Raw genomic sequence first — 128,992 nt, forward strand, 5'->3', positions numbered from 1 at the left:
TTCAATGCTCTACCAACACACTTCAAAAGATGAAAAAAATGTGCGTGACTCTTTAATTAAAACACAGAACAACCCAACACAACACAATATGTCTGGTGTTGTTGTATGCTGTGGTGCAATGTTCTTTACTGTACGATACGTTGGGTGCCATGAATGGCACTGCAACGCATGACACACAAAGGAAGTGAAATACCGTGCATGGTCACATTGCGTGTTAAGTGCGCATTTTAGAGCACGTTGCCACAACGTATCGGTGTGAATTGGGCTTCACAAAAATGCAACCTTCAGTCTAAAGGTCCGTACACACAATACGAAAATCGGAAGGAAAATTTTGTCAGACGAACGATCTACCAATTTTCGGATTGCTAGTTTTTTGCTTTCGACAGCCAATTACGAATTTTCAGACGACAAAAACTGGATGTGCAGGCTATAAAATTTTTATCGTATGTCAACACAACGTCCGATTTTCGTATAATTAGTACAGTTTTTCGTCCGAAAAAAATCGTAAGAGCAAGACTAGGCATGCTCAGAAACGAAAGAACACATAGAAAGCAATCCAACACATGACATCACTTTTGAAGTTGAATTCTGTTGTACGGAAATTTTCATATGAAAGTAACCTCTTCACTTTCCATATGAGACTAGCATGCAACAAAAAACGGACGACAGATCGTTCGATAATCTGATCGTGTGTACAAGGCTTACGTGAGCCCTAAGGCTCCTTTCACACTATCCGTCCGTCGGACGGATTCCGTTTTTCTCAGCGGGGGATCGAGCCTCCGATCCCCCGCTGAGCAGGAGGATGAGAGCTGTGTCTCCGCGCTGTGTGCGGAGACACAGCTGTCAGTTACCCATGCATCTCTATGGGGGAAAGCGGATCCGATCCAATCCCATCCGATCCGCTGGACGGATGGAAAATAGGGTTTCCATCCGTCCAGATTTGACGGATCGGATCGGATGTCAGCGGACATGTCTCCGCTGTCATCCGATCCCCCATAGAGATGCATGGGGGGGACCGTTCAGATCCGCCAAAAAAAACGGACAGGCGGATCTGAACGGTGAAAGGGGCCTAAAGGTGCGCTAAAGGGTGCAATTTAATTTCAGCCCTCAGCCAGGTGTCAGCTTAGTTTGCAGTTTTTGAATTTTCTAGTACTAGCATGATGACCACTGGACCAATCCAATCCAATCCACTGCAGTTTGACAGAAAATGGAGCTGGAATATCCCTACTCACTGTGGTCTGTAAAGCCCCGTACACACGTACCGATGGTCGGCATACAAATGTTCCTCTTTTCTCCCCGGGATGTCGGTGTCTGCTGAAAAGTGCAAAGACAGCACAAGGACAGCACAAGAATTTTGTCCGCCGACTGCAGAAGTGATGTCATGTAATGGTTAACTTTCCCTGTGTTTTCTATTTTCTGAGCATGCCCAGTCTTGCAAATCTGCGGTCTGTCGGCCGAATTGTGTACTGACAGGCGAACAATCGTCCGTTCTGGTGTCGGCATACAAAAATTTTCATGTTTGCACGAAAGACTTTTGTCCGCGGATTGTGCGCAGACATCTGTCGGAGGCACCATACTAACACGCGTACAATCGGCAGATCCTTCGTCCACCGACGTTTGTATGCCGACGATCGGTACGTGTGTACGGGCCTTAAAAGGCATACATGCTCACCGGCCATTTTATTAGGTACACCTGTTCAATTGCTTGGTAACATAAATTGCTAATCAGCCAAACACATGGCAGCAACTCAGTGCATTTAGGCATCTAGACGTGGTGAAGACGACTTGCTGAATTTCCAACCAAGCATCAGAATGGGGAAGAAAAGGGATTTAAGTGATTTTGAACATGGCATGGTTGTTGGTGCCAGACAGGCTGATCTGATGATTTCAAAAACTGCTGATCTACGGGAATTTTTAAAGCACAACCATCTCTAGTGTTTACAGAGAATGGTCCGAAAAAGATATAAAAATATCCAGGGAGCGGCAGTTGTGTGGAGAAAAATGCCTTGTTGATGTCAGAGGTCAGAAGAGAATGGGCATAGTTACATAGTTACATATTTTGTGAGGTTGAAAAAAGACATCAGTCCATTCAGTTGAACCTATGATGTGTGTGTTTGCTGTTAACCGTACATTGTATACCCCTGTATGTTGTGGTCTTTAAGGTGCCCATCTAATAGTTTTTTTAAACTATCAATGCTCCTTGCTGATACGACTGCTTGCGAAAGAGAATTCCACATCCTTACTGCTCTCACAGTGAAGAACCCCCTGCGTATTTTAAGGTTAAACCGCCTTTCCTCTAGTTTTAGTGAGTGGCCACGTGTCTTATTGTATTTCCTTTCTCTGAATAGGTTTTTCAGACTGATTCGAGATGATAGAAAAGCAACCAAATAACCACTCGTTGCAACCAAGATATGCAGAATACCATCTCTGAACACACAACACATCGAACCTTGAAGCAGATGGGCTACAGAAGCAGAAGACAGCACCGGGTGCCACTCCTGTCAGCTAAGAACAGGAATCTGAGGCTACAATTTGCACAGGCTCACCAAAATTGGACAAAAGAAGATTGGAAAAATGTTGCCTGGTCTGATGAGTCTCGATTTCAGCTGCAGCATTCAGATGGTAGGGTCAGATAATGGTATAAACAACATGAAAGCATGGATCCATCCTGCCTTGTATCAACGGGTGTCATGATGTGAGGGATATTTTCTTGGCACACTTTGGACCCCTTAGTACCAATTGAGCATTGTTTAAACCCCACGGCCTACCTGAGTATTGTTGCTGACCATGTCCATCCCTTTATGACTACAGTGTCCCCATCTTCTGATGGCTCCTTCCAGCAGGATAATGCACCATGTCACAAAGCTCAAATCATCTCACTACTGCTTTCTTCAACATGACAATGAGGTCACTGTACTCCAATGGCCACCACAGTCACTAGATCTCTAACCAATACAGCACCTTTGGGATGTGTGGAATGGGAGATTCTCACCATGGATTTGCAGCCGACAAATCTGCAGCAACTGTGTGATGCTATCATGTCACTATGGACCAAAATATCTGAGGAATGTTTCAAACATCTTGTTCAATCTATGCCGCAAAGAATTAAGGCAGTTCTAGGGGGTCCAACCCGGTACTAGCAAGGTACCTAAAAGGAGCTGGTGAGTGTATATGAATCAGTGAATGTGACATACACCAAACATTCACTATAGGTGGATCAATCACTGTAATGTACAACATATGCAGTAAGGGTCTGCTTTATAAATGCTCCTTAATGTCAGTGTGAGTCTCTACCATCTTCTGCTTGATTTAAAAATCTTTGTAAATTTAGTAGCAGAGTTGTATAAAGTACTCGAAACCCATACTTGAGTAAAAGTACAAGTGCTCGATCAAAAAGTGACTTGAGTAGAAGTGGAAGTGCTCAATCAAAAAGTGACTTGAGTAGAAGTACTAAAGTATTCAACATTTTTTGTACTTAAGTATTGCAAGTAGTTTTTTTTAAAAATTTTGCTACTCAAGTACTGAAAGTAAAAGTACAAGTACTGTGTTATGTAGTTATTGAAGAAAGAAGTCAAAAGTTTGAACATCATATTGTTTTTTATTATTTCAAACACAGCTTTTACTTATGCATACAGTAGCTTTTATTTTCGTATGCGCTGATAATACACATGTTTTGAGCTTCATGAAACCTGCCATCTACTGTTCTGGCAGTGGTAATTTTTATAATTGTAACGAGTAACTATGCAGCACAAAAAAAAAATATCGGAGTAGAAGTATTGAAATCATTGAAAAAATGTAGTGAAGTAAAAGTGGAAGTAGGAGAAAAAAATTCTACTCTAGGAAAGTACAGATACCGCCTTTCGGTACTTAAGTACAGTAGTGAAGTAGTTCTACTTAGTTACTATACATCTCTGTTTAGTAGCGATGTATTTATCAGGACTAGATTACATCTAACACATCACCTCTGACCTCTGACCCTGGGCTGTCACTTCTTGTTTGTAAAAATGAATTATAAAGTAAAGAAAGCCACAGCTTGTCATTGGCATGAAAAAAGATGAGTGACTCACACTGACACCTCATACTGACTCAGACAGTGCAGACTCAGCTGGGCGGGAGAAAAGACAAAGGATCGCCACACATCATCTACAGCTGATCAACACCTGGACTTATTTAATAAGGTTCATATAACAACCAATCAGAATTCACTCAGTTGAAATCTGATTGGTTCAAATCAGAAGAGATTTCTGATTGGCCGCTGTAGAGCACTGCATCCATCATTATTTGCCAGTGCACCACAACATACTAATGTCCACCAGAAGGTATGTTGGGGTTCCATTCCGAATGACCAGATGTGATGCTACTTTAACCAGTTCTGGACCCGAAGGTTTTACCCCTTTAATAACCAGGCCATTTTATGCGATTCGGCATTGCGTTATTTTAACGGAAAATTGCACGTGTGACGCTGTACCGAAATAAAATTGATGTCCTTTTTTTTCCCCACAAATAGAGCTTTCTTTTGGTGGTATGTGATCACCTCTGCGATTTTTATTTTTTGCGCTAAAAAAAAAAGCGACATTTCGAAAAACAAAACAAAAAACAAAACAATATTTTTCATATTCTGCTAGATAACATCCCCCCCCCCCCCCCAAAAAAAATGTAAAAAATCAAATTTTTTTCATCCTTTTAGGCCAATTTATATTCGGCTACATATTTTTTGGTAAAAAAATTGCAATAAGAGCATTTTGTTTGGATTGCGCAAAAGTTATCGCGTCTACAAACTAGGGGAAAGATTTATGTAATTTTCATTTATTTTTACTAGTAATGGGAGCGATCAGTGAATTTTAGCAGGACTGCGACATTGTGGCGGACAGATCGGACCCCCAACTGATGCACTGTTACTGTAATGTTACTGTAATGATGACACTGGAAGGGAAGAGGTTAACCTTGTGGGTGATCAAAGAGTTAAGTGTGAGCCTAGGGGAGTGATTCTAACTGTGAAGAGGATGGAAATGACTATAGAGATATATAATCCAGAGAGTAGAACGGTCATCTGTGTTTACAACAGCTGACCATTCTCTCTCAGCAGGGAGCGATCGTGGGTGCCCGGCGGCAATCACGGCCGCCGGCCCCGTGCATCGGCATCTTCGCTGCCTAGTGGGGGCAGGAACGCGGCGCCGGTGGCGCGCTCTCCCCCTCCAGCACCATGTGCGCGATCGATGTAGTACTACGTCGTTTCGCGCAGCTGAGTCAGCCTGCCGCAGTAAAACGGTCAGCAAGTGGTTAAAGAGAAAATTCCATTAAAGTTTATATATTTTTAAAGTGGTATTAAGCCCAAAAACAAAAATGTAATACAGTATATTGCAGCCTACCAACTCCTAGATGTGATGGCTGTAATAGTTTCCATTTTTAGGCTTTTCTTTTCTTTATTTTCACAAGATGATCCTGCCAGCAACACACCTCCTGTCTTAAGCCCCGTACACACGCAACGATTATCGGCCGACCGATCGTCAGTCTTTTATCCAGAGTTGTGTTTTGTTGGTTGGAATGTGCTCTAGACTGCACACGAATTTTCCCTGCAGAAATCTGTACTGACTGCACGAAAATCGGCCGTTGTGTTGACGGCCAACAAAAATTTTATAGTCTACACACCAGATTTTTTTCGGCCAAAAAGTCGGAGTCGGTTGTCGGAAGCATCATACTAACAAGCCGAAAATCGACAGATCGGTCGTCGGACGAAATTTCCCTGCCAATTTTCGACGCGTGTGTACGGGGCTTTAGGGTGTCTCCACTCTGGATGGAGGAGCAAATGGAGAGAATTTTGGACAGCAGCGTTGTCAGTCTGGGGAGAGAATAGTTAGATGAACTAACAGATTTAGATGGACTTGTCTAACAAATTAATTAAATAATTAAAGCCCACATTTTATAAGCAGTTACAGCAAACCGTTTATTATCTTTTGGGACAAATGAATAAAAGCTGACTGTTATAAGCACCCCTGTCAGTGTTAAATGATTTGTCTCAACACCGTAACTGCCATTTTGTCTGAACAGCTTGGTCTGTCAATGTCAGTTAAAAAAATAACAGACTTAATTACTGAATCAACAGGGGAAAATAAAGGAAAAAAGAAAACTAATGCAGCCACCACATCTAAGATCTGGTAAGCTGCAATTTAATACATTTTTTTTTTTTTGGGTTTAATAATGCTTTAAAGTGGTTGTAAACCTCAGACATGAAGTATGAACAAAGCATATTCTGTCTGCCGCTTCATTCCTCTACTAACAGCATGAATCACTTCTGATAAGTCTTCCAGACATCAAGAGAAAAAAGGTGACAGGGGAGGTATCTCTAGCTAATTGACAGCATCAGCTCTGTTCCTGTGTGCTGTGTGGAAGGGGGTGTGTCTCTTCCTTCCAATCAGCTGTCAGAACTCTCCTCACTGAGCTCTGCAGAGTGAAACTTCATCTCTCCACCCCTTTTTTCTGAACTCTCAGATAAACTTATAAATAGTATTTGTTCCATCTTTATGTATCACCTGAGACCAGTCACTTCACTGGGTATATGTAAGGGTCTACAACCACTTTAATTTAAAAAAAAAAATACCTTTTAATGTTCTCAGCCTCCTCAAAATCTCCAAATTGTTATTTTTGCTGCTGCGATCTGACTTCCTGTTAGAGGGTGGCTACATTTGTTCTCTATGGTCCCACTATATGTAGGAACGTAGTCACCCTCTCTTACTCACTCCTGAGATGGACTAGGAAATAAAGGATTTGTAGTGTGCATAGCGCAGTGTACATGACCACAACTAATGTCCATTGTATGTTCCAGACAGAAGTGAGGGGGCAAGGAGAGGTTTAGGAGCTCACGGAGGACAACACAATGAGTCAGGAAGGGGTGGGTAGCAGGAAGGGGGGGGGGCGACATAAGGGAGGGTCTGCGTTTGGTTAACCTGGAGAGAATCCCATTAAAGTTTCAGGATTTGGCCTCGCTTTTGTTCCATGGCAGACTCTATGTGAAGGGCAACTTGAAGCATCGCTCTGTGGAGAACTGTGGTTGTCCAAGAGTGGAGTGAGGTAGTGTGGAGGAGACAATGGACCATTTCTTGCTTCAGTGCCCCTTCAATATAGAAGTCTATAAGTGGGTGGGGCTCTGGGTATCCCTTTCCTTTCCCACTTCAATATAAGTCTATAAGTGGGTGGGGCTCTGGGTATCCCTTTCCTTTCCCACTTGAGGTATGTGGAGTGGTCATACAGGGCTTTTGAGACTCATCTGGATTTTGAGACACTAATTCTAGTTAGTTTAGTAGTCCATTACTTCAAGTAAAATGCATGGTGTCAGGTTTCCACTCAGAAAATGTCCTTCCTGTCAAGGTGGTGGTGCACAACATTCTGGATGAGGTTGGGAAGATGTGGGGTCTTGAGAAGAACCGGTGGCGGCTGGGGGCCTGGACAAAGGCTTGGATAGCTGGTGTCTGGCTCTGGGTGTGCGTCTCTTCTTTCTGTCCTTTTACGTCCCTCAGAGTTTTTTAAGATCAGATTTTTGGAAAAAGGTTGTACGCATGGGTTAAATGTTTAGTCTTTTCTTAGCCTGAGGGTGTGTTTGGGTTGAGGTTAGGGTTTTTCATCATGATAATAATAATATGAAAATATGTCTTGGTTTGTATATTTAGTTTTCTTCCAACTGTTTTTTATTGAAGTTTCATAGTGAATGCAAAACTACATTGTTCCAAAAGCAGGTTGCAAGCGGTTGAATAACAAATATAAAATCTGGTTATGCAGCTTGTATATTAACCACTTGCCGACCAGTCATGTTGACTGTACTGCGGCAAAGTGGCTCGTTATCGTCTGGCGACTTAGACCTACGTCACCAGACATTCCCCTCTCTCGGCAGCGCGCGCACCGCCGGAGGCTCGCTCCCACTGTATTCAGTTACAGCGGGAGTCGGGCCAGGGGAGGAGCGGCGGTGATCACCGCCGCTCTTCCCCGATCGTCGGGGATCGAGTGTGGAAATCCGCCCGCTTGTGTAAACAGAGCGGGCGGATCTCCTAAGTGACAGGCAGGGTCAGATTGCAGGGTTCAGCATAGCTGAACCTGCGATCTGTCCCTGTGTCACTCAGTCACCTCCCCCCACACACGTAAGCACCAGGCATACATTAACCCCTCCCTCTCCAATAAAAATTAACCCCTTCCCTGCCAGTGTCATTTTTACAGTAACAGTGCATATGTATAGCACTGATTACTGTAGTAATGTCACTGGTACCCCCAAAAGTGTCAAAAATGTCAGTCAAGGGTCCGATCTGTCCGCCGCAATGTCGCAGTCCCGCAAAAAAATCGCAGATCGCCGCCATTACTCGTTAAAAAAAAACACCAAAAATGACAGAAATCTTTCCCTTAGTTAGTAAACGCAATAACTTTTGCGCAAACCAATCAAAATACGCTAAGGCTCCATGTACACGGGACGTTGTTAAAAGTCCCTTTGAATGCTGGAATTTTTAGGACGTTTGAAATGTCCGTTCGGTCGCGTTTGTACCCGCGTTTAGCGGCGTTTGCGTTTAGAACCGTTCCTAGAGGTAAAAAAAAATGATTCCCCATTAAAATGGAAAAACGCGAACGCTAAACGCGGGTCATGGCGTTCAGACGCGTTCAGACGCGTTCGGATGCGTTTGAAACGCCGGGAAACACACGTTCGAACGCAAATAATTGCGTTCTAAAAAAAGTCCCTGAACGCAACTGCCTGCAAACGACTGTAAACGACCTGGTGTACATGGACAGATAAGATAAAATGTAGATGGGTTCAGGGGCTTCTGAAAAAAACGCCCAACTGCTCCTAAACGGCCATTTCCAGCGTCCCGTGTATATGGACCCTTATTGCGATTTTTTTTTTTTTACCAAAAATATGTAGCAGAAAACAAATTGGCCTAAAATGATAAAAAATTTAGATTTTTACATTTTTTTGGGGGGGAATTTCATATAAAAAAATGTGAAAAATATTGTTATTTTTTCAAAATTGTCGCTCTTTTTTTGTTTATAGCGCAAAAAGTAATTTGGGTACAGCGTTGCACGACCGCGCAATTGTCCGTAAAAGTAACGCAGTGCCGAATCGCAAAATATGGCCTGGTCAGGAATTGGGTAAAACCTTTCCGGTCATAAAGCGGTTAAAAATACGCTCATTGAGAATTTTTTTGTCAAAGACATGTAGCTAAATACATTTTGGCCTAAATATAGGACAAAAATTGAATATATTGGATATTTTTTAACTGTCAAAGTAGAAAAATTTTTACTTTTTTCAAAATTTTCGCATATTTATATTAATATCGCAAAAAATAAAAAGCGCAGAGATGATCAAATACCACCAAAAGAAAGCTCTGTTTGTGGGAAAAAAGGGACGTAAATTTCGTTTGAGTACGGCGTTGCATGACCGCGCAATTGTCAGTGAAAGTCGCACAGTGCCGAATCGCAAAAAGTGGCCTGGACGTAAGACAGCAAAATCCTCCGGTGGTAAAGTGGTTAAAGGTTATACGTCAATAGATACTAAAACAATGATGTCTTTTGCAAACAATAGGTGCACATTCTTAAGGAAAATATTAGGTTATAACAAACATAAAAAGGAAATGTTAGGGTTTAGACATAAACAAACCACCGTACATGATGTTGTCATGTGTTTTCATTATTTACTTCAAGCCAGAAGCTTTTGTGTCATGGTAGAGCCTCTAGAAATTTTGCGACCCTGTATATTTAGTTTTCTTTATGTTTTTTTTTTCTGGCAAAAAAAAACATTTTCTGTTTCTATGTTGATGTAAGCTATTTTTGTTTATTTATATATATATTTTTTATTTACTTTGTATATATGTAAACGTTTTTTTATGTTGTATGTTTGTAAGATTTTTAGAAAACAAAAATTTACAAGGAGGCCGGAAAATACAGGGAGAAACAGTTTCATGAAAAATAGAATACAGGGCTGTTAAATTGGTTGTTAACCCACTGTGACATCTATATATAATCCTCTGTGTCTTGTTATGCTATGCGCTTCTGTCTCTGTGTTTTTTTAAAAGAATGTTGTCTATACCTAATTTCAGAGCGCTCACGTGACCGGCCGCTTCTCTCTCTCCTCTCGATCTGACAGCTGCAGCGGGCGGTGGCCGAGATTCCCTCGCTGACGTCAGTCAGGACGAGCGGAGAGAGCCGGCCAATCACGTCAACGCTGAGCGGGAGGAGGGAGAGAGAGAGAGGGGGGGGGAGAGAGAAAGGGGGGACAGAGGGAGAGAAAGGAGGGGAGAGAGAGAGGGGGGAGAGGGAAGGAGAGAGAGAGACAGAAAGAGATAAAGAGAGAGAGAGAGAGAGGGGAGAGGGAAGGAGAGAGAGAGGGGGAGAGAGAGAGCGAAAGAGAGAGAGGGGGTGAGAGAGGGGGTGAGAGGGAGGGAGAGAGAGAGAGAGAGAGGGGGGAGAGAGAGAGAGACAGAAATACAAAGAGGGAGAGAGAAAGAGGGAAAGAGAGGGGGGAAAGAGAGGGGAGAGAGAGCACCCAACTACTTGTAGGTGGTGGCCTTCCCCAGCCATGTCAGGGTGGGCCCGGTCTGCACTCCCACCTCCCCCCAGGGGCTGATGAAGCAGTGGCACCCAGGCAGACAGGCTGGAGCAGTGAGACGGGAAGCGGCTGACATATGAAAATCTGCACAGGGCCCAGGCCTGGTGCATCATTCCCACGCTTCACATACCGCTCAGCTGCGGACCTGGCACTATTACCCAATATGTGGCTGCAACGAGGAGGGCTGACAGAAGGCAAGCAGTGCATCCTGTGGATGGACTGAGAGTGGAGAAGAAGAGGCGGCTGGTTCTGATTGGTCAGAGCCGTCTATGTGACAGTACTGACAAATTAGAAAGCCTCTTGTCTATAAGTGGGTGGGGCTCTGGGTATCCCTTTCCTTTCCCACTTGAGGTATGTGGAGTGGTCATACAGGGCTTTTGAGACTCATCGGGATTTTGAGACACTAATTCTAGTTAGTTTAGTAGTCCATTACTTCAAGTAAAATGCATGATGTCAGGTTTCCACTCAGAAAATGTCCTTTCCTGACAGACTCCATGGCAGCACACGTATGGGTAGGCTCCGCCTCCTCTCCTACCCTATAGGACCCCACTCCCATAAATTTTTGCTCCAAGCCAGGAGCCGTGTTCCTTTTTTGTCCTCCTTCCGCAAGAGAAGTCTTACCTTATAGGATGCGTTTTCTTACATACCTGGTGGCGTGTGGCTTTCCTGGATGATGCCTTTCTACCTTAGTCCAGCAATCTCAGTACTACTGGGTGGACCCGGGCAATTTGAAATGATGCCGGAAGATGCCATAAATCCTGAATGAGAGGTGGGCTGCATCGCTTGGCCAAACGTCCTTGCTACTAGCGGGAGGCCCTTATGCCCTGACGCACACGCTAGTCTCCGGTTGAGGAGCGTTCCAGGTCCTTCTGTCGGTATTGGTGGTAATGTATTGCTTACTTTTATATTTTACATCGTTTTGCTTCCTGGTTAGTATGGCGGCTGGAGCGCTCCTGCGTTCCAGGCCGTCGCTCTCGGCTCCTCCCCCTGCCTCCTGATTCCCAGTTGGGTGTTCATTGCGAGGCTTGGTTCCTAAGTGGTCTGCGCATGTGCGCACGCCACTTCCGGTCCTCCATGACGCGGTGGCGTCGGGGGGGGCGTGGCTTTACGGCTCCCGGGAAATTTAAACAGCTGATGGAGCTGTCATTCTTGGGATGTCTGTGGGCTTTTGCGGCGGCCTCCCCACGCTGTGTCTCTGCCTGTGTTTGGTAAGTCCTGTGCTGGGTCAGTCCTGCTTGAATGGGGGAGGGGAAAGGCGGCTATGGGAAGGTAAGATTGAGTTCTTACATCCTTCCTATTGCAGGTTATCTCGCTGTGATTTGCAGTGGATGCCTCACCGCCCCCCGGTGGCCAGTCCCTGCGCAACAGGTGAGCTTTAGCTTTTAACTCTCGCTTGTCTGCCAGCTGGCTTACTGTAGCCTGAGCTTTTCTTTCCTTTGTTTTCAGCCCTTTTAGGTCTGACCAACGTCCTGCATCGGGATCAAAGGATAGATCACCTTCAGGCCATCACCATGCATCATCCAAATCCAGGCATCATAGATCCAGGTCTAGGTCTAGGCGCCATGATGATTGTCCAAGCCGGTCTTCCCGACATGCTGACCGCCCCGCACACAAATCTTGCTGGGGTTGTAGGGCTGTAGTCCCTGAGGATAGATCCTTGTGTGATGCCTGCTATTCTCGGGCAATCAAGGAAAAACAAGTCCCAGATCCACCAGTGGAAACCCTGGTCAGGCGGATCGTGCAAGAATCCTTAAGGGATTGGGATTCCAACCGGCTGTCTGGTCATACAACTGATACTCCAGTTCTCCCTCAGAGGGAAGACGTAGAGCCAGGCACTTCCCAGCCGAGTCGCTTCTCGGATTCCTCTGAAAGTGAGGATGACCTAGAAGACCAAAGTTCAGGTTTTGATTTTGCCATGATCTCTCCGCTAGTAAGAGCGGTAAAAGAGGCGTTAAAATGGGAAGAGCCAGCAGACTCCCCAGCAAAACAGAAGAAATACTTTAAACATCTCAAGAAAGAACGGGATCATTTCCCTTTTCTGAATGAGCTGGGGGAAATCATTACAGACGAATGGCATGGAGTTGAAAGAAAGAATTCCTTATCGTCCAAATTTTCCAGGTTATATCCTTTTAAGACCGACAAAGTGAAGCATCTTGATTCTGCACCTACAATAGACGCAGCCTTGATGAGGCTAGTCAAACACGTTACCCTACCTTTGGAAGATTCCGTCTCATTTAAAGATGGTCTGGATAGACGAATTGATACGGATCTCAAAAAGATCTATCTGTTAGCTGGTATGACCTGCAAGCCAGCCCTAGCCCTTGCAGCCACATCCAAAGCTATGGAGGCTTGGGTAGATAACGTGGAGACCACACTGAAAGGTGTCTCAGAAGAAGCAGCCAGAAGCTCGGCTGTGTATGAACTAAGGTTAGCAACGGCCTTTTTGGGAGAGGCTTCCATTGATATCATTCGCCTGGTGGCGCGGGTCATGCTCTCTTCTGTCACGGCCAAACGTGCTTTATGGTTACGTCCCTGGCTGGCCGATCCTGCTTCCAAACAAGCCTGGTGCAGGATTCCGTTTGAGGGTGCGTCCCTTTTTGGCAACAAGCTGGACAGTGCCATTACCCGTGCCACTGGTGGTAAATCAGGTTTCCTCCCTCAGGATCGCCGTTTGTTTGACCGCAGAAGATTTCAGCACAAACCAAGTTCGGATCGATCCAGAGAAGCTCGATCTTACAGGCCTGGACGTGAGTTCAGAAAGAATTGGAAAAGATCTCAACCTACAGGTCAGAAGTTCAACAAGGGAACACCTTCTAGTGGTCGGGAGACCACAAAGTCTTTTTGATATCAGGCCTGCTCAAGCGTTGCGAGTAGGCGCTCGTCTACGTCAGTTTGCGCACGTTTGGGCAGCCTCGATTACGGACCAGTGGACCGTCAAGACTGTGTCTCATGGTCACGTTTGGTCTTTCGAAGAAACTCCAATTCTGCGGTTCATCCCTACGGCTCTACCTCGCGTGGAAGAAAAGAAGTCAATTCTTCTGTCATACGTAGATTCCCTGATCTCTCAAGGTGCTGTCATCCCAGTTCCGGCCGAAGAAAGGTTTCAAGGCCTTTATTCACCTCTATTCATGGTGCTAAAGAAAAACGGTTCTTGGAGACCGGTCATAGACCTGACTCATCTGAACTCTTTCATAAAGAAAGAGAGGTTCAGGATGGAGACACTCTTCACTATCCGCCAAGTGGTGCAACCAGAAGATTGGATGATCTCCATAGATCTAAAAGATGCCTTTTTCCATGTCCCAGTGGCAGCAGAACTACAAAAGTTTCTTCGCTTTGCCGTGGGTCAAGTGCATCTCCAGTTTACCTGTCTCCCTTTCGGGCTTACCACCTCACCTCGAGTCTTTTCAAAGATCTTACTGGCTATTGTAGCTCTGATCAGATCGAAAGGGATCTGACTGTTTCACTACTTAGACGATCTGCTTCTTCTTTCTCAAGACCAAGCACAGATTCTGCAACACAGATCTCAGGTAATCTCCACCCTTCAAGAATTCGGGTGGCTCTTGAATCTGGAGAAAAGCCATCTGGATCCGTCAAAATCCTTGATCTTCCTGGGGGCACTCTTCAACACCTCCAGAGGCACCATCTCTCTTCCAGTGGAGAAGATTCCGGTGATCCGCAGCAGAATACAACCGGCAATGTCAACTCCTTATCTTCGGGCATCACAGTGTCTGAAAATAATAGGGACCATGGTCTCCACGGCCCCATGGTCAAGTGGGCACAGTGGAGGATGAGGCCCTTTCAAATCGGTTTCCTCCGCCAATGGAGCTCTGGGAATCCAGACACTCCTGTACGGATAACATCCTCTATGAGGGCGAGTCTGTCTTGGTGGCTACAACGGGAAAATCTCCTGAATTGTCATTCGATAGTTCCCGTTCCTTGGATCGTTGTGACATCGGATGCCAGCCAGACGGGCTGGGGTGCGCACTGCCTGTCAGAGGTGGCCCAGGGCAGGTGGGACTTTCCCACCCTCGGGTTGGTCTCAAATGTCCTGGAGCTTCGGGCAGCTTTTCGTGCCATCATGGCTTTCCGTCACTTGGTGAAGGGGTCCTCGGTCCTTCTACGGCTAGACAATACGACGGCAGTCGCATATATCAAGAGGCAAGGGGGCACCCGCAGTTCCTCCCTTCTGGAAGAAGTGAAACCGATCATGGCATGGGCCCAACGGAATCTTGCCAATCTATCAGCTGCTTATCTTCCAGGAGTCCAGAACGTTCAGGCAGATTTTCTGTCAAGAACCAATCTAGACAACAACGAATGGTCTCTTCATCCAGAAACCTTCAAGTGGGTCATCTCTCTGGGGATTCTTCCGGAAGTAGACCTGTTTGCCTCTCCAAACAATGCCAAACTGACGAAATTCTACTCGAGATGGCGTTACCCCCAAGCCTACGGGGTAGATGCTCTGACGGACCACTGGAAGTTCCACAAAGCATATGCTTTTCCCCCGGTCCCAGTGATATTCAAGTTCCTGCAGAGACTCAGGAGAGAGAGGGTAGAAATCATAGCAATTCTTCCGTTTTGGCCAAGGAGGCCCTGGTTTCCTCTGCTGCTCCAACTGAGCTTTCGGGATCCTGTTCCCCTGCCATTCAGGTCGGACCTTCTATCTCAGGGTCCAGTGCTGCATCCATGCCCAGCGCAGTTACATCTCATGGCATGGTCCTTGAGAGGGAAAGACTAAAAGCTCTTGGCTGTCCAAGTGCGGCAATGTCCACAATGATGAGTGCCAGGAGACCGGGCACCAACAAAGTCTACGAGAGGATCTGGTCTAAGTTTGAGGATTACATGTCTAATGAGTCCGATTTCATCACTAATCCTAAGATCCATCACATTCTGGGGTTCCTCCAGACAGGCTTAGACCTATCTCTGGCTGTTGGCTCTCTCAGAGTACAGATCTCAGCAATCTCTGCCTTCACGGGGACCTCATGGGCAAAACATCCTCTGGTCCGGCAGTTTTTCAGAGGTGCGTCAAGAATGAGACCTCCCAGGAAACCCAGGTTCCCCAAATGGGACCTTCCACTAGTCCTTGAGTTTCTCTCAACAACAGTTTTGGAACATGGAGATTCCTTCTTCCTTAAGAATCTGTCTATGAAGACGGCCTTTTTAGTAGCCATCACATCGGCTAAACGTGTCTCTGAAATTAGTGACCTAGGTTGCAAAGAACCTTTTCTGACATTTTTTCCTGATCGGGTTGTCCTGGTCCCTATGCTAGGGTCCAATCCGAAGGTAAATTCAGTTTTTCATGTCAACCAAGAGATTGTTTTACCTACATTCAAGTCTCAAGATGACCAGAGTACCCATCCGTTGGATGTGGGCGAAGTCCTTCAAACATACTTGAAGCTCACAGCTTCCTTTCGCAAGTCAGACTATCTATTTGTTCTCTTTTATGGAAAGAACAGAGGCAAGAGGGCTTCTTCCAGAACAATTTCTAGCTGGATAGTTCAGACCATCCAGTGGGCATATAGAGCCAAGGGACTGGCTCCTCCGGAAGTGGTGACGGCTCATTCCACCAGAGGGATTTCTACGTCTTGGGCGGCTTCCCTTCATGTTGCACCAGATGTCATTTGCAGAGCGGCCTCATGGTCCTCAATTAACACTTTCATGTCACACTATTGTGTTGAACCTGCTTCTTTATCGTCAGTTGATTTTGGTTTAAAAATTTTGTCTGTTGACGGTGCAAATTAAACCTATTTCTGTTTGACCAGCAGTTGCCCACCCGGGTGTGTATGGCTAGTTATTTCCCATACGTGTGCTGCCATGGAGTCTGTCAGGAAAACGGAAAATTTATATCAATACTTACCGTAATTTTCCTTTCCTGATAGAACTCCATGGCAGCAGGAGTTCCCTCCCATCTGCTGGAGTAGTCTATATATGGAACACGGCTCCTGGCTTGGAGCAAAAATTTATGGGAGTGGGGTCCTATAGGGTAGGAGAGGAGGCGGAGCCTACCCATACGTGTGCTGCCATGGAGTTCTATCAGGAAAGGAAAATTACGGTAAGTATTGATATAAATTTTCCGTTTTCTGTCAAGGTGGTGGTGCACAACATTCTGGATGAGGTTGGGAAGATTTGGGGTCTTGAGAAGAACCGGTGGCGGCTGGGGGCCTGGACAAAGGCTTGGATAGCTGGTGTCTGGCTCTGGGTGTGCGTCTCTTCTTTCTGTCCTTTCACGTCCCTCAGAGTTTTTTAAGATCAGATTTTTGGAAAAAGGTTGTTCGCATGGGTTAAATGTTTAGTTTTTCTTAGCCCGAGGGTGTGTTTGGGTTGAGGTTAGGGTTTTTCATCATGATAATAATAATATGAAAATATGTCTTGGTTTGTATATTTAGTTTTCTTTCAATTGTTTTTTATTGAAGTTTCATAGTGAATGCAAAACTACATTGTTCCAAAAGCAGGTTGAAAGCGGTTGAATAACAAATATAAAATCTGGTTATGCAGCTTGTATATTAACCACTTGTCGACCAGTCATGTTGACTGTACTGCGGCAAAGTGGCTCGCTATCGTCTGGCGACGTAGACCTACGTCACCAGACATTCCCCTCTCTCGGCAGCGCGCGCACCGCCGGAGGCTCGCTCCAACTGTATTCAGTTACAGCGGGAGTCGGGCCAGGGGAGGAGCGGCGGTGATCACCGCTGCTCTTCCCCGATCGTCGGGGATCGAGTGTGGAAATCCGCCCGCTTGTGTAAACAAAGCGGGCGGATCTCCTAAGTGACAGGCAGGGTCAGATTGCAGGGTTCAGCATAGCTGAACCTGCGATCTGTCCCTGTGTCACTCAGTCACCTCCCCCCACACACGTAAACACCAGGCATACATTAACCCCTCCCTCTCCAATAAAAATTAACCCCTTCCCTGCCAGTGTCATTTTTACAGTAACAGTGCATATGTATAGCACTGATTACTCTAGTAATTTCACTGGTACCCCCAAAAGTGTAAAAAATTTCAGTCAAGGGTCCGATATGTCCGCCACAATGTCGCAGTCCCGCAAAAAAAATCGCAGATCGCCGCCATTACTCGTTAAAAAAAAAACACCAAAAATTACAGAAATCTTTCCCTTAGTTAGTAAACGCAATAACTTTTGCGCAAACCAATCAAAATACGCTTATTGCGATTTTTTTCTACCAAAAATATGTAGCAGAAAACAAATTGGCCTAAAATGATAAAAAATTTTGATTTTTACATTTTTTGGGGGGGAATTTCATATAAAAAAATGTGAAAAATATTGTTATTTTTTCAAAATTGTCGCTGTTTTTTGTTTATAGCGCAAAAAGTAATTTGGGTACAGCGTTGCATAACCGCGCAATTGTCCGTTAAAGTAACGCAGTGCCGAATCACAAAATATGGCCTGGTCAGGAATGGGGTAAAACCTTTCCGGTCATAAAGCGGTTAAAAATACGCTCTGAGAATTTTTTTGTCAAAGACATGTAGCTAAATACATTTTGGCCTAAATATAGGACAAAAATTGAATATATTGGATATTTTTTAACTGTCAAAGTAGAAAAATATTGTTATTTTTTTCAAAATTTTCGCATATTTATATTAATATCGCAAGAAATAAAAAGCGCAGAGATGATCAAATACCACCAAAAGAAAGCTCTGTTTGTGGGAAAAAAAGGACGTAAATTTCGTTTGGGTACAGCGTTGCATAACGCGCAATTGCCAATGAAAGTTGCACAGTGCCGAATCGCAAAAAGTGGCCTGGACGTAAGACAGCAAAATCCTCCGGTGGTAAAGTCGTTAAAGGTTATACGTCAATAGATACTAAAACAGTGATGTCTTTTGCTAACAATAGGTGCACATTCTTAAGGAAAATATTAGGTTATAACAAACATAAAAAGGAAAAGTAAGGGTTTAGACATAAACAAACCACCGTACATGATGTTGTCATGTGTTTTCATTATTTACTTATGTAAACGCTTTTTTATGTTGTATGTTTGTAAGATTTTTAGAAAACAAAAATTTACAAGGAGGCCGGAAAATACAGGAAGAAACTGTTTCATGAAAAATAGAATACAGGGCTGTTAAATTGGTTGTTAACTCACTGTGACATCTATATATAATCCTCTGTGCCTTGTTATGCTATGCGCTTCTGTCTCTGTGTTTTTTTAAAAGAATGTTGTCTATACCTAATTTCAGAGCGCTCGTGTGACCGGCCGCTTCTCTCTCTCCTCTCGATCTGACAGCTGCAGCGGGCGGGGGCCGAGATTCCCTCGCTGACGTCAGTCAGGACGAGAGGAGAGAGCCGGCCAATCTGTAAGATTCTGGTACCTCTGGTACCCTTATTTTCTATTTTCTTTTGATATGCGTCCCACCTTTCTAATTAGGTGGTACGCATACACCTTTAAGACGGATGACGTCATCGCCGAGCGCCGCAGATCGGCTATTTCAACCGCCGGCGTTCTCTCTCACATTGTTCGTTCAACCTGCCTGTGTGTCCACATGCTTACAAGCTTGTCTTGCTACCGGAACCTCCAGCTACTTTCTTTTACTTGGAAACAGACCGGAACCTCGCTACTGATCCCTGTATCTCGCTACTGGATCACTCCCTCACTACTGGACCCTTCTACTACTAACCTTACTAGTGATAAGTAACCCACAGGGGAATCCTCCATAACCTTACTTACACTATCTACCTCTGCACATTAAGGACTGTTACTATCTATGCATACTAATTCTATCATCTGCACTGTTACATAGATTGCTAGCTCTTGAGTCTACTACCATCTATCCTTGCACTGGGTTAGTCTATCCTGTATTTGTCATCTGCTATCCTTACCACCTGTTACCATACTCGATTACTAACCTATCTGCATTTTACCTAATACCATCTAGTACTCTCCTGAACATTTCTATCAAGTGCTTACCATCTCTGTGTAATGTTCTGGTACCTCTGGTACCCTTATTCCACTTTCCTATTCAGTGTATGCGTCCCACCATTCTCTTCTGGTAGGTGCGCATACACCTTTAAGACCGATGCTGTCATCACTGAGCGCCGCAGAGCGGCTATTTCAACCGCCGGCGTTCTCACTCACATGTTCGTTCAACCGTCATGGTTGGATCGTCCCTGTCTGAAGTCGGCATACCAGATGTTACTCGTTCCTGTATCTCGCTACCTGAACTTGTTCCATATCTGATCCTGTGTCTCGCCACCCGATCACTCCCGGCATGCTGCTTTCACCCTTCACCCTTCAACCTGCCTTGAAGCTCATATGCTCACAAGCGTACCTCGCTGTCGGAACCTCGCTGCTGATCCCTGTATCCCGCTACCGGATCACTCGCTCATACCGAACCTCTCTACTACTGCTTGCTATTAGTGATAAGTACCCCGCAGGGGAATCCTCCATAACCTTCCTACTAAGCTTACACTATCTAGCTCTGCATATTAAGGACTGTAACTATCATCTGCACTGTTGTTTTAGATTGCTAGCTCTTGAGCCTACTAACATCTATCCTTGCACTGGATTAGTCTCTCCTGTATGTCATCTGCTGTCCTACCACCTACTACCATACATGATTGCTAACCTATCTGCATCCTACCTGTTACCATCTATACTCTCATGAACATTTCTCTCAAGTGCTGTTCACCTATTTGTCACTGTTCATACCTGTCTCTTCAACTCATCACCACTATACTGCTATATACATCTATCACTCCAGGAACATCTTATTGAGTGTGTATATTTGTATGCTGAATCAGACAGACCACAGTGATGAGTCTTGGGAATTGGAATTGGTATTTCAACGTATCTCTACATGACTACTGAGTGGAGTTTTTCTGCAGCTGCAAATCCATCTTGTTTCAGAAAACGCAGGAGCGTTACAGATTGAACGAACCTAAAATGGATTCAGCAGATTTACCCACTCAAGTGACACAATTAAAACAACAAGTGACTGCGTTAATACACGCTCTTACTGAATTAAAAGAAGACAATCAGGCTCTGAAGCAGCAGGTAACCCGTCTATCACAACTTGCCGCTGCTCAGCCCCCTGAACCCAAAATAAATCCTCCTCTAGTGTTTACAGGTGATCGCAAAAAATTTTGTGAATTCAAAAACGCCTGTCAGTTACTTTTCTTGCTAAAACCTCGTACCTACCTTACTGATCATATCAAAGTCTGTACTATTATTTCATACCTAACGGGTGATCCACGGGCCTGGGCAGACTCTCTTTTTGAGAAAAATGATCAGCTTCTCAACTCCTATGCTTTATTCCTAGCGGAACTCGCTAGTCTATATGATGACCCCAATAGGCAGAGTACTGCCGATATTCAACTGAGGTCCTTGAAACAAGGTAGGAGACCTGTAGAAGACTTTGTAGCAGAGTTCAAAAGATGGACCCTTGATTCAGGGTGGAATGATACATCTCTGAGAACTCAATATAGACTCGGCCTATCAGAAGCCGGTAAAGACGAGCTCGCCCGAGCGGATTTACCGGACACCCTGGATGCCTTGATACAACTCAGTATCAACATAGACAGGAGGCTGCGAGAAAGAAAGGCTGAAAAAATGGGAATGCCATTGTCCAGTCCTTCTCGGATTTCGGCCGTTGACCCTACTCCTATGGAGGTAGGAACCATACGCCCACCTTTATCAACTGCTGAAAGAGCCAGGAGACGATCCAGTAATCTTTGCTTGTACTGCGCATCCCTGGATCACATGATAAGCGTCTGTCCCCTTGTCCGCAAAAAAGAGGGTGAGTGTTCACATGTCCTCCTAGGGGGATTGACAACTTCATTTACTAACCCTTATCTTTTTGTTCGTTTGACATTGCAGTGGGACCAGACTAGGATTACCACTAAAGCCATGATCGACACAGGATCTTGCGGAAATTATATCGATATACGTTTTGCTACTTTAAATAAAGTACCTATTATTTCAAAACCTAAGCCTGTCTCTGTGAGTCTTATTAACGGTATTCCCTTATCTTCTGGCCCAATCACTAATCAGACACAAGCACTCCTAGTCACCACTAACGAGTCTCATACGGAGACCACTACCTTCGACCTATTGTCTTCGCCCCACTTTCCCATTGTTTTGGGACTTCCCTGGTTACACACACATCAACCAACCATAGATTGGAAGAAACGGACCCTAACCTTCCTCTCTTACTATTGCGAGAGTACGTGTAACCTCCCGTCTTATGGAAAGATCCTGTCTGTGGTGTCAGATGAGATTGCACCACTATGCTATCAGGATCTGTCCGAAGTTTTTCTTGAGAAAAATGCTCAAATGCTGCCTCCCCATAGGGATTATGATTGTACTATTGATCTACTCCCTAATTCTAAATTGCCTTTTGGTCATGTTTATCCTCTTTCGCAGGATGAACTTTCCCATCTCAAGGAATACTTGGATGAGAATTTGACAAAAGGTTTTATTAGACCTTCCACTTCTTCCACAGCTGCAGGACTTTTTTTTGTCCGCAATAAAGACTCAAGTCTCAGGCCTATTATCGACTATAGGCAATTGAACGCCATTACAGTAAAAGATCGTTATCCTTTACCGCTTATCCCTGAACTCATTGAACAAGTGCGTGGAGCTACCTACTTTTCAAAATTGGACCTGAAAGGAGCATACAATCTGATCCGAATCCGTGATGGAGATGAGTGGAAGACGGCATTCAGAACCTGTTAGCATACAAGGTTTGTATTTAATCAGCAACAAATACTATATGTCATTGTTGTGTGCCTATTACATTGTATGACCACTGGATGGCAGTGTTACATTTGTGAGTTCATGTTTTGTCTATGCCTCAAAGAGTAATAAAGAAGAGTTCCTGCTCAGAACAGGAAGCAGTGTTCAGTGAAACAACAGACTGCCTGTGCATTGTTTTAGCCCCAAAAGGTTATATCTAACAGGTTATGGGCCCAGGACATGTTACAGAAGCCCAGGATATAATACAGATTACCCCTGGATATAGCCAGATACAGTGAGCTAAAGCAAGTGAGTACAGGAGACAGCAACAGAAAGACAAACAGCAGAAATGGCTGCTGCCATCCCCTCAGCAAAGTTCTCCATTGCAAATCTGACAAATCAGAACTACCAATCTTGGAAATTCAAGATGAAAAGATGCTTATAAGAGAAGGTACGTGGAAATGTATAAATGAATCAAGACCTGCACAGCCCACAGAGGAGTGGTTAGACAGCGATCAGAAAGCACAGAGCACAATCTCCCTGTGCATAGATGATAATCAAATCATACATATATGTAACTGTCAGACTGCTAAAGATATGTGGGAAGAGTTACAGAAAACATATGAAAGAGTTAATCTCAGCAATAAACTGTATTTAATCAGAAAGCTCTATCAGACTAAGCTACAGAAAGACCAGGACATGCAGGACTATATAAGACAGACCTTAGAGATGGTGGAGAGACTGAGAGGGATTGGAGAAGAAATAAAAGATTTCCATGTTGCAGCACTGTTATTAAGTGGACTTCCTGAAAGTTATGAGACACTTGTCACAGCACTAGATGCATGTCCAGATGATGATCTGACACTGGAATATGTTAAAGGCAAGCTTGTGGATGAATACAAGCGCAAAACTGAAAGCATGAGTAATGTGAGTGTGTGTTCAGAGACAGCTTTAAAGACAAAATTCAAAAATAAACACAGTAACGTGCAGCTAGAAAAGCGGGAATGCTTTGTGTGCAAGAAACCAGGACACCTAAAAGCAGATTGTAGAATCTGGAAAGCTAGAATGCAAAAACAAAGTGCATTGCAACAAGCTAAGAATGTCATAGAAACAAAGGAGTATGCATTCGGATCCAAAAATGGTGTCACCTCTGTGCAAGCATGGTGTGTGGACTCAGGTGCTACAAGTCACATGACAAATGACCGAAGTTTCTTCACTCAGCTTGATGAAAGCAAAACAGAAGGGATAACTACAGCTAATGGACAATTTATGAAATCAGTGGGAATAGGAGATGGCTTTCTATACTGTCCTATCTCTCCAGATATCACTAAAAAGATCCATATGAGGAATGTTCTGTATGTGCCAGATCTTGAAAGCAACCTTTTGTCAGTAAAGAAACTCACTAACCAAGGCAATGTAGTCACATTTCAGGGTGACAGTTGTATCATAACAAAAGGGGATTGCTTGCTTGCAAAGGCTAACATCATAGATGAACTCTATCAGCTGAACTGCAGTGAAATGGTTAAAATAGCCAAAGAGGATAAACATTCAAACTGCATCCACACTTGGCACAGACGATTGGGGCACAGAAATTCTGATACAATAAAGAAAATAGTTGAGAATAACTATGCAAGTGGTATTAAGATTAATCCATGTGATCACATAATGATTTGTACCAGCTGTATTAAAGGAAAAATTGCAAGGACACCTTTTCCCAAGCAGACCAACAGCAAATCCCAAAAACCTCTGGACTTAATACATTCAGATCTTTGTGGTCCAATGAAAACTATGACTCCAGGAAAGAAAAAGTACTTCCTGACCTTCATTGATGATTACTCCAGGTATACCACAGTATTTCTACTTCACAATAAGGATGAAGTGCCAGAGAAATTAGAAGAGTATCTCGCTCAAGTAAACAATATTTTTGGCGGAATGCCCAGAGTACTACGAACAGATAATGGCTCAGAATATACAAGTGGTAAAACACAAGCCATTCTCAGGAAGCATGGAATTATGTTCCAGACAACAGTTCCATATAACCCAGAGCAAAATGGAGTTGCAGAGAGAATGAACCGCACACTGTGTGAAAGTGGGAGGAGCATGCTATTTGATGCTGATATGCCAACTACATACTGGGGAGAAGCTATCACAACTGCATGTTATCTTCAAAATCGTTTGCCGGGAAAAGCAACAACAAAAACTCCATATGAACTGTGGAACAAAAGGAAACCAGATTTAAGACACATCAGAATTTTTGGAAGTAAAGCCTATGTACACATTCCAAAAGAAAAATGTACAAAATGGGATGCATGTGCAAAAGAAGGTGTGCTTGTGGGGTACAGTGAATTTTTAAAAAGGATACAGGATTTTACATCAAGACACGAACAAAGTAACAGTCAGCAGAAGTGTGATTATTGATGAAAGTTCTGTGTGCTCAAAGTTTGAACAACAGACTCAAACTTTTCAAACTGAGAAAGAATCAACATCAGTCACTCAAGAAAATAAGGAAAGTGATACAGAAATAGAAATAACTGCAGAAGAATCAAAACCTGAAACTGAACCAGAAATACCTTCAGTCAGAAAATCAACCAGACTCAATAAAGGTGTTCCAGCTGAACGTTTATCTTACATAGCTCGCAGAGCTGTTCAAACTGAACCAGGTTCATGGAAAGAGATGCAGAAACTGCCAATGCATGAGAAACAAGTATGGTATAAAGCCGCTGATGAAGAAATGACATCACTCAAAGATCTCCAGACATAGACACTTTCAGAGCTACCTCAAGGTAAACATGCCATAGAATGTAAATGGGTTTTTAAAACCAAATGTAACTCTGAAGGGAAAGTCTGTCGGTACAAGGCAAGGCTGGTTGCTAAAGGTTACTCACAGAAGTTCGGTGAGGACTATGATGCTACTTTTGCTCCAGTTGCTAAACAAAGTACTTTCAGAACACTAATGACAGTGGCTGCCATGCGTACAATGATTGTGAAACATCACGATATTAAGACAGCTTTTCTTAATGGTGATATTGAAGAAGAAATTTACATGTCACAGCCAGAAGGATATTTAAAAAAGGGACAAGAGCATCTTGTCTGCAAGTTGAATAAATCTCTTTATGGCCTTAAACAATCAGCTCGAGCATGGAACCTGAAGATTAATCAAGTTCTACTAAATGAAGGATTTACAAGAAGCAAAGCTGATCCGTGCCTATATGCTAAACAAGTAGACACTGAGTGGATGTATCTGCTAATTTATGTAGATGACCTGATCATTGCTCACAAAAACGACAATGAAATTGCTAAGTTAACAGGAGTACTCAATAAGCACTTTGAAACTAAAGACCTAGGTGAAGTGACATATTATCTTGGAATTGACATCCAGTGTGAGAAAGATGGAAGTTTCCTGTTGAATCAGAGTGCAAAAATTGAATCTATTCTTCAGCAATTCAACATGACAGAGGCGAAAGGAGCAAGCACACCTATGGATACAGTCTATCCAAAGTTAGAAGGAGAAGATGATCTTCTCGCATCCAATGAACAATACAGACAAGCAGTGGGGGCACTTCTCTATATTGCAACCACTACACGTCCAGACATTGCAGCCAGCATGTCTCTTCTTTGCAGGCGAGTTGATAAACCACGTCAAAGAGACTGGAATGCGATCAAAAGAGTTATGAGATATCTGAAACAGACAAAAGACTTAAATTTGAAACTATCAGCAAGTGGTGGTTTAAACCTCGTGGGATATGTGGACTCCGATTGGGCAGGTGATCACAGCACACGCAAATCCACAAGTGGTTACTTATTAAAATTAGGAGACAGTCCTATATCATGGTCCAGCAAGAAACAGATGTCAGTGGCATTGTCCTCTACAGAAGCTGAATACATATCTGCAGCTTATGCCAGTCAAGAAGTTGTGTGGTTACAGCAATTACTCAAGGATCTTGGAGAAGCAACATCAGAACCTACCGTCTTATTTGAGGACAATCAGGCTTGCATTAAGCTTGCAACAAGTGAGAAAATTAATGGAAGAACCAAGCACATCGATGTCAGACATCATTACATTCATGACTTAGTTGATCAGAAAGTGATTGTACTTGTGTATTGTGAGTCGGAAAAAATGATTGCTGATGCTTTGACAAAGCCACTAGCTAGAACCAGATTTGTGGATCTTAGATCAGAAATGGGATTGACATAGATAGTAGTTGTTGAGTGGGGGTGTTAGCATACAAGGTTTGTATTTAATCAGCAACAAATACTATATGTCATTGTTGTGTGCCTATTACATTGTATGACCACTGGATGGCAGTGTTACATTTGTGAGTTCATGTTTTGTCTATGCCTCAAAGAGTAATAAAGAAGAGTTCCTGCTCAGAACAGGAAGCAGTGTTCAGTGAAACAACAGACTGTCTGCCTGTGCATTGTTTTAGCCCCAAAAGGTTATATCTAACAGAACCAGATACGTATTGTTCGAATATCTTGTAATGCCATTTGGGCTATGTAACGCTCCCGCAGCCTTTCAACGATTCATAAACGATATCCTTAGAGACTTACTTGATGTATGTGTTGTGGTATATCTGGACAATATACTTATTTATTCACGATCCTTGTCTGAACATATAAAACATGTAAGACTTGTGTTATCCAGATTACTCACACACAATCTATACGTGAAACTAAAAAAATGCTTATTTCATAAAGAAGAAGTATTATTCCTAGGATACATCATATCCAAAACAGGAATCAAGATGGATATGAGTAAAATATCCTGTATTCAGGATTGGCCTATACCAACCACCCGCAAAGCACTACAGCGATTCCTTGGATTTTCAAACTTCTATAGGAAGTTCATCAAGAACTTCTCTGCCATTGTGAGACCTCTCACACAACTCACAAGTATTAAGAAACCATTTAAATGGTCAGATGAAGCAAATGAAGCTTTTCGCTTGTTAAAAACAAGCTTTACCTCTGCTCCCATACTACGCCATCCAGACCCATCCCTCCAATACATTCTGGAAGTAGATGCGTCAAATATGGCAGTAGGAGCAGTACTCTCCCAACGACCAACGAATACTTCACCACTCCATCCAGTCGCCTTCTTCTCTAAATCTCTAAACAGCCCAGAGGTGAATTACCCAGTGGGTGAAAAGGAACTGCTTGCTATAAAACTAGCTCTGGAGAATTGGCGACATCTACTTGAAGGCACCCGATTACCAATACTCATATATACAGATCATAAAAATCTTCAATATCTTCAGACTAACAAAACCCTCTCCCACCGGCAGGTACGATGGTCACTATTCTTCCTAAGATTTAACTTCCTAGTGACCTACACACCTGCAGACAAGAATAAAAAAGCGGATGCGCTATCACGATTAACTGAAGATAATTGCTCCGAAATCCCTTCCGTTCCTATAATACCCTACAAGCGTATTATTGGGGTTGTCCGTTCCTTGAAGGAAGAGATTCTGCACAGTATAGGTTTGGATTCACCTCCACCACAACTAACTGCTGATGCAGAAGGCTTCCTCTACTACAACGACAAACTCTACATACCCCCTACTATGCGCACCAAGATCTTGGAATTGTCACATGATGTGCCTATGGCAGGACATATGGGTATGACAAAGACCCTTAATTTGCTTACCAGGCAGTTTTGGTGGCCTGATATGAAGACATCTATACAAAATTTTGTCTCTTCATGCAACGTCTGTGCCAGGTCCAAAATTGACACTACAAAACCATCCGGTCTACTATGCAGTCTACCAATACCCCAGACTCCATGGGAAGTTGTGTCCTTGGACTTTATAGTAGAACTACCACCTTCCAAAGGATTTAATACCATTTTAGTGTCAGTGGACCATCTGACAAAGATGGCACATTTCGTTGCTATTCGCAGACTACCTTCGTCCAAACAAACAGCGGAACTACTGATGAAACATGTCTTTAAGTTACATGGTATTCCAAAAACTCTTTTGTCTGACCGTGGATCACAATTCATCTCCAAGTTTTGGCAAGAACTATGCCACATACTACGAATTGAGCGAAAGCTCACTTCTCCCTACCATCCTCAGACCAACGGACAGACTGAAAGAGTCAACCAGTGCATCGAGCAATATTTACGTTGCTATACATCATACCTACAGGATGATTGGGTGGATCTCCTCCCTCTGGCAGAATTTGCCTACAACAACACAACCCACAGTACGACCAAACAGAGTCCGTTCTACTTGAACTATGGGTTTCATCCCACTATTCTTCCACCACGCATCCTTCCATCAAGTAACCCAGTAGCCTCAGACTATCTTACCCAAATAAAAGACTCTCTGGGTTTACTTAATACTACCATCTCACACACTCATAGTCAACAAAAAAAGTACTATGACCTTCGTAGAAGACCTTCTCCTCAGTATGCTATTGGGGACCTCGTTTGGCTATCAACAAAAAACTTAAGATTAAAGATCCCTAGCAAAAAGCTTGGGCCTCTATTCTTGGGACCCTTCCCAATCAGGAAACTTATTGGAAAAGCTGCAGTACAGCTCACATTACCAACAGACCTCAAGATACATCCCATCTTCCATGTGTCGCTACTGAAGCCCCATGTTCCTGACCAAGGAATAAGGCCTACCATCCCACCTCCACCTCCTGTACAAGTTGAAGGCGGAGAAGAATATGAGATAAAGGAGATTCTGGATTCTCGTATCCACAGAAGAAGACTCCAATATCTAGTACGATGGAAGAACTATGGGCCCCAAGACGACACCTGGCTGGATACCTCTGATATACATGCCCCTAGGCTGATTCGCAATTTTCACGCGAAATACCCGGAAAAACCAGTTCTAGAGGCCTTCCGGAGCCGGCCTTAAGGGGGGGGGTACTGTAATGTTCTGGTACCTCTGGTACCCTTATTCCACTTTCCTATTCAGTGTATGCGTCCCACCATTCTCTTCTGGTAGGTGCGCATACACCTTTAAGACCGATGCTGTCATCACTGAGCGCCGCAGAGCGGCTATTTCAACCGCCGGCGTTCTCACTCACATGTTCGTTCAACCGTCATGGTTGGATCGTCCCTGTCTGAAGTCGGCATACCAGATGTTACTCGTTCCTGTATCTCGCTACCTGAACTTGTTCCATATCTGATCCTGTGTCTCGCCACCCGATCACTCCCGGCATGCTGCTTTCACCCTTCACCCTTCAACCTGCCTTGAAGCTCATATGCTCACAAGCGTACCTCGCTGTCGGAACCTCGCTGCTGATCCCTGTATCCCGCTACCGGATCACTCGCTCATACCGAACCTCTCTACTACTGCTTGCTATTAGTGATAAGTACCCCGCAGGGGAATCCTCCATAACCTTCCTACTAAGCTTACACTATCTAGCTCTGCATATTAAGGACTGTAACTATCATCTGCACTGTTGTTTTAGATTGCTAGCTCTTGAGCCTACTAACATCTATCCTTGCACTGGGTTAGTCTCTCCTGTATGTCATCTGCTGTCCTACCACCTACTACCATACATGATTGCTAACCTATCTGCATCCTACCTGTTACCATCTATACTCTCATGAACATTTCTCTCAAGTGCTGTTCACCTATTTGTCACTGTTCATACCTGTCTCTTCAACTCATCACCACTATACTGCTATATACATCTATCACTCCAGGAACATCTTATTGAGTGTGTATATTTGTATGCTGAATCAGACAGACCACAGTGATAAGTCTTGGGAGTTGGAATTGGTATTTCAATGTATCTCTACATGACTACTGAGTGGAGTTTTTCTGCAGCTGCAAATCCATCTTGTTTCAGAAAACGCAGGAGCGTTACACTCTGTCACTGTTCACACCTGTCCCTTCAGCACATCATCTTCATACTAACATATACATCCTATCACTCCAGGAACATCTTATTGAGTGTGTATATCTGTATGCTGAAGCTGACAGGCCCACAGTGATGAGTCTGGAGAGTTGGATTTGGTTATTCAACACATCTCTACATGACTACTGAGTGGAGATTCTGCAGCTGCAAATCCAGCCTACTACAAAAACGCAGGAGCGTTACAGATTGAACGAACCTAAAAAATGGATTCAGCAGAATTACCCACTCAAGTGACACAATTAACACAACAAGTAAATGCATTAATGCTTGCTCTTACTGAAAAAAAAGAAGAAAATCAGACTCTGATACAGCAGGTAACCCGTCTTTCACGGCTCACTGCTGCTCAACCCCCTAAACCTAAAATAAACCCTCCTCTAGTGTTTACAGGTGATCGGAAAAAATTTTGTGAATTCAAAAACGCATGTCAATTGCTTTTTTTGTTAAAACCTCGTACATACCCTACTGATCAAATTAAAGTCTGTACCGTTATCTCATACTTAACGGGTGATCCATGGGCCTGGGCAGACTCTCTCTTTGAGAAAAATGATCAGCTTCTCAACTCCTATTCTTTATTCCTAGCGGAACTCGCTAGTTTATATGATGACCCCAACAGGCAGAGTACTGCTGATATTCAATTGAGGGCTTTAAAACAAGGAAGGAGACCTGTAGAAGACTTTGTAGCTGAGTTCAAAAGATGGACCCTTGATTCAGGGTGGAATGATACATCTCTGCGAACCCAATTCAGACTCGGGTTGTCAGAAGCTGTTAAAGACGAGCTCGCCCGAGCGGATTTATCTGGCACCTTGGATGCCTTAATACAACTCAGTATCAACATCGACAGGCGACTGCGTGAAAGAAAGGCTGAGAAAATGGGAATGCCATTGTCTAGTCCTTCTCGGATTTCGGCCGTTGACCCTACTCCCATGGAGGTAGGAACCATACGCCCACCTTTATCAACTACTGAACGAGCCAGAAGAAGATCCAGAAACCTCTGCATGTACTGCGCATCCCCGGATCATTTGATAAGCGTCTGTCCCCTTGTCCGCAAAAAAGAGGGTGAGTGTTCACATGTCTTGCTAGGAGGATTAACGACTTCCTTTTCTAACCCCTATCTCTTTGTTCATTTGACATTACAGTGGGACCAGACTAGGATTACCACCAAGGCTATGATCGACACCGGATCTTGTGGAAACTATATTGATACATGTTTTGTTACCTTAAATAAAATACCTATTATTTCAAAACCTAAACCTGTTTCTGTTAGTTTCATTAACGGTATCCCACTATCTTCTGGTCCAATCACCAACCAGACACAAGCACTCCTCGTCACTACTAACGAGTCTCATATGGAGACCACCACTTTTGATATACTATCTTCACCCCATTTTTCTATTATTTTGGGACTCCCCTGGTTACACACACATCAACCAATCATAGATTGGAAAAGACGGACTTTGTCTTTCCCTTCTCACTATTGTGAGATTACGTGTAACCTCCCATCTTATGGAAAGATCCTGTCTGTGGTGTCAGATGAGATTGCACCACTATGCTATCAGGATCTGTCCGAAGTATTCCTTGAAAAAAATGCTCAAATGTTGCCTCCCCATAGGGATTATGATTGCACTATCGATCTACTCCCTAACAGCAAATTGCCTTTCGGTCATGTTTATCCTCTTTCACAGGATGAACTTTCTCATCTCAAGGAATACCTGGATGAGAATTTGACAAAAGGGTTCATCAGACCCTCTACTTCTTCCACAGCTGCAGGACTTTTTTTTGTCCGCAATAAGGATTCAAGTCTTAGGCCTATTATCGATTATAGGCAATTAAATACGATTACAATAAAGGATCGCTATCCTTTACCGCTCATCCCTGAACTCATTGAACAAGTGCGTGGGGCTACTTACTTCTCTCAATTAGACCTGAAAGGGGCATACAACCTAATCCGAATCCGTGACGGAGATGAGTGGAAAACAGCATTCAGAACCAGATACGGATTATTCAAATATCTTGTGATGCCATTCGGGTTGTGTAATGCTCCCGCAGCCTTCCAAAGGTTCATAAACGACATCTTTAGAGACTTACTTGATGTCTGTGTTGTAGTATATCTGGACGATATACTTATCTATTCTCTATCTCTCTCTGAACATATAAAACATGTAAGACTTGTGTTATCCAGATTACTCGCACACAATCTATACGTGAAATTAAAAAAATGCCTATTTCATAAAGAAGAAATATTATTCCTAGGATACATCATATCCAAAACCGGAATTAAGATGGATATGAGCAAGATATCCTGTATTCTGGACTGGCCTATACCAACAACTCGTAAAGCATTACAGCGATTCCTTGGATTTTCAAACTTCTATAGGAAGTTCATCAAGAACTTTTCTGCCATTGTGAGACCTCTCACACAACTGACAAGTATAAAGAAACCATTCAAATGGTCAGAAGAAGCAAATCGAGCTTTCTGCTTGTTAAAATCAAGCTTTACTTCTGCTCCCATACTACGCCATCCAGACCCATCCCTCCAATATATTCTGGAGGTAGATGCGTCAAATATGGCAGTAGGAGCAGTTCTCTCCCAACGACCAACAAATACTTCACCACTCCACCCAGTTGCTTTCTTTTCAAAATCATTAAGCAGCCCAGAGGTGAATTACCCAGTGGGTGAAAAGGAGTTGCTTGCCATAAAACTGGCACTGGAGAATTGGCGACATCTACTTGAGGGTACCCGGTTACCAATACTCATATAAACAGATCACAAAAACCTTCAATACCTCCAGACTAACAAAACTCTTTCCCACCGGCAGGTACGATGGTCATTATTTTTCCTAAGATTCAACTTCTTAGTGACCTACACGCCTGCAGACAAAAATAAAAAAGCGGATGCGCTATCACGATTAACCGAAGATAACTGCGCTGAAATCCCTTCTATTCCTATAATACCCTATGAACGTATTATTGGGGTTGTTCGTTCCCTGAAGGAAGAGATTTTGCACAGTATAAGATTGGATTCACCTCCACCACAACTAAGTACTGATGCAGAAGGCTTCCTCTACTACAACGACAAACTCTACATACCCCCTACTATGCGTACCAAGATCTTGGAGTTATCACATGATGTGCCCATGGCAGGACATATGGGTATGACGAAAACCCTTAATTTGCTTACTAGGCAGTTTTGGTGGCCTGATATGAAGACGTCTGTACAAAAATTTGTATCTTCATGTGACATCTGTGCAAGGTCCAAAATTGACACTACAAAACCATCTGGTCTACTCTGCAGTCTACCAATACCCCAGGTTCCATGGGAAGTTGTGTCCTTAGACTTTATAGTAGAACTACCACCTTCTAAAGGATTTAATACCATTCTAGTGTCAGTGGACCACCTGACAAAGATGGCACATTTCATCGCTATCCGTAGACTACCTTCATCTAAACAAACAGCGGAACTACTGATGAAACATGTGTTCAAGTTACACGGAATTCCAAAGACTCTTTTATCCGACCGTGGTTCACAGTTCATCTCCAAATTTTGGCAAGCTCTTTGTCAAATATTACGGATTGAGCGAAAGCTCACTTCTCCCTACCACCCTCAGACCAACGGACAGACTGAAAGAGTCAACCAGTGTATAGAACAATATCTGCGTTGCTACACATCATACCTACAGGATGATTGGGTGGACCTTCTCCCTCTGGCGGAATTTGCTTATAACAACGCAACCCACAGTACTACTAAGCAAAGTCCGTTCTACTTGAACTATGGGTTTCATCCCACACTTCTTCCACCACGCATCCTACCATCAAGTAACCCAGTAGCCTCAGACTATCTTACCCAAATAAAGGACTCTCTGGGTTTACTTAATACCACTATCTCACACGCCCACAGCCAACAAAAAAGGTACTACGACCTACGTAGAAGACCTTCTCCTCAGTATGATATTGGGGACCTCGTTTGGCTATCGACAAGAAATTTAAGATTAAAGATCCCTAGCAAAAAGCTTGGACCTTTATTTCTGGGACCCTTCCCAATTAAGAAACTTATTGGAAAAGCTGCAGTACAGCTCACCTTACCAGCAGATCTCAAGATCCATCCCATCTTCCATGTGTCGCTACTTAAACCCCATGTTCCTAATCAAGGAATAAGGCCTACCATCTTGCCTCCACCTCCAGTACAAGTTGAAGGCGGAGAAGAATATGAGATTAAGGAGATTTTGGATTCTCGTATCCACAGAGGAAGACTCCAGTATCTCATAAGATGGAAGAACTATGGACCCCAAGACGACACCTGGTTGGATACCACTGATGTTCACGCACCTAGGCTTATACGAAGGTTTCACTCGAAATACCCGTAGAAACCAGTGCTATAGGCCTTCCGGAGCCGGCCTTAAGGGGGGGGGGTACTGTAAGATTCTGGTACCTCTGGTACCCTTATTTTCTCTTTTGATATGCGTCCCACCTTTCTAATTAGGTGGTACGCATACACCTTTAAGACGGATGACGTCATCGCCGAGCGCCGCAGAGCGGCTATTTCAACCGCCGGCGTTCTCTCTCACATTGTTCGTTCAACCTGCCTGTGTGTCCACATGCTTACAAGCTTGTCTTGCTACCGGAACCTCCAGCTACTTTCTTTTACTTGGAAACAGACCGGAACCTCGCTACTGATCCCTGTATCTCGCTACTGGATCACTCCCTCACTACTGGACCCTTCTACTACTAACCTTACTAGTGATAAGTACCCCACAGGGGAATCCTCCATAACCTTACTTACACTATCTACCTCTGCACATTAAGGACTGTTACTATCTATGCATACTAATTCTATCATCTGCACTGTTACATAGATTGCTAGCTCTTGAGTCTACTACCATCTATCCTTGCACTGGGTTAGTCTATCCTGTATTTGTCATCTGCTATCCTTACCACTTGTTACCATACTCGATTACTAACCTATTTGCATTCTACCTAATACCATCTAGTACTCTCCTGAACATTTCTATCAAGTGCTTACCATCTCTGTCACTGTTCACACCTGTCCCTTCAGCACATCATCTTCATACTAACATATACATCCTATCACTCCAGGAACATCTTATTGAGTGTGTATATCTGTATGCTGAAGCTGACAGGCCCACAGTGATGAGTCTGGAGAGTTGGATTTGGTTATTCAACACATCTCTACATGACTACTGAGTGGAGATTCTGCAGCTGCAAATCCAGCCTACTACAAAAACGCAGGAGCGTTACACAATCACGTCAACGCTGAGCGGGAGGAGGGAGAGAGAGAGAGGGGGGAGAGAGAAAGGGGGGACAGAGGGAGAGAAAGGAGGGGAGAGAGAGAGACAGAAAGAGAGAGAGAGAGAGAGAGGGGGAGGGAAGGAGAGAGAGGAAGAGAGCGAGAGAGGGAGGGGGAGAGCGAAAGAGAGAGAGGGGGTGAGAGAGATGGGGTGAGAGGGAGAGAGAGAGAGGGGAGAGAGAGAGAGGGGAGAGAGAGCACCCAACTACTTGTAGGTGGTGGCATTTCCCCAGCCATGTCAGGGTGGGCTTGGTCTGCACTCCCACCTCCCCCCAGGGGCTGATGAAGCAGTGGCACCCAGGCAGACAGGCTGGAGCAGTGAGACGGGAAGCGGCTGACATATGAAAATCTGCACAGGGCCCAGGCCTGGCGCATCATTCCCCCGCTTCACATACCGCTCAGCTGCGGACCTGGCACTATTACCCAATGGGTGGCTGCAGCGAGGAGGGCTGACAGAAGGCGAGCAGTGCATCCTGTGGATGGACTGAGAGTGGAGAAGAAGAGGCGGCTGGTTCTGATTATTCAGAGCCGTCTATGTGACAGTACTGACAAATTAGAAAGCCTCTTGTCTGTACACTGAAAGGTACAGATAGGAGCCGCAGGGATTTCAAACCCCTGGATCAGCGAAGCGGTGTCCCGATGCCTGAGAGCGGATGGCTGACAAAAGCCCAGACTCAATTTCTAGTCTCCAATGCAACCTGGCGCCTGGCATTTGTCGAGCCCTGATGTACATGATCCAGCACTTCCAGGTAGGGGGCACGCCCAAGATGATCAGCGATTTATAGTTGGGACCCACCGATTGGCTGAGCAAATGACAGAAGAGAGCCCAGGTGTTCGGTAAACAACACAGGCCTCTCTACAGTCAGCAGCAATGTGACGTTTTTTTTTTTTTTTACACAACAGGGAGTAAAATCCGGCACATTGCTTAGTAAAAGCAGCACACAATACACATTGTTAGGCATGCATTTAACCCCTTGATCACCCTAGATGTTAACCCCTTCCCAGCCAGTGTTTTTAGTACAGTGACAGACGCCGCCCCCCCTACCCATGCTTCCGGCCCCCTAATCTACATGCAGGGCACCAGATGCATGGATTCCAATGTTTTTTTTTTTTTTAAGCACCTGATTAGAGCCAGAGACTCTAATAGGCTTCAAAAAAAGGGTGGGCTAGGGGCGCCCACCCAGTTGTGTGACAATAGTGAATATATTCAAGTTGTAAAGCCCTGCGTAAACTGTCGGCGCTATATAAATACTATATAATAATAATATATTGCCACACTGATTCTCCTCCCGGCCAATCAGGAAGCGGGTCCTGAGACCTGTTTCCCGATTGGCCGAAAGGAGAAGGCATGCTATTGGCCAAGAAGGGTGGAGGAGACGACCCCCGAGAAGGGACATGAAGGAGGGGGAAGCTGTCGCCGCCTGTCCTTCCAGAGGAACAAGGTAAGTAAACTGGCGGGGGCGGGGGGGAGAGATGTGGTGGTGCAGGCTGGAGTGATATGGGGGGGGCAGGTCCGTCTGCCATCCCCCCGACAGATGAAGCACCAGCCGCCACTGGTGGATATGATGTTCTTTTGGTGATGTAAAGACAAAAATAAATACAAATTTGGCGCTGCACCCCATTTTTTCTTTTGGTGATGTGCAGTGTTGTTTTGCACCAATCATATCTTTTGGATTTATGGACAAAAAGCTCAACCTTGGTTTCATCAGACCATAACACATTTTCCCACATCCTTTTGGGAGACTTCAGAGGTGTTTTTTTGCTAAATTTTGCCAGGCTTGGATCTTTTTTTTTCGTAAGAAAAGGCTTCCATCTTGCCACTCTACTTCATAGCCCAGACATATGAAGAATACGGGAGATTGTTGTTACATGTACCACACAGCCAGTACTTCCCACCTATTCCTGCAGCTCCTTTAATGTTGCTGTTGGCCTCCCTGACCAGTTTTCTTCTCGTCTTTTCATCAACTTTGGAAGGACGCCCAGTTCTTGGTAATCTCACTGTTGTGTGAGGCTCAGGGACTCTTTTTAATGCAAAACAGTGCTTTTCTTTTTTTTTTTGGTTCAATGGACTTTAATGGAGAAACTGCAGAAAAGCATGTCGTGCGTTTTCACCGCAATTTTCATTTTGCGTTTTTAAATCTGCCCTACAGCAAATATGGCTAAAAAGAGGGCATAAAACAGCAAAACGCAAAACTCTGGTAAAAAAAAAAAAAAACAGAAAAAACACAGCAAAATAGGTGAGAATGGTGCCTAAAACACGACGCAGGAATGCGCACAAAGCCGCGTGCGCTCGGACACCCCTCCTGATACCAAAAACTCTTTATTGTTTGGTTTGTTCTGGGGTATTGGCAACCTACTGAAAATAATGGCCTGCCATAACACAGCCTCAGTGAAAGGTGTGGATAGGCCCCTCACTTGTGTCCTGTAGTGAAGGGAGGATGGCAGCTGTGAACAGTACTATCCATACCCCCATCCCAGTGCAGGTCTATGGCTCGCCTCACCTCTGGGCTCCTTTAACGCTAGCCCCGCCCCTCCATGACGTCAGACCAGGAAGTGAACGAGGAAGTGCCGGGAGGGCAGCACACGGGGTACACATCGCTAGACGGTCCCGTGTCTGGGAGAGAAGAGTGGGGGAGGGGGCTGTACGGTACACCGGAGGCTGCGGAGAGTCTGGGCTGAACCCCGCACATGACACACCAGGTACGAAGTGTCATCTGTCCACCTCTTTGTGTCACTGAGACCATGTCATATTGGGTGTCACAGCTGATCAGGCCCGGGTCTGTGTCTTTGGAAATGTTTCCGGTCAGGTACACTGATCCCACGCACAATGGGCCCCCCTGTGTACAGCTGTCATGATGCTGCACATTCCAATCCACAACACATTATGGCAGTGTGTCATTGGAGCTGCTGGTCGTCTTGAGATTCCTGTGTGCCCGGTCGTCTTGAGATTTCTGTGTGCCCGGTCTTCTTGAGATTCCTGTGTGCCCGGGCGTCTTGAGATTCCCGTGTGCCGGGCGTCTTGAGATTCCTGTGTGCCAGGTCTTCTTGAGATCCCTGTGTGCTTGGTCGTCTTGAGATTCCTGTGAGCCGGGTCTTCTTGAGATTCCTGTGTGCCGGGTCTTCTTGAGATTCCTGTGTGGCGGGTCTTCTTGAGATTCCTGTGTGCCTGGTCTTCTTGAGATCCCTGTGTGCTGGGTCGTCTTGAGATTCCTGTGTGCTGGGTCGTCTTGAGATTCCTGTGTGCCGGTCTTCTTGAGATTCCTGTGTGCCCGGTCTTCTTGAGATTCCTGTGTGCCGGGTCTTCTTGAGATTCCTGTGTGCCGGGTCTTCTTGAGATTCCTGTGTGCCCGGTCTTCTTGAGATTCCTGTGTGCCCGGTCTTCTTGAGATTCCTGTGTGCCGGGTCTTCTTGAGATTCCTGTGTGCCGGGTCTTCTTGAGATTCCTGTGTGCCGGGTCTTCTTGAGATTCCTGTGTGCCGGGTCTTCTTGAGATTCCTGTGTGCCGGGTCGTCTTGAGATTCCCGTGTGCCCGGTTGCCTTGAGATTCCCGTGTGCCCGGTTGCCTTGAGATTCCCGTGTGCCGGTCGCCTTGAGATTCCCGTGTGCCGGTCGCCTTGAGATTCTTGTGTGCCCGGTCGCCTTGAGAATCCTGTGTGCCCGGTCGCCTTGAGATTCCTGTGTGCCGGGCGTCTTGAGATTCCTTGGCGCCTCGGGTCTTGAGATTCCTTGGCGCCCCGGGTCTTGAGATTCCATGTCTTGAGATTCCTCAGTGCCGCAAATCCTCGTTCTAGTTACACCACTGTCTACCAAACTGCCTTTTTTTTCTCCCCTTTATCGTTTTCTATTAGTTGAGTTTAGATTAAAACATGGACGTCTGTTTCCCATAAATGGGGAAAAGCTGTGAGTTGTGTCTCTCAAATAACATATAAATGCACATATGTCAGTTTTTATTTCAAGGTGAATCCTACCGGTATTACACATGCATGTATGTTGATATTGTTTCCCTGCTGTACTAACACTATTATTGGTATCATTTTATTTTTAGGATGCGCCCCAGTGTAGGACCAGCTGGCCTCCGCCCTCACACACACAGACCTGTGGACCCTGGGAGATGAAGGAGCGTCTGGGAACCGGGGGATTTGGTTATGTCCTTCGCTGGCATAATAAGGTAGGGACAAACGTTCCAACAGATCATTGTCCCAGATTTTTTTAGTCCCATACTATATTTTATGCGTCCTTTGGATAAAACCACACCTTTCACCACAAAAGCTAACCTTAATGTTTAGGTCCCATACACACTTGTAATTCGACTGAAAATTCCTGTAGGAGACTGAAGTTTATGCAAACAGCTGCAGACCGGAAGCTCTATAAAAAGCAGTGAGAGGCTGACAGAGCCCTCAGCCATTTGCGGCTGTTTGCCTGTCTTCAAAAATGCAGCAATAACTTGTGGATGGTCAAACCTACAGCAAACTGCATCCAGGGGCATTCATTCACAGGTAATCACTGCATACCTGATTACACTGGACAAAAAGAAATAGGTTAAACTCCAATAGGGGTAAAGCTCCCCATGGAGTAACCAAGTTGGTATTTAGGCAGACTTAAAGAGGAAGTAAACCCTCCTCTGTACCTATAGGTAAGCCTATGATAAGACTTCCCTATAGGTACTGTAAATATCTCCTAAACATGTACCGTTTAGGAGATATTTACCTTAAGAGCAGCCAGTGAAGTTACTGACGCTTTCACTCTGAAGGAATGGCCGCTGGTGCCGTTCCTTCAGAGCCCCGTGCCGTGACCGTCGGCTCCTGCGCGCATGCGCGGGAGTGACGTAATCGCGGGTCCAGCCAATCAGATGGCCGGATGCCGCAAACCCGGAATAAGGGTAACAGAACATATCACCCATGGGAGAGGGGAGCGGTCGGCGCTTCGGGGCTTCGTTCTAAGGTAAGTATATCATAATAAGCTAGTATGCGATGCATACTACCTCATTATGTGTTTGTCTTTCAGGTGTACTTTAAAAAAAAAAATAATAAATTTGAGGTTTGCAACCTATTTAAAGCGGACTTCTGGCCTTGTTTTTTAGATAAAAATACTCCCGGGACAGTCAGGGCTAGTGCATTTCAGAATGGATAGCCTCTGAACTGTCCCAGGTTGCACTTACCTTTTAGAAGAAATACTTACCTTGAAAATGTCTTGTCCAGCGCTGCCATCTCAGGTGTGGGCAGCTGAAGCCAGAGCATCCTCTTCGGTCCCAGAATGCCCTGCACCGACCCTGCTCGTCACTTCCGCTCGTGCATGCCCAGAAGCTGTTTAGCAGGGAATGACGCGCCTGCACCGGAAGTGACGAGCAGGGCCGGTGGTGGCGCATTGACTCCTGGGAGCGATGACGTTCAGCTCCCAGGAGTCAATGCAAGCAGGAAGAGACAGCGCGGGCCGCGGACGCAGAGGGAGGAAGAGGAAGGAAGGTAAGTATATTTTCTTCAAAAACAAGGTAAGTAAACCAAAAAAAAAATCTGCATTATCCATTTCTTTTTCAGGTGACCTAGAGCAAGGGGATGGGCCAAAGTCAATTTTGAGGCCGGAAATCCGCTTTAATGGTAAGGTAAAATAAGTATTTATTACAAAATAATGGCACAAAGATAAATCTTGAATTGTTGCCACACAGTGCGTCAATAGCCGACCTCACCCATTTAAAATATGTCACTGGTATAAATGTCCGGACTGAAGGTAACTATGGGTACTAGCAGCACCTGTGCGGTCTCTTGCTGTGTAGAGCATAAGGGACAATCTCCCCTATATAAATACCAGTCCTGCAGTACACATAGGCCCCGGGCTAATGGCACATTTAGCAATTCTCCCTATGTCAAGAATGGCCACTTGTAAACTCTAGGACCTCCTAAGTAGGCTGGATGATAGGGATCAATACAGACAACCGTCCCAAGATGCTAAGATCCAAAGTTCAAGTCCCTCTATACAACAGCTCTCAATAAAGGATATTCCTCCTATGTCTTTAGAGATTGTGACTTTCTCCACTTAAGCAATAGCATTAGATGCTCTAATATCGCTCCTGGAGGAAAATGATGAGGAAATGATTCCCCCCCCACCGTGTCAATGAGACAGTCAAACCTGCAAATCAGGTCAACTAAAATGCCACAATTATGTAAAAATAAATGGCTCTCCCTTTTTCGTTAATGTGGTCCCTATGGAATTGATATCAATAGATTGGACGAGAGGGTTACCCTCCTTTAATAACTTAACTAGAGAAAAAAGACGGGCCTTAAAAGAATTGAGAGAAGCCCGAAATATTGTAATCAAAAGGAGTGATAAAAGAGGTAATGTAGTTTTACTTAATGAATTAGATTATGAAAATGAGGTGAAAAGACAGCTGAGAGCTGAAACGACTTGCCAACAATTAAAAAATAACCCATTCCCAACAGTGGTTTACTGTCTAAACGAAAAATTAGGGATTTGCTACAAAAAATTGACAAGTTGAAACCCGAAGGTGATCTATGCCTAGTGGGGATAGATGTGGAGTCCTTATTACATCTATCCCACGCGCGGATTAGAAGCCATAGAATTCTTTATGGTGAAAATCTTCCCTGAAATGGGCCCACAGAATGAATTCCTCTTAGACCTGCTATCTTTCATGCTGGAAAATAATTAGTTCCAATTTGCAGGAGGGTATTACCAACAGATCAGAGGAACTTCAGTTTGGACGTTTATCTGAGACCTATTTTAAATGGGTGGGGTCGGCCGTTGATGCACAGCGTGGCAACAATTCAAGATTTATCCTTGTACAATTTGTAATAAATGCATGTTTCACCTTACCATTAAGTCTAAGCCCCGGTTCACACAGGGGCGACCCTACTTGCTGGGGCGACCTGTGAAGTCACGGTGCACGCTGTGCACCACGACCTCGGCGCGACATGCACGGACTTCATATCATTGAAGTCAATGCAGGTCGCCTCCAGGTCGCCCCAAAGTAGTACAGGACCCTTTTTCTAAGTCGGAGCGACTTGTCGCTCCTATTAAAACGGGTCCTGTGCTAATCAACGGCAGGCGACCCACCGCGACTTGTGTGAATGGGGTCTAAGTGTCTGCCTAAATAACCACTTGGTTACTCCATGGGGAGCTTTACCCCTATTGGAGTTTAACCTATTTCTTTTTGTGTATGCGTAGGATTAAAGGCGGAACACCATTACCACTTTACGATCGCCCGCCGCAGATTTACTGCGGCAGGCAGCCGCTCCTGGGCAAAACGACGTAGCTCTACGTCGCTCGTTCTCAAGAGGCTAGGGGACGAGTGCGCGCCGCCAGCGGTGCGCTCCCACCCCTGCTCGTCAGCCGGGGAGCCAGTGCGTGTCTCAGGCGACTCCGATTGCCGCCTGACACCGGCGATCGTTCCCTGCTGAGGAAGAAAGACGGACGGCTGTGTTTACATCCACCCTGAAGTGATCACAGAGCTCATGTGATCCGTCTATATAGGATCGCATGTCTCTGTGATGACTTCACAAGTCCAACCCCCCCACAGTTAGAACCCAATTTAATTTGGATACAGCGTCACACGACTGCGCAATTGTCAGTTAAAGTAACGCAGTGCCGAATCGCAAAATAGGGCCTGGTCATAAAGCAGGAAAATCCTCCGGTCTGAAAGTGGTTAAGTGATATAGATGAATGGTATCTGTTGAGGTTTCAATTATAAATTACCCCTTTTTTTTCATACTTTTGCTAAATGAATACACTGGAACATACTTTATTGTATGTCCATGCAGGGTTGTGTTCCGTGCATCCCTGTGCAGGCAGTTTCATTGATGTCATGTGGATACACTGGCCCAGCCATTGTGTCCCAATATGACATCTGTGTGGGTGCATTTGCGTGTCTCCGCAGGCAGTATGAATTCAGCGGATGTTGTGTTTTGACACAGCTGCTGTGTTCCAGTTGACACCAATGGGACTGCCTGCACGAGGATGCACAGAACACCTGTGCATCCCCATGTGCATAAACATGGCTCTGCACGGGCATGCAGTATAGTATGCTCTGTGTGAATGAGGCTCTATCCTCTACTGATCTACTCTGCTTGTGTCCTATGGTTATCTTTTCCGCATCTTTCTTACCTTCTTTTCAAGGCTCCACTCACACTCTGTTAATCTTCTTCCTCTTCTGCTCTCGCCCTCTTCTCATCTCTTTCCTATCCTCCTCCCCCTTCTGCATACTCACCCTCATTTGGTTTTCTTCAACTCCTCTGTCTCACATTCCTTACACCTCTCTTCTTCGCTCCCACCCTCTGCTCCTCTCTCCTCTTTTGCATGCTCTCCCTTTTTGCTCCTCTGCTTCTTCTTTTTTTTCACCCTTTGTATCTGTCTTCTATGCTCTCAGTCTCCATATCTCTCCCTTCTATACTTGCTCCCTCTGCTCCTCATCTCCTCCTGCTTTTACCTTTTTTCTATCTGCTCATTTCCCAACCCTTGCACCATGTTCAATTCTTGTGTTTCTAATCGTTTGCCCTGTGCTTTTCTTCTTCTCTACTCTCATCTTCAGCTCCTCTGCTCTTATACAGTTACCTGCTTCTTACCACCTCCTCTTTCTTGTTAAATTATTCTATTGAGGTTTCATCAGAAATACACAAGAAAGAAAAAGACATTAAAGCCTCAAGACACATTCTCATGTAACAAAAATATTCACCACTGTACGGAGTGTCACGACTACAAAATACTAATCAAATTAGTTAACAGGTGGCAACCCATGATTTTGCAGACTAGGGGGTGGGAAAAAGGGAACTCCCAACAATGGATTATTAGGTGCCGCAGTATAGACCTAACGCACACATCTAGGGCACGGTGAACCATAAAGTTTGAGGGATTAGAATTGGAGATCCAGAAGAAGAGAATGGAGAGGAAAAACAAAGGGGAGGAGGAAAAATCGGGTAAGAGAGGTGGGATGCCCCCCCCATGCCCCCCCCCCCCTATCAACCTCATCAACCCCCCACTTCATCCTCTTTCTTTGCTCCCCCTTGTTATGATGGTAATCTCTTCTAATCTCGCTTATTTTGCTCTACTCTCGCCCTTCGCTTATTTCTTTTCTCCTCTACTTTGTATTTTTACACAGGAAAGTGGTGAAGAAGTGGCCATCAAGCAATGCCGACAGGAGCTGAGTCCAAAGAACAAGGAGAGATGGTGTTTAGAAATTCAGATTATGAAAAAGTGAGATTGTCCCCAGTTTCTCATCTCTTCTACTAGTTTTGAGTTGTGTGAATACATTTTTGAAAATAATTAAATCCTCCTAGCTCTGTTTTTCTTCAGGAGGGCCAGAAACCTCAAAGAAAGTGGAATATGACATACAAAAAATACATTTGAGTTCTGGATGGGCTCCTGAGGGTTAAGGCTGCATCTTTTTTGGATACTGTGATCATGAGATTTCCCTGCAGTTGTTATGTCTGTACCTATGCTATAACAAAGGCATTACTGATGTGCAGCTGACATTCCAAAATATTGGTACTGGCCCTAAAATCTGGTAGGCATATGTTGTCATTGCAGTCCCTGTTAAATTTGAGATATCTACATGATGGGGATCCTGCATAGCTGAAATATCAGTTTTCAGTGGATTACATTTCTGGCCAAAGTCAGTTTCTTTTTTTTTTTTCAATATGTTCAAATGGTAAACTTTTTTTTTATTTTAACTATATATCTTTTAATGTTTATCTGTGTGTGCTGCGTATATACAGTATCTCACAAAGGTGAGTACACCCCTCACATTTTTGTAAATATTTTATTATATCTTTTCATGTGACAACACTGAAGAAATGACACTTTGCAAAGTAGTGAGTGTACAGCTTGTATAACAGTCCATCACCTTTACCCTCAGCAATTGAGTTCCAACTGACAAAGCTACCAATAGAGCTAGTATGCAAATATATGTGTGGTGAATGGTTTCCTTCGTGACCATCTCTTTCCTGTTTCAGTTTAATATTTTTTTTTCATTTAAATCTTGCACAGTTTTGTGTGTTTCCTGTCCTTTAATCCATATGTCTAGTTTACCATATATTACTATTTATGTTCCAGACTGAATCACAAAAATGTGGTTTCTGCCCGTGAGGTGCCTGAAGGTTTACAGAAACTGGCACCCAATGATCTCCCTCTTCTAGCTATGGAGTTCTGCTTGGGAGGGGACTTGCGCAAGGTAGATAATACCAGATGTAGTTTACATATACCTATTTATTAAAAAATGTATGTTATCGAATACTTGCTATGACATTTGTGCTTCTACATTTAGTCCATAACACGCTATCCCTTGTATCAACACTGACGTTGAGGATATTTAGTGCAATTGCTCATAGCAACCATACAATGCAAAATTTCCCAGCTGGCGGGACTGATGGGTGGCACTGACGGACAGCACTGATGGACACTCACTGATAGAGGTCACTGTGGGCACTGATGTGCATTGATTGGGCACTGTTTTGTGTCACATATGGGCATTGGGCACTATTGTAGTTTACTATATTCAGGGCACTGATTACCTTTCCTGGACTTCCTTTTTGAGGAGGAGCCGATGATCGCCTCTTCTCGCCACACACTCTGACAGTATCAGGCGAGGAGAGCCGGTAAACGGCACTTCCTCATTTACATGTGACCAGCTGTGATTGGACACAGCCGACCACATGGGTAAAGAGCCACGTCATTTGCTCTTTGCAAGATTGGGGTCGCGCCGTGTCCTAGGAACACGGCGCGGCCATGATCGCCGTGCGCCCCTGTGGCTGTTCTGGGGCGCCATCATATAATGTCATCCCAGAACGAGAGCCGCACCGCTCTGCTGTCATTTGACGGTGGGCGGGCGGTAAGTGTTTAAGGACTGGAATAGTACCACTGGATTGGCGAAGGGCCAATGTGGTGCCTAGATTCAAAAAGGAATCAAAGTCTTTGCCAAGTAACTATAGACCTGTTAGTTTAACTTCTATAGTCGGGGGGGTTACTGGAGAGTTTAATAAAAGACCACATAAATGAGTTCTTGCTGGAAAAAATATTTTAAGCAACAGACAGCATGGATTCATAAAAGACAGAAGTTGTAAAAAAAAAAAAAACTGATTTCTTTTTATGTGGAGGTAAGTAAAACCTTGGACAGAGGGGTGGCTGTGGACGTAGTATACTTGAATTATGCAAAAGGGTTTGACACAGTTCCCCACACACGGCTAATGTGTAAGGTAAAGTCTACTAGCTTGGAAAGATCAGTTTGCAAATGGATAGAAAATTGGCTAAAAGATAGAATTCAGAGAGTAGGGGTTAACGATTCTTACTCTGAATGGTCTAAGGTTATCAGTGGTGTACCCCAAGGTTCAGTGTTGGGACCCTTACTTTCTAATTTCCTTATAAATGATATAGGGTCTGTGATTAAAAGTAGCATTTTAGTCTTTGCAGTGGAATAACTTCTTTACAGGATGTCTCCAACCTACAAGCTGACCTCAATGCACTGTTTCATTGGGCAACTATGTGGCAAATGAGGTTTAATGTTGATAAATGTAAAGTTATGCACTTGGGGGACTAAGAATATGCATGCATCAGACATACTAGGTGGAGTAGAACTGGGGGAATCCATAGCGGAGAAGGATCTGGGTATTCTGGTAGATCATAAGCTTAATAATAGCATGCAATTCCAAGCTGCGGTTTCCAAAGCAAGCAAAGTCCTTTCTTGTATTAACAGAGGCAGAGAGAGAGATTTCATTTTGGCCCTGTACAAATCATTAGTAAGACCTCACCTGGAATATGCAGTTCAGTTTTGGGCACCAGTTCTTAAAAAGGATATCGGGGAACTGGAGAAAGTGTAGAGAAGGGCAACCAAACTGATAAGAGGCATGGAGGAGCTCAGCTATGAGAAAAGATTAGAGGAACTGAATTTATTCTCTCCTGAGAAGAGGAGATTAAGGGGGATATGATCAACATGTATAAATACATAAGGGGTCCATATAGTGAACTTGGTGTTGAGTTGTTCTCTTTAAGGTCAACACAGAGGACAAGGGGCAATCTTTACGTCTAGAGGAAAACAATTTCATCTCCAAATACGGAAAGGTTAATTCACCGCAAGAGCTGCGGAATAGACTCCCTCCAGAGGTGGTTCTGGCTAGATCACTAGATTGCTTTAAAAAAGGCCTTGTTTCTTTCCTGGGTGTACACAATATAAATGGGTACTAATATTTATAGGTAAAGTTGATCCAGGGAATATCTGATTGCCTCTCAGTGGATCAGATAGGATTTTTTTTCCCCCTGCTATAGCAAATTGGATCATGCTTTGCTGGGGTTTTTCGCCTTCCTCTGGATCAACTGCGGGTAAAAGATTGTGTATATGGGTTTGTATGGCTGGGTTTTCTTTAATGTGTTTTTTTTTTTATTGGTTGAGCCAGATGGACACGTGTCCTTTTTCAACCTGACTAACTATGTAACTCTCAATATGTAGGCAGTGGAAAAAACTTGGAACTGTTTTGGAATTTTCCTGTATTTTCTTGCAATGACTGATTTTTCTTTTTTCTATATAGCACTTGAATCAATATGAAAACTGCTGTGGACTGAAAGAAGGAGCGATCCTTACTCTCCTGACTGATATCTGTGAGTATCATTTTAAATGTACACAGTTACCGGCTAGAGCTGCACGATTCTGGAAAAACTGAGAATCCCGATTTATTTGCTTAGAATAAAATCATGATTCTCGGTGTAACATCATCTTTTACAAAAAAATTGGGCTAACTTCTCGGTTTCGTTTTTCTTTAAATTCATTAAAGTGTATTTTTCTCCCATAAAATTGCGTTTGAAAGACTTCTGCGCAAATACAGTGTGATGTAAAAGATTGCGACGATCGCCATTTTATTATCTAGGGCCTCTGCTAAAAAAAAAATATGTGTGTGTGTGTGTGTGTGTGTGTGTGTGTGTGTGTGTGTGTGTGTGTGTGTGTGTGTGTGTGTGTGTGTGTGTGTGTGTGTGTGTGTGTGTGTGTGTGTGTGTGTGTGTGTGTGTATATAATATATATTATATTTGGGGGTTCTAAGTAATTTTCTAACAAGAAATACTACTTTTAACTTGTAAGCGACAAGTGTCAGATAAAGGCTTAGTCTTTAGGAGGTTAAACTGCCCTCACTTAGGCTCCATTCACACCTGAGCGTATCGTTTTTTCAGGTTTTTTTTTTTTTTCAGGCTTTTTTTGGGCATTTTTCAGGCGTTTTTTAAGGCGTTTGGAGGCAGGCATTGACAATTTTGACATCTAACAAAAACACTTGTAATCTGCCAAAAAAGAAGCTCATTTACTTTGTTGAGCTTCAGGCGTTTTGCTTCAGGCGACCAAAATGCTCATATGTGAACAGGGGCCATTGAAATGAATGGGATTTTGCTAGTTGGGCGTTACACCAACACAAAGTGGCACATAATTGGGAAGTGGAAGGACAATGCTAAATGGTTTTCAAACTTTTTTACAAAAATAAAAATCTTAAAAGTGTGGTGTGCATTTGTATTCTGGCCCCTGAGTCAATACTTTGTAGAACCACCTTTCGCTGCAATTACAGCTGCAAGTCTTTTTGTCGAGGTCTCTACCAGCTTTGCACATATAGAGAGTGACATTTTTTCCCCATTCTTCTTTGCGAAATAGCTCAAGCTCTGTCAGATTGGATGGAAAGCATCTGTGAATAGCAATTTTCAAGTCTTGCCACAGATTCTTGATTGGATTTAGGTCTGGACTTTGACTGGGCAATTCTAACACATGAATATGCTTTGAGCTAAACCATTTCTCGTTCAATACTTTTATTGAGTTTTATAAAACAGCCATAAAGCAAGTTACAAAACAAAAACAGAAGTAGAAATACTGTTATTGTTACAGAAGTATTATAAATGTTATACTGTATAGTGAAGTTTGAACAAAAGGAAGGAACAAAAGAAAAAGGTAGAATTATTAATATGATATTCTGAGATATTAAGATTTTGAGAAGGTATTCAGAACATGGCTGTAGGGGGAAAAAAAAAAAAAAAGGAATGAGCTAAACCATTTCATTGTAGCTCTGGTTACACAGTGGGGAGGTGTGTTCAGGGTGATGTGCAGTGTTAGTTTTCTGCCACACATATTGTTTTGCTTTTAGGCCGAAAAGTTCAATTTTGGTCTCATCTGACCAGAGCACCTTCTTCCACTGTTTGCTGTGTTCCCCACATTGCTTATTGCTGTCTGCAAACAGGACTTCTTATGGCTTTCTTTCAACAATGGCTTTCTTCTTGCCACAGATTTGTGGAGTGCACCACTAATAGTTGTCCTGTGGATAGATTATCTCACCTGAGCTGTGGATCTCTTACCATGAGCCTCTTGGCTGCTTCTCTGATTAATGCTCTCCTTTCCTGGCCTGTCAGTTTAGGTGGACGGCCATGTCTTGGTAGGTTTGCAGTTGTGCCATACTTTTTCCATTTTCGGATGATGGATTGAACAGGGTTCCATTAGATGTTCAAAGCTTGGGATTTTTTTTTTTTTTATAACCCTGCTTTAAACTTTTCCACAACCTTTTATCCCTGACCTGTCTGGTGTGTTCCTTGGCCTTCATGATGCGGTTTGTTCACTAAGGTTCTCTAACATACCTATGAGGGCTTCGCAGAACAGCTGTATTTATACTGAGATTAAATTATACACAGGTGGACTCTATTTACTATTTATGTGACTTCTAAAGGCAATTGGTTCCACTAGATTTTAGTTGGGGGTATCAGAGTAAAGGGGGTTAAACTCAAATGCATGCCACACTTTTCAGATATTAATTTGTAAATTTTGAAAACCATTTATCATTTTCCTTCCACTTTACAATTATGTGCCATTTTGTTTATCACATGAAATCCTAAGACCCCGTTCACACTGGGGCGACCTGTCAGGCGACCTGGTCGCCTGACAGGTCGCCGTAGGTCGCCTGCCATAGAGAAGCTGTGGACCCGTTCTAATTGGAGCGACACAAGTCGCTCTGACTTAGAAAAAGGGTCCGGAGCTTCTTTGGAGCGACCTGCATTGACTTCAATGATATGAAGTCCGTGCCGGCCGCTCCGAGGTCGCCCCGGCAAGTCGGATCGCTCATATGGGAACCGGCTCTAATAATATACATTTAGGTTTCTAAATTTGAAACATGACAAAATCTGGACATTTTTAAGGGTATAAATACTTTTTCAAGGTACTGTACCTATTTATACTTTGATGGTCTCTGTGACAACCTTAATTATAGTGCAAGGGCCAAAACATTTATCCAAGGTTCGTGTGGATAATATGCCAGCCCTTTTTGTAAATTTGGATACAATACCTGTGTCCCACTGGAGAGATTCCCTTTCTTATCCTGTTCTGAAGGCACCACGAGAAGACCTCCAAAATGAGGAAAATCCCCCACTTTAAACAGTTGTCACCAGAACAAGTGTCCACGCTGAAAGACTTCTCTCTAATCTCGCTGTGTTTACAACTCAAATATTGGGTTTTATAAACCTATTTCTTGGTGTGCTTTTCATGGGGCACTTGTGCTGTTTTGTGTGCACATTGTATAAAGCACATGCCACAACTACAAATGGGGGACAGCAAACAGAATAATATAGATCACAAAATAGAAAAGCCACAAGCATTCTAATGACATCACTGAATAAGATATTCAGTGTCCATTCTTGAAGTATGGCAGAATGGTAAAACTGTGCACACTTGCTTGATCCTTCCTTCCTTCCTTCCTTCCGTCCGTCCGTCCGTCCGTCCGTCCGTCCGTCTTCCTTCCTTACTTCCTTCCTTACTTCCCTTCTGTCTTCTTCCTTTTTTCTTTTTTTTTTTTTTTTTTTTTTAATTTTATTCAATTTTTTTTAGGTCTTTCAATTTATCACTAATTACTATTACAGTATTACACATTTAATAACATGTTTTCTTTTTTTTTTCTTTTCTTTTCTTTACAGCTTCAGCTCTCCGGTATCTCCATGAGAACAGAATAATCCACAGAGATCTGAAGCCAGAGAACATTGTGCTGCAGCAAGGGGAGAGCAGGGTAGGTTAACCTGGCGCAGAGCTAACTGATCATGAAAGGGAATTTCACCTATAAGGTGTTTGGTAAGCGATTGAAAAGAACTGAAAATGCTTCCCAATTGCTGCGTTTAATGTTGAACTTGTAAATTAATGTTAGTAGTCGTTCACAAGTGCATTGCTATTGCTTTGGGTTGCTGTGATTTGGATACTGCTAGTGGCACTCGTCAGGTATGAAAGTCTGTGGATACTTTGCATTGCAATGCAGAAGTGTCCGCTGTTGTCTTTGTAAAATTCTGGAGGAATGGCTGAGGTAGCTTGTTGTTGACAAGTTTTAAAAAAAGCTTGTCAAGTGCTCGCATGAAGGTGTCACAAACAGAAGCTATTGCTTGGCAAATGTATGGGGTGTTTCAGTAAGGGATAACGGCAACACTGATTCCAAATACCCATGCAAACTAGCTCTTATGGAGAATACTAACATGCCAGAACTTGTATTATACTATTAAATTATGTTAATTTTAATGTTCACTTCGGAACCAATAAAGACCTCCAAGTTCTTCTCTAAGCTGCTCCGCTTACCCTGCTCATTCCTCCTAGCAGTGACAAAGTAGCTCAGTTCCCCTATAGCCATAAAAAAATAAATAAAATTATAGATGTGGCGCTACAGTACACCTTCCCCTTTGTTAGTAAATGGGGTATCTTTCTACACACTGCAATATAGGTAAAGAAGTATACAATAATGTGCAGCATAATATAAACAATAAAGAAATCAAAGTTCCAAATGCATATATGAAAATCCATATACAAAGTCTATTAAAGTGCCCAAAAGTGTCTCTTGTGCTTGTTATCCTGTTTAACAGAAAATACTATTAAGCAAATTGCAAAGTCGTTGTGTGCATGCTCCCTCTTTGGGCACCACACTCGCCAGCTATCCATGACCCCTTAGTATGGTAAGCGGGTCTACTAGCGCTCAAGGATCTCTCCTCCAAGGATCCTCTCTCTCTCTCCCCTATGTCTAGGATATGTCCAGGTATCTCAGTATCGCATTTTCTCCTCCAGAGACCACGACATAGGTACATGGAACAAACCAAGAGGATGCTCCAAATAGTGTATTACGGCTTTATTGTTAAAAATAAAACTGTTAAAATAGAAGCTTTGGCTGTACTTCTCCTGTGAATCACAGGAGTGCAGTCCGTTCTGTGACCCATTTTTAGCTGACGTCGCAGTGCCGGTCCAGGCTCAGTCAAGATCACGCTGACATGCCTGAATCGGTACCTGGCTCAGCCTCTCAGTGGGCCGCTGAGAGCCTGAGGCGGCTGCTCTCGCCCTCTCCACAGCCCAGTGCACCAGTAAGTGCGGGGGGGGGGGAGGGGGGAAGCAGAGAGCTAGTGACTGACAGTCACCAGCTCTCTGCTCATGGAGCTGTGAGAATCGAGCAATCGGTGGTGTTTTGATCGCTCGGTTCTCAGTGTTAGAGCTGGCGACGGACAGATGCAGCATCGCACATATGATTTTATAAAAACCTTGATGTCCATACTTCTCTTTTAAAACACTTACACAGAGTATATGCTTGGAGTGAACAAGGTAAACTCGCATTATAGTGTATCTGGAACGTGTCTGCTTTCTACAGACTGGAGGTGAACAAACTGGCTGACACATAAGGAAGCTCCGCCAAATGTGTTTTCGTCGTCTCAACGCCATCATGAGCACTCCCTATAGCAGTGACTAGCATAACTGCTCTAGAAGCTGTGCTGCTGATGGAATGATATTAGTGATTTATGGATGAATTACCCAGTGTCTTCTTTTATAGGACCGTGAGGGTTTCCTTTAAAGCTCATTTACTGCTTATTTGGCAACTGTAATTACTTGCATAACTTGGCCACAGATTCACTTTAAATATACCTTTATTGGTATTATATTTGTATGTAAAATATTATCATGAAAAAGGACAGGATTACATTTTCAAATAATTAAAATAATTCTATTGTTTGTCACCTTTTTTATATATATATATATATATATATATATATATATATATATATATTTTTTTTTTTTTTTTTTTTTTTTTTTCTAGCTGATTCATAAGATAATAGACCTGGGATATGCCAAGGAACTGGACCAGGGCAGTTTGTGCACCTCCTTTGTGGGCACCTTACAGTATCTGGTAAGTAACCAAATTCATAAATGCATACCAGGATGTATCTGAGCAATGGGAAGCAGAGGTGCCTTTTATTTTAATAAATCATTGTTTAAAATTCTGAACAGAATCCATAAATATTGATGATTTTAAAGCTGAACAAGTTTTTATAAGATTACAACGATGGATCTGTTAGATGCTCATATTTAGCTATGCAATACTGTAAATGGTGTTACTTGACTTTACAATCTATTCATGTTAAGTGGATTTTTACCCTATTTGCCTGTTAACCTTTTCCCGGTGAGTGTACGGCCTCGCGAATATGCGGCCTCATGGAGGTGGGTCGTCTTTAATGGGGCTGCATATATGTGCTACTGTGTTTGTGCTGAGAGCACACTCCGCAGAGCATTCCTAACACAGAGACTGAGCTTCCACTGAGAGCTCCTACTAACAATCAGGAATGGAGGTGCCCATTTCCCCATCATCTGACCTCTGCGATAGCCTCTGATTGGCTATAACAGTGTACAGTGACTGTATAGCTCACCCCGTGTGATTTTTTATTTTTTTTTCCCTTTATCTTGAATGGAGAAAAAGCTACATTGTATCTTTTGCTCTATGATAGAGAGAAAAGTGTAACAAAAAAAAAAGGACTAGGGTCACTCTGTGCAATTCCATTGCATATAGCAGGTACGTTTTTAATATGTTTAGCCACTTGCTGACCAGTTATGTACCTGGTACATCATTGGTCTTTGAGTGGTTGTACCAGGATGATACCTGCAGTTGCAGGCATCACCCCAGTACCATTCTTTTAGAGCCAGCGATCGGCTCTCTTGTAATAGCATTCAGAACGGCTAACTAGTGGCTAGTTGCTTGGGCTCTCCCGTCCCACCAGGATCGGGTCTCCGCTGTGGTAACCCAGAAGCGATGACCTGACATCACTACCCGTTTACCGGGATGTCATCGGCACCATTTTCAATCAAAAGTATTCAAAAACAAAGATTTTGGTGTTTTGAATGCTTTTAAGTGCAGAGGAGGGATTTCGGGTCTTATTGACCCCAGATATCCCCATAAGGAGTACCTGTTAAGCACCTATTGCTGTCGAAAGGATGTTTAAATTCCTTGTGACAGCACTAAAAAAATAAATGATTAATTAAAAAAAAGAAAATGAAAGGGCCCCAGCCCCCCCGTGCTTGCGTGCAAAGACGAACACGTGGCGGTCAACAACCGCAAACAACGATCATCCCACACGTAAAGGTATCACCGTGAACGTCAGATCATGGGCAGTAATTCTAGCACCAGACCTCCTCTGTAAATCTAAAGTGGTAACCTGTAAAAACTATAAAACCGTCACCTATGGATAGTAATTTTTTTTTTCCGTCGCTGCAAGGACGTGTGCAATTTTAAAATGTGACGTGTTTGATTTCTATTTACTCATCGTAGCATCATTTTTTATATTTGACAAAAAAATCGGGTTATTTATTGTGTTTTTTGCATTAAAATTCAAAAAGTTTTTATTTTCTCAAAAATTGCACTTAAAAAAACCACTGCGCAAATACTGTGTGACCTAAAAAAAAAATTGCAAAACCCACCAATTTATTCTCTAGAGCCTCTGCTTTAAAAAATATAATGTTTGCGGGTTGTAAGTAATTTTCTAGCAGAAAAAAAAAAACCTGATTGTTACATGTAAACAAAAAGTGCCAGAAAAAGCCTGGCCCTTAGGTGGTTAAAAAAAATGGACTGTACAATCACTTTAAATCAGGGATTCTCAACTCCGGTCCTCAGGACCCACTAACAGGCCAGGTTTGCAAGATAGCTGAAATACATCACAGATGATATCATTTGCTGCTCAGTGATTGCAGTATTCTAGTCTGCATCTCCCCAAGGTAATACTTAAAATCTGGCCTGTTAGTGGGTCCTGAGGACTGGAGTTGAGAACCACTGCTTTAATTGAAAGTTTTTATGTCCGGAGTTCGGCTTTAGGAGAAGTACTACGATAGAGTGGTGGTGTTTACATACAGCAAAGGAACTTATTCTGAAGGCAGAAATACCCAACATACGAGAAATACACTGGAAGCAAGCACTTTTTTCACAGACTAATGTGAAAAGGGCCTTATTACTAAAAATTGACTCCGAGAAGCTGGTCAGATACTTTTTTTATTGACTGTTGGAATTTTGCTTGTACTGTGTGGCCAAAACTTTTTACCCTTCTTAGGCTTTAGGCCTGTGAGGTCACTTTATGAAGATCCCTTGAAGTTCTGGGTCATGTCTAGTAGTAGTTGGTCACTGTCAGCTGGATTTGTTCTGTAATGTAAAAAGACATTACGGTACATAGCTTATCCGAGCCACTTCTTCAGTTCTAAAAGCTTTACAATGGGAGAAGTGACTCAAACTTTTAGTATTGAAGTAGAATATTGGATAAGCGAATAGGTGGAGTTGAATGTGACCAACTACTAGATATATGATGATGTGGATAAATGAGAACCTTCACAGACCTCTCAAACAGATTACCATGAGCAAATGGCCAACATCCCAATTATGAACAACCAAAATACTAAAGAGCAGCGGGATTTTCGGGGCCAATGTAGGAGGGATGATCACACTTATTCCTTATCCTCTTTGAGGACCTACAGACTTTGCCTAATAGAGACAATACTGTTGCAATTTGGTATAATGTATTGGTGTTCCCATAGGGAACATGTTCTATATGTATGCATATGCAATTTTCTCTTTCTTACCCTTATGATTCAATAAATATGTTTTTATATAAAAAAGTATTTTTGCTCTATTTGTGATCATCCCTCCTACATTGGCCCCGAAAATCCTGCTGCTCTTTAGTATTTTGGTTGTCCTTCACAAACCTCTTGGATCATGGTTGTCCCGTTGTTTCTATCTTTTTCACTCTTTTTTTTTTTTTTTTTTTTTTTTTTATTGTGATCTTGTGACCTTTTATTGTGAAAAAAGAGGATAAGGAATGAGTGTAAGCCATAGCAACCAAAGAGCAGTCATCATATTAAACTGTGTGTTGGTTGCTGTGGGTTATTGAGTGTTGTTTTCATCACTACCACTCCTTGCACTGCTTAGAGTGGAACTACTAGTGGTTGTAAAGGCTGAAGGTTTTTTACCATGCATTCTTTGCACGAAGGTAAAAATCAGCCCCCCTAATACTCGTGCCCCCCCCCCGATCCAGCAATGTGCAGAAGAGCCTCAACAGTCCAGGGACTCCCTCTCCCCATTGGCTGAGACAGCAGCGGGAGCCATTGGCTCTCACTGCTGTCAATTACAGCCAGTGAGCCAATGAGGAGAGATCGGGGGAGGGAGGGGGACTCACCTCGCCTCTGTGTTTTTTATAGACACATAATAGAGCAGGGCTCAGGAAGGAGCATGCACCACTGCCCCCTTAGCAAACGGCTTGCTATTGGGAGCACTGGTCAAGGGGGAAGAGCCAGGGGGGTCGGGACTGCTCTGTGCAAAACCAATGCACAGAGCAGGTAAGTATAACAGGTTATCTTTTTTTTATCTGAACCTTTAATACCACTTGCACTTCATTTGAGCACCAGAAACCAAAAATGCTATTGAATTCATTTTTAATATTCAAAGTAAACTCACCTATCCATCCGTGTCTCCATGTTTTTTTTTGTTGAGAAATCACCACCTAGCATTTCTGGTCGTTGCCATCTTGAGTAAGGGCAAAGGATCTTTGCAGCATTTACGTCCTGGAATCCATCTGCCCTTAGCTCAGTCATGCAGGCAGGGGGATGTGCTTAGCTTAGAAAGCCCCTCCTCCCCTTCCGAAGACTCCTGGGATGTATGACATTGTTTTCCTAGGCGTGGAAACCAGGAAGTAACAGAAGAAATGTAAAAAAATGTTTAAAATAAGCAAATATTATATATTTTCTATCCATTTGCTAAAGCTAGCAGCACAAGGATTAAAAATAATCATTTGCTGATTTAGAGAAGCAAATATTTCTGCTAATGTTTGTCACAGCTTCTGTGGGAAAGGAAACGCACACTGGATTGGTTATTTATAAAAATCTATTCCAGCCAGACAAAAACGCAGCAAGGTCTTTTGAAGAAAGAACTTTCTCATAGCTTGGTCGCCTTATCAGGCAGGAAATCAAACTGGGAAACATTTAACTCATTAGACTTCATAATTCCAGTTAAAAGAAGGCTCGTACACATTTTCCTCTAAAGACGTAATCGTATGATTTTCATATAGTGTGTACACAACTTTTTACAGCCGATTACGATTTTTCATACGAAAATTCCCAAAGGGACAAACTCCAAAGTTTGTTTTGTATGGGAATAGAACGAACTTTCATTTTAAATCAGAAAAGGAACACTGGCGCATGATCAGAAACCATAGACAAAAAAAAAAAAAAAAAAAAAAAAGCCTTTGTCGTACGAGTATTTTCATTCATCGGTTTTGGATTTGCTGTGAAACATGGAGGAAAATCGGACGATCTTTCGCCCGATTTTCTTAGTGTGTATCCTACTTTAATTGTTGTTCTAATCCATCTCCACTCTGTCCAAAACAAAAAAAAAAATGTTTTGCCTTTTATTTCTACTTTAATAATTTACCATTTAATTCCACCATTAACCTAATTGCCTTTTCTGCCCACAGTTGCTCAGTGCCATCCTCAATATTTTGTGATTACTCATTATTTTTCAGGCTCCGGAATTACTGGAACAGCAGAAATACACAGTCACTGTGGATTACTGGAGTTTTGGCACCCTGGCATTTGAATGTATAACAGGATTTCGTCCTTTTCTTCCTAACTGGCAGCCAGTGCAGTGGTAAGGAAAATTGATCTATTTTATGCTGCTTGTATAGTCTGCATGCAGGGACCTAAAGTGGAAGAAAAGTCTAACACTTAACTATTAAAAACGTTCCCTCTTTCCTACTCCTACCTATCGTGCATACCCTGTATAAAAAAAAATAGCAATATCTGTGTACTTATTTTTAATCTGGTCCAGTCACTCGATCCTGCATCTCTGGCTTTCCAGTATCGGTGACCGGCTGCTGCAGTGTACAGGAGGGACGCTGATAATGGATGGGCCATTTTATATGTTATTTAATTTTATACAAAATTCCTTTGGGGGGGGGGGGATAGCTGGAGTTCCACTTTAAATACAATGATCAAACTATCCTCAAACTACGTTTGTCTCATATATTCAATTTTGAATAGCGTCAGTGTTTTTAATAGTTACATTTGCTCCTTCCCCAAATCCACAAATCATTGTTATTTGGCCTTTTAAAGGAATCCTGTCACTGGGAGGAAAAGGGGTGAACTGCTGTTGGCATGATGTGGTGGCACCTAAAGATGTATCTCCCAAATCTCTTCTGTTTTTTTCTGTGAATACTAGACTGGTGAATACTGGTCCATTCTTGTAAGTAAAGGATAAGTTCACTTTTAAAAAAACAAATAATGCACATTTCTCTTTCGTTCATTGATGGACACAGCTCCTGGTTTTCTTAACCATTGGGTTATACTGCCCCCTACAGGAGTAGGACAGGAGGCAGAAAAAGAACTTGATTACACCTATGGGCAGTCACAGGAGGTATACTCCCTCTCTCTGCTATAGCTACTCCAGTATTTTTCTACCTAGTCAGGAGTAAGGACCTAGTTCCTTGCTGGGATCTCTGGTCCTAGCAATTTTTTTCTTTTTAGATTTTTTTTTTTCTCCTGGTTCTTCCTGTGAGATCTTCAATCAACTGCCGGACTGGGCGACGGGCTGGAAAATCTAGATCCAGTGGTCACCCCAGTCTGGCCAGCGAGCACTAGGCCGTCCACGAAATAGCCCCACCGGAAAGGGGCTGGCCTGCGAGTTTAACCTCTGGCAAGGTCTCATACAACGGGGTCTCGGCCTGCACCGCAGTGTTCCACCTGGCCGACAGCCCCCCATTTCGATAGCGGGGCAGTTCTGTCTAGAGCGGTGCCCACCTGGTTCCTGGTAGGTTGAGTAGCTTTCCCCCCTCTTCCCCTGGAGGGTTTTTGGGTGGATGCGGGCCCCTCCCTTGGACAGCTGGACGCCCGGGTTCCCCTCCTTCCCGTTAGCCCCCCCACCTTGAGTCTGATGATCCTGTGGTTCATCTATCCCCCCCCAATCCCCCCTCCATCTATACTGGGGTTGTATGGTGGTCTGGCTACCTCCTAGGGCTTGGGCAGAATGATGTACTGGCGCTAAGGGTGGGGGGATATTCCACCGGGGACCGGGCTATGGGGGGTGGGCTGGTGGCGGCTCCTGTCACGGCCCCCTCTTTTTGCTCTGTGTCTTGCCTGGGCCCAGGGATCCCTCCTGGGTCCCTGGGAGCCGTGCGGGGCCACCATTTTGTTGTAGCCTATTTTCTATATAGGCTGGCGACCATGTTTGTGTATCCGCGGTGGCCATTTTTCGTTAGTCTGGTATTGAATTGAATTGCGGCCATTACTGTGGAGCCTTCTTGGCTTCCATTTTAGCTGTGGCAGCCCCTCCTTATCCCCTGGCACTGACTCCTGGGCCTCCTCCCTTCCTGGACGCTGCACGTGGAGTGCTTTGATCCTGGTGCTGCCCGTGACTGCCTGGTGGGATGCTGAGACTGGTGGGGTCCTCTCCCTGCTGCAGGATCGGGGGGTGCTCTGTGGCTGCTGACCGGGTGGTGTTACCAGTGCGGTGGAGGTTTCCCTTAGTGGTGTTTTTTTTTTTTTTTTTTTTTCTCCGATTCTGAATCTGATCTGGCCGCCGAGGACGGGTCCTGCCCTGAGGGGTCTGCAGCCTCGCGCCCTGAGTTTTCAGATAGTGAGGATGATTCCTCCACTCCTGTAGCTGTGCACGAAAAGGCGCTGGTGGACGCACTAATTGTCTCTGTGTGTGAGACTTTAAAAATGGAGGATGCAGCTGAAGCTGTGACGGAGGCATTGGTTTTCTTTGGCACTAACAAGCCATCTAGAACGGCAAAGGTGTTTGTTTCCTTCCTATTTTGAAAGATTTGTCACAAAAGAGTGGGAACATCCAAAACATCCCTTTGTGATCCCTAAGCGATTCGCAATGAGGTATTTGAAGAATCCCTCCTTAAGAAGTGGACTGTTCCATCAGTGGTAGTATCCCCGGTTTCTAGGTTGAATAAGGCAACCATGATTCCGGTAGCAGAATCGCCGGCTTTTAAGGATCCAGGTGACAGAAAGGTGGTGGCTGTGACCCACAGTATGTTCTCTAAGGCCGGCTAGGGAATCAGACTGGTCTTCACTATTGCCCTGGTGTCACAAACTCTGACCGAGTGGGCTAAGCTTTTACGCCGTGACCTGGAGGGTGAGAAGCTTCCCCCGCCTTTGTGGAGCTGGCGGACCAGTTGGTCCAGAGGCTGCAGTTTATCTGTGATGCCTCTTTGGATGCGGCTCCCCTGATTTCGACAGTGGTCCTTAGGCATGTTTTCTGGCTCAAATGTTGGTCTGTGGATCAGACCTCTAAAAAAGTCTTAATTGATCTTCCTTTTCGAAGGGAATGGCCTGTTTGGAGCTACCCTGGATGACATCATTAAGAGTCTCACAGGGGGGAAGAGCACCTTTCTTCCGCAGGCTAGTAAGTGTAAGGAACGTAGTCGCAGACCTGGCCTGTCCTTCTCGGCTTACAGAAAGTTTTTTCGTCCCTCAGGGTCGACTGAAAAAGGTTCAAAGCCTTTTAAGGCCCCTTCGGTAGGATCCAAGCGAACTTGGTCAAAGCAGGTTTCTCCAGACCCGTAGACAAAGTTCCTTCTGCATAAAGGTGCGCCCTCACCCGTGCCTGGGGTGGGGGGACGTCTTCACTGGTTTCCGGTTTCGTTCTTACCCTCCGGAGAGGTTCTTTCCTTTCATTGTGTGTCTGTCCCTTGACCGATTGCAAGCCCTCTTCGGGGGCGGTGCAAGACCTGTTACTTCAAGGGGTAATTGTTCCGGTTCCAACTCCGTAACATTTTCAGGGGTTTTATTCAAACCTGTTCACGGTTCCGAAGAAAGAAGGAAAGGTGCGTCCAATTCTGGATCTCAACACCCTGAACTGCTTTGTGCAGGTACAGAAGTTCAGAATGGAGTCTTGAGTCTATTGACATCAAGGACGTTTTCTTACACATTCTAATATGTGTCTGTCACCAACGCTTCCCCGCTTTGCCAAAGGAGAGGAGCATCATCAGTTTGGCATTACCCTTTGGTCTCGCCTCTGCTTCTCGGGTCTTCACAAAGGTGTTGGCTTCGGTGCTGGTGTTGTTATAACAGCAAGGAATCGCAGTGCTCGGCTACCTGGACAACCTTCTCTTGTGAGCAGAGTCTTCCTACTGCTCTGATGGACAACGTGGACATCACTATACGAACTCTGAGGGAGTTCGGCTGGCTTCTGAATTTCCAGAAGTCTGCTCTGTTTCCATCCACGAAACTGGACTATCTAGGTCTGACCATGGACTTGGCTCTAGCCAGAGTGTAAATATTCGGAAGATTCCGCTGCTTACGCTATCCCTGAAGGTGGCTTTTTGGTGGCTATCACCTCTGCCTTCAGGGTGTTGGAATTGGCAGCGTTGTCTTGTGGTTCCCCTTGTTTGGTGATCCACAAAGATAAGGTGGTTCTTCGCCCCTTTCCGTCATTCCTTCCAAAGGTGATCTCTGATTTTCATCTGAATGAGGACATTGTGTTGCCTTTCCTTTGTCCCAGGCCAAAACATCCTAAGAAAGTTGCATTGCATTCCTTGGATGTGGTTCGGGCTATTCCGGTGTACCTGGCAGCTAAGGAGTCAGACTCACTAATTGTGCTTACGGATGAGCCTCGAAAAGGACTATCCGCTTCTTCTGCAACATTTCTAGATGGATCAGCCAGACAGTGACTCAGACCTATTCGAGTCATGGGTCCGGTTCCTCATTTCCCTGTGAAGGCGCACTCTACGGGTGGGCACTCAGTACTTCTTGGGCCTTTCATCAGCCGGCGTCAGTAACGCAGGTGTACACGGCAACTACTTGGTCGTCGGTGCACACTTTCACAAAATTTTATAAAGTGGATGTACTGGCATCTGCGGTTGCAGAACCTTGTTCGCAAGGTTTTGCAGGCTGCTGTTTTGGGGGCGTACGCTTTAGGTGGGCTCCAGTTGTTTTGGTTGAGCTCCTGTTACCTGGTTGGCTATGGTTTAGCCTTGGGAATTTGTTCTTGCTGTTCCTCATGTTTGACACTGCTTTGGGACTTCCCACTGGGCAAGAAGATCAGGAGCTGTGTCCATCAAAGAACGAAAGAGAAAATGGAATTTTTGACTCAACGTAAAATCCATTTCTCTAATGTTCATTGATGGACACAGCACCCGCCCCTCCATGGAGTTGTATTACTTCTGGCACTGCTTGTAACAAAACTGAGTTTCCCTGTAGCAGAGAGGGGGAGTATACCTCCTGGGACTGCCCATAGGTGTAGTCAAGTTATTTTTCTGCCTAGTGTCCTACTCCTGTAGGGGGCTGTATAACCCTATGGTCAAGAAGATCAGGAGCTGTGTCAGTCAATGAACATCAGAGAAATGGATTTTACGGTACGTCAAAAATCCCATTTTTTTTTTTTTTTTTTTTTTTTTTTGCAGGTAAAAAAAAATGTGCATTTCATTTTTGTTTTGTTGCAGGAGCCTGGAAAGCATTGCACCAACGATCAGCAGATTGCTGATGCCATACAGGTCTCCTGCACACTGTCAGTGTATCTGCTGCCTGTACATCTTGTGCGGGTAAGCCGATACTCCCTGATAGGAACACTTCATAATCTACCATGGAGCTCCACAGCGTCATGGTAGTTCATTGAGAACTATAAGCCGACAGCCGCAGGTTATTTAGACACAGAGCTCTGTGTATGAATGAGTCGGCTGTGTGGAAGGGGCAGCAGGTGGCGGCTGCAGCACTGGGAACATGTTGCATGTTCCACCCTAAAATAGGGTGGAATACAGTGCATCCGGAAAGTATTCACAGCACTTCACTTTTTCCACATTTTTGTTATGTTACAGACTTATTCCAAAATGTATTAAATTCATGATTGTCCTCAAAATTCTACAAACATTTCCCCGTATTGACAATGTGAAAGAAGTGTGTTTGAAATCTTTGCAAATTTATTCAAAATGAAAAACAAAAAAAAAGACATCTACATAAGTATTCACAGCCTTTGTCGTGACACTCAAAATTGAGCTCAGGTGCATCCTGCTTCAACTGATCATCCTTGAGATGTTTCTACAACTTGATTGGAGTCCACCTGTGGTAAATTCAGTTGATTGGGCATGATTTGGAAAGAAACACACCTGTCTATATAAGGTCCCACAGTTACAGTCTATGTCAGAGCACAAACCAAGCCATGAAGTCAAAGGAATTGTCTGTAGACCTCCGAGACAGGATTGTATTGAGATACAGATCTGGGGAAGATTACAGAAACATTTCTGCAGCATTGAAAGTCACACTGACAGAGCTCCGGCATTTCTATGTGGGGAGAGGAGAATCTTCCAGAAGAAAAACCATCTCTGCAGCACTCCACCAATCAGGCCTATATGGTAGAGTGGCCAGACGGAAGCCACTCCTCAGTAAAAGGCACATGACAGCCCATCTGGAGTTTGCCAAAAGACACCTGAAGGACTCTGACCATGAGAAACAAAGTTCTCTGGTCTGATGAAACAAAGATTGAACTCTTTGGCCAGAATGGCAAGCGTCATGTCTGGAGGAAACCGAGGAACTGCTCATCACCTGGTCAATACCATCCCTATAGTGAAGCATGGTGGTGGCAGCATCATGCTGTGGGGATGTTTTTCAGTGGCAGGAACTGAGAGACTAGTCAGGATCGAGGGAAAGATGAATGCTCCAGAGCGCTCCGGACCTCAGACTGGGGTGAAGGTTCATCTTCCAACAGGAAGACGACCCTAAGCATACAGCCAAGATAACAAAGGAGTGGCTACAGACAACTCTGTGACTGTCCTTGAGTTGCCCAGACTTGAACATGATTGAACATCTCTGGAGAAATCTGAAAATGGCTGTTCAACCTGATGGAACTTGAGAGGTCCTGGAAAAAAGAATGGGGGAAACTGCCAAAAATAGGTGTGCCGAGCTTGTAGCATCATACTCAAAAAAAAAAAACTTGAGGCTGTAATTGGTGCCAAAGGTGCTTCAACAAAGTATTGAACAAAGGCTATGAATAAATGGAATTTTTTTAGTCTTGTATTTTTAATAAATTTGCAAATATTTAAAACATACTTCTTTTAGGGCCCTTTCACACGGGCGCTCCGTATGTTCGCAAATCATCCTATTTTTTTGCGGATGATTTATGGACATAATGTAAATCAATGGCATTGCTGATGTCAGCGGAATACCATTCGCTGACATCCGATTTTCTTCCTTTCAGTTCTGTTCCGTTTTTTGGAACGGAACAGAACCCTATTTTTCCTCTGTTTAAAAAAACGGAAAGGAAGCAAAATCAGATGTCAGCAGTGTCATCCGCTGACATCCGCAATGCCCATAGACTCACATTATGTCCATATATCATCCGCAAACGGATGGGATGATATGCGGACATACGGAGCGGATGACACAAGTGCGCAATGCGGTCCGCTCCGTGTGAAAGAGCCCTAACGTTGTCATTATGGGGTATTGTTTGTAGAATCTTGAGGAAAATAATGACTTCATTTTTGAATGAGGCTTTAACATAGCAAATTGTGTAAAAAGTGAAGCGCTGTGAATACTTTCCAGATGCAATGTATGTAACATGTTCCCAAAGGTGAACTTCTCCTTTAAAGCTCCAACATATTTGGTTAAAGTCAGAGCTTGCCACTAAGTCCCACCCATTTATTCCTATTGGCCCCTTACTATTATGGGCAGCCTCACTGGCCAGAATGGTTCTGCAAGAGGTGGGAATGAGTGAGCTAGCTGAAGCTGTGCACGTCAGGACACACTGAGACTGCTGCAGGTATGTGCACTCTGCTTACCTGCACTTTTATATATGGAGATGTTTTCCCCCTGTCCTCCCAGTGACAAAGTCCCTTTAAACTCTGCAAAGTGTTACAGAACATCTCATTGCTGTATACATGTAGATAAATCATTTAAGGGAGAATCCTTTCTCTGAAACTGGGACACCTTGAAATTAGCATGGGAGGTGGGTAACTACTTGGGTGCAAAGAATGTATAACTGTAATGCCCACAATACTGGGGGATTCATTTTGTTAGCATATTCCCCATGCAATATGGTACATTCTGGATAAACCTAGATTTGACGTTATGTTTTGGGAGCAGTCTTTAGTGTTTTATGATCTAAGCCAGTGTTTCTCAACTCCGGTCCTCGGGGCACACTAACAGGCCAGGTTTGCAAGAAAACTGAAAGACATCACAGCTGATATCATTTTCTGCTCAGTGATTGCAGTATTCTAGTCTGCATCTCCCCAAGGTAATACTTAAAATCTGGCCTGTTAGTGTGCCCTGAGGACCGAGGTTGAAAAACACTGATCTAAGCCATCCAAATGACATACATATGTTGTTATTCAGGCATGCAAAAGTAAGAGAGAAAAGCAATGAACACGTTGTGGTATACGAAGACCTATTGGGAGCAGTGAAGTTCTCCAGTGTTCTGCCAACACCCAATAACCTTAACACGTAAGACTGAACCTGCTTCATTGTTTCCTCCTATGCCTCCATACTTATGTTGCAACTGTTTTTTTTTTTTTTTTTTGTGTCCTTAAAGCAGAATCCAAACTTTATGGTGTTTTTCTCTTTTTACTGGGCCTGTTGTCTTGTTTCACCCATGGGCAGGCATTAATGATGGGACTCTTGTACAGGCACGATGTAGTTACATTATCTCAGAATCTGGCTTCATTCCTGCTATCTGTAAGATGCAGAGACTGTACATTGTACTGCACATCCACTACAGTCAGTGGGCAGAAAAAAAATCACTAGCAGGCAAGGAAAAGGTTTTTTGCAGAAGAGGCTGATAAATTCATTTCTACCAAAATACCCTGCCTGCTGGCAGATTTTCCTGTTGAAGGTTTAATTCTGCTTTAAGAGAAAAAGTTCTCATACCAACTCATATTTTTATCGAAACTCAAAAATGAAAATGTAATTTATTGCAGCTTACCAGTTCTTATACTGTATGTAGTGGCTGTATTTGTTTCCTTTTTTGCGGCTAAGAACATTTTCAGCAAGTACAGGAAATATTTGTTGATCTTGCAGAAATGTAGTATCCGTATTACTTTCTGTTAGCTAAACTAAAACATGAACCAATCATAGTTTTCTTTTTTAAACTTCTTCTAATCTCCACATCTACCTTGTACAGTAGACTAACAATGGCATGTTTGCAGTTTAACCTGGTTGGCAGTTGTGGCTCCTTCCATAGATGCAATGGAGTGAGTGAACGTAGCCACTCAGACAGGAATCGTGTTTTCTCTTACGTCCTCCGACAGTCGCCGCCACTTCATAATCTTCACTAATGGGGTGAAGCTCCGTAGGAGTAGCTAGGCAACAAGATTTGTTAATATAAAAGCTTTTAGCATATCACACCCCTAGGGGGCGGTCCCCTCAGTCAATACCTCCCTGCGTCCTGCATTCTCAACTCAGTTTCTAATGCCTAGCTTAGGAGTAGCTGGCTGATCCTGTGCTGGGGCTCTCGAGCTCAGCCTTCTATCCTCTTTTTGATTTTATTTTGAGTATTTTTCTCTTTCTTTTACTAGCTGTTCTTTTTCTCAGCATTAGTTTAGTTCTTCGGATGAAGATGATCATGCGGAGCTGGGTCTCGGACTGGCCACCCTGGATCCCAGGGCTCAGGGCCAGGGGTTCCCCAGCCTGCCATCGAGCGTTCAGTCAGGTTTCCCTGGCATATTGAACGACCCATCCCTGTTCGCTGCAGGGATGCTGCCTGTGAGGTGGCTACCTCACCGGACGCCTTTTGCGGTTTCGCTTGGGAGTTAGTTCTGGGAGTATCGGATGCCTGTGTCTTCCACTATATGCTGACTCTTTGCGCCTACACCGTACATCATTGCGGATTCCTGTAGTGACATAGGGGGTCGGAGGAAGGAATCGGTGCACACAGGGGGACACAGTCATCTGACACTCAAGGAAGTGCCAAAGGCTGAAAAGGCTTTTGAAACTGCAATAGTGGAGTGGAAGAGAGGTAAGAGAAATGGTCCACCAGAGAGGTATGTGTACATTGTATCTTTATAAAGCTAAATGAAGGCATTTCATGTAATATGACATGGATGTTATCAGAGCTACTTATTAGTGAGTAGACAAAACTCTTGTTTTTCCCTATCTTAGGATCCTGGCTGGTAAACTAGAGCGTTGGCTTCAGTGCATGTTAATGGGACACCCCAGACAAAGGGGCACAGATCCTCAAAATCCAGATGTTGGCTGTTTCCAAGCTTTGGATGCAATTCTTAACCTCAAGGTAAACAATGACTGCATCTTTCAAGGTGTGAGTGATATGATGGCAGAATTTGTATAACAGTGTTGACTACCATATACATCACTCAAGCTAATAAAAAAGAGTTCGGATTCAGGAAATTTGAGTGCAATACACACACTTCACCCCTTCTTTCTTTTTATTTCTTAATTAAAAAAAAAAAACAACTTTAAGTCCAAAAATTGTTTTTTACAACAGATAACAACATTATTTTTAACACTGATGTTAAATGAGCACACAGGCGTATGTGTTTTATATACAGGTTTATTATATTATAGTCTAACTATAGTGCCCTATGGAGAAATGTTTTTATCCTTTTCTCGTTATTGTAATAAGAGACACAAAATCAACAATAAAAAAAGAAGAAATGGTGAACTGGGATGGTGGGGGGATCCTGTACTTTTAAAATTTTAAGTTCTGGGAGTTCTTTAATTACAGAATAAATTGCCTTATTTCTCCAGCCTGCAGGACCATGCCATTGACGAAGGGAGACTGAGGACTGATGTAAAAAGGGGGGGGGGGGGGCTGTTCAAAAAAACTTTTGGTTTGTTTATTAGGTAATTTATCCATAGCGCAGAGTACTTTTCACTGGTTTCACAAAAGGGGGGGGGGGGGCGCGACTGTGAGTCATTATACATATATGCTATTCGGGCCTCTGCTGGAAGAAAAATTTTACTGGCTGGACCGCTATCCTTTTAATTTAATACTACTGCTGTATATGTACCAAAAATTTGAACGTAGAGAAGAGAGAATGTTAACAATTGCAGTGTAATCCCCCCCCCACCTATTGTGTAGAGTATTAATTTAACTATCTTCTATAAAGCTATATGAATATTGTAGAGATGGAATCTATGTGTGCCAACTCGGATCTTCTTTAGTGTAATAACATTAATGTAACTTTTATGTATATTTGTTTTCTATAATCAACCTACATATTTGCCAGCACACCATGGATCCTCAAATGGAAGCACAGAAAATGTATTCAAAGTGACCACATCACAGGCGAAGAGTGCTTCATCACATGCTTGATGAAGGGGTCCCCTATGACCTTGAAATGTTGCACTCTTCCACAGTGATGTTTACTTTAACAGTTTTGTGGACGGGATGTGAAGAGCTGTGGTTCGCTGGCAAATATGTGCGTTGGTCTATGACGGTACTAGGCTCCGACTGCCTGTTGCTGCAGCATCTGTCTGTTCAAGGAACGTTTGCGATGGGAATATTGATAGCTGTTTTCTTAATGACTCCAAGTGAGTCATTCCCTATTTTATAGGTTTTCTTTGACTGCTGAATTGCATTGTGGCCAGTGTGCCAAATACACATGGACTTATAGAAGCAATTTATCTTCTTAACATCAGAATGTACTAAACCGTGTCAGACACTGACACATCCCTTTCCACAAGGGGCTATGTATAACATCCCCACCTCATACAAAACACTTGTGAGTTAGTGGCCATTTCTATGATCATGTGGCTGTTCTTGGTCTGATACAATTACACTTCATATCCTATTCTTTGACTTGTTTGTTTTGTTCTAGCTGCTCTCCGTACTGAACATGGTGTCTGGCCGTGTGCATATATACCCTGTGACTGAAGGGGAGACACTGCAGTCTCTGAAGAGCCGCTTACAACAGGACACTGGAATTCCAGAGGATGAGCAAGAACTATTACAGGCTTCAGGGCTGGCCCTGAATCCCCACCAGCCTCTCGTACAATATGTGGCAGACAGCATGGTGAGGACATGGGGACATTTCACCCATCCCAGTTGCTCCAGTAGACATTCTCCAGGCAGTATAAAGATTACATGTCTAGAAAATTTCTGCTTTAAAGTAAACCTGTATGTCTTTTTAAGCTTTTAAATAAAGCACCACCAATACCTTCTGTTACTGATGTTGATACCTGATATTAGCTAGAAAACTACTTCTGTGCCACTCTGATTTAGTTTTGCTTTGTTACTGGGGCTTGACTGTGTGATTTCATGGTGGAGGTGAAGAAGCCTTTTCATATGTGGAGGTTAAACCTCTTTCCTGTAGATGCAAAGTGCACCCCCTTCGCCTAGACGAATGAAATGCAAGGGGGGATGGGCCAGGCTTTTTTTACCAAAAAAAAAAAAAGAGAAGTGGACATTTTGGTTTTGGCTTCTTCAAGTGCAGAGTCGATGCAGCTGCTATGCCCACCCCTCCCTTCATCCTGCCCAATTTCAGAAACAAAGGCTTCTGTGAATAGGAGCAGAGGGGAGGGCATAGCTGCTGTGTGTGCTTTTCTCTTCTCAGAGCCTTTGTGTATCCTCCGGGAGTGCCATAAACCTGACAGATGTAAATAACAGAATTGTCTAGGAGGTGTTATGTACCTCATTGGTCTTCACTCATGGTATGCATGCACATAGTCAAAAGTAGCCGAATTCCTGGAGTTTAGCTTTAAAGTGTTACTAAACCCAGGAGCCTGCATTCACTATATCTGGTCTGCTACAGTACACAGCACATAGAAATGCAATATTTTTAGTAAATATAAACTGATAAATACCTTTTTCTCATCAGCAGTATATAGCAGTTTTGTGACTTATATCAGTGTCCAGCAGAGCGCTGGTTAAAGCTTGGAGGAGTTTTTATTCTACTCTGAATGTCCTATGAGGCTGCAGGACCCCCAACCCTCTATCTGGACAGTGCTGATTGGCCCTTTGCTAATCACATGTACTCTCCCAAGAATAAAAAACTCCCTAGCAATGCACACCAAACTGAGCATGTGCAGCTTGTTCCCTAGCCTCTGTACTATCAGGAGATGGTTTGGGGACAGTGGAAGAAGGGGAGGTTTAGAAAAGACATGATCAAACAGCCTTTTTACACAATGCAGAGGATTAACCCCTTAGGCTCCACAGTGAGTATAAAAAGCATGCTTTACTGCATATACAGACTGATTTTACTGTTGTGGGTTTAGTACCACTTTTTAGGTGTTTTTGTGATTGTAATAATGGAAATTTGTATAGGGAGCTGTCAGTGGCTCAGTCCCCTTAAAGATGTGTCAACAGGCTATTATTTGCATCATAACTGCTTCTCTCCTTATATAAGGCAATTGGAATGTAAAAGCAGCTCAAAGCAGATTGATGCAACTTCAAATGAGGTCAAATGCAGGTTAGAACAAGGTCAACTGCTCAACATTAACTTATATAACATTATTTTTTGCTACAGGTAAATGATGGACGTCAGGGGGAATGTGACCTGATATTTCTCTTTGATAATCGGAAAACAGTGTATGAACCCCAAATTTCACACCGACCTCATCCTGACAGCGTTGCCTATGTTTGTGAGTATCTCATGGGCTTTAAAGGACAAGTTCAACTTTTGGAACATGTTCCATCCGTATTTAGGGTGGAACATGTAACCTGTTGCAGCAACTGCAGCCTCTCCAACCAACCCCCCCACCCCCCCTGCGGAGACACAGCTGTCAGGTCCCTATTCATCTCTATGGAGGAATTGGATGGGAACGGACCATCTGTCTGTTCTCATCCGATCCGCCAGACGGATGGAAAATAGGGTTTCCATCCGTCCGGTTTTGACAGATCGGATGTCAGCGGACATGTCTCCGCTGACATCCGATGCCCCATAGAGATGCATGGGGGGACTGTTCAGATCCGCCAAAAAAACTGACAGGCGGATCTGAACGGACTTCATGTGGGAAAGGGGCCTTAAGCAGAAGCCAGACAGGGAAAAGAAGGGGTAGCATTCAGAGCATGAGAGACCCCTGTACTGGGCTGATGAGGAACATGCTGACAGGGATGACCCAATCAGTCTGCTGCCGTTTCTTCACTTCTAAACACAGGCAGAGGCAGGAGGGTGACCTAGCTGTATTGTTTAACTGGAGTAGAGAAAAATTAAGTCACCAGCCGAGCTGTTTTGTGTGGCAGAGCTGTGTAAATCTTGCCTGGATGGAGAGCAATACAAATCCTTTGGCAGGTTCAAAATACAGTGTCCTTTTGTCCAATTAAGGTCACCATAACACTGTAAGTTACACTCCCAGCCTACTGATACTCCTATCGCCAGTGATCTGCTGCTGTTCAGTATTTTTTTCAGGCATAGCCAGGCCAAAATACCCATTATCATCGGGGACAGGAGACCTCATCCCCTCCATTATGTGACAGCAGTAGACCTGTGAACTGCATCAAAGAAGAAAACATGCTACCTTATGTCCAGAAGCATTGGGTATTTTCCCCCGACTGTAGTGGGGGGAGAAACTGCAGGGATCACTGGACAGGGGAGCATCAGTGGGTCAGCGGCTTTGCACAAACACTGTCAGTTTACCTAGATGGGCAATGTGATGAGTGTTTCTTTAATCAGCGCTTGTATTTCTACTTTTACCTTTGCATTAAAGGCTAATTTCACCTTTCTGACCATGTTTCATGTTACACCCATATTTAAAGTGGAGCTTCACTCTCTAAATCAGCATTGACTATTTTTAATTCTTATGCTGCTAACATTTGTAAATAGATAGCATAGTACTTACTTACTTACTTACATACATACATACATACATACATACATACATACATACTTACTTACATGTTAAACTTTTTTTTTTAAAGAAGAGCTGAAGTCCGCTGACCTCACAAAGCCGGTCCAGGCTTGGCCATGATTGCGTCAATAAAGTTGGGATTCGCCCAGATGCCTGGATCAGCACCCAGCTCAGCCTCTTAGCGAGCCGCTGAAAACCTGAGCTGGCTGCTCCCACCCCCTCCACAGCCCAGCGCTCCAGTGAGCGGGGGGTGGGTGGAGGAGCAGTGACTGACTGTCACCAGCTCTCTGTTAAGGGAACCCTGAGAACTGACCCATCAGCGGTGTTTGATCACTGGGTTCTCAGTGTTAGAACCGGCGAGAGACAAATGCAGCATTCACCTAGGTAAGTATGATTTGGAAAAAACCTCCATACTTCTCTTTTCAATTTCTTCCTGATTTCCAGGCCTAAGCAAATTATGTCATACATCAGAGGAGCCTTCAAGAGGGATGGAGGGGCTTTCTCAGCTAAACACGCCCTCCTGCATGCATGTCTGAGCTAAGGGCAGATGGATTTCTGGAAGTAAATGCTACATGAATCATCTGCCCTTACTTAAGGCCACAGCCAGAAATGATAGGGGGTGCTTTTCAAAGTGATTCATCTGCAAAATAAAGCACGGAGATGTGGATCGGTGGATTAGTTTGCTTTGAAAAGTAGAAATAAATCAAACCAATATTTGTTTGTGGTGCTCAGATGCAGTGTAGTTCTGCTTTAAGGTGTAACATAAACATGTTCCTAACCTGCAGCACCCTCCAATCCTTGCCTGAATTACAGTTTTTTTCTCCCTGCAGCATCCTGAAATGTTTTTAATTTTATTTGTCGTGGATAGGTGAATTGTAAACTACAAATTCCTTATGCCATTGCAGCAGAGGAACCCGTGTTTCTTAGCTGAGCAGAACGGCGCAACTTACTTCAGCTCCATGACTGAAGGTCTGTACATCCTGGATGGGGCTGGAGGAATAGTCTGCAGAAGCACAGAACGCAGTTGCAATGCTTTGCAGGCTCCAGTGCAAACAAATTATTAAATGCACATTTCTCTTTTTGCAATATGGGTGCATTTAGTATTTTTTTGCAAAAGGTAGATTATGCCTTTATTCTATAGTGAGGATATGTGTAATCTTCAATCCCCTACAATGATGTTTAAATGACTCCATCCTTTTTATGATCTTTTTCCAGTGCAGGAACCCAAACACACCCTGTCCTATGTGCAACTCCGCAGAGTATGGGGACAGATCTGGCAGACAATACGAATGTTGAAAGAGGACTGTGCCAAGCTGCAGATGGGACAACGTGCCACTATGTAAGGCATACTTACTCACCCACCCCCATTACTCAGGCCTCATACTATACCTTACTATGTATTACCATACTACATGCTGAATCCCGTTCACGCATGCATGTGATTTTCTCTGTTTCCACACACGGTTTAGATTGTGTTATCTATAGAACTGGTATTCGGATCAGATCATTGAGACATGGGAATAATTATTTGATATTTTAGCCCAAAATAAAAAACATTTTCCAAGCTGCTCTATTCACAAGCATAAATCTTGCTAAGGTGTGGTTATTTTTTTCTTTTGCATACAGATAAAATATGCAATGTTTAGAAGCTCAGTCCTCTATTTAAAAAGACCCTGTCACCATATTAAAAAGGCAAACCCACCCTGTAATAAAGGATGTTTCATACTTCTCTTTCCAACAAGTAGCGAGTGAAGTCTTCACTGTATTGAAGAGCTCTGGGCTCTGTTGCTCTCTGACACTTCAGGGAGTTTTAGAGAATCCCCCATTGGGCTCTGTGAAACAATTTTGGTTGATGCCCACCCCAGAGTATAAGAAAATCACTTTCATTATTCCCCACTGTACTGTGAGAACGAGAAAGTGATTGTTCTGGGCAACAAGCTAATGCTTTAAAGTGTACCTAAATACAAGAACAAAAATTAATAGGATTGCAGCTTACCTTAGATGTGTGGTTGCTTTAGTTTTCTTATTTTTTTTTTTTTCAAACTGTCTTTTGCGTTATTTTAACCTGGTAATCCTTCATTAATACACTTCCTGTCTAACAACTGTACTAAGCAGTGGTGTCACTCTAGGACAGGGACTGTTTTAAACATACATGACACTGTGTTAGAACTACATAACACCTCCCTCTCTTCATAACAGGGAGAGGTGTTTTGTAGTCCACAGCGTTACATACAACGTTTAAAGTACTTACAGTGTATATTTAATAGACATAAAGTGAGCAAATAAGAAGAATGTATTGTTTGCATACACTGTAACAAATGGGAGCCCATGCAGTTTGTTGCATACAGGCATACCCCGTTTTACGTACACTCGTGAGTACGGACACAGCTTGGTCAGCTTGGCATTACACTACTCCCGTTTTTTAACATTGGCGTCTATGGGAAATCTTGGTCAGCTTGACATGGCACTACTCCCAATACCAAACTTAGGGAGCATCTAGAGGGGACCCAGGACTACAACTTGCCTAGGTAATCTACCATGTCATAGTCCTGGTTCCCTTTAACATGCTCCCCAAGTTTGATGTCCTTGTCACTTATGGTTTGGGAGCAGTGCCATGTCAAGCTGACCAAGATTTCCTATAGAGCTAGTGTATTTACATGCATTGAGAAGTGAAAAAAGGTATTGCTTCACTTTAAGTACATTTTCATTTTACATACATGCTCTGGTCCCATTGTGTACTTAAAAGTGGGGTATGCCTGTATGTGGTCCTGTTTCTGTGTTGTCACTGACAAGCTGTGTATTTCAGGGTTAACTTGCTACGATACAATACTGAACTTTCCAAAAAGAAGAATCTGATGACCTCAGAGTGCGAGCAGTTAAAAGCCAAATTGGATTTCTTCCGCAGCAGTATCCAGATTGATCTAGAAAAATATAGCGAGCAGATGGAGTTTGGCATTAGTAAGTTATCATTATTAGGGGGTAATACCACAAGAAACTTTTGGTTTCTCTCCTGCAACTTTCATGATGGGCTCTTTCCCTGCCACCGCTGAAACGTTCTTCTGCTTTGTTTCCCAATGATAACTGACATCACTCATGCTACCTTCCTCTTTTTCCTTTAACCACTTCAGCTCTGAAAGATTTTACTCCCCTCCATGACCAGGACATTTTTTGCTACTTGGCATTGTGCTACTTTAACTGCTAATTGTGCAGTCAAACAACGCTGTACCAAAACGAAATTTAGATATTTTTTTTTTTTTTTTTTTCATATAGATAAAACATTCTTTTTGTGGCATTTGATCACCACTGGGTTTTTTTCTTCTTTTTTTTGCAAACTAAAGGGAAAAAAAAATTTTTTGAAAAAGATAAGACAAAATTTTTTAATTTCTGCTATAAAACATATGCAAAAAAAAACAACATTTAATTTCTTTCTAAATTTAGGCCAAAATGTATTCCGCTACAAGTCTTTGGTAAAAAAAAAAAAAATTCCAATAAGTGTATATTGATTGGTTTGCATGAAAGTTATAGAGTCTACAAATGATGGTGTATGTATCATTTTATATATATATATATATATATATTATAATGGGACTGCGATAGTGCTGCGATCAATCTGACACTGACATCACCGGTGACCCTAATATAGTGATCAGTGCTAATGATATACACTTTCACTGTACTAATAACACTGACTGGAAAGGGGTAACATCTAGGGCTATCAAAGGGTTAAATGTGTGCCTTTTTAATCTTTACTGTGTGCTGTTTTTAGACGTCAACACAGTGACGAAACGCGTAAGATGGAACGCACGTCATGACGTCACAGGAGCTGGGTGGAACGCAAACCGGTAGTTACCGCTCTCCACTCCACAGCTCCATATGTGACGGCTTTTTTACTGTACATGTCTTTGGCTGTACAACTTTTTTGGCTTTACCTATGTGCAAATAAAATTTTAAAGCAATACTGCACTATTTGGAGCTCTTCCCTTTTTTATATAACTTACCCGGCTGGATAAGGGCAAGAGAGGAGCGATGACTGCCATTGGAGCAAGCAGAGGCACCTACCCCGAGGGGGACCCATCCTGGGCCAGGTGGCCAACTAAGCGGTTCTGGTCTTTATGCCATAAGGCAGTGGTCCTCAACTCCGGTCCTAAGGGCCTACTAACAGGCCAGATTTTAAGTATTACCTTGGGGAGATGCAGACTAGAGTACTGCAATCACTGAGCAGCAAATGATATCACCTGGGAGGTATTTCAGTTATCTTGCAAATCTGGCCTGTTAGTGGGCCCTGTAGGCCAGGGTTGAGGACCACTGCCATAAGGCAATTAAGACCCACTTGTTCTGGTGAGTGAGCCATTTTACTATTAGCCACGGTGGAATAAGGAGTGACACTAAATCCGATTGGGGAGGCTGGCACAGAGCACCTGCACTATCTCTTGTATGGCACATAAATATATGTTTTTTTTAACAATCTCACAAGAAGTCACCTTTTTCTATATATGAACTGTGTGGAGCACTTATGAGACTTTTACACGTCTCATGCACTTTACATCAACTTTGAGCTCTTGCACTTATGAAATAATTTTATTTACAGTGTGCACCTTACATAGAAACATAGAAACATAGAATGTGTCGGCAGATAAGAACCATTTGGCCCATCTAGTCTGCCCAATATATCTGAATCCTATGAATAGTCCCTGGCCCTATCTTATATGAAGGATAGCCTTATGCCTATCCCATGCATGCTTAAACTCCTTCACTGTATTTGCAGCTACCACTTCTGCAGGAAGGTTATTCCATGCATCCACTACTCTCTCAGTAAAGTAATACTTCCTCATATTACTTTTAAACCTTTGCCCCTCTAATTTAAAACTGTGTCCTCTTGTGGTAGTTTTTCTTCTTTTAAATATGCTCTCCTCCTTTACCGAGTTGATTCCCTTTATGTATTTAAAAGTTTCTATCATATCCCCTCTGTCTCTTCTTTCTTCCAAGCTATACATGTTAAGGTCCTTTAACCTTTCCTGGTAAGTTTTTTTTTCCTGCAATCCATGTACTAGTTTAGTAGCTCTTCTCTGAACTCTCTCTAGAGTATCTATATCCTTCTGGAGATATGGCCTCCAGTACTGCGCACAATACTCCAAGTGAGGTCTCACCAGTGTTCTGTACAGCGGCATAATCACTTCTCTCTTTCTACTACTTATACCTCTCCCTATACATCCAAGCATTCTGCTGGCATTTCGTGCTGCTCTATTACATTGTCTTCCCACCTTTAAGTCTTCTGAAATAATTACTCCTAAATCCCTTTCCTCAGATACTGAGGTCAGGACTGTGTCAAATATTCTATATTCTGCCCTTGGGTTTTTACGCCCCAGGTGCATTATCTTGCACTTATCCACATTAAATTTCAGTTGCCAGAGTTCTGACCATTCTTCTAGTTTTCCTAAATCCTTTTCCATTTGGCGTTTCCCTCCAGGAACATCAACCCTGTTACATATCTTTGTGTCATCAGCAAAAAGACAAACCTTACCATCGAGGCCTTTTGCAATATCACTTATGAAGATATTAAACAAAATTGGTCCCAGTACAGATCCCTGAGGTACCCCACTGGTAACATGACCTTGTTCTGAATGTTCTCCATTGACTACAACCCTCTGTTGTCTGTCACTCAGCCACTGCCTAATCCACTCAACAATATGGGAGTCCATGCTCAATGACTGCAGTTTATTGATAAGTCTTCTATGTGGGACAGTGTCAAAAGCCTTACTAAAATCTAGATATGCAATGTCTACTGCACCTCCACCGTCTATTATTTTAGTCACCCAGTCAAAAAAATCTATAAGATTTGTTTGACATGATCTCCCTGAAGTAAACCCATGTTGTTTTTCATCTTGCAATCCATGGGATTTAAGATGTTCCACAATCCTATCCTTTAATAGGGTTTCCATTAATTTGCCTACTATTGATGTCAGACTCACTGGTCTATAGTTGCTCGATTCCTCCCTACTACCTTTCTTTTGAATGGGCACGACATTTGCCAATTTCCAATCTTCCGGGACGACTCCTGTTACTAATGATTGGTTAAATAAATCTGTTAATGGTTTTGCCAGCTCACCACTAAGCTCTTTTAATAATTTTGGGTGTATCTCATCAGGACCCTGTGACTTATTTGTCTTCACTTTAGACAGCAATCTTAGAACGTCTTCCTCTGTAAAGACACATGCATCAAACGATTCATTAGTCATCCTTTCAAGTGGAGGTCCTTCTTCTTTTTCTTCTGTAAAAACTGAACAGAAGTATTCATTAAGGCAGTCGGCTAGCCCTTTATTCTCTTCTACATACCTTCCGTCCTTTGTTTTTAATTTAGTTATTCCTTGTTTTAATTTCCTTTTTTCATTTATATATCTGAAGAATGTCTTATCCCCCTTTTTCATAGACTGAGCTAGTTTTTCTTCTGCCTGCGCTTTAGAAGTTCTTATAACTTGCTTGGCCTCTTTCTGCCTAATCTTGTAGATTTCACTGCATTGGTATAACCCAGTACATCATTGGATATATATTTGTATTTATCTGGCATAATATTTGTTTTGAACCATATTTGCATTGTTTGCACCTTATTTTAAGCACCAATATCTAGCATTGAACCATATTTGTACTATATGCACCTTATTTGTTATTATCAAGCAAGCGCTATAGGTAACCTTTCCTATTTAAGATTATTTACACTTAACTCACTTGCACTTTACTATAGCAGCTGCAATTTCCCCTTTAGGTTAATAAGGCCCATTGGCGTGAAGGATATACCAACAGTATATCATATCTACTATTTGTTAATTTTGCTTCTCTTGCAGTCTAGGAGGGTGAAAACCGTGAAACATTTGATAAAGATATAGTAAAAAAGAAAAAAAAAAATCTGACTTGTAAGTGAGGACTATAGCAGAAAAAACATTCATATTGGACCCTTAACAAGGCAATGAATTAAAGTAATTGCATTTCTAATACCTTGCTTCTAATTAGGCCTTATGTATTCCATGCAATAGTCCTTCGGTGGGCCGTTATTTTTATTCCCTTTTTTTGTTCACCATCAGTTAATCCTCACATTATCATATCTCTTTTCAGCCTCTGAAAAACTGCTATCTACGTGGAAAGAGATGGAGCAGGCAGTTGAGCTGTGTGGGAGAGTAAGTGACCTCATTCTGGATTTGAATCCACATCACAATTTATATGTTCTTTGTCGTTTTTTAGTACACTTGCTAGAGTATAAGGAATAAAGCCTCCTCATCTTTTCACGTCACCCACAGTTGACAGATTATTGTTCCTTAAAGTGGTTTTAAACCTTTAGATATGAATTATGAACAAAGTATATCCCTCTATAGTGTGTGCTTGTCTGAGTCCAAAGCACCAAGTGTCATTCCTGTCTGCTGCTTCCTTCCTCTGGTATCAGCAGGAGTCCCTTCCACCAAGAGGAAAAAGGTGACAGCAGATTGGCAGCCTCAGCTCTGTTCCTGTGTGAAACAGGGGGGGGGGGGGAGTTTCCCCAACACTCCTCACTGAGCTCTGCAGAGTGTAATCTCAGCTCTCTGCCGCCTATTTTTTTAACTTTCAAACTTTCAGATAAGCTTTATAAATTCTAGACTTTGAAAGGATGTAGAAAAGAGAAGACTACAGATAAACAGGTAGAACTTCTGTGAGAGGATTAGTTTAATCTGTGTATCACCTCAGGCTAATCACTTCGCTAGGCATATGTGAGAGTTTACAACTACTTTAACCAGATGCCGACCGGCCCACATACATTTAATGCGGTCAGATGAGCTTTTTAAATTATGGATTTTTAAAAGGATGTAGAATTAAGAAGACTGCAGATAAACTGGTAGAACCTCTGTAGGAGGATTAGTTGAAAGTAGAACTATAGGCAAAACTTTTTTTTTTTTTTTCCTTTTGGATAGAGCAAGGGAGGGTTAAAACCCCCTGTCAGATTTTTTTTTTTTTTTTTATCATCTGTATCCCATTGCGGAGATTTCTCTTTGCTTCCTGTCCTATAGTCAAACAGGTGAGAGGTAATCCCTGCAATTTAAGGGAATTTCTTGCGGACTCCCAGGTCACCAGAACAAGTGTCCCAATTGGAAGATTTCCCCTCTATTTTTTTTCTAGGGATAACCCAAAATTTGGGATTTCTTTTACTTTCACTTTCAATGAAAATGATAAGCAGGACAAATGGAGAGGGTGAATCTCCCTAATGGGGACACAGACAGCTATAAAAACTAACACATGTTCTAATCACTCTCCACTCTATCCAAAACTACCAAAAAAAGATTTGCCTTTAGTTATACTTTAATCTATGTATTACCTGAGGCCAGTCACTTCACTGGGTATATGTGAGAGTTTACAACCACTTTAACCAGATGCCGACCACCCCACATACATTTACTTTGGCAGAGCGGCTGCTCTGGGCAGAATCGCGTACCTGTACATGATTCTGCACTTCCGGTTTTGGGGCGCTCTGCTGGGGACCCGCTCCTGTGTGATTGGACACATCCTGCTGCATCTGCCCCTGGTCACCACTAGAAGTAGCTGAAGCAAAGACAAGAATCGGACTGCTCACTTACAGTTCCTTGAAAAAGTATTCATACCCCTTGACATTTTTAACCTTTTGTCATGTTACAACCAAAAGCATACATGTATATTATTGGGTTTTGTATGTGATAGACCAACATAAAGTGTCATGTAATTGTGAAGTGGAAGGAAAATGATAAATGATTTTCAAAATTTTTGAAAAATATGTAATAAGTATGGTGTGCATTGTATTCAGCCCCCCAATACTTCATAGAACCACCTTTCACTGCAATTACAGCTGCAAGTCTTTTTGGGTATGTCTTTACCAGCTTTGCACATCTAGAGAGTGACATTTTTGCCCATTCTTCTTTGCAAAATAGCTCAAGATCTGTCAGATTGGGTGGAGAGTGTCTGTGAACAGCAATTTTCAAGTCTTGCCACAGATTCTCAATTAAATTTAGGTCTGGACTTTGACTGGGCCATTCTAACACATGAATATGCTTTGATCTAAACCAATCCATCTTTCCATCAAGTCTGACCAGCTTCCCTGTCCCTGCTGAAGAAAAACATCCCCACAACATGATGCTGCCACCACCATGTTTCACATAGTTTTGCTTTTAGGCCTAAAAGTTAAATTTTGGTCTCATCTGACCAGAGCACCTTCTTCCACATGTTTGCTGTGTACCCCACATTACTTCTTGCAAACTGCAAATGAGACTTCTTATGGCTTTTTTTCAACAATGGCTTTCTTCTTGCCACTCTTCCAAAAAAGGCCAGATTTGTGGAGTGCACGACTAATAGTTGTCCTGTGGGCAGATTCTCCCACCTGAGCTGTGGATCTCCGCAGATCCTCCAGAGTTACCATGGACCTCTTGGCTGCTTCTATGATAGCCTGTCAGTTTTGTATGGATGGTAATGTCTTGGTAGGTTTGCAGTTGTGCCATACTCTTTCCATTTTCGGATGATGGATTGAACAGTGCTCCATGAGATGTTCAAAGCTTGGAATATTTTTTATAATCTAACTCTGCTTTAAACTTCTGCACAACTTTATCCCTGACCTGTCTGGTGTGTACCTTGGCGTTCATGATGCTGTTTGCTCACTAAGGTTCTCCAACAAATCTCTGAGGTCTTCGCAGAACAGCCGTATTTATACTGAGATTAAATTACACACAGGTGGACTCTATTTACTAATTAGGTGACTTCTGAAGGCAATTGGTTCCACTAGATTTCAGTTATCAGAGTAAAGGGGGCTAAATTCAAATGCACGTCACACTTTTCAGCAGAGGCGGCTCTCTAATTAGGCAAATTAGGCGGTCGCCGAAGGCCTCGCACTCACAGGGGCCTCGCGGCCGCCTAATATGCCGAGTTACAGAGCCGCCTCTGAGGCTGGCAGCAGGGATCTCCCTGCCATCAGTACAGTCCCGGCCAGTCTGTAAGCAGGAGAATCTGCTACGATTCGGGGCTGTGATCAGGAGCAGCTCACCGCGGAATGGGAGCTCACTGACATCTCCTGATCACAGCCAAATACTGGAGCCGCAGCGCTGACACTTCTCCCTCACAGACCACAGACAGGGGAGGAGAAAGAGCTGCTTCTACTCCTCCTCCCGACCTCTCCACCTGTGCTTGCCCCGCCCACACTCCCCGACAGTCTCAGAAGATGAGGTATGGGCGGGAAGAATTTGCAAACCAGGAACAAGAAGAGGAAAGATGGTGCCTGAATCCTGATCCCTCCATCCATCCCTTCCATCCATCCCTTCCAGTGAGTACTCTGATCTAAGGAGCACCCTTCCTCCATCTCTTTCCATTCCTTTCTTTCTCCCTCCCCTCCTTTCTTTTCTGTCTGTCCCCCTGTCTGTCCATCTGTCCCCCTGCCAGTCTGTCCATCTGTCCCCCTGCCAGTCTGTCCATCTGTCCCCCAGTCTGTCCATCTGTCCCCCAGTCTGTCCATCTGTCTGTCCATCTGTCCCCCTGCCAGTCTGTCCATCTGTCTGTCCATCTGTCCCCCTGCCAGTCTGTCCATCTGTCCCCCTGCCAGTCTGTCCATCTGTCCCCCTGCCAGTCTGTCCATCTGTCCCCCTGCCAGTCTGTCCATCTGTCCCCCTGCCAGTCTGTCCATCTGTCCCCCTGCCAGTCTGTCCATCTGTCCCCCTGCCAGTCTGTCCATCTGTCCCCCTGCCAGTCTGTCCATCTGTCCCCCTGCCAGTCTGTCCATCTGTCCCCCTGCCAGTCTGTCCATCTGTCCCCCTGCCAGTCTGTCCATCTGTCCCCCTGCCAGTCTGTCCATCTCTCTGTCCATCTGTCCCCCTGTCTGCCCATCTGTCCCCCAGTCTGCCCACCTTTCCCCCAGTCTGTCCCCCTGCCAGTCTGTCCATCTGTCCCCCTGTCCATCTGTCCCACAGTCTGTCCATCTGTCCCACAGTCTGTCCATCTGTCCCACAGTCTGTCCATCTGTCCCACAGTCTGTCCATCTGTCCCCCAGTCTGTACATCTGTCCCACTGCCAGTCTGCCCACCTGTCCCCCAGTCTGCCCATCTGTCCCACTGCCAGTCTGCCCATCTGTCCCACTGCCAGTCTGTCCATCTGTCCCCCTGTCTGTCCATCTGTCCCCCTGTCTGTCCATCTGTCCCCCTGTCTGTCCATCTGTCCCCCTGTCTGTCCATCTGTCCCCCTGCCTGTCCATCTGTCTGTCCATCTGTCCCCCTGCCTGTCCATCTGTCTGTCCATCTGTCCCCTTGCCAGTCCATCTGTCTGTCCATCTGTCCCCCTGCCAGTCTGTCCATCTGTCCCCCTGCCAGTCTGTCCATCTGTCCCCCTGCCAGTCTGTCCATCTGTCCCCCTGCCAGTCTGCCCATCTGTCCCCCTGCCAGTCTGCCCATCTGTCCCCCAGTCTGTCCATCTGTCCCCCTGCCAGTCTGTCCATCTGTCCCCCTGCCAGTCTGTCCATCTGTCCCCCTGCCAGTCTGTCCATCTGTCCCCCTGCCAGTCTGTCCATCTGTCCCCCAGTCTGCCCATCTGTCCCCCATTCTGTCCATCTGTCCCCCTGCCAGTCTGTCCATCTGTCCCCCTGCCAGTCTGTCCATCTGTCCCCCTGCCAGTCTGTCCATCTGTCCCCCTGTCTGTCCCCCTGTCTGTCCATCTCTCTGTCCATCTGTCCCCCTGCCAGTCTGTCCATCTGTCCCCCTGCCAGTCTGTCCATCTGTCCCCCTGCCAGTCTGTCCATCTGTCCCCCTGCCAGTCTGTCCATCTGTCCCCCAGTCTGTCCATCTGTCCCCCAGTCTGTCCATCTGTCCCCCTGTCTGTCCGTCTTTCCCCCTGCCAGTCTGTCCGTCTGTCCCCCTGCCAGTCTGTCCATCTGTCCCCCTGCCAGTCTGTCCATCTGTCCCCCTGCCAGTCTGTCCATCTGTCCCCCTGCCAGTCTGTCCATCTGTCCCCCTGCCAGTCTGCCCATCTGTCCCCCTGCCAGTCTGCCCATCTGTCCCCCTGCCAGTCTGCCCATCTGTCCCCCTGCCAGTCTGCCCATCTGTCCCCCAGTCTGCCCATCTGTCCATCTGTCCCCCTGCCAGTCTGTCCATCTGTCCCCCTGCCAGTCTGCCCATCTGTCCCCCTGCCTGCCCATCTGTCCCCCTGCCAGTCTGTCCATCTGTCCCCCTGCCAGTCTGTCCATCTGTCCCCCTGCCAGTCTGTCCATCTCTCTGTCCATCTGTCCCCCTGTCTGTCCATCTGTCCCCCTGCCAGTCTGCCCATCTGTCCCCCAGTCTGCCCACCTTTCCCCCAGTCTGTCCCCCTGCCAGTCTGTCCATCTGTCCCCCTGCCAGTCTGTCCATCTGTCCCCCTGTCAGTCTGTCCATCTGTCCCACAGTCTGTCCATCTGTCCCACAGTCTGTCCATCTGTCCCACAGTCTGTCCATCTGTCCCACAGTCTGTCCATCTGTCCCCCAGTCTGTACATCTGTCCCACTGCCAGTCTGCCCACCTGTCCCACTGCCAGTCTGCCCATCTGTCCCACTGCCAGTCTGCCCATCTGTCCCACTGCCAGTCTGTCCATCTGTCCCCCTGTCTGTCCATCTGTCCCCCTGTCTGTCCATCTGTCCCCCTGTCTGTCCATCTGTCCCCCTGTCTGTCCATCTGTCCCCCTGTCTGTCCATCTGTCCCCCTGCCTGTCCATCTGTCCCCCTGCCTGTCCATCTGTCTGTCCATCTGTCCCCTTGCCAGTCCATCTGTCTGTCCATCTGTCCCCCTGCCAGTCTGTCCATCTGTCCCCCTGCCAGTCTGTCCATCTGTCCCCCTGCCAGTCTGTCCATCTGTCCCACTGCCAGTCTGTCCATCTGTCCCCCTGCCAGTCTGTCCATCTGTCCCCCTGCCAGTCTGCCCATCTGTCCCCCAGTCTGCCCATCTGTCCCCCATTCTGTCCATCTGTCCCCCTGCCAGTCTGTCCATCTGTCCCCCTGCCAGTCTGTCCATCTGTCCCCCTGCCAGTCTGTCCATCTGTCCCCCTGTCTGTCCCCCTGTCTGTCCATCTCTCTGTCCATCTGTCCCCCTGCCAGTCTGTCCATCTGTCCCCCTGCCAGTCTGTCCATCTGTCCCCCTGCCAGTCTGTCCATCTGTCCCCCTGCCAGTCTGTCCATCTGTCCCCCTGCCAGTCTGCCCATCTGTCCCCCAGTCTGCCCATCTGTCCCCCAGTCTGCCCATCTGTCCCCCTGCCAGTCTGTCCATCTGTCCCCCTGTCTGTCTGTCTTTTCCCCTCATGCAAGCACAAATCCTTCTTTTTTTTTTATTACTATACAGACCAGGATCCCTCAGTTTCACTCCAGTTCTCCTCTACCCATCCCTCATCATTTACCCATGGTTCCCAGTCCCATCCCTCTCCTATTCATCCCATGTGGTTTCCACAGTACACATCCCACCCACACAAGCAGCAGTAATTAGATGCTCGGCCTTGGGGTTCTTCCTTAACCTTTGCGAAGGGGGTGAGTGGGGCCTCATGTCTAAATTCTGCCTAAGGCCTCACAAAGCCTAGAGCCGCCTCTGCTTTTCAGATATCTATTTGTAAACAATTTTGAAAACCATTTATCATTTTCTTTCCACTTCACAATTATGTTCCACTTTGTGTTTGTCTATCACATAAAATCCCAATAAAATATATTTATGTTTTTAGGTGTAACATGACAAAATGTGGAAAATTTCAGAGGTATAAATACTTTTTCAAGGCACTGCATTCTACAAAGTGTCCTTGCTTCTTCCTTTCAGTGCCCTTTAGTGGTGGTCTTTAGAAGCTGATGTGGGATACAATGCGATTAGAGGAGAAGTGTTTTAACCTCAGGCAACGCGGGGGGTTCTTTACTGTTAGGGCTACAAGATTGTGGAATTCTCTACCACAAGAGGTGGTTTCTGCGGGAAGGATGGTGGCTTTCAAAAGACTCTTAGACTTACATCTCAAGGATCAGAACATTCAGGGCTATGTGAGATGATTACAGCCACACACACCTACACAGGTTGAACTGGATGGACTATTGTCTTTATTCAACCTCACCTACTATGTACTATGTAACTATGGATATAAACACGCTGCTTCTAGGCTGTGTCTGACACTTCTGTTATCGGCAACATATACCTCTTACCTTGTATCAGCAAAAAACCCTTGTTTACTTTTTTTTTTATCAGGATGCAGGGCCAAGTAAGTAAGAATACAGAATATGTGCTAAAAGCACACTCATTTAATGCTGATGTGGTTATGATAGGGAGGCAATTGTGTTTCCTTTCTAGTTGCTGACTAGTTTCCATTGCTGAAGGAGAAGGTTATTGAGGCTGGGTTCACACATGTGTGATCCAGGAACCAGCGCGATTCCTGTGCGGTTCCCACATTGCATCTATCTTGCAGGCACGTTCACACTGCACTCTACAAACCTCTGCGAGTGTCAATAGAAAGTTCATGACACCCCCAGATCAATTCGCAGATCACAGGGCAAACTGTGAAATGGTGTGAACACCCATTCAATCTGATTCCAGTGCGGACCAAAAAAAAGTCCTGTACCATTTTGGTCTGATTGTGATGCAAATTCAGCCATACAAATTGGCTGAGTTTGCATCGCACTGACATCGCATGTGATCTGCACAGTAATGTGGTGTGAATCACATGCAATGTCCTTGCCCTTTTTAACTAAGTGCATTTAGTACAATCTTAGATATTCCATTTATCATTATCTATCTTTCAGTGTTATTTGTTGAGTCCTCATAAGCCCGTTTTGTGACTGAAATTGAAAGTAGAACTAAAAGCAATACTTTTTTTCATCAGAGAGAGAGTTAGAAATCATTTTAGTTTTTTTTTTTGCCATCTGTGTCCCATTGGGGAGATTTTTGTGCACTTCCAGTCTCATAGCCACATCAGGAAGTGAGAGGAAGTTCCAGGCCATCACCAGAACTTTTATATAATAAAAACCCTGCGCTCAGTTATTGTAGATATTGGACTTCTGCAATTTACAAATCCTGAATACTGGAAAAAAAAAACAATAAGCATCTTTTGAAAAAGTGCTGCCCCTTTAAATATCAAACAAAATTATAAATCAATACCAATAATCGAAAGACTTTTCAAGCCATGTACATAATTCATAAGTGTGAATAGAAAAAAAATCTATTTGTATTGAAAATGATGGTTTTTGCACCAATCAAATTATGATTTATTGTTTCACATAGTCAACGATTAGTATAAAATATGGAATTGTTTTTATTGATTATGCACCTTTAAACATTATGTACAGGGTTTGAAAAGTATTTCAATTATCCCCTATTGTTCCATATTTTAAGGGGACAGCGCACTTTTAAAAAAAAAAATTAAGGTTATTGTTTAACTCCAATCACACAACATTTATCCCAATTGGAAGATTTCCCCTCTAATCCTGTTCTGGTGACCACTAACAATTTGTGATTTTCTTTGACTTGTGATAGTGGTCAACAGAACCAATAGGAAGGGTGAATCTCCCGAACAGGGACACAGACAGACAGCAATAAAAACATGACAGATGTTTTAACTGCTCTCCACTCTAAAACATCTAAAACAAAAAGGAAAAAGAAACGTTTGCCCTATACTTTACATGAAGTTGACAATGGAAGTACCTGCTGTGGTTGCCTAATTGAGAGAGGAAGGCAAAGATAACGGATACAAAATCCCCTCTATAGTCTCTCCTATGTGTACTAACATGCTGCCCTATTTCATACACTTGAGGTGTATAGTGGAGATGCTTAGGCATATCAAAATTCCCATATAGGTCAAGAAGCCAAAAGCCCTACTTGAAACGTAAATTAAATTTTACTGTAATTTAAATTTGTTGTCTGTAATTCACAGGAGCAGGAAGTCCAGCAATTAGTGGAGAAAATGATGGCCCTGCAAACAGACAGTGTGGATCTGCAAAGAAATCCGCTGGGCAGGAGGCATCGTGGGACTCTGGATGACATGTAGGTGATCAGCATTTAGATGGGTCCACAGAACTCCAGTTGCTGAATAATATCTGAAGGGGTTCATTTAAAAAAAAAAAAAAACAAGTGCAGTGAGATCCAGGGATGAATCGGAAGACTGATTAGCTGGGAAAAATTAAATAAACTCGCTAAGAAGCTTTACTTACACAGTGATCCAGATCAATTATGTAGATCAGTGGTTCTTAACCTGGGTTAGATCGAACCCCAGGGGTTCGGTGAGTCAGTCTCAGGGGTTCGGCGGGGGGGCAACAGGGCAATTGCTACCCCCGAGAAAATATTACTGATTGTGAGGCCAACCCCCCCGGGAAATCAGAGCTGCGGTCGGGACGACTCACAGCCATTACACATAGACACTTGACACTCTGCCCCCTGTACCTCCCCCAGCAGGTTTCCAGCCTATCTCCTGCAGGCTGCTTGCTGCTTGAGTGGGCGGGATGGGGATGTACCTGACCACGGAGATCGCGCCCGCCTGGAAGAGGGAAGGGTGAGCAGCTGAGCAGAGGGAGCCGAGTGAATGTTCCTGGAGGTAGGCTCAGCTAGCTGTACATGGTGAATTAGTTTGCAAGCACCTCTATGCTAAGACTGCTGAGTTACTGCAGCTTAGCATAGAGGTGCTGTTAGCTGACAAATGGAAATGCATGTCCTTTTCATTTAGCTCAATAAGCATTGTGAATGCCCCCTGATGTGTGCCCTCCTGATACCCCATGGTATTCCCTCCCAACCCCCCACCCAGTGTGTGCCCTCCTGATACCCCATGGTATGCCCTCCCAACACCTCCCCCCCAGTGTGTGCCCTCCTGACACCCCATGGTATGCCCTCCCAACCCCCCACCCCAGTGTGTGCCCTCCTGACACCCCATGGTATGCCCTCCCAACCCCACCCCAGTGTGCCCTCCTGATGCTGGTGGGGTTCAGTACCTCCAACAAGGTTAAGAACCACTGATGTAGATAAAAACTTCCCTCTTCATAGAAGGTACTGTTATCCTGTCTAGCTTACCTGAACAAAATCAACCCCCCTTCTCTTTCACGGTTTCCCAGTTCCAACAGCCGTGGACTGCTGCAGTCTTCACATTCTGCAGCCAAAGCCTCTCCTGTGTTGGTCCCTCTGCATAGTCTATTCCAGTGATGGCGAACCTTGGCACATCTTTCAGATCTACATATCCCATGATGCTCATGAACTCTCTAGTGTAGTTCAGCATCATGGGAAATGTAATTCCAAAACATCTGGGGTGCCAAGGTTCGCCATCATTGGTCTATCCCCATTAACTTCTCTGAATTCTATGGATTCATCTCTTGTGGATCAGAAGATTGTACCTACAGGGTGTAAAGATTGTGGCAGACCACTGTCCTCAGGTGTAAGTAATTAAACTTCTGAAGACAGGGAGGTGGGTAATTTTGTACAGGGGGATAGGCAGGCAGGATAACTGTTTTATCTGTGAATATGCCTGCTGCTTGGTTTGTACATCTGCCTCTAGCTCTCAGACATAGCAATACACAATTTTAAAATGCAGTACATTTTTAATGTTTGCACTGAATATATATTCCAAATGCTGAAATACATTTGTTGCAAATATGCAAAGGATTAACTTTGTGCAGATCCCTGGACTTTTCCTCCGTGACATGTAGCACCATACAGACTGGTTACATTTTATGCAAACCTGTTGTATAATATCGCATTGCTTTGGAGTGCAGTGAAACACTGCGTTCTGGTCTGAACATTAGAAAGAAAAAATTATTCTTTCTCTTTCATTCATTGACGGACACAGCTCCTGATCTTCTTGACCATTGGTTTATACTGCCCCCTACAGGAGTAGGACACTAGGCAGAAAAATAACTTGACTACACCTATGGGCAGTCCCAGGAGGTATACTCCCCCTCTCCGCTATAGGTACTCAATTTTCGTTTTTCTGCATAGTCAGGAATAAGGGCCTAGTTCCTTGGTGGGATCTCTGGTCCTGGCAACTTCTTTCTTGTTAGATTGATTTTTTTTCTGCTGGTTTTTTCCTGTGCAATCTACAGTGAACTGCCGGACTGGGCAATAGGCTGGATAATCTAGATCCAGTGGTCATTCCAGTCTGGCCAGTGGGCGCGCGCGCAGACCTTAGCTCCGCACTCGGTCAGCCGCGACATAGCCCCACTGGACAGGGGCTGGCCTGCGAGTTAAACGCCTCGCAAGGTCGTATACGACCGGTTCTCAGCCTGCGTCGCAGCATTCCTCCTGGCCGACAGCACCCCCCATTTCCATGGCGAGGAGGTTCTGTCTGGAGCAGTGCCCGCCTGGTTCCTGGTATGGTGAGTAGCTGTCCCCCCCTCTCCCCCTGGAGGGTTTTGGGGTGGATGTGGGCACCTCCCTGGGATGGTCAGACCCCCGACTTCCCCTCCTTCCTGTTAGGCCCCCTGTCTGAGTCTGATGGTCCTGTGGGTCATCTATCCCCCACTCCACCTATGCGGCCACGCGCCCTGAGTTCTCAAATAGTGAGGATAATTCCTACACTCCCATAGCAGCGCACGAAAAGGTGCTGGTGGACGCACTGATTGTGTCTGTGCCTGAGACTTTAAAAATGGAGGACTCAGCTCTGCAGCGGAGGCACCGGTTCCCTTTTGCACTCAAAAGCCGTCTAGAACGGCGAAGGTGTTTCAGTTTCCTGCCTATTTTGACAGATTTGTCGCAAAAGAGTGGGAACACCCAAAACGTCCCTTTGTGGTCCCTTAATGATTCACTATGAGGTATCCTTTTTGAAGAGTCCCTCCTTAAGAAGTGGACTGTTCCACTGGTGGTGGATCCCCCGGTTTCCAGGTTGAATAAAGCAACCATGATTCCGGTAGAATCACCGTTCTCTGCAGACCTGTTGCTTCAAAGAGTGATTGTTTGGTTCCAACTTCGGAACGTTTTTCAGAGGTTTTATTCAAACCTGTTCACGGTCCCGAAGAAAAAAGGCAAGGTGCGTCAAATTCTAGATCTCAAGGCTCTGAACTGCTTTGTGCGGGTACAGAAGTTCAAAATGGAGTCTATTATCACGGTGGTTGCATCCCTGCATCAGGGGGATTTCCTTGCCTCAATTGACATCAAGGACGCTTTCTTACACATTCCAATCTGTGTCTGTCACCAACGTGTCCTCCGCTTTGCTGTGGGAGAGGACTATAATCAGTTTGTGGTGTTACCCTTTGGTCTCGCCTCTGCTCCTCGGGTCTTCACAAAGGTGTTCGCCCCCGGTGCTGGCATTGTTACTTCAGGAAGCGATCGCAGTACTGGGCTATCTGGAAGACCTTCTCTTGCGAGCAGAGTCTCCTACTGCTCTGATGGACAACGTGGACATCACTATACAGACTTTGAGGGAGTTCGACTGGCCTCTGAGTTTTCAGAAGTCTGTTCTGGTTCCTTCCACAAAACTGGACTATCTGGGTCTGACTGTGGACTCGGCTCTAGCCAAAGTGTTCCTTCCTCTGGAGAAGCTCCAGAAGTTGCATGCGGCGATTCATCTCTTGCTGTTCAGCAGGTGGTCACCCCTCCGAACTTGCATGCGGGTGCTGGGCCTGATGCTTTCTACCCTCGAGACTGTTCTGTTTGCACAGTTCCATACAATGTTCCTGCAAAGGGAGATCTTGGCCAAATGAGACAAGTGTCCGACGTCTCTGGACAATCAGATGCGGCTGAGCCGAAAAACAAAAGGGTCGCAGATCTGGTGGCTTCACTCTCCAGCTCTTCGCCAGGGCAAATCTTTTCTCCCCCTGTATTGGATGGTGGTTACCACGGATGCCAGTCTGTCCGGGTGGGGAGGTGTCCTGGGTCAGAACTCCGCTCAGGGAGTTTGGACACTGGAAGAGCCTATACCTCCCAATCAATGTCCTGGAGTTCCAGGCTGTGCCTGAATCACTGGACGGATCGCCTTCAGGGGTGTTTGGTGCAAATCCAATCTGAGAATGCCACGGCCTTGCCTTATGTCAATCACCAGGGTGGAACAAGAAGTGTATTGGCAGCTCTGGATGTAGCTGGCATTCTTCAGTGAGCAGAACGGTTCGCTCCTGCCCTCTCCGCTTTACACATTCCAGGGGTGGAAAATTGTCAGGCGGATTATCTTAGTCAGCAGTTGTCGGACCAAGAGGAGTGGTCCCTTCATCCAGTGGTGTTTCATCAGCTGTGTCTCCTGTAGGGCACCGCCGAGGTGGATATGTTGGGCTAAACAGGAATGTGCACAGGATTGTGGCACGGTCACGGGATCCGCTAGCGGACGCCACTGATGTGCTGGTGGCCCCCCTGGGATCAGTATTGTCCGATTTTATGCCTTACCTCTTTTCAAGCTTCTGCTGAGACTCTTGCGCAAGATATAGGCAGAAGGAATTCCGATCATTCTAGTGGCCCCGGATTGGCCTTGCCGGTCCTGGTACACCTGGTCACAGACGTAGGGAGGACCTGCTGTCCCAGGGGCCAATCTTCCATTCTGCTTTACAGTCGCTGGCTTTGACAGCTTCGCTGTTGAAAGCCAGGTGCTGTTGAAAGGATTAGTGATTCCTACTCTACTGAAAGCTAGGAAGTCTGCTTCTAGGAAGATCTACCATTTATGTGAAAAGCGTACATTTCGTGGTGTGAGTCACTTGGTGTTCACCCTCGCTATTTTTCGGTGGCTTGGGTCTTGACCTTCCTTCAACGGGGGGGGGTTGAGCAGAAGTTGGGCTTGAGTATCGATAAGGGCCAGGTGTTGGCCTTGGCGGTCTTCTTTCAATGACCCTTGGAAATGCACTCTCTGGTGTGTGCTTTTATTCAGTGGGTTTGTCATTCGACTCCACCAGTGCTGTCCCCACTACGGTCTTGGGATCTCAACTTTGAGCTTTATCTCTACAGAAGCCTCCCTTTGAAAATATTTGGGAGATTCCCCTGCTTACGCTGTCCCAGAAGGTAGCCTTCTTGGTGGCTATCACCTCTGTGTCCAGGGTGTTGGAATTGGTTGTGGTCTCTGATTTCCATCTGAATGAAGACATTGTGTTGCCGTCTCTGTGTCCCAGGCCAAAACATCCATAGGAAATTGCGTGTCATTCCCTGGATGTGGTTCAGGCTATTCGGGTGTACCTAGCAGCTACAGAGTCTTTTAGGAAATCAAACTCTCACTATTTGTCCTTCATCTGCAACCATTTGTAGATGGATCAGACAAGACAGTGACTCAGGTTCCTCCTTTCCCTGTGAAGGCGCACTCTACGCGGGCGCTCAGTGCTTCTTGGGTCTTCCGTCATCAGGCATCAGTAACGCAGGTGTGCAAGGCGGCTACTTGGTCGTCGGTACACATTTTCACAACATTTTATAAAGTGGATGTGTTTGCATCTGCGGATGCCTCCTTTTGGCTGCAGGTTTTTTCAGGCTGCTGTTTAGGGGGCTTGTTCCCTCTTTGGGGGTGTACTGTTTTTCAGGTGAGCTCCAGTTGTTTTGGTTTAGCTCCTGTTACCTGGTTGACTACGGTTTAGCCTAGGGAATTTTTTCTTTCTGTTCCCACCCCCCATGTTTGACACTGCTTTGGGATGTCCCAGTGGTCAAGAAGATAAGGGGCTGTTGGTCAATGATCAGAGAAAGAGAAACAACAACTGAGTACCTATAGCAGTGAGGGGGAGTATACCTCCTGGGACTGCCCATAGGCGTAGTTAAGTTCTTTTTCTGCCTATTGTCCTACTCCTGTAGGGGGCAGTATAACCCAATGGTCAAGAAGATCAGGTGCTGTTTCCGTCAATTAACATCAGAAAAATGGATTTTATGGTAAGTCAAAAATCCCATTTTTTTTTTTTTTTTTGTGCCATTGCAGTTTCTTGCGCTTTTCCACATTGAAAACAGACATTGTCTGTAACTGCATGTAGTGTAAATGGGCCTTGAAAGTGAAAGGCAAATCAAATCCTTATTAAGCTTAAATCTACTCCCACCCCCATTCTAAGCCTATTTTATCTATCCTGTAAAAGACTAATCTGAAGTCTCTGTGGTCCGGTCACATGATCCCTCCAGTGGCCAGCTTCAATGAAGAGGAGAGATTGCAAACAACGGCTGCAGAGCCTGGGTGATGACGTGGACCGTATCCTTACTATTGGGCATCTGTTGTCGGCTGTCCCTCTTCCACACTAAAGCCGGCTCTGGGACCCTATCATGTGAGCAAACCAGAGTGGCTTTAGAATAGGTAAGTATAGGCATCTTTCTATTTACAGGGTAGACAGAATAGGCTTGGAGGTAGGAGTAGATTTAGGCTTAGTTGGGGTTTGACTTACATTTCCACTTTAAGGTTTACAGGAACAAACGTAGCATACTTCTGGATATAAATAACTTGCAGTAGCATTTTCTCTACATGGGTACTTCTTTATCTCTGTGCTGATCTTTCTAAATTTCCACAACTGTATATAAAAAGATACAGCCGTGTCCAAATGTTTTGAGAAGTACACAAAATCTTTTCACAAAGTCTGCTCCTTCAGTGTTTTTAGATCTTTTTGTCAGATGTTACTATGGTATACTGAAGTATCATTACAAGCATTTCATAAGTGTCAAAGGCTTTTATTGACAATTATGTTTATGCAAAGAGTCAGTATTTGCAGTGTTGACCCTTCTTTTTCAAGACCTCTGCAATTCTCCCTGGCATGCTGTCAATAAAATTCTGGGCCACATCCTAACTGATGGCAGCCCATTCTTGCATAATCAATGCTTGGAGTTTGTCAGAATTTGTGGGGTTTTTTTTGTTCACTTGAGGATTGACCACAAGTTCTCAATGGGATTAAGGTCTGGGAAGTTTCCTGGCCATGGACCCATAATTTTGATGTTTTGTACCCCAACCCACTTAGTTATCACTTTTGCCTTATGACAACATGCTCCATCATGCTGGAAAAGGCATTGTTCATCACCAACCTGTTCTTGGATGGTTTGGAGAATTTGCTCTCTGAGAATTTTTTTGTACCATTCTTTATTCATGGCTGTGTTCTTAGGAAACATTGTGAGTGAGCCCACTCCCTTGGCTGAAAAGCAACCGCACACATGAATGGTCTCAGGATGCTTTATAGTTTGCATGCCACAGGACTGATGGTAGCGCTCGCATTTCCTTCCCCAGACCAGGTTTTTTTTGGATGCCCCAAACAATTGGAAAGGGGATTCATCAGAGAATGTGACTTTACTCCAGTCCTCGGCAGTCCAATCACTGGACCTCCCAGAGGTACTGACACCTGCCTCCATTCCTGAGCAAGCTCTGCACTGGTGGTTCCCCCAATCCCGCAGCTGAATCACGTGTAGGAGATGGTCCAGGCTATTGCTGGACTTTCTCGGGCACCTCTGAAGCCTTCTTCATAATTGCAGTGGAAATATTTTTTTATGGGATTGAGTTACTTTTCATGGCAAAGAGAGACTTCATCTATTCATTCATCTGATCACTCTTCATAACATTCTGGATTATATGCAAATTGCCATCATAAAAACTGAGGCAGCAGACTTTGTGAAAATTAATATTTTTGTCATTTTCAAAACTTTTGGCCACAGCTGTACTTTTTATGTCTGACAGGGGGGTTCTAGCATTGAAGGTGTTAGATGCTAAAAACAATTATTTTTATTGTATTTGCAGAGAGGAGCAGGCCAAGGAACTTTACAAGAAACTACGAGAGAGGCCAAGAGGTATGTAGAGTATCTGTTGATGTTGCTTTGTTGATTTTCAAAAGATGGAACATCATTTCCTGTCATAATGTATTTGTTTCCACAGAGCAGAGGACCAGTGGGGACAGCCAAGAGATGGTGCGCCTCCTACTCCAGGCTATTCAGAGCTTTGAGAAGAGAGTTATTTTAATATATGACCAGCTCAGGTATTTGTCTGGGTAATAGGGCTGATTGCACTTGTTTTAACATCTATAAGTTGATAAAGAGCAGTGCCAACATTTACACCCCCGTCCATTTAACCCTTACGCTGCCAGATCTGTGCTTGCGGTTTTTTTTTTTTTGCACACGTTTAAAAAATCATTTTAGGCCTGAAGATTACATAAAACCCCCAAAACATTGTATATTTTCTGAAAGCAGATACCCTAAAAAATAAAATAGTGGTTGTTCCAATTTTTTATTTCACAGAGTATTACTGCAATGGTCTAGGAAATGCACAATCTCAGTAAAAAATGCATTAGAGTTCATTTTAGGGCATACAGGTTATGCTGGTCCCAGGACCTGGATACATGGCAGGGGTGCACGTGCGGGGGAAAGAAGATGATCACGTTGCCGGGGGTGTGTGGGAGCAATCGGTAAGCAGTGCAGCCGTCAGACTGCTTCCATCTGACAGGCAGAAGTCTGCTTGTCAGATATACACACAATCCTGTTGTCAGGTCCATATGACGTACAAACCTGGCAGCAAAAGAGTTAAAGAGCACCAGTCTTCGTTTACAACACCACAGAGGATATTTTATATTTCTTCATTACATTATTTGATGTGTTTTGTGTAATTCTGTTTGTTCAAGAAATGACAACAATATTTATATTTTGAAAGCCTCTCTATCCTTTATAAATTGGTTCCCCGTGAGTTATTACCAGCACCTCAAGCAGCTCTTTGAACAATTCTATAACTCTGATCAGCAGAGAACAATCTGCCGATCAGAGTTATTAACCTAACCTCCATGCCCGTCACCTAAAACTACTCCCCCACTCCCCCCCCCCTCACCCTTTTTTCCTATCCCCTGCTGCTACCCTTTGGAACCGGCATCCCTCCTCTGCGGCTCCCGCCGGGTTCAGGTGCTGCTGGGGCTTGGGGGGGGGGGGGGATCACAGAATGTCCCCCCTGGCAGACGGTTTCCCTCCCTTTCCCTCCCGCCACCTGCAGCTGCTGACCGGCACTGTGTCCGGCCTGCTGTCATGCTGAGTGGGGGGGTTGGTGCTGGGGCTTGGGGGAGCTTGGTAAACATGTGTTTACCAGTCCCCTCCCTGTGGTGCAGTGGACCAAGGCAGCCATCGCTAACGGTGGCCTTGTGTCCACTGACAGCTCAGCCGATCATAGTAAAAGGAGAGTTTACTATGTGTCAGGATTTCAGTTTATGAATGCATAAAGAGTCTCTATATTGACATTTATTATTCATGTAAAGTGCTGCAGAGAAAGTCCCCTTCTCTGTCTCAAAAAAAGAGATATGGGGGTCTGTTTATTACACCCCCCCCCCCCCAAAAAAAAAAAGTATAGTTGTAAAAAAATAAACTAAAAAGGTATAATTGTAAAAAAGTAAAAAAAAAAAAAACATGGAGCGGACTCTGTCAAGCAGATCCGCCTGCTCAGCGAGGGATCTCTCTGCTGATCCCCGCTAAGCAGGTGGATGACAGCTCTACGTCCGCTCCGCTGATGCAGAACGGACACAGCCCGCTGTTCTCTATGGGGCCACCTGTCCATTTCTTTTATGATCCGAACTGCTAGATGGATTGGGAATGGGATCCCCATCCGTCTGTTTTAGTGGATCGGCTCGAGTGCAGGCGGGTGTAAACACATGTCCGTTTACATCAGCCTTGCCATAGAAAACAATGGGTGGTCCAATTGGGCCCACTTGAAAAACAAACAGGCAGACCTGATAGGTCTGCTTGTGTGAAAGGGGCCTAAGGCCTTGTTCACTTCGGGCATATACCGCATCCCTGTACAGGGATGTACAGGTGTTCCGTGCATCCCTGTGCGGGTAGTCCCATTGGTGTCACTTTGGATGTAGCAACTGCACGAACAGAGCCGTTGCTCCCAATTTGACATCCACATAGGTCCGCGTACATGTCCTTGAGCTCATAGTGTCTACATTCTCGTGCACCCACACCCACATGGATGTCAGATTGGGAACAGCAGCTTTGCCTGTGCAGCTGTTGCATCCCAATTGACATAAATGGGACTGCCTGTGCCAGTAAACATGGCACTCCATGGGCATACTATTAAGTATGCCACATGTAAATGATGTTTTAGTAGTAATTTAGCAGGAATTTTTCAACACCAGTGTGAACTTGGGGCCAGTTCACACTGGTGTGATGCCAGACATTGCATGTGATTTGCTCCGCATTGCTGTGCAGATCACATGCAATGTCTGTGCGATGCAAATTCAGCCATACAAACTGTATGGCTGTATTTGCATCGCATTCAGACCAAACTCATGCAGGACCCTTTTTTTTTTTTCACACCCATGCAATTCGATTCCTGTCCGAAATCACAGTTCCCACTGCGAACTGATCTGGGGGTGTCATTAACATTAACTCAAGGCAGGTTTAGCTTTTATATTTAGAAGGAACTTAGCAGGGATTTTGTAGAATTTGCTGTTTGTGTCTGCTAATAATGATTTTAGTGCATTTTTAGCAAAAAAATATTTTGGCAAATATCGCGGGGCCTTAAAAATCAGTAACACCTTCAATTTATTCTACTGGCCCTTTGCTTTCAGAAAATGTATAGTTTGGGGGGTCTTTTAAAAACTCTGAAGCTGAAAGTGAAAATGAAAACCTCCAGATTTTTTGAGAAATTTGGTTATTTACAGTTTTGTGTACATTCTGTTTTCAACCTTTCGCAAAAAGGTACAATTAAAATTGTCTAAATATTTGTTATTTATTAACTCAATACAGGTTAAGCTTTTATATTTAGTAGGAATTTAGCATGAATTTTGTGAAATTTGCTGTGTTTATATCTGCTAAACATGCAATTAAAGAATTGTTAGCGCAAATATAGAGTTTTGATAAACATTTGGGCAAATAATGCAGGGCGTTAAAATCAGTAGCACCTTCTTTTTATTATACAGGTCATATGCTTTCAGAAAATATAAGGTTTGGGGGGTCTTAAACTCTGAAAGCTGTAAGGGAACAATAAAAACCTCTAGATTTGTTGAGAAATCTGGATATTTCCATTTTTGCGTATGTTTGATTTTCACCATTTTGCAAAAAGGCGGAATCTAAAATGTACAAATAGTGGTATTTTATTAACTCAATACAGGTTAGCTTTTATATTTAGCAGGTATTTTGTAAAATGTGCTGTGTTTTTATCTGTTAATAATGAATTTAGTGTATTTTTAGCAAAAATACTGTTTTGATAAACATTTGCCCAAATATCATTGTGCCCTAAAAATCAGTAGCACCTTATTTGTATTCTACTGGTCATGTGCTTTCAGAAAATATGTGGTTTGGGGGGTTCGTAAACAAACTCTGAAAGCTGTAAGGGAAAAATAAAAAAAAAAGCAGAGAAAAATTGCAAAAATGGCCTGGCCAGCAAAGTTTAAAAGTGGAGCACAGGGCCTGGCAGCGAAAGGGTTAAACAGTTGTCGCCAGAGCAAGTGTCCCAATTGGAAGATTTTACCTATATTTCTGTTCTGTTGAAAACGTCCTATTTTGCATTTTCCTTCACGTTCCGTCCATGTGACATTGGTCACCAGAAGAGGAGTAAATCCCTCTCTCTTACACAGACCATAATAAATACCAAAAATAAATGCACATTATTTTGACTGCAAAAATATATGCATTTATTATTATTATTTATTTTTTGAACTTGGCCTTTAATACATAGTGTTGCCGGTGGCTCTGGTTGTTGATGTATGGTTTTCCTTTCTTCTGCAGTAAGACAGTGCTGTGTAAGAGGAAAGCTCTGGAGCTTGCTCCCCGGGTGAAGGAGGTTATGAACTTGATGAGAGAAGATGAGAAGAAGGTGGTAAAGAGACAGGAGAAGAGGCAGCAGGAGCTCTGGGACCTACTCAGGATTGCTTGTGTAAGCAGAAACCTACTGGATTCTACTCTTTTGGCCAGTTTATAGCCATTCTGACGTTGTCTCTCTGACAGAGATCCTTGCATTCTTTGACTATCTGAATCAATAAAGTATGCATACAACATGATAATAGGATTTTACATTTGTGTATATGCATAAGTGAGGATATCTTACCGATTGCAGTGACTTTATATCATTTGATCTTGATTTTATGAATGAATGGTTTGCTGGTTGACAGACCTACATTTCAATCAAGAAACGTAGGGAAAGTTAATTAGCCACATTGTCGACAGCATTACTTTAATTTCATTTATTCCACTGCTGACCTGATCCACTGCCACCACATTCTTACCTGCACATTTTCCTAGCACATTTAAAAGAAAAGTATGGGAATTTTTTTTAATCATACTTGCCTAGGTGGATGCAATATTGGACCGATGTTCCACATCTGATCTAATCCTGAGAACCGAGAGATCAAACACCGCTGAATGCTCTGTTCTCAGTGCTCCTTGAGCAGAGAGCTAGTGACTGTCAGTCAGCGGCTCTCTGCTCTGACAACCCCCCCCCCACGCTCACTGGAGTGCTGAGCGGTGGAGGGGCAGTAGCGGCCGGCTCAGTCTCTCGGCAGCTTGCTGAGGCGCTGAGCTGGGTGCTGGTCCACGCATGTGGGCCGATACCGACCATATGGTGACAATCTCTTCCAAGCCTGGACCGGCTCAGCCCACTGTCTGCTAAAAACCGGTCACAGGGATGCAGAACGAACTGCATTCCTGTGATCCACAGGAGGACTACATTCAAACGAGCTTTGGCTGTACTTCTCCTTTAAGGCTTTGCAGTCTACTACATGACATTGCTAAAACTGGCGATTGGCCATTCAAGTATGGAGGGAGGTGGGGGGGGGGGGAGGGGGAAACAGTCACATGTAATTCTATAGGTTGATGGTCACATGTAATTCTGTAGGTTGGTGGATCCTGGCGGCAGGGGAGAGAATGGAAGGTGAGTAAAAGCTGATTACAATGTCTGCTGTAAAGTGAACTTTTCACAGTACAGATTCTCATTAAGGAAATTAACTTAATTTTTGATTTGTTAAGGTACTGCATTGGAAGCGTAAAGGAAACACTTTGCAGAAAAAAAAACTTTTGAGAGCTCCCACTCTTAGTAGCCAAGTCCTACCCACACTTAAAATCTCCTTTGTGTGGCAATGGATCCGACACTCCACTGTTGAAGTTTTCCTGATTGGGTACCTGCCCACCTCACCATTTTTTTGTTCACAGTGTCACTCCTAATATATTTGAGCTCTATTTACTTTTAGTTGCATTAGCATAAAGCAGTTCTGATGCACAAAAATGCCCATGTAGACAACCCTTAGAATAACTGTACTTTTAACTGCCACTTTAAGACCCTGTGCACAAGGGAGAGGGGCAAGGCCGTTAATCTCTGTGGATAGAGAGGCAGTAGTGCTCAGATCTTTGCCCTCACAGAGTCTGTAAACACTGCCCTCCCTTTGTCAGACTGTGGCAGAGTGACATTCAAGGGGGCATAGGTCCAAAAAAGTAATGGCACACTTTCAAGTGTTTTTTTTTTCTTCTGGAAAATCAGAGGAAATGTAAAATGAGCTGTCTTGGCCGCTGGATTGCTTTTTCTTAGTTAGAAAATGCCTGCTTGTAGCACTGTAACAACCTGTAAACATGGTGACCTGTCATTTGTGCAGTTCTGATATGTACAGTAATGCTTTTCACCCCAACACTCTGTCATTATGTGACTCAGCAGTGTGTACTGCCCCCTTAGATGCAGCAAAAACATGATCAGGTTTTAATAACATGAGAGGCTTAATAAATAATTTAGATTAAATTTTAAACACGTGTTCACAGGAGCTGAAGTCACCTTTTTTTTTATTTATGGTATTCTGGAGTTCAGATGAAAGCTTTTACAGAAAATGTTTTGACCAACCGTTAATCCCGTTGCCGCTGAATGCATCATATTGATTCAGAATGCAGGGGGCATCCCTGAGCATGAACCGAAAGACAGCAGAGCGCGTAAACTAGCAACATTTATTTAATTGTCAGACATCTGATTACACTGTCAGGTTATGGATGCATTATCTTGTAAAAATGTCATATGTTCATAGTAGATCAGATAATGTTTTACAGAGAATGATATATGCATAAAAACAGTAATTTCCTTTTTTTTTTTTTTTTCTGGCATGATGTTTTTGTCTTTTTCTGTTCAGAGTAAAGTTCGGGGTCCAGGAATCACCCCCCCTGTTCAGGAGACTGTAAAGAAAAGGTAATATCCCTGAATCACTGATGCTCTTTAACAGTGTATAGTGGCCAGAATTAAGTAGACTCTCCTCCAAGTTATTGAGTTCAGGCCTTTCTATTGACGGGTATTGTATGTGCTACAAAATACGAAGACGTTTTAGATAACTCTGTGCTTCAACCTTTTTGTAACAGTAGCCACAAAGGGAGGTCAATTCTATAATATTGCCCATGCCCAAAAGGGGTAGTTCTGCTTGTTTGTCCCTGGTTTTATTAGGTACCCACTCCCACTTCTGCCTGGATCACCGTTGCGAATCGAGCAGAAGTTCAACACCCCCCCCTCTTGTCCACAATCTTCTGGGACACATCACAGGTCCAAGAAGACTGTGGGCCCATTCACAAAGCGCAGCGCAGCTCGTCCATGCGCAGTGGGAAACCGGCTGTGAAGCCGCAAGGCTTCACTGACTGTTTCCTTTAGTTAAGATGCCAAAACCTGGACCCAAAGCCCAGTGACAAATCGGCTTGGGTAAGGATAGTGCTGGATCTCTGGACAGGTAAGTGTCCTTATATTACGTGTCAGCAGCTACAGTATTTGTAGCTGCTGAGTTAAAATTTTTTGGGGGGAGACTGAAGCGCCTCTTAAATACAGTACTTAAAGTGTTTGTGACCCTAAAAAAAAAAAAAAAAAAAAAAAAAGAGAGATCCTGTTCCCTTATAGCAGAATAAATAGCACATTGGTTGTGCTGTCTAATCTGCCCCTCTGTAGGCTGTAAAAAAACCTGGCTGATTCTTCCACTTCCTGGGTCCCCCTCTGTGTCCTGACCATGATTTTCATGGCTGCTGAGCCCTGATCATCGTGGTCTGCCTGCTTGCCAACGTCATCCGCAGCTCTCCTCTGTCCCCCTTATCCCCTCCCTCCCTGCCTGTCAGCTCTGTGTCTGTCTCTGCCCCCCTCTTGCCGCTATTAGTAGAAAATAATATATTACAAATTGTCACTGCCAGCCCCTTTATTTAATCTAGGCATACCACACTGCGAAAGTGTTTTAGTAAAACGAAGCCTGTAAATACCTTTTTACAGCTATCTTCAGGCCAGTCACCTGACTCCCAGCTGGTTTACTACTCCAATCCAGAGCTACAGCAAGAAGGTCTGAGTGGCCACGTGACCTTCCTCGCTGATTTCAGAGGGAGATCTCGGCCCCTTCTGCTGTAACCTGGGGATTGGAGTAGTAAACCGGCCAGCAGTCACGTGACCAGCCTGAAGATAGCTGCAAAAAGGTATTTACAAGCTTTGTTTTAATAAAACACTTATACAGTGTGGTATGCCTAGACATAATAGATGGGCTGGCAGTGAATAAACAACAGTGTTAACAACCACTTTAACAATATGACAGGGCTGGAAGCTGAAATGTTTCCTCTATTTTGTATGTCCCTGAATTAAGCTGATCTGCTACAGCTCTAATATCACTAATGATAATACTATCAGTGTTAAACAAAAATAAACTAAGGTTGTATTTAACTACAACAAGAGAAAATCAAAAACGAGTACACCTAGATCTAAATGTAATTATAAGAAAAATACATAACACAGACCGTCTGTACTCTTAGGTCCGCCAGCGGTTCTGCCTGCTCAGCAGGGGATCTCTCCTCTGATCCCCGCTGAGCAGGCAGATGACCAGTCCGTTTCCGCTCTGCTCCATAAAGAGCACAGGCTGGTCGGATCAAGGGCGCCTGAAAAACTGTCAGGCGGACCTGATTGGTCCATCCGTGTGAAAGGGGCCTAAAGCAGTAGTAAACTCTGTGCTAGTACGCTATACCGATAGGGTCTCTTCTGCTAAAAGTCCTAACTGTCAGTAATTTTTAAACAATTGGGTTTTATACCAATGTAAGTTCTGTGTCTTAGCTGGGGCACAGAGAGAGAGAAAATGTGCACATTGCCATTTGGTATCATACCCAAGAATGCTAAAGACCCATCCACATTTACACCCCTCATCTAGGTTTTCATCCCACCCATGGATGGTCTCTTGTCTTATCCACATTATTCTTAGGAATCTGTCACTTATTGCAGGCCTCAGCTTTCACTTTGATCTCTCAGTGATGGACTGTTTGTCAAATATTATCCTTTAACATCCCTCCATTTCTCCAAGGACTTAAAAAGGGTGTTTAAATGCAAAATAGTGGCCGAGCAGCCATCTTAAAAAGGAATGTGCTCCCACGCCTCCTCTACCTCTTGCAAACCGTTCCTATAAAACTCCCACAGACCTTCTTTCAATCCTACAGACGTATCTGCTCCACTTTTCTATAGAACCGATTCAGACCCAGAATCAGTTACACATCTCTCACAGTACCCAAACATAAAGGCGGCATAGCTTTGCCTGACTTGCAACGCTATTATTGGGCTTGTCAACTGACCCGAATAGTAGATTGGAACATACACAGAGACACAAAAGATTGGGTAAGACTAGAAGAATCCCTGTCCTCCACTCACCTGAGATCCACACCCTGGCTGCGCAAACCACACATTCCCAAAACCTTTCTTGATCACCCACCTTTTGGTCCAACAATCCATAGTTTTAAACTATCTTGCACCAAATTCAACATATCGAAAACGCCGGGCCTCATGTCCCCCTTCCAGAACAATCCGGAATTCCCTCCAGGTCTGGAAGGTGAATTCCTGCCTTCTGACACTAACAAAAATAACTCAAGAATACACCACTTTCTACACTCTGGCAAATTAATGACATTTACCAAAATCCATACCAAATGGAAACATATCCGATTAAACTGGTGGTCATATATGCAAATCCAACATTTCATCTCTGCACTCGTGAAACGAACCTATATAGCTCGCTCACTCCTTTCGAACAACTCTGCTCACTCACCACTCCTCAAAGACATACTCTGGGATAATTTTGAACCTGACTCAGGAAAAGCCCAACAAACATGGTCAAAAGAATTTAATTTGCATATCGAGGGACCAATGGGACCACATAGATTATTGTACGCACAAAAGCTCCCAAAATGTGTCCATTCAGGAGAATGCTTATAAAATATTTCCCCGATGGTATAGAACTCCCAAACTTCTACACAAGTTCAACGCAGACATATCTGATAAATGTTGGAGGTGCAAACAGGCCTCTGGAACTCTCATAAATGCAAAATAGGATCTTCTTCCCCCGCCATACCTCTGGTAGAGTGGTCCTGTTCAGCACTGTTTTTTTTAAGATGGCATTTTGCAGTGACCATTTTGCTTAATGATCGCTAAAGTATTCAGAAATGTCTGAAATGAATATGGAAAATGTTCCACAGTCCAACAGCAGCTAGTTGACCTAAGTGGGCACCTAGGGCCACCCCAGTTACCCACAAAAATGAAGTTTTGTAAATGAGTGGTGCAGCATTGTAAATGTTGCACAGTGATGACGCATTGTCTGCTTTCCTCGCAGTGTTTCTTCATAATTTGTGCTGTGAGCATGATGTTATCAACTAAACTAACAGAAGCAAATACCTTAGGAAGGTGCCAGGTAGCATCAGTTGCTTTCTAGTTGGACTGTATATAGAATTTGTAAGGTCTTTTTTACACGGGGTGTACTAAAGTGTACACTCGTAGCGGGCTGTGTTTACCCACACAGAGATGCACAGATGTTCGTGCATCCTCTTGCAGGCAGGCTATTGATGTCAATTGGGAGGCAGCGACTGTACAGACACAGAGGCTGCTCCTATTCAGACATCCATGTGAGTGCACGGCTCCAAATGCACACCGTCTGTGTTCAAAGCTGTGCATCCCCATCCGCACAGATGTCAGATTGGGAGGAGCGTGTGTCCATGCAGCCACTACGTTCTAAAAAGACAGTGTCAGTGGGGCTGCCTGCTCTGGGATGCATGGACATCTGTGCAACCATGTGTGGGTCAACATGGCCCACATGCCCATGTACACTTTAGTATGCCCTGTGTAGACAAAGACTAATAGATTGTCATTTTAAATCGCACATTATTTTTTATTCTAATGCTTCTTTGTGTATCTGCCCACAGTGAGGATCTTCTTTCAGAGTCCCGTAGGTTGTGTGGGGACTTGGAGTCTTCTGTGAGAAGTTTAATAACAGAGCCAGACTCCAGTCTCATGGTGAGTATTCTCTGCAGCGGAAGTGCAGGCACATCATTGCTTGTCATGGTGATTAGTTTAGGAGAGCTATAAATGTTGTTAAAGTGTCACTAAACCCCCATCATAAAAAACTAGCAATAAATGGTGTATTACATGCTCTTCATGTGTGTAAAGGTGTTACATGCTCTTCATACTCACTCAGTCACTATGGGATTCGTTTTCTGTTTTCTTCAAAAAACCTGGTTGATCCTGCTGTTCTCTATCTCCACCTATCTCCACCTTCAATGTCAATGTCAATGTTCCCAATTCAGCTAGGGATTTTTCAGAGCAGTGTTAGCAGCTCTACACATGCTTAGTTTTCAGTGAGTTTCTATGCTGAGAATTTTCTCCCTATCACATCTGAGCAGCCCATGTAACTATAGAGTCTCACGTGGGCGTATACACTGTGGTAAATTACAGCCCTCCCCCGCGCTACTCCATGCCCACTCACCAGCTGAGTAAATTAATGGAGGCTTCACCTCCCTCTTATTCTAAGGCACAGGCTGGAGAGGTGTGACACAGCCTGTGACTGGCAGAAATCCGCCCACACCATGGTATTGTCAATTTGATTTCAAATATATATTTGTATGACAACTTAAAACAGTTTATTAATATTAATTTTTTTATTCATACGCTCTTCGAAAGGCTATGTTTTAATTTTTTTTTTTTTTTATTTTAAACATGTGACCAGCAGCAGAGGACTAGAAGATCTTCCTGCTTATGTTTCCCTGCAGACAGGCTGGGAAAAAGCTGGGCCACGTGACGGCTGTATATCAATTAGGAAAAAGTTATTTAGATGTTTTTTTTTTTTAATTCAAATAATTACAGTCCCATTATCCCCATACAGAAATAGAAGGGACAATGTAAATTAAACAGTGTGTGTTTAGCATCACTTTAACTTTTCATTAAACGTATATTTCTCCTTTTTGTATTTCCAACCAGGACAATTGTAGTCTACTTAAATGTGTGTTTTGTAGATGCTGCTATTCTGGTAATAAGGGTAGTGATAGAAGTAATCCTAAGTGACAGCCTGTTACTTCTGCTCAGTATACTTTATTAAATTATGTTCAAACTTTCCACAACATTTATGAACTCTTGCATAACATTGCCAACAATACACTAAGCCTGGATCCCACATCTGGCTCCCCTCCCCCAGCCCCATGCTTTCTATTATCTTATCACACATGGAATGCATTTTGTTCTGCATTGTTCATCTATTTTTTTTTTTTTTTTCAGTCATTTGATTGGTCTTGGCTGCCTCCACAGGAAGAGGAAGCAGGAGGTGGATGTCAAATCACAGCAACGTGAGGCTCTCCAGCAACAGCAAAGCATTACGAGCAGAAACTTGTCTTTTAACATGTACATGTCTCCCTTAGAAAGCCGAGGCAGGCATTTAGATCTGAGGTTTCGCCTTTCAGTTCCTCAGAAACCAATCTGCTTATACCATGTTTCTTATGGTAAAGATAAAGAAAGAGAAAAGCTGATTAATTGCAATGGACAACCCAGGCAGGTTTTTATACAAGAAGCCTTTTTCTTTTGTACATTGGAGTTTAGCGCTCAGAACCTGACAATGATCGTGTTTGCCACGGGGTTTGCAATACTAAAAAAAAAAAAAAAAATCACACTGCCTTATACGGCTGACTCTAAAGCTTACTCCCCAACCCAAAACCTAAAACTTGCTTAAATGAATATACTTTTACATTTAACCTTACCCTATCCTTAACCTCTTCTGGACCAGAAGGTTTTTTCCCCCTTAACAATCAGGCCATTTTTTGTGATACGGCACTGCGTTACTTTAACTGACAATTGTGCGGTCATGTGACACTGTAATCTGCTAAAAATATGCACTGTTACTGTACTGATATTGGCAGGGAAGGGGTTACCACCAGGGGTGCTCAAAGTGTTAAGTGTGTCCCTAGTGGGTGCTTTCTAACTGTGTGGGGGATGGACTTGCTGCATGAACACAGAGACCTGTGTTCATAAATAGGAGGAACACAGGATCCCTGTGTTCATCACTGACAGAACAGCGGTCTGCCGTGTTTACATCGGCTGACCGCCGTTCTGTCTCCATGGGGAGCGATCACGGGTGCCCGGCGGACATTGCATCTGCCGGACCCACTGATTGGGGCACGCGCCCCCACTAGCTGTCTCACAAAGCGATGTGCAGGTACATCGTTTTGTGAGACAGAGCCGACCTGCTGCAGTAAAAATATGGTGGCCGGTCGGGAAGTGGTTAAATAGTTCATTTGAATTTACAGAAAAAAATGTAGTGATGGCCAATTATAATCAATATGGTCTTTACCGGAAACACTGATGGAGAAGAGTTGGGATTGCAGATCTGGACCGCAAGAGCTGTTGTGTGGGTGCTGACAGCTGGGCAGCCCTGGAGGTAAGTACAGCAAGGACATATGGTGGAGGAGGGGGGAGAGGGTGTCTGGGGTTAGTTCACCCTTACATTTTTTTCTGTAAAGGTAAACGCCTAAAGCATGGGTGTCCAACCTTTTGGCTTCTCTGGGCCACATTGAATGTAGAGAAATTTTCTCGGGCCGCATATAAAATATATACTATTAGTTAAGGTATATAAGTAATAAAACGCCGCCGCGCCCTTCCCGTGCTGCCGCGCCACCCCCCTAGCACTAATTTAACACAACTAGGGGATGATCCCCTCCGAGGCTGCCTCTGTGGCCATGCCCCCCGACTCAACTCCTTTCCTCCCCAGCAAAAAAAATAAAAAAATTGACAGGGGGCAGTGGGCAGCATTGCCTGCAGTTCTGGGCCACATGCGGCCCCCGGGCCGCAGGTTGGACATGCCTGGCCTAAACCCTTAACCTAGTTTAAAATATTAACTCCTAAATAGAAACAAAATGCTCCAATACAACACAATTGGAGCCTAAACTCCTAATACTTCAAGTCCAACTCCACCCAAAACCTTTTTTCTCTGTGTGGATAGAGTTTCCATTACGTCGGCCCTAGTGTTGCAGAGACAGGAAATTAGTCAAGTGTGGAACAGTTAAAGCTTTTGCCAGACTTTTATTGCTCTTGGCATTGTACTGTCCTAATGAACCCTATACCTTTCTTTTCCTGGGGTCACAGGTATAAAAAATGAGGTAAATCTTCTTGATGGGGGGTCACAGAAAACCTTCTCTGCTCAGTCTGAATGATAAACTATAAACCGTTTACCCCTAAAATGCTGGACTTTCCTTATGCCGCCAAATGTTACCAATCACTCATTGAATGAAATGGTGCACACAGTTCCAAACATGCCTGTTTGACTTTGTATCTAGTTCCATAGTGACCCCATTAGCCCCTACTGATTTTGAGAGACATTCAGGACACAGAATGGCTATGCATAATATTAAATATATTCTACACGTGTCATTAGATGTACCTTCCATGTTAATGGGAATATTATTGTGACTATGCCTTACATACAAAGATCAGTTCACCCTAAATTGATAGAACAGTTGTGGTTGAGGCCAAAGCTTTGACAGTTAATATTTTTTTTGCGGATACCAGTGGTGAGTTCTTCTCTTCAAATTTCCCAGCCTTGTCTATCCACCAAGCCTATAATAAAAGGGCAAATGGGGGTTCCTGCACCTCTATTGCAGGTCATGATAAATTAATGAATTTTCAAACAGCGACACTAAGACATCTTTGTGATAGCTGATAGGAGGCACTGGGAAAGGTGCAGAGAATGTGCCATCAGTTATCCCCAGAAGATGCAGGAAGGTTGGCGACTTCACTTCACGTCCAAACATGTTAGGTGCACAGAACAGCTTACTTCAAACCTCGAGATGTTAGCAAGCCATTTAATACTTTTAGGCTTTTTGTACATGTAAGTTAGTGTTGTGTTTTTAATTGAGCGTGCAGATGTGTAAAATGCCACCTGCAGGCTGTAAACAGGTAGTGCAGCATGGTTATTAGATTTTAAGATGCTTTTAAATGAAAGGAAACCAGTACTGAGAGAGATACAGGGGCTTCCAATGCTGATCACATTTTAGGAATACTAGTTACCTGGCTTTGTCAGCAAAACGAAAATTAAAATTTACATTGCCCAGTACCAGATAAATTTGCAAAAAAAAAACTCCAGCTGCAATATCACCCTATATCTGACATTGTCACCCCACAGACTCGCCAATTAAGCAGCACTCCTCTTCTGAATTGAATGATGCCCTGTGTTATAAAACCCACTTCTGCAAGCCCAGGGCGTCAAAGTCCCCCTGGCCTGGACTCTCAGATGGTGGCATTATGTCATTACATGATGCCACTTTCCTGTAACAATTGAAATTCCACTGCTAAAAAAAAAAGAAGACCTGTGACCTCACCAGAAAGTATGTATACCTATGCATGGAGCCCAGAATTGGGCACTATGACTGGCCTGAAGAGTAAACCTGTAGATTTAAAGAGTCTGATTGAATGTTGAATACCTGACCAGTATACGTGTATTGGCTCTGTCCCTCAGAAGGTATTGAAGCCTCTTACCATAAGAGGGTGCTGTAAAAGCCAGGCAACTAGCATTTTCAGATCAAAAGTACAGCATTGGTAACCTCCATATTCTTTCTCTACAAGTTTCCTTCAAATCTTTTGATGCTTCAGAATTTAAAACCACTGAAGACATTTTAACTGTAAACATTGGTTATGGTTAAATTCAGGAAATAATAAGAAATGTTAAATATTTTTGTACTTGGAATTTACAGTATATTTTATTTTATGAATGTATATTTTTGTCTTTGAATAAATGCATTTTAATATTAATATAATATTTTTGCCTTTTACCCTCTGTAGTGACAAAGTGCACTACAGTGTTTTAATATTGATAATTAAACTGATTTAATATGTGCTTGTGTCGTTTATGTTAATATTATTTCAGATTTTGATTGTAAACTGAACCTTAACATGATGTCTGCATATCGCATTTTTACTTGGTTCCAGAACTGTGTTTGGGTGAGAAGATTTCCTAAGAGGAGCTGAAGTTACTGTTTCTAGGGGTGTTTATTTTATGTCAGCATAGTGCAGTGATCGCCTGGTACTTTTATTCATGGGATCCTAATTTGGAGCAGGGATGAGCTTGGGTGTATTTGGACATGATTCCGAACCCACCTGAACTATCCCACCAGGAAGCTGTCAAAGCAGATTGCCAATCATTGGCGACAGAGGTACGCCTAAATATACTTTGCAGCTTGGGTTTGGATAGCCTTGAGCTCATCCCTAATATGAGTCTGTGAAAAAGCACATTTTAAATATCTACACCATGCGCTATTTCTTTAACCACTTTACCACCGGAGGATTTTGCGGTCTTACGTCCAGGCCACTTTTTGCGATTCGGCACTGTGCGACTTTAACTGACAATTGCGCAGTCATGCAATGCCGTACCCAAACGAAATTTACGTCTTTTTTTTTCCCACAAACAGAGCTTTCTTTTGGTGGTATTTGATCACCTCTGCGCTTTTTATTTTTTGCGATATTAATAAAAATATGCGAAATTTTTGAAAAAATAACAATATTTTTCTACTTTGACAGTTAAAAAATATCCAATATATTCAATTTTTGTCATATATTTAGGCCAAAATGTATTTAGCTACATGTCTTTGACAAAAAAATTCTCAATGAGTGTATTTTTAACCGCTTTATGACCGGAAGGTTTTACCCCATGCCTGACCAGGCCATATTTTGCGATTCGGCACTGCGTTACTTTAACGGACAATTGCGCGGTCGTGCAATGCTGTACCCAAATTAGGTTTATGTCCTTTTTTTCCCCACAAATAGAGCTTTCTTTTGGTGGTATTTGATCACCTGTGCAATTTCTATTTTTTGCGCTATAAACCAAAAAATAGCGACAATTTTGAAAAAATAACATTATGTTTCACATTTTTTTTTATGAAATTCCCCCCCAAAAAAATGTAAAAATCAAAATTTTTTATCATTTTAGGCCAATTTGTTTTCTGCTACATATTTTTGGTAAAAAAAATCACAAGAAGCGTATTTTGATTGGTTTGCGCAAAAGTTATTGCGTTTACTAACTAAGGGAAAGATTTCTGTCATTTTTGGTGGGTTTTTTTTAACGAGTAATGGCGGCGATCTGCAATTTTTTTTTTTTTTGCGGGACTGCGACATTGCGGGGGACAGATCGGACCCTTGACTGACATTTGACACTTTTGGGGGGTACCTGTGACATTACTACAGTAATCAGTGCTATACATATGCACTGTTACTGTAAAAATGACATTGGCAGGGAAGGGGTTAATTTTTATTGGAGAGGGAGGGGTTAATGTATGCCTGGTGCATACTAACGTGTGTGGGGGGAGGTGACTGAGTGACACAGGGACAGATCGCAGGTTCAGCTATGCTGAACCCTGCAATCTGACCCTGCCTGTCACTTAGGAGATCCGCCCGCTTTGTTTACACAAGCGGGCGGATTTCCACACTAGATCCCCGATGATCGGGGAAGAGCAGCGGTGATCGCCGCCGCTCCTCCCCTGGCCCGACTCCTGCTGTAACTGAATACTGGAGAGGGGAATGTCTGGTGATGAAGGTCTACGTCGCCAGACGATAACGAGCCACTTTGCTGCAGTACAGTCAACGTGACTGGTCGGCAAGTGGTTAATATACAGTATACCTGTTACAAACCTGAGCCTTTCAAACTAAACGTATATTTAATTTTTATTTATTACAGGTACTTGTATAGTGCCGTCAATTTATGCAGTGCTTTACATATATTGTACATTCACACCAGTCCCTGCCCTCAAGGCACTTACAATCTAAGGTCCCTAACTCTGGTTCAATCTATAGAACAAATGCAATGCTCAAAAAAATTAAAGGAACACTTTATAATCAGTGTTGCATCAAGTCTATTAAACTCCTGGAATATTGATCTGGTCAGTTAAGTAGAAGAGGGTTTTTTTAAATCATTTTCAGCTGCTTTGGTGTTAATTAAATTAACAACAGGTGAACTGGATGGGCAACAATGAGATGACCTCCAAAACAGGAATGATTTTACAGGTGATGGCCACTGGCATTTATTTTACCTACTCCTCTTTTCTGACTGTTTTTCACTAGTTTTGCATTTGGCCAGGGTCAATGTCACTACTGATAGCATAGGGAAAAAACCTGGCCCCTACAGAAGTTGCACAGGCTGTCGAACTCCTTCAGGATGGCACATAAATACTTGCCATTGCTGGAAGGTTTGCTGTGTCTCTCAGCACAGTCTCAAGAGCATGGACGAGATTCCAGGAGACAGGCAGTTAGGAGAGCTGGACAGGGCCATAGAAGGTCCTTAACGCATCAGAAGGACCGGTATCTGCTCCTTTGCGCAAGGAGGAACAGGATGAGCACTGCCAGAGCCCTACAAAGTGACCTCCAGCTGGCCACTGGTGTCATTGTCTCTGACCAAACAATCAGAAACAGACTTCATGAGGGTGGCCTGAGGGCCCGACGACTTTTAGTGGGTCCTGTGCTCACTGCCCAGCACTGTGGCGCTCGTTTGGAATTTGCCATTGAACACCAGAATTGGCAGGTCCGCTACTGGCGCCCTGTGCTTTTCACAGATGAGAGCAGGTTCACCCTGAGCACATCACAGAAGCCATCGAGAATGTTAAGCTGACTGTAACATCATTCAGCATGACTGAGCTGCAGTCAGGGAAATTCAAACATTACAGCCTGATAGGGCTGTACTCATGCTGCTGCCGCAGTGCTTTGTGGCTGCACAATTTAAGCTCGAGCTGCAGAATTTGACAGGCACCACGCCTCTCAAACTTGCCTATTGAGATCAATAGATTATATACTTATTCATTTTTATTATGTTAGATTATATACTAAATATTATATACTTGATTTCAATGGAGCCACACACAACCACAAGCCAAATGCTTGGCTTACAGTTACGAAGTGATTCCGCAATGTAAAATTGCCCTTTGGCAATTGAAAAAAACAGTTGTCAGAAGAAGGCAGTAGTACCTACTGAACACCTACCAGCCACTGCATTTCCACCTGTCTGAAAGGGCCTAATTGCTTCGGTGCTGCCTTTTCACTGATATGGCCAACTTCTGCAACCTGGCATTTTGTTCTCTGTTCCTGGAGTCTATGCCATTTTCAGGCCCTCTCTAGAACTCTGCTGTTCACGCTTTCATACATGTCACATTTGACCAGCTATCTTTACTCCGTGAGTTAGGATGGTGGCCTCATCAGGTTGTTTGCATCGTTGCGAATGTAACCTCATCATGCACACCTGGTTTAATCTTACAGTGTCTATCTTTTGGGCATTTATGGATGTACTCCAGGGCAGGTAAATAAAAGCCTCTGATGAAGCCCGATTGTACCAGCAAAATCGGTCAAGCTAGATGCATTGGCCTTGTCATCCTCTTTTTGTTTGATTCTTCCCCTACTCTGGACCTGATACAAGGAGGACTGATAAGTATAAAATGTGTGATCAATTTGCCAACTAGTGATGAGCTTGAACAGAAGCCCTGCAAATCATAATGTTTAAATTTGCCTATTTTTGAGCTATGTCAGCACTAGTAGGCTGGTTTGAGTCGTATCACAAGGTCATTGCTTTGAATATCATGCTGTAATGCATAGACAGGCTCCGTCATATATACAACTTGGCGGTCATTCTGGTGTGGAGACTGTTGGCTGGAGGTGAGCTGACTATCTCACTACACCACTGGTGTCTCCTCTACTAGTAGGATATATGTGGCACACTGGACTTGTGAAATTCATATGGAAACTACCGCTGGGAGATGGACTACCCATTCAACCACCCTCACCCCTCCTCCCACCTTTAGCCTCCCCGAGAACAGAGGTCACCCACTCTGTAGCACCCCCCAATACAGAGAGCTCTCCCACCTCCTAGCATCCCCCAATACACATAGCTCCACTACCGTCCAGCACCCTCCAATACACAGAGTTTCCCAACCTCCTAGCACCCAATACACAGAACTCTCCCAACCTCCTAGTACCCCCCACAATACAGAGATCTCCCCACCACCTAGTACCCCCCCCCCCAGCTCCTCGCACCCCCTAATACACAGTTCCCCACACCTCCTAGTACCGCCACAATAAAAGCTAAGCACACCCAATACACAGAGCTCCTTACATCTCCTAGCACTCCCCAAAACACAGTGCTCCCCCCACCTCCTAGCACCCCCTAATACACGGTGCTTCCCTCACCTCCTAGCTCCCCCCAATGCACAGAGCTTCCCACACCTAGCTACCCCCCCAATACACAGTACTCTCCCCCCACCTTCTAGCACCCCTCAGTAAACAGTGCTCCCCCCACCTCCTAGCACTCCCCAATACACAGTGCTTCCCCCTGCCTCCTAGCCTCCAATACACAATCTCCACCTCCTAGCCCCCCCAATACACAGACTACCTACCTCCTGTTGCGGCTGCCCAGTACACAGATCTCCGCCTCCTCCTGTGGCTGCCCAGTAGAGAACTACTGCAGAGTGAACTGTGCCTAGCCTCTCGGCAGTTGCTTCTCTTGAACTGAGGAGGCACTGTCACTTAATGCTTGCTGTGGCATTTTTGTATGGGGTATTTGTAAGGCGTGACCGCGATGTCCGGTAACCACGCCCCTGACGACGTCACTCTGACGAAACCGGTCGGGAGGTTCCGGACATCGCGCTTGCCACGCCCCCAAGACGCCGGCTTTGTAATGATTATAGCGGGACGCCGCTTTTTATGTGTTATTCGCTTATGTTGATCTACTGCCATGTAAGTAGAACCTTGAATAAAGCTGTTTTTATACCGCCAAACGGGATTACGCTATGAATGCTTTTATCCTCTACATATTGCCATACATATCGGAGTCTTGTCTGGATCTATGAGCGAGTGAGGGTTTGATGCAGTCTAGTGATACTTGGTCCGTTCACGCAGAGGAGAGAACCCAGTCCATAGGAGTTATTACTTTATGCTCTTAGTGGCCCATCCATTAATTTGGAGGCCCACTCATTGCGGTAAGCTGCCATCTTGCCTATCCGCACGGGTGACTGTTGTATTTCCATTGCTCTTTCACATCTTGGATCTTCACCCTCTAGTGGACTCTCCACCATCTATATATGCTGAATGGACTTTTGATTTAGTGCAATTGATTTATTTCATTATATTGCCTTGTTGTCAATTTTTAATTTATTAACTTTTTAAGCACAATTAATTTTGCTGTTCATAGCGCTGCACTACTTGACACACAATATGAATGGGATTACTATGAATCCAGTGTTCTAGCTGCTACCTTGTTTTTATGTTAATTTATCATATACTTTTTTATTCATTATTTAAGCGCAGGATATCCCCCTTGATTTTATATGTAAACATATGTGTTTACAAGTGACAGTGGCTGGTGGGGAGCTAAGGTTTAGTGGAATAAGTGGACCACTGCACTCTGGACGAAAAAAAAAAATCCCTGCTGACAGGAGTGACACTGCAGTCAATCCTGTCTGTCAGAGGCAGAGAGAGGGGATCTCCTAGTGTGCCCCCTCAACTGCACAAACCACTCAAAGGACGTTTGACCCTTCTGCCCCTGTCTCCTCCCCGCCCTGCACACAGGATCAGCTTATGATGCTGTACATAAAAGATAAATACAACCTCCTAATGGGACTGGATTTGCTTTCATGTAGAATATTTGAATTAAAGGTCCTACAGGGGAACTAGTACATGGTTATCTGTTTGGAGAGAGTTCTTTCCCCTGACTAACCTATTATTAAACAGATTCTTTGTTTTTGATGGTGCTCGCCTTTTTGGGATCTGAGAGAGAGGCATCTCTGAATAGGTGATTCCCATAATGTTAAAAGCTAAGATGTCTACTTCTTGTTAGGGCTTTCATCATATGTAGAAGGCATATTTAACCTGGTGTGAGGCTCAGGGTCTCCACCCTGGGAAATTCTCCATGTGACTAATCCTTTCTTTCCTGCAGCTAGATCTAGAGGCCAACATTCCTCTTTCCTTTTTTATCATTGGCTTCTCATTCCCTGATTAAAGTGGAAATCATCCTAGGATTACTCTATGTACGCTGATATATGCATAGCATCATGTTTGAATTCCTTTTGTGTTCCAGTTGTTTAGCAGGCAACATTGGAAACAGACAATTATTTACCAGCAACACCCTACCAGTTATGGTGTGGGTAGCACGAGAGAATGACACCATGAGTTGCAAATTTTCAAATGAAACTCAGCCACCTGTTTGTTGTATTGTGCTGCTTTGAAAAAAAATGGTGCTGGCAACGCCAACACACAAACATAGTGTAAATGGGCCTAAGATGATGTATTGTGGACCAACCTGAACCTCAGGCTGGACAAATTGCATCAACCATTCTTAAAACGACTCATGAGGTCTTTGGAGTACATCTCCCCACCTGATCCCCTCTCTGGAGCTGCAGGGCCCTCCCGGTCCCATCCATCCATCGATGCACTGACGGCGGTCCTGGAGTCTTTGGTGTGCTGAGTGGAGATGGCCGCTGGCAAAAAGCGTCCCCCGCCTTACCCTGCCTCATTTGTTTTGTCAGATCCTGTATCTGATTCGACCGCCGCAGACGTGGGTCACCCTGCTGGGTCTGCGACCACGCTGCCTGAATCCTCAGATAGTGAGGATTCCTCCACTTCTTCAACCACGTACGAAAAGGCGCCAGTGGATGCACTGATTGTAGCTGTGTGTGAGACCTTAAAGATAGAGGGACCCAGCTGCCGTGGAGGCGCAGGTTCCCTTTGGCATTCACAATTCATCCAGAGCAGAAAAGGTGTTCCCTTTCTCCTCCTGTTCTGACAGAATTGTCACTAAATAGTGGGGGTGACCAAAGCGCCCCTTGGGGTCCCTAAGCAATTTTGATAGGTGACACCCCTATGAGGAGTCCCTTCTTAAGAAGTGGACTGTTCCACCGGTGGTGGACCCTCCGGTTTCCAGATTGAACAAGGCAACCATGATTCCGGTTGAAGAGTCCCCAGTCTTTAAGGACCTGGCTGACGAGCTCACAGCGGTGGAGGCTGTGGCCCGCAATATGTACACACTGGCTGGTTTGGCACTGAGGCCGATACTCACCATTTCTCTGGTGTCGCAGACTCTGACCGAATGGGCTAGGCTTTTGCGCCTTGACCTGGAGGGGGAGTAGCTCCCCCCTGCCTTTGCTGAGCTGGTGGACCAGGGGCTGCAGTTTATCTGTGATGTCTCTTTGGATGCGGCTCCCCTAGTGGCTTGGCTCTCTGTTTCGGCAGTGGTCCTTCGGCGTGTCTTTTGGCTCAAATGCTTGTCTGCAGACCAGACTTCTAAAAAGGCCTTGACTGATCTTCTCTTTCAAGGAGATCGCCTGTTTGATGCTACCCTGGATGACTTCATTAAAGGTCTCTCAGGGGGGAAGAGTACCTTTCTTCCGCAGGCTACTAAGTGCAAGGACCCTCGTCGACTCATAAGAAGTCTTTTTGTCCCTCAGGGTTGACTCACAAGGGATCGGAGCCCTTCGGGCCTCCTCTGGAGGATCCAAGCGAACTTGGTCTGGCAAGTCAAGTGCGGGCTTCTCCAGACCCACAGACAAGGCCCCTTCAGCATGAAGGTGTGCCCTCGCCCATATCTAGGGTGGGAGGACATCTTCGTTGGTTCCCAGACCTGTGGACTCCCCTGGTCCGAGTCAGGTGGGTCCACAAGGTCGTTCGGTCTGGCTACAAGATCGAGTTTCGTTCTTACCCTCCAGTAAGGTTCTTCCTTCCAATGTGCAACTGTCCCCGGTACACTTACAGGCTCTTTTTGGGGCGGTGCAAGACCTTTTTCTTTTAAAGGGCGATTGTCTCTGTTCCGTTCTCCCCGGAATGTATTCAGGGAGTTTTTACTCAAACCTGTTTACAGTCCACAGGAAGGAAGGCAAGGTGGGTCCAATTATGGACCTCAAGGCGCTGAACTGCTTTGTGCGGTGGCGGCTTCCCTGCCCCTAGTTAGCATTGTTACGCCAATGGGGAATCGCGGTACTGGGCTACTTGGACGACCTCCTTCTGCGAGCGGAGTTTCTTACTGCTCTGGTGGAGGACCTAGAAATCACCATTTAGAATTTTAGAATTTTCTGTCCACAAAGCTGGACTATCTAGGTCTGACTCTGGACTCAGCCTTAGCCAGAGTGCTCCTTCCTCTGGACAAACTCCAGAAACTGCAGGCTGTAATTCATCTCCTGCTGTCCAGCAGATGGTAATCCCTCTGGACTTGCATGCGGGTGCTGGGCCTGATGGTGTCTACCTTCGAGGCGGTTCCGTTTGCAAAGTTCCATACGAGGTCCCTACCAGGGAGATTCTAGCCAAATGGGACAAGAATCTGCAGTCTCTAGACAAACTGATCCGGGGAACGAAAGAGGCCCTGATATGATGGCTTTGTTCTTCCTCGCTTCGGCTGGGCAAACCCCGGGGTCAGTGTTGTCTGATTTTACGCTTTCCTTCCTCTCAAGCTTTTGCCAAGACTTCTATGCAGGATCGAGGCAGAAGGGATTCCGGTCATCTTAGTGGCCCCGGACTGGCCTCGCTGGGCTTGGTACGCCGATCTGGTGCAGCTCGTCGCAGACGTTCCTTGGAAGCTTCCTCTCAGGGAAAATCTATTTTCCAAGGACCAATCTTCCATCCTGCTTTTACAGTCGCTGGCTTTTGAGAATCTGTGGGAGATACCCCTGCTTACGCTGTCCCAGAAGGTGGCCTTTTTAGGTGGCTTTCACCTCTGCGCGCAGGGTGTCGGAATTGGTGGCGTTACCCTGTTGTTCACCTTACTTGGTGGTTCATAGTGATAAGGTGGTTTTTCACCCCTGTCCGTCGTTCCTTCCTCAGGTTATCTCTGATTTTCATTTGAATGAAGACATTGTGTTGCCTTCCCTGTGTCCCAGGCCAAAACAGCCGAAGGAAATTGCTTTGCATGCCTTGGATGTGGTCCGGGCAATTAGGGTGTACCGGGCAGCTACAAAGTCTTTTAGGAAATCAGACTCACTATTTGTGCTTACGGATGGGCCTCTGAAAGGGTTGTCTGCTTCCTCTGTGACCATTTCCATGATGGATCAGACAGACAGTGATTCAGGCCTATTCCATGAAGGGTCAGGTTCCCCTTTCCCTGTCAAGGCGCACTCTACTCGGGCGCTTAGTGCCTCCTGGGCCTTCCGTCATCAGGTGTCAGTGACACAGGTTTGCAAGGCGGCCACCTGGTCATCGGTGCACACTTTCACAAAGTTCTATAAAGTGGATGTGCTGGTATCTGCGGATGCTTCCTTTGCCGGCAAGGTTTTGCAGGCTGCTGTTTAGAGGACCTGGTCCTCTTTGAGGGTGTTTTGTTTTTTTCAGGTGAACTCCAGTTGTTTTGGTTGAGCTTCTGTTTACCTGGTTGGCTATAGTTAGCCTTGGGAATTTCTTTTTCACTGTTCCGACCCCCCATGTTTAACACTGTTTTGGAACGTCCCAATGGTTAAGAAGATCAGGAGCTGTGTCTGTCAGTGAACGAAAGAGAAAATGGGGTTTTTGACCTACCGTAAAATCCAAATTTGTTGTTGTTTGGAAGAGACACACAACACTATGTGCGGCGAAAAAGAGGCACAGCACACCAACATCAAAACCTCATCCCAACTGTAAAGTATGGTGAAGGGGTCATCATGGTTTGGGGCTGCTTTGCTGCATCAGGGCCTGGATGGATTGCTATCATTGAAGGAAAAATGAATTCCCAGGTTTATCAAGACATTTTGCAGGAGAACTTAAGGCCATCTGTCTGCCAGCTGAAGCTCAAAAGAAGATGTGTGTTGCAACAGGACAATGACCCAAAGCATAAAAGTAAATCAACAACAGAATGGCTTAAACAGAAGAAAATACGCCTTCAGAAGTGGCCCAGTCAGAGTCCTGACCTCAACCTGATTGAGATGCTGTGGCATGACCTCAAGAAAGCGATTCACACCAGACATCCCAAGAATATTGCTAAACTGAAACAGTTCTGTAAAGAGCAATGGTCAAGAATTACTCCTGATCGTTGTGCACGTCTGATCTGCAACTACAGGAAACGTTCGGTTGAAGTTATTGCTGCCAAAGGAGGTTCAACCAGTTATTAAATCCAAGGGTTCACATACTTTTTCCACCTGCACTGTGAATGTTTACATGGTGTGTTCAATAAAAATATGGCAACATTTCATTCTTTGTGTGTTATTAGTTTAAGCAGACTGTGATTGTCTATTGTTGTGACTTAGATGATGATCAGATCACATTTTATGACCAATTTGTGCAGAAATCCATATCATTCCAAAGGGTTCACTTACTTTTCCTTGTAGCTGTATATTTTAACCTTTTTGCTATAAAACATATTAAAGAAAAAAATTTGAAAAATCTAAATTACCAAAACTATTGGGACACCTGCCTTTACACACATATGAACTTTAATGGCATCCCAGTCTTAGTCCGTAGGATTCAATATTGAGTTAGCCCACCCTTTGCAGCTATAACAGCTTCAACTCTTCTGGAAAGGCTGTCCACAAGGTTTAGGAGTGTGTCTATGGGAATGTTTGACCATTCTTCCAGAAGCGCAGTCAGACACTGATGTTGGACGAGAAGGCCTGGATCAGTCTCCTTCCTGATTCATCCCTAAGGCATTCTATTGGGTTGAGGTCAGGACTCTGTGCACGCCAGTCAAGTTCCTCCACCCAAAACTCACTCATCCATGTCTTTATGGACATTGCTTTGTGCGCTGGTGTGCAGTCATGTTGGAACAGGAAGGGGCCATCCCCAAACTGTTCCCACAAAGTTGGAAGCATGAAATTGCCAAAAATGTCTTGGTATGCTGACGCCTTCAGCATTCCCTTCACTGGAACTAAGGGGCAAAGCCCAACCCCTGAAAAACAACCCCACACCATAATTCCCCCTCCACCAAATGATTTGAACCAGTGCAAAAAGCAAAGTCTATAACGACATGGATGAGCGAGTTTGGGGTGGAGGAACCTGACTGGCCTGCACAGAGTCCTGACCTCAACCAGATAGAACACCTTTGGCATGAATTAAAGTGGAGACCGCAAGCCAGGCCTTTTCTCCAACATCAGTACCTCACAAACACGCTTGTGGAAGAACGGTCAAACATTCCCATAGACACACTCCTAAACCTTGTGGACAGCCTTCCCAGAAGAGTTGAAGCTGTTATTGCTGCAAAGGGTGGGCCAATGGCATTTTCACTAAGGGAAACAGGAAAGGAAGTCTTGTGACATTGTGCTTTCTGAATTGTCCGCTGTCTTCTGTGACCTGTGTGTCTCCCAGATAGCAGAGCGGGAGGGGGGGGCAGAAATCTCATCGCGCCCGATCGTTGTGTGGCGATCTTCCTCGGTGGGTACCTGGTTTTAACAGGTATCTGCTTCCCCCCAAAAAGTGCCAAATGTGGCAGTGGAGGGAGGGCGCGAACAAGGGGACCTTTGCTTTAACGTTCATGTGCGTGTAAAGGCAGGTGTTCCAATACTTTTGGTAACAGTGTATAGGTGCTTTTCCACTGCATGGTACGGCTCGGTTTGGCGCTTTTTCACTGCATGGTACGTGTTAGAACGGTTCGGTACGGTTTGGTACAGCGGCGCTTTTCCACTACATGGTACGGCTCGGTACGGCTCGAATAAACAGTACCATCTCGGTTGGGGTTCCAAGCGTTCCGTACCTATACCATATCCCACAATCCTTTGCATGCAGCCTTGATTGTTTGTCACTACTAGCCACTGATTGGTCAGAGAATTGATGTAATCCCACCCACTTACTACTTTAGTGGAAAATCAAACCGAGCCGAGTAGAGCCTATACAGTGCCGAAAGGTGCCAATTCGTACCACGCAATGGAAAAGCAAACTGAGCCGAGCTGGGCCAAGCAGTGCCGAGTGGAGCCGAGCCGGTACTTGCAATGGGAAAGTGCCATATGTGAAGAAGCTGTAAAAAACGCACTAAAATGCACATGAAAACTCATGTCTCTGCCAGTAAATTTCTGTGCAGTTTTACCATCAGTTTTCATGCATGTATGTGCGAACGAGCACTAAAAAATGACACTAAGAATAAGTAACGGTAATTGGTATTGGGGAGTACTTGAGAAGAAGTATCGACTCTTGAAACCGTCTTAAAAAACTGGTATTGGAGACAGTGGCGTAGCGTGGGGGGTGCAGGGGGGGCCGGCCGCACCGGGCGCAACATCTGGGGGGGGCGCATCCGCTCCGCACATGAAGTACTCACACTCTGTCTGTCATAGGATGCCGCCGCCCGCTCGCACTCGCAGTTCTCTGCCCCTGGCCAGGCTGGCTGTGCGCAGCTCGGCTCCCGATCCGAGCCGCCGGGTCGCCCACTGTGGAGGGGGGGGGGTTTGGAGAGACAGTCCCTGCTGCACGCCTGGCTTATCTGGGAGGGGGAGGGACTAAGGTGCAGCGGCCGCCCAGCGCAGCACTGAGCGCGGGACGGGAGAGGAGAGAGAACCACCGTCCACCAGGCCAGGCAGCTCAGCTGAGGCAGAAGCAGAAGAAGAGAGAGGAGAGAGCCGACGTCAGACGCTGCTGCAGGACGAGGGAAAACCTAGGAGGAGAGGAGAAAACCTAGCCTGCTGTTATCGGGACAGGTGAAAAAAAAGGTAGGAGTCAGGACTCAGGACTGGACTGGAGTAGTACTGGGCTGGCTGTGCCTGTGCTAGTAGTGACTGACTGACTGAGACTGACTGAGTGTGTGAGAAGAACACTGAAAAGATTTTGGAGATTTTGTATTTTGGAGCCATATGATTATGTAGCGCAGCTAGCGCTACCCATAGAGGATCCTCAGAGGGGATCTATTTTATGGGTTACCTGGCCTGCTGTAAGGGGGAGATCTAAATGGGGGATGGGACCTCACCTCACCCTGGCCTGCTGTAAGGGGGGATCTATATGGGGGACATGATCCCCCATATAGATCCCCCTTACAGCAGGCCAGGCCGCCAGGGTGAAGTTAGGTCACTCTGGGGTCCCCCATATAGATCCCCCCCTACACCAGGCCAGGGTCCGGACCTCACCTCACCTCACCCTGGCCTGCTGTAAGGGGGGGGGGGGGAAATCTATATGGGGGACCTGCCCTGGCCTGCTCTAAAGGGGGATCTATAGGGACCCTGCTCTAAAGGGGATCTATGCCATAGATACCCCCCCTTTAGAGCAGGATCCCCATAGATCCCCTTTAGAGGAGGCCAGGGTCCCCATAGATCCCCTTTAGAGCAGGCCAGGGTCCCCATAGATCCCCCTTTAGAGCAGGATCCCCATATATCCCCTTTAGAGGAGGCCAGGGTCCCCATAGATCCCCTTTAGAGCAGGCCAGGGTCCCCATAGATCCCCCTTTAGAGCAGGGTCCCCATAGATTCCCCACTTTAGAGAAATGTCCCCTTAGATTATATGGGGACCATTCTTTAAAGGGGGATCTATGGGGACCCTGCTCTAAAAGGTGATCTATGGGGACCCTTCTCTAAAGGAGGTTCTATGGGGGACCCTGCTCTAAAAGGTGATCTATGGGGACCCTTCTCTAAAGGAGGTTCTATGGGGGACCCTGCTCTAAAGGGGGATCTATGGGGACCCTGCTCTATAGGGGGATCTATGGGGGACCCTGCTCTAAAGTAGGATCTTTGGGGACCCTGCTGTAAAGGGGGATCTATAAGGACCCTGCTCTAAAGGGGGATCTATGGGGACCCTGCTCTAAATGGGATCTATGGTATACATTGATAATTGTTTATTTAATTAAAAATGTTTTAATACCGCTTAAATGTTTGTTTACATTTATTTTTAAAAGTGTGTGCATATATTCTTATATATATATATATATATATATATATATATATATATATATATATATATATATATACACACACACACACGCACATGTGTTTGAGGCTGCGCACGCCTATGCACTCTGTCTGACTCTGACATAACAGTTCGCTCAGTCAGTTTAGCAGCGAGTGAGCAGAGTCAGCAGTCTGGCGCTGTCACAGATTTCGCTAAAATTTTGCTATTGTCACACGGATCCTCCTCCTAGCCAATCAGGAAGCGGGATCCGCTTCCTCATTGGCTAAAAGGCGAATGCGGGAGGACTCGAGAAGACGCAGGGAACTGAGGAGAAGCCGCCGCTGCAGGTAAGTCTCTCTGCATTGAAAGGTGGCACACTGGTCATTCTGCATTGAAAGGGGGCACACTGGTCATTCTGCATTGAAAGGGGGCACACTGGTCATTCTGCATTGAAAGGGGGCACGCTGGTCATTCTGCATTGAAAGGGGGCACACTGGTCATTCTGCATTGAAAGGTGGCATGCTGGTCATTCTGCATTGAAAGGTGGCACGCTGTTCTCTCTGCATTGAAAGGGGCCACACTGGTAATTCTGCATTGAAAGGGGGCACGCTGGTCATTCTGCATTGAAATGGGGCACGCTGGTCATTCTGCATTGAAAGGGGGCACGCTGGTCATTCCGCATTGAAAGGGGGCACGCTGGTCATTCCGCATTGAAAGGGGGCACGCTGGTCATTCCGCATTGAAAGGGGGCATGCTGGTCATTCCCCATTGCAAGGGGGCATGCTGGTCATTCCGCATTGAAAGGGGGCACGCTGGTCATTCCGCATTGAAAGGGGGCACCCTGGTCATTCCGCATTGAAAGGGGGCACGCTGGTCATTTTGCATTGAAAGGGGCACGCTGGTCATTCAAACTTGTATTTAGATGCATTTAACTTTAATTACATCAGTATTTTCATAACAAACAATACATGTGCTTAGGGGGTAAGGGTTTCTTTAACTAATCAAGTGGAAGAGACTCGAGTGCTAAAATCTACGGGTTAGGGGGCGCAAATTACCTGCCTTGCCCCGGGTGCTGACAACCCACGCTACGCCACTGATTGGAGATTCCCTAGTTACTATCTAAACCAGGAGGGTTAAAGCAGTTGTATACCCCACTTTATTTTTACCTACAGGCAGGGCAGCCATCAAAAATTCTGGGGCCCCTTACACAGCTTTAGGCCTGGGCGTACCTCCAGGCCAGACCACCAACATTCCCCAGGCCCACTCACTGGCCATCCCCTGGAATCTGCTCACTGGCTATCCCACCGAGTCCTCCACCGAGTCCTTCAGTGCACCCACTTTTATTTTAATGCTTTTACAACTTAATATATGAAAAATAAAAAAGTGTATAGCACGTCATCAGTGCTCTCAAGATTTAACAGTAATGAAGTATATTTTGGCCAAAGAGCAGGACAGAGACAGCCTCATATTTTCAACAAAGAGATATCCCCATATATTCAGCAGAGACATCCTTATATTTTAAGTGTAGCACCCTCCTAGGTAGGTGCTAGAGAGTGAGTATAGTTTTGGCTCTGTCTGCCTATCAGAGGAGTAGCAGGCAAATTCTACATTGCTTTCTGCTTCAAATTCTATTCTGCATCGCATACTAGCTCATTATCAAATACTTACCTTAAAACGAAAAGCCCCGTCATGGATGCCCAGACACTGCTGAGGGAGCTGTCATGCTCCCTCGGCGTCTCTTCCGGGTTCAGCGACTCCGGTGCTGTGAGTGGCCGAGCCGCGATGACGTCACTCCCGTGCATGCGCGTGGGAGTCACTTTCCGGCAAGTAGCTGGCAAGGAACTCTGAAGGTCCGCTGGACCTTCAGAGCGCATGCGCCCCTAGTGTCAGTGCTTCAAGCTTCAGTGATTGGCACAGACTAGTGCCAGGAGCTTGTGTGCTGCGGGGCTTTGGTTGGTGAGTAGAGTCCCGGAGGGAGGGTGATGGCTGTCTCCTCCTCTGCATTGGTGGCATGTGGTCACAGGCATTTGGCCTGCGGACCAGTAGGAAAGGAGCTGAACCCAGGGGGTCCAGAAGAGCTGACTGGAAGGGTTTGAGACACTGGAGACCCTCAAAAAACAGTATTGTGAGTAAAGGGGATCATGTCTAAGGGCCTGACCTGAGAGGGGGCCACTCCGGTGTAGGATAGTCAGAAGACAGGTGTCAGTCTGTGGAGTGAAAAGGGGATACTAGGCGGGTATCACTTAACCCTGATTCATCTAGTGGCAAGGACGGATCTGCAACCTGGCTGCATCTTCAGACAGGAGTCCTCATTCATTGTGAATAGTTCAATTTGGAGTATCCCACTCTTCCCTTCTCCCATCCCTAAATTAAAAAAATACCACAAAAACAACTACAACCCCTAGACTGTTTATTGACTGAGCCAAGGAGTAAAGAGGTAAATGTGCATGCTGCAGTTGCTAACGGTAAACTAGGGGGATCCTAAGGTGAATAATAATCCAGCAGTCCTCAAGGGGGCAGTGCTACATCAGCAAAGAGACATCCCCATAAATTCAGCAAAGAGACTCCCTTATATATTCAGCAAGGAGACATCCCCATATATTCAGCAAGGAGACATCCCCATATATTCAGCAAAGGAAATCCTCATATATTCAGCAAAGAGACATCCCCATATATTCAGCAAAGTGACATCCCCATATATTCAGCAAGAGATGGGAGAAGAATTGGGAATAAAGATTTACAGTATTCATAGGGAAGTGCATCCAGTCCCAGGGCTTTATGATTCTAGAGCGTTTTAATGGTTTGCAGTTTCTTCACCCATAGCAGGCGCATAAGGAACAGAGCGCTAATGCTGGCAGTTTAGAAAAGTTCCCTTTCATATGCAAGGATCTCCTCTGTCTATAACTACTAGGGTGGGACGATGCCAGCTGCTGTCGCTGCCCTGCTGTATTTTCCCGGATGGTGCTGCTTACAAATGCATGCGTGGCTCCATGGGTTTAGCACATGCAAGGTCCACATTATGGCAATGCTGGTGTATTCAGACACTCGCTCTGCCATGGTGGAGACCAGCCTCTTCCTCTTTTTAAGGTGAGTCAGGAAGGATAGGTTTTTAATCACTTGCATGTAAAGCAGTCTATTGAAATGAATGGGCTGCATTACATGTGATGCATGAAAAATAGGCCCATGCTTTTTCTCACCTGTATGTGTGAGCCTGTGAGTAAACACAAAATAACAATCCTCCATAGACATAAATGATTCTCTAAATAATAAGTGTTCATACAATAGTACTACCATGCAAATAGGTGTGAGCACTGTGATCTGCTCTGTTTATTGAGGATTGTTATTTTGTATATAGAATGTTTCGTTCATGTGGTGAGCTAACACTTTTCACTGTACAAAGTTTGAATAACACAGGGTTAAATAAAATGGTCATAAATTAAGATCACATTATGTGGACACAGGGCTTTTTTTCAGCGGGAACGCGGGGGAACGCAGTTCCGGAACCTCCAGTCTGAATGTATGCAATGACAAAGGGGTGCTGGGGCCAGTGGGGTGAGCTGAAGGGCCTATTGATGCTGGCTGATGGGGGATCTATTGTTGCTGGGGTGAATCTATTGTTTCTGCCATGTATATTGTTGTGGGTGGGGCTTTTTTTGCAGTGGAGGGATTATTGTTGCTTGTTGGAACTATTGTTGCTGGGGGGGGGGCTATTATTGTGGGGGGGGGGTCTATTGTTGCAGGGGAGGATTTATTGG

General features: G+C 44.4%; 1 protein-coding gene across 1 annotated transcript; it reads left to right on the plus strand.

The window, feature by feature from the left end:
* The first annotated feature begins 37,990 nt into the window (after window positions 1-37,990).
* IKBKB (inhibitor of nuclear factor kappa B kinase subunit beta) lies at window positions 37,991-107,878 on the plus strand. The gene is made up of 22 exons (XM_082254901.1): window positions 37,991-38,137; window positions 39,483-39,605; window positions 44,541-44,635; window positions 45,494-45,611; window positions 47,959-48,028; window positions 51,353-51,441; window positions 53,491-53,580; window positions 58,223-58,347; window positions 66,030-66,137; window positions 67,791-67,920; window positions 69,470-69,664; window positions 71,117-71,231; window positions 73,653-73,776; window positions 75,244-75,395; window positions 79,545-79,606; window positions 88,317-88,426; window positions 96,015-96,064; window positions 96,150-96,249; window positions 99,977-100,124; window positions 102,352-102,407; window positions 106,406-106,496; window positions 107,751-107,878. The coding sequence occupies exons 1-22, from the start codon at window positions 38,126-38,128 to the stop codon at window positions 107,820-107,822; spliced, it is 2,235 nt and encodes a 744-aa protein (XP_082111027.1). The 5' UTR covers window positions 37,991-38,125; the 3' UTR covers window positions 107,823-107,878.
* Window positions 107,879-128,992: the final 21,114 nt, after the last annotated feature.

The sequence above is a fragment of the Pelophylax lessonae genome (assembly GCF_965119305.1).
Source record: "Pelophylax lessonae genome assembly, chromosome: 4".
Taxonomy (NCBI): domain Eukaryota; kingdom Metazoa; phylum Chordata; class Amphibia; order Anura; family Ranidae; genus Pelophylax; species Pelophylax lessonae.

Bases quoted from the DNA above. Each gene is read 5' to 3' on its own strand.
- IKBKB (XM_082254901.1), top strand. The intron at 45,612-47,958 runs GTAGATAATACC...TTTTCTATATAG, and splicing joins TGGGAGGGGACTTGCGCAAG to CACTTGAATCAATATGAAAA. The intron at 51,442-53,490 runs GTAGGTTAACCT...TTTTTTTTCTAG, and splicing joins TGCAGCAAGGGGAGAGCAGG to CTGATTCATAAGATAATAGA.